Source organism: Canis lupus, chromosome 5, assembly GCF_011100685.1.
Source record: "Canis lupus familiaris isolate Mischka breed German Shepherd chromosome 5, alternate assembly UU_Cfam_GSD_1.0, whole genome shotgun sequence".
In the NCBI taxonomy this organism is placed as follows: Eukaryota; Metazoa; Chordata; class Mammalia; order Carnivora; family Canidae; genus Canis; species Canis lupus.
In genome coordinates this window covers 38,858,571-39,002,749 of record NC_049226.1, presented here as the reverse complement: position 1 = coordinate 39,002,749, position 144,179 = coordinate 38,858,571, and the positions used below count along the sequence as shown (strand labels likewise).

General features: G+C 40.8%; 4 long non-coding RNA genes and 1 pseudogene across 4 annotated transcripts; 3 read left to right on the top strand and 2 right to left on the bottom strand.

Annotated features, from left to right (window-relative positions):
* The first annotated feature begins 4,418 nt into the window (after window positions 1–4,418).
* Window positions 4,419–10,427, top strand: LOC111096108. The gene is made up of 3 exons (XR_005358880.1): window positions 4,419–4,479; window positions 8,451–8,595; window positions 9,825–10,427. It is a non-coding gene; the product is annotated as an uncharacterized LOC111096108 (long non-coding RNA).
* A 20,836-nt stretch (window positions 10,428–31,263) lies between these two features.
* Window positions 31,264–31,600, bottom strand: LOC100686585 (annotated as a pseudogene).
* Window positions 31,601–32,115: 515 nt separating this feature from the next.
* On the bottom strand, window positions 32,116–67,463 carry LOC119876272. The gene is made up of 3 exons (XR_005358879.1): window positions 67,333–67,463; window positions 35,108–35,221; window positions 32,116–32,163 (listed from the first exon to the last, which is right to left on the bottom strand). It is a non-coding gene; the product is annotated as an uncharacterized LOC119876272 (long non-coding RNA).
* Window positions 67,464–67,805: 342 nt separating this feature from the next.
* LOC119872014 lies at window positions 67,806–86,545 on the top strand. The gene is made up of 3 exons (XR_005358878.1): window positions 67,806–67,936; window positions 72,405–72,589; window positions 85,206–86,545. It is a non-coding gene; the product is annotated as an uncharacterized LOC119872014 (long non-coding RNA).
* Window positions 86,546–86,772: 227 nt separating this feature from the next.
* On the top strand, window positions 86,773–93,461 carry LOC111095902. Its single transcript, XR_005358877.1, has 3 exons — window positions 86,773–89,291; window positions 90,309–90,402; window positions 91,445–93,461. It is a non-coding gene; the product is annotated as an uncharacterized LOC111095902 (long non-coding RNA).
* The last annotated feature ends 50,718 nt before the right edge of the window (window positions 93,462–144,179 follow it).

Below are 144,179 nucleotides of genomic sequence, written 5' to 3'. Positions count from 1 at the left end.
TATCTTTTTTTTGGAGTTTCAAGATTTTAATATAAATTCCAGGTGGTTAACCTATAGCGTAATATTAGTTTCAGGAGTAGAATTTAGTGATTCATTATTTACATACAACACCCTGTGATCATCACAACAAGTGTCCTCTTTAATACCCATCACCCATTTAATCCCTCTGCCCACCAAACTCCCCTGCAAGTTGACTCTCTATTCTCCATAGTTAAGAGTCTGGTTTATGGTTTTCCTCTCCCCTTTTTTCCTCCCTACGTTTATCTATTTTGTTTCTTAGATTTCACATATGAGTGCGATCCTATGGTATTTGCCTTCCTCTGACTGACTTATTCTCCTGAGTATGATACACTCCAGCTCCATCCACGTTGTTGCAAATGGCAAGATTTCATTCTTCTTCATGGCTGAGTAATGTTCCATTGTGTACGTACATCACAACCTCTTTATCCATTCATTAGTCAGTGGACATTTGGGCTCTTTCCACAATTCGGCTACTGTTGATAGGGCTACTATAAACATCAGGGTGCATATGACCCTTCAAAACAGTATTTTTGCATTCTTTGGGTAAAACCTAGTATTGCAATTGCTGGGTTGTAGAATAGTTCTGTTTTTAACCTTCTGAGGAAACTGCATACTGTTTGCTGCACCAGTTTGCATTCCCACCGATGGTGTAAGAGGGTTCCCCTTCCTCTGTATCCTTGTCAATATTTGTATAGAATTTTAAATATTTTCTCCTAGTCTGTAGTTTACCTTTCCAGTCTCCTAATAGTGTATTTTAAAGAGCAGAAGCTTAATTTTGGTAAAGCCCAGTTGATCAGTTTTTGAATTTTCTGGATTATGATTTTGGATACTTTTGCAAAACCCAAAGTCATAATCATTTTCTATATTTTCTTCAAATGTTTCATAGTTTTGGGTTTTACATCTAGTTCCATAATCCATTTTGAGTTAATTTCGTTATATAGTGTGACATGTGGATCCAAATTTGTTTCTTCCTTTCTTTCTCCCTACCTCCTTTCTTTTTGCATGTGAGTATCCAGGTGTCCCAGCATCATTTGTTGAAAAGAATCTTTTCTTCATTAAATTTCCCTGGTGTCAAAAATCAGTTGTCCATATATGCAAGGGTTTGTTTCTGGATGTTTTATTCTACTTCTTTGGTCTATTTCTCTATCTTGATGCTAAAACAGTCTAGATTACTCTGGTTTTATAATAAGTCTTGAAATCAGCTTAACACCAAACTTCATGTTCTGTTTCAATGTTCTTTTGTCTCTTCTATGTCTTTTGTGTTTCTATATGATCTTTAGAATCAGTTTGTCAATTTCTATAGAAATCTTGCTGGAGTTTTGACCAGAGTTGTATTGAGTATATAAATAAATTTGTGAATAACTGATATCTTAACAAAATTGAGTCTCCTAACTCATGAACAAGCCCATCTCTCTATTTCTATACTCTTTATTTTCTCTCAATATTTTGTAGTTTTAATATGGTTTATCAGCATTAACCCTAGGTATTTCACATTTTTAATGCTATTATAAGAAGTGTTATTATTTAGTTTCAATTTCCAAAAATTTGTTGTCAGTATATGAAAATATAATCGATTTATTTGTCACATATGTTCTACAACTTAGCTAAACTCACTAATTAATTCTAGTGGCTTTTTTGCGGTTTCCATCAGATTTTCTATGTAAACAATCATGTAATCTGTGAATAAATACTATTTTACTTCTTTATTTCTGATCTTGATGTCTTGTATTTTTCTGGTCTTAGGGACCAGCCAGGGAACTGGCTTAGATAATTATGGAGCTTGGCTAAGTAAGTCTGAGTCCATGAGTCCAGCAGTCAAGAAGAGAAAATGATAAGTAGCCTAGATCCCCATGAACATAGGTAAAAGCTGTCATCTGCAGGCAGTTAAGAAAGGAAAATTCAGTAATTGGAGAGCAGGTAGAGAGTGAACTGTTGTTCAGTAACTGCCTCAGGAATTACCTAAGCTTTCTTTTAAGGGGTTTCCACTGATTAAGTCAAGCTCACCAGGAAAATCTCTTTTTTTTTAAAGACAACTAATTAGGGACATCAATTATATCTGCAAAATTCCTTCAATGCAGCACCCCATCAATGTTTTATTGAACATTGGGAGAGGTATGTGCATGCCACAAAATGACTGCTGTTCTTCCTCCTGTCCTTGGTGTATAGTTCAAACAAGTTGACCCATCAAAAACCATCGCAGGATTTTATTTCCTTCGTGGGCTTATATGCTACAGCTTTGTTTCATTTTTAGTGCTTTAGGGTTTTTTTAAATGTTTATTTATTTATGATAGTCACACAGGGAGAGAGAGAGAGGCAGAGACCTAGGCAGAGGGAGAAGCAGGCTCCATGCACCGGGAGCCTGACGTGGGATTCCATCCTGGGTCTCCAGGATCGCGCCCTGGGCCAAAGGCAGGTGCCAAACCGCTGCGCCACCCAGGGATACCAGTGCTTTAGGGTTTTAAGATACATCTTCAACTTATAATATCCTAACATAAATTGATATTATGCCCTTCATATACAGTATAAGAAACTTACAATTGTATACTTGAGTTTCTCTTCTCCCAACTTCTGTAGTTTTCTTGTTATACATTATATATTTACGTATATTATCAACCTCACATTATATTGTTGTACTTGTCTAAACAATAATCTTTTATAGTGTTTTCCTAAACTTTTTAAGGTAAAATACACATAACAAAATTTACCATCTTAACTGTTTTAAGGTATACAGTTTAGCAGTATTACATACGTTCACAATGTTGTACAATCATCACTACCATTCATCTTCACAACTTTTTTCATCTTATAAGTTCTAAAACTCCTTACCTATTAAACAATAACTCTTCATTGGTCCCTCTCCCCAACTTCTGACAACCATCATTCTACTTTTTATTTCTATGAATTGGACTCCTTTGAGTATCTCATATAAATGGTATCCTACAGTACTTATCTTTTTAAGACTAGCTTATTTCACCTGTCATAATGTCCTCAAGGTTCATCCATGTTGTAGCCTCTGTCAGAATTTTCTTCCTTTTTTTTTTTTTTTTTTTAGAATTTTCTTCCTTTTTAAGACTGATAATATTCCATCATATGCATATACCACATTTTGCTTATTCATGAGGGACACGGGTTGCTTCCACGTCCTAGCTATTGTGAATAATGCTGCAATGAACATGCATACAAATATCTCTTTGAGATGCTGATTTCAATTATTTTGGATATCTTTATAGTGTTTGTATATCTATGTGTAGTTTTTTTAGTGTATTCTCTGGGTATTGAAATTTGCATATAACTTTTTACTGATATAAACTGATATCAACATTTCAACATTTGAATGACATATGGAGAATTTATTTTCATCTAAATCCCTTTACCTTCTCTGTTAAAAAATCTTGAATATCAGATGATTTATAATTTTTGTTTCGGTCATCAAAAATTATTTATAGGGACCCCTAAGTGGCTCAGTGATTGAGCATCTGCCTTCATTCAGCTCAAGGCGTGATCCTGGGATCCAGGATCAAGTCCTACATTGGGCTCCTTGCAGGGAGCCTACTTCTCCCTCTGCCTGTGTCTCTGCCTCTCTTTCTGTGACTCTCATGAATAAATAAATAAAATCTTTTAAAAAATGATTTATGAAACTCATGATGAAAAAAAAAAGAAACTCATGATGAGAAGGATAGTGTGTTACATATACCCATGTTTCTCTATTTTTGTTGTTTTTTTAAAATCTTCATTCCTGGCACTTTAAAATTTCTTCTTTTGTTACTTCTTTTCTGTTGACAGAATTCTTTTATCCACTTTTTAATGATTGGTCTTCCAGCAACACGTTCTGCTAATTTTCCTTTGTCTGAGAACATTTTTATTTCCCTCACTGCTGGTGGGTAGTTTTGCTGGTTGTAGAATTTGTTGTTGGCAGTTCTCTTCATTCTGTATCTGAAAAATGTCACTTCCTTCTGTTCTCTATGATGTCAGTTAAGGAGTCAGCTGACATTCGAATTGATACTAAGGTAATGCATCATTTCTCTTTGGCTGATCTCAAGCTTTTTTTTTTTTTTCTTTAGTTTTCAGAAGTTTAATTATAATGTGTCTTAGCATGACTTTCTTTGGATTTATCTTTTTTGTGGTTTGCTTTGTTTCTTGAATCTGAGAGCTTATGTCTTTTGCCAAATTTGTGAAGTTTTCACTCACTTTTTTTCTTCAAACAGTTTTTCAGTCCCCTCTTTTTTTGTTCTCCTTTTGGGACTCCAATGATACAAATGTTGGATCTTCTGTTATTCTTCCACAGGTTTCTGAGGCTATTATTATTTTCTCTACTGTTCAGATTGTATTAATTCTTTCTTTCTTTCTTTCTTTTTTAAAGTAGGTGCAATGCCCAACATGGGGATTGAACTCACAATCCTGAGATCAAGACCTGAGCTGAGATCAAGAGTTGGATGCTTAAATGACTGAGGCACCCAGGTACACCCACACTATGTTAATTCTCTTGTTCTGTTTTCAAGCTAAATAATTCTATCCTTTATCATATTGTAAGTTTCAGCTCTATAATTTCCATGTTTCTTTTTTAATATTTCTCTTTCTTTGATTAGACTTACTCCCTTTTTCTTCTATAAGAGAATTTGTGGTTGTTTGTTGAAACATTTTTATGATAGCTGCTTAAAAAATCCCTGTTTACATTATTCCAACATGTGATTTATCTCCATGTTGGTATCAATTGTCTTTTCTTATTCAAGTTGTGGTTCTCCTGATTCTTGATATGACAATATATTTTTTGTTGTTATCCTGGACAAGTGTTGAATATTAAGTTTAGCAACTCTCTAAATTTTCAAATTTTGTCAAGAAGTCACACTGTTTAACATTAGCTCATAGATCCTGACCTATTTTTTGTAGGCCAAGCTTCCAATCACTATTTAATTTTGGTGGTGCCACTTGGGTCTGTTATGTTTATCTGATGCTTTGTGATGCCACCTGGGTCTATTGTGTTTATCTAATGCTTCTATGGCTCCCCTGGATCCCTCCTGCCAGACAGGGTGGAAAGACCTTCCTCAGACCAGACCATTCTTAATGTATTTAAGCAGAAGACCCTGATTCACAGGAACAGAGAGCTCTTCCTAACATGGGTGCTTATTGTGTTGGGATCCCTTTTTGCCACTGCCCATGGCAAAGCCATCAATCTTGGTGGTGGAGATGTATCTTACAACTGGCATGGAAGCAGAGCACTCCTTGGGCTGGGAAATTTGTTGTGCAGGTTCCCCTTTGTTGGTGTCCCTGGTTATGCCATGTCTCTGGATTAGGAAGATGAATATAAGGCCCAATAGGGAAGAATGGTACCCACCCTGCAGCTTATTATTAGAGGGCCAGGGGCTTCTGATCAGTTCTGCTGCCAGTTTGGCTACCCTTCCTGGTGTCATCCCTGGGAATCCCTTTTGATCTGGGGAAGAAATGAACTTAACCTGGGATATCGTCTGTTATAGGCTGAGGATTGAGAAATGCTAGAATTGCCTTATTCTGTTGTGTGAAGGGCTTTAGGGAGGAGGGGCCATTTGATACTCTGCCTCTATCTCGTTCCTCCTGTTCTGGAGTTCTGAACAATCTGCCTTTTTCTTTCCACTTGTCAGAATTCTCCTTGCCTGTCTCTTGCGTCATTTCCAGTATTTATCATTTTAATTAGTGGGAAAAAACAGGGATAGATAAGTCTACACCATTTTGCCCAGAATGGAAGTCATCAATGATCTTTGAAAAAGATTTAAATGATAAGAAAATATTTTCTATATTTATATATTATCTACACCATCACTATTTCTAGTGTTCTTCATCCTTTTATAGATCTATTTTCCATCTGGAATTTTTTTTTCTGATTGAAAGATTTCCTAATTACTTTAACTTTTCTGTAGCACCAGTCAGCTGGGAATGGATTCCTTCAGTTTTTCTGTCTTCGAAAGTTTTCATTTCACTTTGGTTCGGAAAGATGATTATTCTGTGTATAGACTTCCAAGGTAATAGTTTCTCTCATTACTTTAAAGATGTCACTCCATTGTCATCCCACTTGCACTATCTCCTACAAAAATTCTGTCATCTGCCTTATCTTTGCTCCTCTTTAGGTAATATATCTCCACCCCACCCCGCCCCAGCTACTTTTTAACATTTTCTCTTTATCACTGGTTTTGAGGAATTTTATTATAATGTGTTTCATAGTTTTGTTCATGTTTCTTGTACTTGGGCCTGTTGAGGTTCTTGGATTTGTGGCTTTATAGTTTTCATCAAAGGTGAAACCCTGCCTCTTTCATTAGCAGAAAGAAACATCATCTATTAATTTCTGTCCTTTTAAAAGCCTAGATTTTGAGAGTTCTTTAGAAATTGGATATTACAACACTTGTCATTTTCTTCATAAGTACGAATTTTTATAAAGTGTACACATTTATGTTTACTTTTTAGTAGATTTTCCAAAATGATTAGCTCTTTCTCAAGCTTACTATGAAATCATTGCCCTAAGCATGTTTAAGAAAGCAATTTGGTGTCTGTCCTGGAGTAAGATTTTTAATTCAGGACAAAAGTGTTGGTACCTGCTCATACTTCATTGATTGCTCTGTAGATTGGTCCAGGCCCTGGTCAATTTGCCAATTGAATATTTATTAAAATGAAAAAATACTCTTGATGCAGTAATTCCAAGCTAGGTAAATTACTTGGTATATGCTAGATATGGTTGCCTATATGAGATATGATGTGAAATTAAATGTAGCAGCAAGATTTGCAACAGTCAAGTCGTGGAAGTAATATACATGTTCATCAACAGAGGACCAGTTAAATAGTTGTGGTGCACCCACACAATGGCACACTATTTAACTCTCACAAAGAATGAGAAAGCTCTTTGTGCACTAACATGAAATAAGAACTAAGTTAAATTATTATAGAAAACAAGATATATGAAACACTGTGTTTTGTAAAACCACAAGATGGAAATCAGCTTAGTAGTCTATCACTGATACATCAATCTATCATTTATAGATGCACAGAATACTTCTGGAAAACTGTGTAGGGAAGGGACCTAGACAACTGGAGTGTGTAGGATTTCTTGCTTTTTCACTTTAGCCCATTCATATCCTTTGAATATTGTACCCATGGCTGAATTGCCCATTCACAGAAACAAATAAGCCCCAAACAGATAAGCTGTGTGACATGGATGATTCACAAAGCAGATAATAGAAAATCAATACTATTCTCTCAAATTCTGTCCCCAGGGGGAGAAATGGAGTCTTGCCTTTGAGAGTTTGAAGACAGTGAATCCCTTCCTTTGTCTTAGTGTGAGAGCACCAGGCTTGAAATTAGAAGCCCAGGTGTTAGAGAACTTGATTAGACCTTGGTAGTCATGGCTTCCATTCCAGGCTTTGAACATGGCAGCTGAGTGTCATTTGGAATGTAAAATCATCTTTTCAAAGCCTGAATGTTTTCCTCCATTGGAGACCACACGAGTTGGTGCAGGTGTCAATGCCTGGCATCTGGCACTTACATTGTGTTTTACCCATCCTGGAAAAAGTGTTGTATTGAAAACACAGGGGGATCTTAGTTTTATTCTATTAAAGAGACATGTTGCTTCCCCATTCTGAGCACAATCTTTTCTTATTTGTGGAGTAGAATGAATGATTTTCTGTTCCAGAGTCTTTAGGAGGTATTTCCATGAGGAAAGCAGTTAGAAGGGGAGAAGAGCTATACCCTCCAAGAAGTATTGAAGGGAGGAGGATTGGGGTGTGGAGCTTCTGGGTCTTTTTGGCCATTGCAGACATTACAGGGGCAGAGTACCTTCTGGGGTGTTTAGGTGAAGGAGCAAAGAGCCGAGCCTGCAAATTTGGGGTGTTTGTGAGATGTGTGGGAGAAGCTGAGGAAACTAGGAAGGAGAACATAAAATAATGCGATGGTGGAGTGTGAGCCAATGGTAGAAGGGAGGGGCTTTAAGCAGTTTTTCATTATTAACTTAATCTCCCTTACAATTCTTTAAGTATGTATTTGAATGACTTTAATTATTTTTGATTGCCAGACATTTCCTTGAGCCTGGATCATATAAAATACCAGAATTTATTCAGGTTACAACTGTCAAATGAGGATGCTGGGTCTTTATTGACACCTTTGTAGTTTTCAAAGTTTTGGTGGCTTTTTAGAGTCTCTTAAATTCTGTTGTGGGTTTCATAATCATTCAACTGTATTCTTTTCCTCCAGAGAAGGAACTGAAAGGGATATAGCAAGTCTTCTCTTTCACAGTCCAGTGGGACATAGCATTCATCCTTTCCCTGGTACCCTTAAGGTTTGACATAATCTGGCACCTACCTACCTACCTCTTAAACCTTGTTTCCTACCATCATCTCTTTTACCCTTTCTTTCCCATCCATTATGTTCCATCTTGCTGTTCCCCAAAGATACCAAACACATTTCAATCTCAGGGCAACTCCACTTGCTGTTTCTTGGCATGACATCCACCATGGCACTCTTCAGCATTCTCTTCAGCTCCTAAGAGAGGTGTTCCGTGATCAAGCCTACTTGAAACACCTTCTCCATCTCCATCCTCTGCTTCATTCTGTCTCTCAGGTAATGTTTATTACTGGCATTTTACTGAGCAGTCTATTTATTTATATATTTAGTTCTCTCTACTCCACTTGAACAAAGCTCTACAAAGGCATTACCTTGTCTTGCTTATGGCTACATTCCCAATGCACAAAGGGATGCTGAATAAGTATTTGTTGAATGAATGAATGATGTACAAATATTGGGTCCTCTTTCTCACTTAATCACTTTGACGGCATCTACTACCAAGGTACAGCACTCAAAACTAAACAGCTAAAGGAGAAACAAAATATAAGCAATGTAAGTGTCTAGCATTTAGAGAGACCACAGACTAATGAGGTGGGGGTAGACAGATGTATACCCAGAATCTCTGTGGTATGCTTACAATTTGACCTAAGTTCAAGATAATGTGGGTGCATCCCAAAGTGAGACATAACAGTGTCACCTAGCATTTATTTAGTGCTTTACTGTGTATGCACTGGAGTATTTCCACACATTATTTCTGTGATGATGCATGTGAAACTGATATGAAAGCCTGAACTTACAAAATAGATCAATTAAAGGGTGACTATTTGCATTATAAAAGAACTCTTGTGGTACAAAAGGTTTTGTGCAGAGTTCCCTTAAATAGCATCTCCCCTAGTGTATTAGTGTTTATTTATAGGTCATTAACTACTTGACCAAGATGCTGCAGGGCAGAGCAGCATAAAGACAACTGGTCAGGAGGCCCCACCAGTGCAAGAGCAATTAAATCTGAAGATAAAGTATTTTTGAAATGATACACAAAGTCAATGGGGAAAGGGTACTCATTTGCCAGGATTTGTTTTATCTCAGTAGGGACCCCACACATTGGGTGAACTACACACCTATGTGATCTCATTCATGCCAAACCGAGGCAAATGAATTCTCCACTCTGTGTGGCTAACGTCTGATATGTCCGGGGTCATAGCTATGCTTGGCCCCCTTATGGTTGTGCTTTAATTAAGAGGTAAAATTATTAAAGTGGCAGATGTTTCTAGCCCGAGGACCTGGATCCAGTTATATCAAGCAGATGGTCCCAAGCAAGAGACCATCCTTTAAGGAAGAAGCATTTGCAATTCATGAGCATTCGTGATGTTCATTTCTCTCACTCCCCAATGTTCTGCTTGTCAGGGGTCCCATTGTGTGCCCAGGGAGCATGATGAATTAGACAAACCCCTTCTGGTTTGGAACATAGTCTTGCACTGATGAAAATTAAAAGTATTGTCTTCCAGAAGATCAAGAGATCCAGCTCTCCAGAGTGGAGACTTATCCTGTCCTCTCTCTTTTCTGCCTGGTGATCTGTTTGAAAGTCATCAATTATGTCACAAGCCTCACCCAAGATATGACTTCGAACTAGAGTTGTGAAAGAATGTACTTGCTCCTTTGTGTGATTCCTGAAATTTTCACCTTGGGACTGGCCCCGGTCAGATCTGGGGCTCACTTTGATCCTTCACCAGGAGGATTGGCTGGTAGAGGCTCAGGAAAGACTGTCATTGCAGGCAAAATAACTGGCTTGATACCAGAAAATATGGATTCTGTTTTTCATGCCCAGTGTGACCTGGGGCAAAGCACACACATGCACATGTGCACACACACAATCTCTGAACTGCAATTTCTTCATTTTTTATCTATTCAATAAATAGTTATTGAAGATCTACTCTGGGCATGTTAGCTGAAAAAAGAGGGTAATCAAATTTTCTCTCTTATCTCACAACAGAACCGTGGAGCTCAGATGAGATAAATGAAAAGATATTAAAGTACTATTGTATGTAAATTTAAGAGTCAATAGTGATATAATGCTAGGCCTTGTACCATGGAATGTGCCTAATAAGCAGAAGCAATCTTGGTCATAGACACATTATGGAATAAAGCTAGAAAAATGATGGGCTTTGCATTCATTTATTGGATTTGATGTTTTATTTGTTGTAAATATTGATAGACAATATTTTATATAAAAGAAGTCTGAGGTACTCTGAGTTTTTAATTTATTTTTGATAAGAGGGAACCCTGGGTGGCGCAGTGGTTTAGCGCCTGCCTTTGGCCCAGGGCACGATCCTGGAGACCCGGGATCGAGTCCCACGTCGGGCTCCCAGTGTATGGAGCCTGCTTCTCCCTCTGCCTATGTCTCTGCCTCTCTCTCTCTCTCTGTGTGTGACTATCATAAATAAATAAAAAAATTTTAAAAAATTTATTTTTGATAAGAATATCAAATAGGAAGCCCGAAAAGAAATACCATGCATGGTTGCGCTTGAGTCATGTTGATCTGGTAGGTGAATTGTCTTCTGTCTTTCTCTCCCCTTCTAGCACAGTTGCCCACTCTGCTTCCTTCCTCTTCTGGATTCTCAGTATCCTGGCACTTCCAGGGAACCCTTTGTACAATAATGGTGACTGAAGACTTCCTTTGGCAATGTCCTGGCTAGGGGATGTATTATTTTCGTTGGGTGGGAAAAATAATTTCCCTCCACCCTTATGAGTTCTTAGCTGAGACCATTGAATAAAACACAAATTAACAAGAGAAAAGCAAATAGAAGTTTACTAAGATATATATGTGAGAGATTCCAGGGAGAAATAAGTAATTTCCCTGGGTAGCTTAAGAAAAAAGACGTTCTTAATATTATTATTTATATTATTTATTAATATATTTATTACTATTATTATATTATTATTTATTAATATTGTTAGAAACAAAGCCATATGCCCCCAAATAGTGTCGCTTAAGGCTCCTAGTCGGTAAACCAAGACTTAATACCTCACCTACCTGCAGTTTCAACCCCCCAGAAATCTAGTCTTAACCAGTCAATCAGTATTTTTCTGATCACCATCAAAGAGGCAATCTGTCACATGGCCCTCCCCTTTGCCTCAAAGAGAGATGAGCTAATCTACTTGCTAAAACAATTTTGACGAAATAATGAAATAATTATTGAAATAATGAAATAATCGTTTTCTGTTTATGACCCCCTTGTCCTGCCTTTGAAAACCTCTCCCTATCTGTAGCCATTTGGAGCTCCCCTCTCCTTCTAGGTGCAATGCTGCCCAATTCATGAATTGCTTAGTAAGGCCATTTAGATCTTTAAAATGTACTTGGTTAAATTTTTGTTATTCAACAATATCATCTTAATAGAGAAAGAGGAGGAGGATGTCAGCCTCCTAGGGGAGAGCAAATGATTTTTAGGGAAAAGTGAATGTGCCCTATGGAGGGTAGATGTGAGGTGTGAGTCTGTGACACACTTTGTCTGGGTGTGGGATCAAGTTCTAGGCTCCTCTCCTGGGACAAGAATCAGCCTTCCCTGGGTGATGAAGCTCATGAGGAGCAGATTTACGACAATTGAGTTCCTTTGGAGAATCTGTCTTTAAGCAGATAAGGAGAATTCAGAGAAAGCTTCTTCCTTCTCTTTGGTTTTTCAGGTGCTTCCAGCTCAAAATAATCAATATGCCACAAGTAGCATATTTTGGGGTGGCAAATCTGATACTCTTATTCTCTATTCTACCGAGTGTCCTGTGTCTAGCCTCAGTTGACTGCTGGGTGAAAAACTCATCAGGTGGATTAATGCACTCCAAGCACTAAGTAAATGGCATGGTCTGGCTTAAGTAGAAGATTTATTGCCTTGTTTCATTAATCCTCACATACTTTTAATGTCTGATATGCCCTTGATTTAATAAAAACTTGTCAAGAAAAAGAAAAGACATCTGTTGAACTGTAAGATCAGTTGTAGGCATATTTCAATTTTTTAGTTTTAAAATGCAAAAAATTTTTAACATGTCTATTTAAAATAAATGAAAGATGCTATGAAAATCAGGGATTTTCCATGAAGCCTAAAGGTGGCAACATAATGTTTTCTATACTTTGTTGTATTAATCTGATTTCACTGTATCTTCATCTCTGTGAGGTAATTAAATGGTGGAGGAAGGAAGGAGGGTGCATGGCAAAGGGGCTTCAGAACTCAGCATAGAGACTTTGGGGGTATTTATCCCATAAAGCAGTGAAAATGATATCAATACTCTTAAGAGGAGTTGTAAGATTTAAATGTAGTACTAAAGAGAACAGCAAAAATTAAATCAAGCAACTGATATAAAAGGCCTAGCATGAATCCTAAGACATATGTGCTCAGTGAATGTTTTATTCAGACTTCTACTTCTCATGATTTTGTTATCTTTTCATATGAATGACTGACAGAGTAGGAAATATGGAGTAGACCATATAGTTCATATAAACCAGATGGAATAGGAAAAGGCTATTTTACTAACATATTTAGTGATGATAAGAGAAGTAGTTAGGTCAGATTTTCCAATTGTCAGAACTATTTTGGATGCAAGCAACAGAAATCTAGCTCAAAGTAGTTTAAATAAGATGGGAATTGATTAGCATCTGTAACTGGAAAATCCAAGAAAGCAAACCTGGCATTGGGTACTGTGAGATAATAGAAAATATAAATTGATCTCTGGGGGGACCTGAGTGGCTCAGTGGTTGAACATCTGCCTTTGGCTCAGGGAATGATCCTGGGGTCTGGGATCAAGTCCTGCATTAGACTCCCCACAGACAGCCTGCTTCTCCCTGTGCCTGTGTCTCTGCCTCTCTCTCTGTGTCTCTCATGAATAAATAAAATCTTAAAAAAAAAAAAAAAAAGTTGATCTCTGTCTCCGGTTCCTGACACAGAGCTTCTAACTCCTTGTAATATCCTGGGAGATAGGGGTATCTTTTAATGAAGTGACTCTGGGAGGGTCCCTGAATGGCTCCTATGGTGGGGGGAGCTGGTCACAGGAAAAACCAAGCTGTGATTGGAAGCTTAGAATTTACAGCCCCATCATCTATTCTCCAGAGAGGAGGGAGGGACTGGAAATGGAATTAATAATTGATTTTGCCTAATGAGGAGGCTTCCATAAAGATCCCAAGAGTTTGGGGTTTACAGGACTTCCAGATTGGTGAACATATCCATATATAAGGAGGGTCATGTACCTCAACTTCGCAGGGACAGAAGCTCTTGCACTTGGTACCATTCCAGACTTCTTATGGATCTCTTCATCTGGTTGTTCATCTGTGTCCTTTACCATGTCCTTTAAGTTAATAAGCTGGTGAACAAAATTTACTGTTTCCTTGTGTTCCGGGAGCCTTCCAGTAAATTAGTCAAACCCAAGGATGGGGTCATGGGAACCTCTGATTTATAGCCGAGTTGGACAGAAATTGTGGGTAACCAGGAGTCTTACTTGTGATTAGCATCTGAAGTAAGGGGGAGTCTTGTGGGATTGAGGCCTTAACCTGTGAGATCTGATGCTCTTTCCAGGTACATACTGTCATATTAAGTTAAGCTGTAGGACACCCAGCTGGTGTCTCAGAGAATTGCTTGGCTGACATCATCAAGATTCTGTCTCTCCTTATCTCCTAAAAATTCTTGCCTCTGCTTGGAAACTTTCTAATAGGTTCCCTCCACATGGCTGCAAGATGGCCTCGGTGGCCACCAGCCTATATGCTCCTTAGAGCCCCTGACTTCAGAGAGATGAGTACATCTTTTCTGATAGCTTCAATAAATCCAAGTTCTGAGGAAGACCTGGCCAGGCCTGGGTCATGTGTTTACCCTGGACCAATGTGGGTGGGGACTAGAAATTGATTGATCAGGCCTGTGTCACATGTTTACTTCTATATTAGTGGGGATGGGGTTAACCCACTAAACTAGATGGATAAAAAATGGAGTTGTTTCCTTAAAAAAGGTATGCTGATTAGACAAAATAGTATGTGCCCTGTAGATTATAATTGAGTTAAGATAGGGAGTTGGTCACATATATTTAATTCTCTTTATGTGCCTTCTTAAGTTTTATTTTTTTTTATTATCGACTTTACTTAAAAATAAAAATTCATGTTCACATAGCATGCAAACACTTTGAAGCATATTTGCTCAATATCCAATGAATTTAAGAGAATGTTCTACTAATATGTTTTACATGAAAAAGCAATGTTCATTAAGAAATAAGTGAAAATGTCCTTTAATGCCTTCTAATTTAGATCAGAGGGGTCAAGAGGTAGACATTGGGGCCTGTGGTCATGGAAGGATGGATTAGAATGCAAACATTGCCTATATTCCAGGAGATCACACAGCTGAAAACGCTCTGTGGTGCTCAACTTCAGGCCAGCATAAAGCAGGGGTGTTTCCACAAATGGGTCCTACCAAAGGAGATGTATTAGTGAGAATTGGGGATTGAGGTCAGATAAATTCCAACCACCACAATAAATATGAAAGAGAAATTATATGGCTAATGGATAAAACTTTCTTATTTCTTCATGCTGCTGGGTCTCTGATCTGGCAAAGTGACACTGGAGTAAATTTAAATAGTTGCTTTCTCCCAGAAGGGCAAAAATATTAAAAAAGCAATTCCTAAAAATAATCCATCTCTATTCCAAATACTGGATCAATACCCTTTGAAAAGTTGGGGGAAAAACACCACATATAAATCACAGTCATTTGAAAATATATAGCTGTTCAAGAAAAGAAGCAATATGGTATAAAGCAATTCTCTCCTTCAAAACAAAATTACCCTGTGGAATGAAGAGACTTTCAAAAAACAAAATCTTCCAGTTGGTGTTTTAATAAGATTCATGATGGCATCACATCTATAAAACGTGAATTATGGCAACAATGTGAGATTGCATAAGGATGAAGCCACTGTCAAAGTTAAAAAAATGAAGGCAGTAAACACTTTGATTTGTGCTGAAAATCAGAATTAGATGACATGAATTAGAAGACATGATAATGATGAGGTAATAGATAAATGCTACAGGTGACTGGCCTAGGAGAGTATACATATATCTTCCCCAAATTAAGCAATCATCCATTTCAGGAAGGTTAGTGCAATACAAATTTTAAATGTAGGCTTCTTGGGCAAAATGGGCCTGACTGATGCTGATAAATTAATCCTCCAGTTTCAAGTCTGGTAGACAGGGGAAGATTGACGGATCCCATGGATGACCCTGAAGAAACTTGGAAGCACTCTTGGGCCAAAAGTCCTTAGACTCGAATTCATTAGTTTTAATCAGCCCTGGTGGCTTGAATTCCAGGATGGGCTTTATATTTCACAGACCAAGTCAGAACATGTGTGTCATATTTCCTTAGAACATTAGATCAGTGGGTACTAAATATTCCCTCATGGTTGACCCATATTAAAGGTCTTACCAGGGCACTTAACTCCTTAGGCTTTGTATTGGTCTCCAGGGCTCTGAGCTACACTGGAGCACAGGGTAAAGCTATTGACTGTGGAGTGTCTTTAGCTCTATTCCTGCAGCTTGTATCATCTGAATCATTCTTGCTTTCACTTGCTTTCTTCCCAGCCCATAGGTAATAAAACCTAAAAAAAGAGTTGAGTTTTTCTTCTTGAAAATTCTGTTAACTTAGAATATTATAAATTAAGTGAAATGGTATTAAGAATTTTGTTTCAGGGGATCCCTGGGTGGTGCAGGGGTTTGGTGCCTGCCTTTGGCCCAGGGCGCGATCCTGGAGACCCGGGATCGAGTTCCACGTCGGGCTCCCGGTGCATGGAGCCTGCTTCTCCCTCTGCCTATGTCTCTGCCTCTCTCTCTCTCTCCCCCCGTGTGTGACTATCATAAATAAATAAATTTAAAAAAATTAAAAAGAATTTTGTTTCATTAAAAAAAAGACTGTGTGTCAGGATGCCTGGGTGGCTCAGTGGTTGAGCATCTGCTGTTGGCTCAGGGCGTGATCCAAGTCCCATATCAAGCTCATTACATGGAGCCTGCTTCTCCTCCTTCTGCCTGTGTCTCTGCCTCTCTTTCTGTGTCTCTCATGAATAAATAAATACATTTTTATAAAAAATACTGTGTGAAACTGGATTTTCATATTTTAACTGGATTAAAATAAAAAGGAAGTATCTAAAAACATGATAATGTAAACTATAGATCTAAAATTTGTACCAGGAAAACAATTATATATGATGCAGTACCGTTAAATAACATTTCAATTTGTGATTTTTTTTTTAAATTTTTATTTATTTATGATAGTCACACACAAAGAGAGAGAGAGAGAGAGAGAGAGGCAGAGGGAGAAGCAGGTTCCATGCACCGGGAGCCTGATGTGGGATTCGATCCCGGGTCTCCAGGATCGCGCCCTGGGCCAAAGGCAGGCGCCAAACCACTGCGCCACCCAGGGATCCCTCAATTTGTGATTTTATCGTATTCTTATTTTTCAAATAAATCCTCTTCTCCATCCCTTCCCCCTTTTTGACAATCAGTGTAAGATTGCAAAATATAAGCTTTATGGGGAAGGACTGTCAAATATTCTGAAATTATATACTTTTTCCTTCCAAAGTTCTCTTTTCAAATGAAATGATAGTAATGATAGAAGTTCACCTTTAAAAAAAGTTCTATCTTGGCAAAATAAGGCGATTATTGCTAATGAATTTTGTAGACCTGTCCCATCTTTTCTATTCACCCTCTCATGAAGTACCTGGCACCCTTTGAAGGGTCATGGGCCTTTCTCTCCTAGGTTCTGGGTAACAAACTAGACTGAGAGAACATTCTCCTTGTGGAAGCTTCTGCTCATTTTCTTATTTTGGATTCCCATGTATTTCTCTGTATTTTTATATATGTATTTAAATAATTGTTTCAAAATTTTTTTTTAGTTCTAGAATTTCCCTTTATTTTATTGCTATTTTCTCTCTACTGCAAATTACTATCTCTTCATGCATTGTTAGTATATTTTCATTTACTTCTTAGGGCATAGTTATAATAATGATTTAAAATCCTAACTCAAGCATCTGGTCATTTTGGAGTAGTCTTTATTGATTGTTTTATCTCTTGATAATAGGTCACATATGTTTGTTTTTATATGTAAAATTATTTTGGAATATATCTTGGGAATTATAAATGTGTTATAAAGACTCTTGGATTTTTAAAATACTCCTCTGAAGAGGATTGCTTTCTGTTTATTTTAGCAGGTAATTAATTTGGTAGGACTAAAACTGCAAATTATGTCTCTTGGGCAGCAGCTCAAGTTTCAGTTGTTATTTTATCCTTAGCTCAGCTGCTTGGAGCCTGTCCCTTACATGTGTGGTTTGGGAATTAGCCAGAAATGTGATCCAAGTACATACACAGAACTTGGGATTCCCTCCTCTGCTCTGTCCTTTCTAAGTTTCCTTCCTCATTTTCCAGTGCTTGGGTTTTCCTCAAACACGTTCTTTCAGTGTTTTTGGCCAAAACCCAGCAGATTTTCTGTTAAAGTTTTTGCCATCCCCACATGGCAAAGATTGGGGCCTGCTTTCAGGCTAGAAATTGTGAAAACGGGAAACATTCAGTGCTGTCCCCATCTGTCAACTATCAAGTCTGTTCCAGAATATGCCTGCTTTTGGTTGCTTTCCAGTGTCTTTAGTTGGAATTGTTGTTTTTAATTTTTAATTTTTGTTTGTTTAATTTGTTCAGGGTTTATACTTGTAATCTGAAGGAAGATTGATTCAATAAGAATCTATTTGGTCTTGTCAGAAGTGGAAACCATTTTTATAATTATATAATATTTTATAATTAAAACACTAAGACTCAAGACTCAGTGTTCTTAGTTTCAAATAACCAAGTCAATTTTAGTAAATTCAAGTAGGAAATAAGTATATCGACCAATATCAATGTATTAGTTTGCTAAGGCTACCATAACAAACTGTTACATACTGGGTGAATTAAACAACAGAAATTTATTTTCTCACATTTTTGGACGCTGAAAGTCCAGACCAAGGTGCTGGCAGGATCGGTTTCCTCGGAACTTCTGGATGGCTCAGTGGTTGAACGTCTCCCTTTGGCTCAGGGTGTGATCTGCTTTTTACTCAGGGTGTGATCCTGGGGTCCTGGGATCAAGTCCCACATTCAGCCCCCTTCAGGAAGCCTGCTTCTCTCTCTGTGTGTCTCTGCCTCTGTGTGTGTGTGTCTCTCATAAATAAATAAAATCTTAAAAAAAAAAAAAGGATTGGTTTCCTCTAGCAGACACCTCTTTCTTTGACTTCCAAACAGCCATTTTCTTGCTGTGTCTTCCCATGCTCGTCTCTCTGCCTGTGGCTGTGCCCAATCTCCTCCTCTTATAAGTAAACCAGCCAGATTGGATTAAAGGCCTCTCTGACGACCTCATTTTAGCTTAGTCACCTCTTTAAAGACCTTATCTTTAAACGCAGTCACATCCTGGTGTACTGGGGATTAGGGCTTCAACAACATGAAGTTTGGGAGATGTACAATGCAGCTCATAACAATCAGCTACCTTACTCATTCTTTAAGAGGGCCAGAGAACAAGAGTATGGAGTTAGTAATAACCATCAATTTAAACCACATGAAAACAGTGTTCATGGAGATACTATTACTATCCCTGCTGAGCATAGAGACTTCAACGTGTTACTTAAAACTGGACATTGGGTACAACCTCTAGAACAAATGTAGTCTCTGAAAATTAGATGTTGCACCCACAACCTGTACCAGAAATAGCTTTTGAATGATGTCTTTGCATTATGAAATCCCGAAGTCTCTCATGAATTTGTATTTTTGGTCGTATTGTATTGGTGGATCACATATCTGTGTCCTAGCCTCAGGGAGTTTAGGTAAGTGAATTTCTAATTTCAAAGGGGAATACAAACTAAAAAGATGCAGATGTGCCTAGACAGGAGGAAGTAGCACACTTTCTGGCTGGCCAAGTAGAACAAAAAATATTGGAATGGAATAATTCCAATAATTGGAATAATTGCTTAATGAAATAAATTAGATAAGAATACTGGAACCCAGATAACATAGTAATACCAATGATGACCAGGGAGGGTTCAATATGGCGGTGTATGGAAATCCTGAGCTCACCTTGACTCATGGACACAGCAACTACATATGGAAAAATTCCATCTGAAAGGAAACAAGAAACTGGATAAACTGAGCCTCCATAACAAGAGACAGCACCAAGATGGGTAGAAGAGGCAGACATAAGGTCTCACTAAAAACCACACCCAAGGCACAGTGTTCCAGAGGAAGAAGGAATACTGGTGTTGATGGGCACCATTTTGGAAACTACCCTCTAGACTGCTAATGCCAGAGGTCACACTGTACTGAGAGACCTGCACAATCCTCTGCCAGGCCTCACAGTCAACAGGATAATAACCCTACCAATCCACATGCCAATAGCAGTTATGGCTTCACCACAGCAATAGGATGCATGTGTCCACATAGCAGATGCCTTTCAAATGGGGGTGTGTTTCTGGGCTTCACAGGACATCTCCTACATAAGGCCACCCCATCAAGATGGGGAGATATAATTGAACTACATAATACATGCAAACAAACAGAGCTAGACAAAATGAGGAGACAGAGAAATATGTTCCAAACGAAAGAACAAAATAAAACTTCAGAACAGAACTAAACTAAATAGAGAGAAGCAATCTACCCAATAAAGAGTTCAAAGTCATGGTCATAAAGATGCTTACCAAACTTGGGAAAAGAATGGAGAACATGTAAGAATTTTAACAAAGAAATGGAAGATATAAGAAAGTGCCAATTAGAGCTAAAGAACACAATAACAAAAATGAATAGTACAGTAGAGGGAACCAAAAGCAGATTAGATGATACAGAAGAACAGATCAAAGATCTGGAAGACAGGTTAGTAGAAATCACCCAAACTAAACATTGACAAATAAAAATTTAAAAAATGAAGATGGTTTAAGGAACATCAAGCATGCTACCATTCACATTATAGAGGCCTCAGAAGGAGAAGAGAGAGAGAAAGGGGGGAAAAGCATGTTTGAAGAAATAATAACTGAAAAATTCCCTAAGCTGGAGAAAGAAACAGATATCCAGGTCCAGAAAGTGTAGAAAGGCTTCAACAAGATGAACCCAAATAAATCTACATCAAAACACATTAAGATTAAACTATCAAAAATTAAAGATAAAGAGAGAACCTTAAAAGCAGAAACAGTAAAGCAATTAGTTATATCTAAGGGGAGCTGGATAAGACTATTGATTCATCATTCTGGTAAGCCTGTCACAAGAGACAAAGTTTAAAAGCCTCTGTACTATGAGACTGATGAAAGATAGCTTCCTTTTTTTCTTTGTAATAATTTACTTCCTTCTGGTTTTCATAAAATTATAAAGTATCTTCATAAACATGTCTGTGTTTATTAAATGAGAAAAATTCAATCTATAATGTATTCATAAAACTTAGATGCAAGTTATATATCTCTAAGTATAGTCACAGGCATAATAAAAATTCAACCATTTTTCTGAAATTAAAAAAAAAAAAGAGTGATTTTTCACCAGAAAGTCTGCAGTCCAGAAAGTAGTGGGGTAATATATTCCAAATGCTGAAAACAACAACAAAAATGTGTAATCAAGGATATCCTACCCAGCAAGGTTATAATTCAGAATGGAAAGGAAGACAGAGTTCTTAGAGAGGCAAAAGCTAATGTAATTCATCACCATTCAAACAGCTTTAAAAGAGGTATTAAAGAGATTTCTTTAAGTAGAAAAAAAAGGGTCAACAGTAGAAATAAGACCATATGCAGAAGAAAAACTGTCTCACTGATTAAGGTAACCATACAATAAAGTGAGTGGAATAATGATCTATAAAAATAGTATGAAGATTAAAAGGCAAAAGAAGTAAAATCCACTCTGTCTAAAATAATTATTTAAGGGACACACAAAATGAAAATATGGAAAATATTACATCAAAACCAAAAAACATGGTAGGGAAGATGTAGGGCTTTTAAAATGTGGTCAAACTTAAATAACCATCAATTTAAAATAGATTGCTATACATAGGTTATTATATATAAGTCTCATGGAAACCACAAACCAAAACCTATTATCGAAACACAAAACAATAAAGAGAAAGGAATCCAAAGCTAACACTAAAGAAAATCATCAAATCACAAGGAAAGGGAAGAAAGGGAAGGAGAAGAACTACAAAAACAACCAAAAACAATGAACAAAATAGCAGTAGACACATACTTACCAATAATACTTATAATATAAGTGGACTAAATATTCCAATCAAAAGACATAAGGTGGCGAATGAATAAAGTAACAAGACCCATCTCTATGCTGCCTACAAGAGACTCACTTAGGGCCTAAAGATACACACAGATTGAAAGAAAAGGAATAGATAAAGATATCTGTGTAAAGGAAGTGGTAAGAGAGCTAGATTAGCAATAATTATACCAGACAAAATATATTTTAAAACAAAGTCTGTAATAAGAGATAAAGAAGGGTATTGCATAATGATAAAGAGATCAGTCCAACAAGAAAATATAACATTTGTAAATATAGAACCACCTAAATATATAAAACAAATATTAACAGATAAAAAGGAAGAACAAGGAGATAACACATTAGAATAGATGGACTTAATAGACATATACAAAACATTCCTTCCAAAAACAGAAGGATTCATGTTCTTCCCAAGAGCATATGGAACATTCTCCAAGATCTTGTTAGGTCACAAAAATGTCTCAATAAATTTAAGAAGATTTAAATCATATCAAGCATCTTGTTGGATCAAGAAACTAGAAATCAGGGATCCCTGGGTGGCGCAGCGGTTTGGCGCCTGCCTTTGGCCCAGGGCGCGATCCTGGAGACCCGGGATCGAGTCCCGCATCGGGCTCCCGGTGCATGGAGCCTGCTTCTCCCTCTGCCTGTGTCTCTGCCTCTCTCTCTCTCTCTCTCTCTTTCTCTCTCTCATAAATAAATAAAAAAAAAAAAAAAAAAGAAACTAGAAATCAATTACAGGAAGAAAACTGGAAAAAAAAACCCATAAACACATAGAGACTAAACAACATGCTACTCAACAACTAATAGGTAAATGAAGAAATCAGAAAAAAAATACTATGAGACAAATACACATGAAAACCCAACATTTCAACATATATGGAAAGTAGCAAAAATGGTTTTAAGGGGGAAGTTTGTAGTGATACAGGCCACCTCAAGAAACAAGAAAAATCTCAAATGATGTAACCCTACACCTAAGGAAACTAGAAAAAAAAAGAACACCACCACCAAAAAGTCCAAAGTTAGCAAAAGAAAGGAAATAATAAAGATCCGAGCAGAAATAAATGAAATAGAGAATTAAAAATCAATATAAAGGATTGATAAAACTAAGAGTTAGTTCTTTGGAAAGATAAGCAAAATTGATAAACCTTTACCCAGACTTATAAAAAACAACCCCCCTTCCCCCCCCAAAAAAAACCACCACAAAATGAAGAGTCTCAAATAAATCAGAAACGGAGAAGAAGTTACAATTATAACACCACAATAATACAAAGGGTTGTAAGAGACTACTATGAAAAATTATATAGTACAAATTGGGACAACTATAAGAAATGGATGAATGCCTGGAAACATATAATCTTTCAGGACTATCAGAAAAAATCAGAAAAAAAAAAGAGAAAATCTGAACAGACCGCTTACTAGTAATAAAATTGAATCAATAATATAATTTTAAAAACCACAATAAAGACAGGTGCAGGACCAGATGCTTTCACATTTGAATTCTACCAAACATTTAAAGAAGAGTTAATACCTATCCTTCTCTTGGGATCCCTGGGTGGCGCAGCGGTTTGGCGCCTGCCTTTGGCCCAGGGCGCGATCCTGGAGACCCGGGATCGAATCCCACGTCAGGCTCCCGGTGCATGGAGCCTGCTTCTCCCTCTGCCTGTGTCTCCGCCTCTCTCTCTCTCTGTGTGACTATCATAAATTAAAAAAATAAATAAATAAAATCTTAAAAAAAAAAAAAAAACCTATCCTTCTCAAACTATTGCAAAAAATTGAAGAGGAAGGAACACTTCTAAACTCATTCTACAATACTAGCCTTACCCTTATATCAAAAACCAAAGACACTACCAAAAAAAAAAAAAAAAAGAAAAGAAAAAAAGAAAAGAAAATTACAGGCCAATATCCCTGATGAACTTGATGGGAAAAGTCCTGAACAAAATATTAGCAAACTGAATTCAACAATACATTAAAAGGATCACACACCATGATTAGTGGGATTTATTTTATGGATGCAAGGATGGTTCAGCATCTACAAATCAATCAATATGGTACACCACATTAACAAAATGAAGGATAAAAATCATATGGTCATCTCAATAGATGCAGAAAAAGTACTCAACAAAATAAAAATTCATTTATGATAAATACTCTCAACAAAGTGTATATAGAAGGGGCATACATGAACATATTAAAGGCCATATATGACAAACCCACAGCTAACATCTTACTCAATGGTGACAAGCTGAAATCTTCTATTCTATTAGGAACAAGACAAGGATGCTCACTCTCCCCATTTTATTCTACAGGAAGGTCTGCTCACAGTAATTAGTCAAGAAAAAGAAATAAAAATCATCCAATTGCAGATGGCAGGATATTATATACAGAAAACCCTAAAGTCTCCAGCAAAAATCTATTAGAACTAATGAATTCAGTAAAGTTACAGGATAAAATCAATATAGAGAAATCTGTTGCACTTATATACACTAATAATGAACTATCAGAAAGAGAAATTAAGTAAACCATACCATTTACAATTGCATCAAAAAGAATAAAATACCTGGGAATACATTTAACCAAGGAGTTGAAAGATCAGTATCCTAAAAACTGTAAGACATTGATTAAAGAAATTAAAGGTGATACAAATAAATTGAAGCATATGGTGCTCATGGATTGGAAGAATTTATATTGTTAAAATGTTCATGCTACCCAAAACAATCTACAGATTAAATGCAATCCCTATCAAAATACCAATGGTATTTTTCACAAAACTAGAACAAATAATCCTGAAGTTTATATGGAACCACAAAAGACCCCACATAGCCAAAGCAATCTTGAGAAAGAATAAAGCTGGGTGTATCACATTCCCAGATTCCAAACTATACTACAAAGCTATAGAAATCAAAATAGCATAGTATTGGTACAAAAACAGACACATAGATCAATGTTCTAGAACACAGAGCCCAGAAATAAACCCATGCTTAATTATTCTGTGAAGAACAAAAGGAAGAATATAAAATGCGAACAAAGACAATCTCTTCAAAAAATGGTGTTGGGAAACTGGACAACTACATGTAAAGGAATAAAACTGGACTGTTTTCATACACCAAAATAAACTAAAAATGGATAAAAGACTGAAACGTAAACTGCAAACCATAAAACTATAAAATTCCTACAGGAAAACATAGGCAGTAAGCTCCTTGATTGATCTTAGTGATACTTAGTATCCAAAATATATAAAGAACTCACACAACTCAATATAAAAAAATCTGATTTAGTGATGCCTGGGTGGCTCAGTGGTTGGGCCTCTGTGTTCATCTCAGGGCGTGATCCCTGGATCTGGGATCGAGTCCCGCATCGGGCCCCTTTGCAGGGAGCCTGCTCTCTGCCTGTGTCTCTGCCTCTCTCTCTGTCTATGTCTCTCATGAATAATTTTTTAAAAATCTGATTTAAAAAGTGAGCAGAGGATCTAAATTGACATTTTCCCAAAAAAGACATATAGACGGCCAGCAGACACATGAAAAGATGTTCAACATCACTAATCAAAGAAATGCAAATCAAAACCACAATGAACTATCACCTCACACTTGTCAAACTGGCTATTATAAAAAAATGACAACATATAACAAGTGTTGGCAAAGATGTGGAGAAAAAGGAACCCTTGTGTATTGTTGATGGGAATGTAAGTTGGTTCAGCCACTATGGAAAACAGCAGAGGTTTCTCAAAAATTAATAACCAGCAATTCAGTTTCTAGGTATTTAGCCGAAGAAAGTGAAAACACCAATTCAAAAAGATATATGCACCCTTACATTCATTGCAGCATTATTTACAATAGCTAATATATACAAGAAACTTAAGTGTCCATCAGTAGATGAATGGATAAAGAAAATGTAGCACGTACACACAGTGGAATATTACTCAACCTTAAAAAATGAAATCTTGGCATTTGCAACAACATGGATGGACCTAGAGAGGATAATACTAAGTGAAATTAGCCAAAGAAAGACAAATGCCATATGATTTCACTTAAACATGGAATCTAAAAACCAAAATAAACAAAATAGAAACAGATTCTTAGATACAGAGAACAAAGTGATGGTTGCCAGAGTGGAGTGCGGTACAGGGAATTGACAAACTAGGTTAAGATGATTAAGAGGTACAATATTCCAGGTATTAGATAGATGTCATGACGATATAGTGTACAACATAGTGAATATAGTCAATAATATTGTAATAATTTTATATGGTGACGGATGGCAACTAGACTTATGGAGGTCTTATTGATGGTTGTTTCCTAATGTATATAAATATCAAATCACCATGTTATACACTGGAAACTAATATAATAATGTATGTCAACTACTCTTCAGTTAAAATATAGATTCCTATTCCATTGGGTGTGATGGAAATTAAATATGAAAATATATGTAAAATGCTTAGCATCTCTAGCAATTAGCTATCTCTCAATAAATGTTAGCTAAAGTTTTTATGTTGTTTTATAAAATAACAAAGAGTCTAAAAGTTTTTCTAGGAAAAAATAACAAAGCTCAAAGTAAATAAAAAAACAATGATGAACATTAATTAAGCATTTTAAAAAGAGCCAGGTATTACGCTAAGCTTTTTATATGTGCTAGCTCATTTATTTCTAACAATCCATTATGTATTATTATTGTCTCTATTTTTAGATGCATAGACAGATTCAGATATATTAATAAACTGGCCTAAGGTCATATGGCTAATAAGTGGCAAATCTCAGATTCCAATCCAGTTATTTCTGACTCCAGATCTGATGTTTATGACCACTATGCTGCACTGTTTCTCTATGTATATAAATAGAAAACCTAAAGGGAAAGAACAGAATATATAAATGACAAGCAATAATTGAAAAGTGACAGAAAGAAATTTGCTGCCATGAAGGAAGAAAGACCAGAGTGTTTAAGTGGGAAATAGTTCATTGGATAGCAGACAGGATTATCAAAATAAAACAAAACAAAACACTATCTAGACATATTCTGTTAACTTCTGAATTTTAGAGTTGAAAAAAACCCAGTTTGTATTAAAGGAAAAATGTTGTTACTTATGAGTGAAAAAAAAAATGTGTTTGTCATCACCCTTCTCAGCAGCATTCAGATGTCAGATGATCACAGAAAATCATCTAGAAAACTTTAAGGAAAATCCTTGTGAACCAAAACATCCCAATCAATCTGAAGTCACATGCTCACCAAAAATACTCTTGGTGAGCTGAATAAAAATTTGCTGAATAAGTACTTCTACAATTTAATGGGAGATTGAATAAAAATAAGGAATTGGTGGGACACCTGGGTGGCTCAGTCAGTTGGGCTCTTAATTTCAGCTCAGGTCATGATCTCAGGGTGGTGAGATTGAGCCCCATATCGATTCTCTCTCCCTCTTCCTCTGTCCTTCCCTCCCCACCCCTACTCACATGCTCATTCTCTCAAAAGAGAGAGTGGGGGGAAATAAGGAACTTAAGAATAGGGAAGCAGTATTATATATGAAATGAAACCAGTAAAATATAGTGTGAAATATAAATAATTCCTATTCGTATTGTTTTTTTTATTTTTATTTTTTTTTTATTTATGATAGTCACACACACAGAGAGAGGCAGAGACACAGGCAGAGAGAGAAGCAGGCTCCATGCACCAGGAGCCCAACGTAGGATTTGATCCCGGGTCTCCAGGATCGCGCCCTGGGCCAAAGGCAGGCGCCAAACCGCTGCGCCACCCAGGGATCCCCCTATTCGTATTGTTATAAAAATGTCAAAAGTAATTCTTTAATATGAAGCTACATAATTAAAAAATCACATTCAGTAGAAAATATTATGTAAAACATCAGTTTATAATCAACACAAACTGAGATATGTGGATCTGGAGGGAAATGTAGAAGCAAAAGCAAGTTGCCTATTTTATCTTACTCAAGAATGAGTTTTTTTCAATGCTAGTGAATTTAGGAAAATAAGTTCTTTTTATAAATGGAATAATGTTAAATAATATGTAGGCAATTATTTTTATTCAGAAGTTATCATCAGTAGAATAATAAAAGTTGGAGCAACATCCAAAAAATCTGTCAATGAAGATAAAGTAAAAACAATGTACATAACAAGAGCCAGGAAAAAAAAAATTGCAAAGGAAACAATGACACATAAAGGTTAAATAAAAGATGAGGCAATGTAAATAGAATAAAGCAGAGATAGATTACTAATATCATATGATGGTGAATTCAGGTCAAAAGCAATAGCTGAGCAAAGGAGTGTTCTTTTTTATTGATAAAGGGATCACTGAACATTAATATGACATAATAAAAATTTATGTGCCAAATAACATCATAGTAAATATATAAAGCAAGAAAGCACAATGAGAAATTCACAACCATAAGGTAAGATGTAAAAAATTACAGATTAGATAGCCAAAAATTAAGAGATAAATTTGAAGGAGATGTAGAACTTTCTCTTCTTCAAACAGGCACTATTCATCAAATATCCATAGAACATTATATAAATTTATTATACATTTAAAAGAACTATATGATCATCCCAAAATACAAGAGTAGTATATTGAAGTTATCATGCAAAATAATAAAATGAAGAGCTGTAAACACTTCATGAAGAAGTAGAACATTATCAAATTTCTTGAAGCTCCCTGTAATCTTCTCTGATTTCCCTCTTTTCCCCAAATTGCCCTTCAAATAATCATTTTCATGAATTTTACTAATTACTTTCCTGCTCACCTTGGCAGTTTATCAAATATGTATACCTCCCTCCATAGTTGTGAACTTGGAACTATACTGCAAGAAGTCCTCTGCAATTTGCTCAACATTATGTCTTGAGATTTCATTGAGGTGGATTTGAATAGCCGAGACTCATTCATTGGCATTCTGAATAATATTCCATTGTGTGGATATGTCACAGCTTATTAGCCATTCTTCTGTCAGTGGCCAGTTCTGTTTCCAGTTATTGTTTCTTTTTCCAATTATTATTAGTGCTTCTCTGAATATCCTCTCTTATGCCAACTGGTACACATATGCACAAGTTCCTTAGTAGTGGTATTTTTCAAACTCTAGGGGTGGGTCATTACAAGTTAGCAGAATCCAATAAGGGTTTTTCTTTTTAAATAAATAAATAAGCTTTTTAAAAGAACACACACACACACACAACCGGAATAAACTTAACCAAAATAATAAGGGAAAATAATTATGCAATGTGAGAAGTGTGACCAGAAAGGTGACCATGGATTCTAAGTGGATTAGAACAGAAACATAGGGTTCTGAACAATGCCGTGCTAATACATTTAAAATTCTTAAGGAAATGGATGATTTTCTAGGAAATATCAGTTATCAAGCTTGAAGCAGGAAGAAGAGACCTAAATAAAGCAATGACCATGAGAAAAATTTTAAACTTTTGTCAAAGAACTATCCCATTCTTAAAATACTAGGCTAAGAGGCCACTAAAGATTGGCTCTTTGACCTTCAAAGACTAGAAAATTCTTGCAATATTTAATGTGTTCCAGAGCATAGATAAAAATAGAAGTCTTTCCAGTTCATTTTACTAACTTAGCCTAACCACATGTGTCAGTCAGCTTTCAGAAAAAAAAAACAAAAGAAAAAAACAAGAAAAAAAAAAAAAAGCCAGATGTCACACTCACAGTAGATCATTTGAAGAGCGTTCAATAAAGGTGTGGAAATGCCAGATGGGTATGCAGTCTTGTTACTAACCCTTGGCTTGAAGGGGGCGTGGGAGAGGGTGATTATCAGAACTTACTAAGAGGGCCTGATGGGAGCTGTGATCTCCTGGGACCTAGACAGCTTTCCCTGACCTTGAAAGGAAAGAGCTAGGAGAACAGATGCCCTCACATGATTTTTCTTTTGCCCACCAATTTCTTTACTGGCTTCCTCATTGACCAAACCCAACCAGAAGCCATAGGTCAATGGAGTCCATTGGTGTGGTCCATGTGAGTCAAATTCCTAGGGCAGAAAGTAGGTGGAGAAAGGTGGAGGTGGCTCTAGGAGGGGCAAATGGGAGTCATATTGCACACTGTGATACCACAATGCCTTGAGTACAATCTAAAAAGGATTGCACAGAGATCAGTGGAGAACAAGCTAACCTATGGATATAGGTGCAAAAATATTGAAGTAAAATATTAGCAAATTGATTTCAGAACTGGTTTGGTATTCAATGGGGGTACTTCTCCATTTCCATCTATATTTTTTAGGATCCTTGTCTTTGATTTTACATGTCCAAGGAAATTCCCACTCTTTGTTTCCCCTCTTATTCTCTCCTTCCCAAGGGAGGAGGAATGACTTAACTGATTAGTGTTGAAGAGAGGACAGCAAGCCTGCTGGACCTGTTTGGAACTAGCCTCTCCCCAGAATGTAAGCCATTTCTGCTGCTCCATGGAGCAACAGTATAGAGAAGGCCTCTGGGTTTCAAGCTGGGCAGTGACCAGGGGAACAAGTTATTGAAATCAGGGGCAAAGGAACTGGCAAGCCCATTGGGCTGTGCATCTAGGCCATGTCATCCAGTCCAGGTTTTATCAATAATCAAGCTAAGATCAACCTCCATCTGATTCCTATGTCTTTTATTCACTCTGCATTTGGGAGAAGAACCAACAATATTAATCTACTGGCCCTTAGGAATGGTGACACCAAGTATGTGGAAGAAGGGAAAGCTTTATACATGGCTGATGGGAATGTAAGTGGTATAGTCGCTATGGAAAACAGTATGGCAGTTTCTTTAAAAAATTAAAAATTGAATGACCACATAATCCAGCAATCCCACTCATGGTATATATCTGCAGGAAATGAAATCACTGTCTTGAAGAGATACCTGCACACCTCTGTTCATTGTAGCCTTATTCACAATAGCCAAGGTATGAAAACAACCTAAGTGTCCACCTGATATGGAAGATGTGGATATACAATGGAAGATTATTCAGTCACGAGAAAGAAGAAAATCCTACCATTTACAACAACATGAGTGGATCTTGAGGGCATTATGCTAATTAAGTAAGATGGAGGAATATAAATACTCTATGATCTCATTTATATGTGGAATCTAAAAAAAACTGAAGCTGTAATAACAGAGTCCAATGGTGGTTACCAGGGACTGAGGGATGGGCGAATTGGGGTGATGTTGTTTTAAGGTATAAATTTGCAACTAGCAGACAAGTTCTGGAGCAGTAATGTACAGCATGGTGGTTACAGGCAACAGTATTGTATTATAAACTCCAAAGTTGCTAGGAGACTAGATCTTAACTATTTGTACCACAAAAAACAATTAATGATTATGTGACATGATAAAGATGTTAGCTAATGCTACCATACTAATCATATTACAACATAAAAATGTATCAAACCAACACATCGTAGACTTCAGACTTCTATAATGTTATATGCCAATTATCACTCCCCCACCCCCCAAAAAGCCAAAAGAATGGCTGTTTACCTCTGATCCCTTTTTTTTTTTTTGCAGACATTCCTTCTATCACCACCATATATCCAGTGGGACTCTATAAATACTGTCCTCTGGGTAGGGAAGAATCAGAAGGAACAAAGGTTTTTTTCTTTTCCTTTTTTTTTTTGCAACTTCTAAGATTTTATTAACATGAGTTTTTAAAAACAAGCATCTGTATCAGTGTGGGGGAGATGGTAGCAAAGAGGGGAGAGGAGCTAACAGGAGGGGAGAGGAGCCGGGGGGCGGGGGAGGCAGGACAGGACAAATGGAAGGAATTCTGCTCTATTGGTAATAAAGCTCTAGGTTCATCCCATTGTGGATTTCATAGTCCCCCAGAGACACGTGGTCCTTGAAAATCGTGTACCACTTCTTCAGGATGATCTTGTTCCAACGGGTGCCAGTTTGGGCTGCGATCAGCTTCTTAAGGTCCCCGATGGTGTCATCAGTGTTGCACCTAACGCGGACCTTCTTCCCTAGACGGTCGTTGCAAACAACCTCGATCATCCTGTCTTGAGCTTTCGCAGATGTGCACACCCTTGATGTTCACTGTTTTTTGAGCTTGGAAGCAGACCTTTATAAATCTATAGCTAAATACAGAATTAAAAGCCATGACTCTTCTGCAGGAAAGAAGAAAAACTTTGATTTTTTTTCAGCAATGTGGCTTTGAATGGGGGAATCAGACATGAAATCCTTACCATTGACCAGGGCATGAGAAGAACTGAAGATAAAGTGAAAATCTTTCCTCTGACCAGAACAAGGGAAGACATAAACCAAAAGTAAGAAAGGACAAATGAGAGGCTACTTGAAGTTGGAGGTGATGATGGAGGGAATGGAAATTTACATGAAATCTTTAAAGGAGTTGAGAAGGTTCCAGAGCAGAAAAGGCCATTTTCTGACTTCCAGAGGTGTGACCAGGCAAAACACAAGCCTTAAAGAAGTCTATTGAAAATAAGACATGGGGCACCTGAGTGGCTCAGCCAGATAAACATTTACCTTCAGCTCAGGTCATGATCCTGGGATCCTGGGATTGATCTCCATGTCAGACTCCCTGCACAGTGGAGAGTCTGCTTCTCACTCTACCTTTGTTGCTCCCCTTGCTTGTGCACTCTCTCTCTGTGTCAAATAAATAAATAAATAAATAAATAAATAAATAAATAAAATCTTTAAAAAAGATAAGATATTTGGCCCAACATGGAGTCGCTTATGCTAAGTCCTACATCACCAAACCAAGACTTAATTTAATCCTAGTTTCAGCTCTCTTCCAGAAATAAAAACTCAAACCAGTCAATCAGGAATCATCTGGTCAGCTCTAGTGAGGTCATCTGCCTGATAGATCCCTGTCATCCCCTAAAGGAAAGTGACTTTGCAATAACTAACCCCCCCCCCTTTTTTTGCAAATATAATTTTCTTCCTGCTTCCTTCCACCTGTAAAAGTCTTTCATTTCGTATAGGTACTCAGAGTTCCTTTCTATCAACCAGTTGAATGCTCCCTGATTTATGAATTAATAAATAAAGCCAGTAAGATCTTTAAACGTTACTCAGTTGAATTTTGTTTCTTAACTAAGTCCAAACCAAATCAAACCAAATAAATTAAAACATGTGGGTGTTGAGTCACACTGGCTGAAGTTGATGTGGAGCCATATGGACATGAAGGTAACTTTGCAGATTCCTGAGCTCACTGGGGGAAAGCAGCCCAGAATTCCCTACCCCTGGTCCCATGGTAGACACCAAACATAGGGAACATTGAATGTCCTGTGGAACTCACTTTGGGATTTGCTAGTGTGCTTAGTTCTTGGGTCTGATGTCAGGAGCTTGAATTTGAGCAAAAGGACACATCTGATTCTCACTTGTCATCCGTGAATGCCCTTTGGGGACTCTCTGATCAACAGTCTAGAGACACTTTCAGCTGCCTGCACTTTGTCCTTTCTGGGGGCCAAGTGGATTATTTTGGCACTTGCCAAACAAGAGCTTCTTGTTTTCCCCTATAACCTAGTGATATGTCTCAGAGGACTTTCCTGTCTCTGGAAGCTTCATAGTGCTGTGATGCAAGAAATAAATGTCCTTGAGTGTCCAAAAGGGCCTGTCATGATCAGATGAAGACAGGAAAGGTGTGGATGTAGGAATGAGGAGGCACCAAATGACAAAAGCTTTCAAAGTGCTTTCTCGTGGCCTGATTACATTGGAGAAAATTTAGGGGCGAGGAAAGGGTGTCCCAAGAGATTAGAAAAATTTACCCAAGAAAATAAAGCTATGAAATGGCAGAAAGGGCATTCAAACCCAGATTTTCTGCTTCTGGCTGGACCCATCCTCCCTCCATCTCACTGGGCTGCAGTGATGCCCCAGTCATTATGAATGTCAATGAACTTTTAATGAGGTCTTAATCAAGGCCTTCATTATGGACTCTTGGGGAGCAGAGCAATGGCCCTTAGGAGACAAAAGCTGGCATTCAGGCCAAAAGGGCTTGGGGTTCTGGCCCCTTTCAAGGACATTGCAGCCTCTCTCTCCCCCCCCACCCCTTTACTCCCACTGCCCTGAAGACCTCAAGCAAACAAAAGGAAACCCTCAGATCTACTTTGCATCAGCTCTGGACTGCCCTTGGCCTTGGTGCTAATGAAGTAACTTGACAAATCCCCCTGAGAAGTTGCATTTCATTTGCATGTGTTTAGCTGCTCCCAGTGTCCTCACTTCCTGAGACTGATGTGACCCTCCTAAAACCACAGGAAGCCACGTTTTTCTTCCCTTTCTTCTTCCAGCCTCTCTCCTACCCCAGTCTTGCTTGTTGAGGCCAATCTAACAACAAAGTTTAGCCCCTGGCAGATTTTTCACACAACGGAAAGGCAAAGATTCATATGCCTTCATTTAGAGCTGCTGACTTAGCTGGAAAATCCCAGCTTGACCTCATTTCTTATTGCATTTTCTTCCTCAAAGACCCAAATGTGGATATGCTCACAAACTGATAGAGCTGCTGCTAGATTAAGAAACGTTCCCAATAAACTCTTGGTTTTCAATCGGTTTACCAAATAATGTGGATCTGTCACAAGCATTGTGTCCGGATGCTGAGATCACACGCAAGGAAAATTATGATAGAAGTCTTGTGTATTTTACAGTCATTCTTATCAGATGCCTTGATCTCCAGGCTGAAAACAGCCAGCTTTTAAAATTCAAATACTGATTCTGAGTATGTAATGCTCAAAAGGAGCTAGGCATCCTGTCATTTCACTCCCTGAAGATTTCGCGAGCTATAATATGCTAAAAGGCAAGAGAATTGGGACTAAAATATTTACTAATCAGAAAGGTAGTAGAAAGCATTTTATAGTAAAAAAATAATAAATATATGCCATATAAAAAAATAATAGTAACAGCTCCAGTGCATTCCTTCTCTTGTGTGATCTCTATTAATGTTAGAACAAATTCAGCGTCAATCACAAAATGGCAGAGAAAGGATCATCTTCATGTCCCCTCCATGGAATTGGTTTCTTCTAGATGTCTTCATCCCCTTCCCTATCTTGCTTCCCAACTGCCTCAAACCCAGGAGGAAGGGAAGGAGAGAAAAAGTAGAGTTTAGTGTAATATAAACACGAAGTTTTTGTTTCTGTAAGCCCTTTCTGTCTCTGGCTTTTCCCCAGCCACATCACTGTGAATGGTTCAGAGTAGTTCTGGAAATGGGAAGAAGTTGGATGCTGTGTGAAAGAAAGGATCTGCAAAAAAATACATTTAAATTATTTAGGAAGATGGTAAGTGCATACAAAGTTACTTTATTATTTGCTTTGAAAGTTAGAATTCGCTGGTAGGTAGGATATGTTTCATGACACAAACGACTGATGCAACTTTTAATTTGGGGACCAATTATTGAAGTGCTGGATCAGCATGGCTCAAAAGAGCTTGTGTGCCTCTCTTCCCAACTCCCTTCTGTAATTTCTTGTTGGGAATGTGAAATGAGCTACAATGGGAGTATTTACACCCAGGAAACCGGCCAAAGCTACAAACCGGGGCTTCTACCCTCCCTGAGAGGGGAGTGACTTATCAAATCATTGGTGACTTACCAGTAGTGACTTACCACTAGACACATTACCCATCTGGCTTTGGTTCTGTCACCAAATTGCTGCACCAACTTCTGTTCAGGATGGAGTAGAGTGATCACTCATTTATTTCATGTCCACCTTGTGCAAAGCTGTGGTGGATATTGATGTGGGAAACAAAGGCAAAAGAGAACTTATTAAATTTCCTTACTACCCACCACCTATTGGCAAGTCCTTGAAATGGGCAGAGTGACGATGTTGACGCTTCACTAAGGGCAAAAAGCAATCTTAGCCTGATCTCAGGATCCTGTAAGTGTGCTTACATATATAAAAGTTCCTGTAGAAATTTCCTTTATCTCTAAATGCCCCAACAGCTTCCTAACAACAGCTAGCCCCTCAAAATCCTGGAAACCTTGCTTCCAAAATTCCTTAGAAACGTTATCTCTAACCCCCTCCCAACTTGAAAGTATATAATGGACCACTCCTCATGACTCCAATGCAGCTCTTTCTGCCCATGGGTCCTGTTCCCAGGCTTTAATAAAACCACCTTTTTGCACCAAAGACATCTCAAGAATTCTTTCTTAGCTTTGGTCGTTGGCTTTGAACCCTAATGCCTCTGAGTCCTGATATCAGGTACTATGGAGAATTCTGGAATGTCATGGTCAGTGCTGTCAAGTAGTGAACTGTAGTCAGAGGCAGAATTAAATGAACACAATAATGCCCTGTCAGGGGCTGTGAAGGCTTGAGGACTGGCACAGAATAGGTGGCCTATGAGCTGTTCTTAGAAGAACAGAGTAAGATTTAAGTTAACAGAAATGGAACGATGATAAGGAGAGAGAGGGAGGGAACCACGCAAGTGGAGGGAATCGCAAAAAACCAACAAATAAAAGTGAGGCTATGAAATGAACGTGCAGGGGTGTTGGGAGTGGGGGTAAGTCATCTGTGCCCAAAATAAAGACGCTGTGATTCATGAACACCAGAGGTCAGAGCATACTTTTCAGAATTTTCAGAGTTTTCACTTTGCTGGGAATTCAAAGGTCACTTTCTCATCTATACAGTTATTATTTAACATCAGTATATTAATTTTTGTGAGCCATATGTGTGCTGGTGTTCAAGCTTCCCAACACAAGTCATGCTTATAAATTAGCTTCTTCAGCATAAGCTGCAAAAATGGTGACGAGGAGAATTTTATCACCCCAAAATGTGTCATTTTGGCATAAGGATTATTTTGAGCAAAAAGAAATAAAAACCCAGCAGATTTAGGAAAAGCTCTTCTCTTCCCCTTCACTGACTAAATTTACATCGGAAAGGGTGCCTGTACCAGGAAGAGAGCTATTACCAAAGACATCTTTTTAGAGAAACTTACCTGCATAACAGGGCAAATTTTGTTTTCCAAAGTTCTCTGCCTCCCTGTGAGTGGCCTGCCTTTCCTTTGTATCCAGATCTCCCACCTCTTTACTTAACTGAGGATGCTATATGCACCTCAATAACCTGGCTGCCCTCTTGGTCTCATATTTTTATGGGGTTCCTATGTGTACAAAATGTGTTTCCTTTTCTCCTGTTGATCTGTCTTATATCAATTTTTAATTATTAGACCAAAGAAACTAAAAGAGAAGAAAATTTTTCTTCCCCTATAGTGCAAAGAAATTCAGCCTTTCATTGCTTTTGCAAACAATCCTTGCAAAAAGAATCTTGAATTTTTTTTGTACTTGGTAGTATTTATTTATTTATTTATTTATTTTTGTACTTGATAGTATTTAAAAAAATATATCCATAAGCAACATTTCCAGCAGTAGGATTCTGGATCAAAAAGTATGTGCATTTTAAAACCTGATTGACATGGTCACATTTCCCTTCAAGAAGCTGCACTAATGTACATTCTCAGCTTTGTAAGAGTGTTTCTTTACTCACAATCTAACCAGTATGGAGTATTAGCAAATTTTTTTAAATGCCAATCTGGATAATGAAAATTGCATATAGCTGAATTTACATTTCTCCATTATGAGTGAGACTGATGTTTTAAATATGATCATTGGCCCTTGTATTTATTCTTCTTTTTTTTACAAGCTGCTTCTGTCTCTTGTTCATGATTCAATTAGCTTGCCCAACTTTTTCCACTGGTTTGTAGAAATGCTTTGCAAATGAGGAGAATAAACCATCTGGCTGTCCTGTGTATGGTCCTTATTTTTGCTCAGTTGGCTGTTTGTCCTTGATTACGTTTATGATTTTATTTTTCTGATAATACAGAGATTTTAAGACACCTTTTTGTGTTCAAAATAATCAAACTTCCTCTTTATGGGTCTGGAGCTTGTGATGTTTAGAAAGAACTTTAAAATTAGAAATCAATTCTTTTCTGCTTTCTTATTTAAAAAGCTGATGTATTTATTATTTGATAGGAACATTTTAAATTTATAATTTTTTAAAAATAATAAGTATCCATTTCCGTAGCACATTTGTAACATTTTTATTTATTTAATGGTTATTTAAAGTCTCAGCTATTAAGATGGAGAGAGATCGAAAAACATATCCTTTGCCTTCAAAGAGCTCTCATTCTTGTGGGAAGACATATGGTTAATTAAATTATATAATTGTATATGATGCAATTGTATAGAACTATATTACATAACTCATTCATCAAAAAACTGAGGAGCCCTCTATGTCTGTAATATGTATTATATATATGCACAGGCAATAGAATTAATTTATCCAAAAAATTAGGGAATCCTCTCAGAGGGGAAAATAGATGATCTTTGCTTTAAGATGGGCATTCTGCCTAAAGATGTGTTCAAAGTAGAATAAGATGTACAGAGAAAGCTCAGCTGCTGAAGATATCAGAGCAGAGAGGCTATAGTTATCTGGGATGAGGGGAGTGGAGGGACAGAGGCTGAACTGCCCCTTTGGAGATTCTCTGGAGGTCTGCTCTATCCTCTTTCAAGTTCAAGTAAATTTGAAAACCTCATTTCTTCCTTGGGAAAGAGACCAGAGAAACTGCTCAGTTAGTATGGAGAATACCAACAAGTGTTGGGTCGGGGGGAGCAACTGTATGAGATTATAGAGAGGTTCTCTGGGCTTATCCCCAACAGAGGACCAGCTGAGAGATTTCAAACCTAGGAGAACTAGCTGGAAAGTCCAGAGCTGTGAACAAGAGCCAAAAAAAGAGGTATGTGGTCTAAGAAAGTTCAACACTTCTCAAAGCAGCAGCTATAATGCCCAAAACCCCCACAACCCCCATAATTTAAGGGCTTCATTCGATGAGAGCCCCATGTATAACTGAGGAGGGGCTCAGAGTTTGCACACATGATCACAAGGTGGATGTCCATGACCCCATTTTAAAGAAGAAGAAAATGAGGTGCAGGGAAGTTAAATAACTTGTCCAAGGTAAAAATCTTAGTGAAGCCAAGACGATATCTGGCATTTAATGCTAAATTATTTCTAGCATCTGTTCTTGATATTTTGCTGTGAATAAGCATGGCAAGGTTCAAGACATGCTACCCCGAATATGGCACCCTGGCCTACGAAGTATTTTAAACTGAAGGGATTTGAGAAACGGCAGGTGGAGGAAGGACTTTGAGAGGTGCCCTCCTTAAATCCAGAGGAAGGGAGTATCCTTATGTCTGAAGATGGAGGGAAGACAAGGGGAATCTGAATGAACAGGCTTTGCTAAGTTTCCCCAGTTTACTACACTTACTTCACATGCTTTGTCCTATCATGTTTTCCCATGACTTTCTACTTTTCATCACACCTTGCATTAAAAAATACTTGACTGCTTCTTCCTGTCTTCATTTCCTCAGGAAGGCTCCCATGTCACATAAACCTATATTAAATAAATGCGTATACTTTTGTCTAGTTAATCCATCTTTTGTTACAGACATCCAGAGAAGAACCAGAAAGGGTACCAGGGCAAAAAGCCACCCTCCTCCCTCACAAGCATCTTGTTTAAATATGATACTTATATGTTCCAATCCCTGCTTTCTCCTCCTGCCTGATGTTGCTGGCTTCAACTCCTGGTCCTGGAACAGAACTGAACTCGTCTCTCTGCAAAGTCTTACCTGTTGATGACCGAATTGGATTGATGGCTAAGAATTTTAACTTTCCGCACCCAAAACCTCACTCTGTCTTTTCCAGTTCAATCTCTCTCAGACTACCAACCACTCCAATCCCAAGCTCTTCCTCATGCTGGGTCTCTGGGCCTCAGGCCTCTGGACCAGCCCTGCACCCCAGGCTCCTGTTGCTCTGGGGAGCCATCTCACACAGCATCTTGCTCAAACTTTGGCATCTTTAATTCTTCCTCTTCTCTTTAAGTAATGAAAAGCTATCACTCCATCTGAACACATCAGCAGACTGCAGGCTGAGGGAAGATGTGTTTTGGGTCAAGGACCTTTTTATTTATTGCTCTTAAAACCCTTCCTCCCAGGCTCCACAATCATCCTTAAAGCACCTTGTTTGCTCATTGTACGACATCTGTGATTGAGGGGGCATTGAACATACAGGTACACCTCCGTCTCTAAGATCCCAGCTCTGGCTGCTAGACCAGAAGACCAAAGGCAGATCCAGCAGTTTTCAGTTCCAGTCCCAGGAACTTGGAGGTTATTCCATCAGAGCACAGATCTACTTCAGAAATGTCCCCACTTCTTGCTTATCTCTTTTTCTCACTGTTAAATCGCAGTATCAAAATAGAATGAAAGCTGACTTGATGGAAGACAGGTGATGAGATACACTGCCCTTCTTGTGAAGCCTTATCTCTTCTCGGCTTACCCCACAATTCCCTCCCATCTCCCTGCTCCTCCTCCAAGCTTACCTGGTGATCCCCTATCCCTCCTGCTCCCCTGAAGGTCCCTATAGTTCTCTGGCCTCTTCTACACTGCGCATGCTGGCTGACTGTGCAGAGCCATAGAACTCAGTCTCCTGGTGGGTGTGGACAGGTGGGGCTTGAGCTCAGGCAGGATGGGGCAGAGGAGTGAGGCCAAGCCAGCTCTGCCCACCTACCCAGCCTTTTAGTGCACTATGCTTCTATCTTCCATGCTGCTTATTTCTCAGAGAATCTGTCACAACCTTGTGGCCTGGGTAGCTCCCCTGACTGGAGTATAAATTGTGTGAGCATATCCACCTTGTTTACTATTGTATCCCCAGCAGCTAGCTAAGTGTCTGGCTCACTATGAACAAAATATAGGTTGGCTGAATGGACGCTTTGAAGCTGTGTGTGTGGGTGTGTGTGTGTGCGCGCATCTGTGTGTGTAGGGACAGAGGGGAATACAATGGGATAGGGAGAAAGATGCTTCTTACAGGTGTTTAAAAACGAAATCCAACTGAGTAAATTTAAAGATCTAATTGGCTTTATTCAATGATTCATGAATTGGGCAGTATCCTTTCTTGCAGATAGAAAGGAGCTCTGAAAAAAAAAAGAAAGGAGCTCTGAGGAGCTGCACAAAATAGAAGGCTTTGATAGGCAGAAGGGGGAAGGAGTAAGGAAAAAGTAGATTACCAGGGCGACTGGATGGCTCAGTCGGTTAAGTGTCTGCCTTTGGCTCAGATCAAGATCCTGGGGTCCTGGGATCAAGGCCCGTGTTGGGCTCCCTGCTCAATGGAAAGCCTGCTTCTCCTTCTCCACCACTTGCACTCTTTCATGGTCTCTCTCTCTCTCAAATAAATAAATAAAATCTTAAAAATGAAAAGAAAAGAAAAAGTAGATAACCTCATCTTTCTCTGGGGTATAGAAGGGGTCCATCAGGTGGATCACCTCACTAGTGCTGACCAGGAAATTCCAAATTTCAGATTGACTGGCTAGGATTACATTCCTCGGAGAGGCTGAAACTGTAATTAGGTTAGGAATGAAGTCTTGGTTTGCTGACTTGGAGCTTAGCACCAGTGACTCCATTTGGGGCCTGTGGTTTCTTTTTTGATCCAGGGAAAGCATTTACAGTGTGATGCGGATCACCTGGGAATAAAAAAAGAAAGGAGAAAAACTGCATCCATTGGGCTGGGCTGTGTAAAGGTAACATTTATAGCACAATCAGTGGCCTACCAAATGGTCCTTCAATAGCTGGTCCCCCTACTCCTCCTCATAGGGGGTGAGTAGGGCTGAATGATACCCCTTGAGAATTCTCCCAGCTTCCCTTGCAGTTAAGACAGGTCATGTGACCTAATCCTGGCAATGGGACCAGTGAAAGAGACACATGCATGCAAATGCTCCTCCTCTTCAGCAGGGTATTGAGTCTATAGGGGATGCTGGGAACAGTAGCTGTCCCATGGTCATGAGGGACAGGCTAATATACTGAGCATGGAGCTGGGGTAGATAAAGAACAAGAGCTTGGGTTTTGAGGAAGAAAACCCCACCTCTCCTCTTGTGAGCCTCCTTTACCCTCACATGACTACCACACTCACACTTCTGACACCAGGTATATGTGTATGTGTGTGGTTTCTACACCAAGCAATTCTCTGTGACACAAGCTGGGTGTCCTGCAACTTAATTCTGACTCTGTCTACTTGGAGCTAGCAAACTCAGGGAAACACTTATGTCTACCAGTTTATTATATAATAAAGAATATCATAAAGGATACAAAAGAACAGCCAGAGGAAGGGATGTAAGGGTGAGGTCTGGGAGGCTTTCAAGCATAGGAGCTTCTGTGCCTGTGGAGTTGGGATGAGGCACACCAACTGGTACATGGATGTGTTTACGTACCTGGAAGTCCCCTGAACGCTGTACTTTGGGGATGTTTATGGAGGCTTTGTCACATAGGCATGATCAATTAATAACTCCATTTTCAGCCCTTTTTCCCTCTCCAGAGAATGTGAGGGTGAGGCTGACAATTCCAAGTTTCTAATCATGGTTTGGGTTTTCCAGTGACCAGATCTATCCAGAAAGCCACCAAGAATCACTTCGTTAGTACAAAAGAACCTCCTATCACCCAGGAAATTCTAAAGATTGAGGAACTCTGTGTCAGGACACAGGACCAAAGACCAAATATTAGAACAAAGGATGCTCCTGGTGCTCTTATTATTCAAGAAAGCACAAGGGTTTTAGGAGCTCTGTGCCAGGAACTAGGGGCAGAGACCAATATATTTTCTATGATCTCACAATTTTTTATGAGAATGGTGAGCCAACTTTTTAAAAAGTCCTGCTTCTGTACTTGTTATTGGGAATATCAGTTGGTCTTATTTTTTCAGCCACGTTTCATACACTTGTAAGAATGCATCCTCACTGATGAATTATAGCCATTTATGTGAACAAATAGCCATTTCCTATTAGCACAAGAAAAATTGTGTATATAAGTATAGACTAACTTGAATGATCTTGAGAAGACTTTTAGATCTATCCATGTGATGCCTCTGATTTGCCGTTCATTTTTCATAATTATTAACTCACAACTTGAAAAGGCACCGAGGGCATTTATTTATGGTGCATTTTCACAACATCTACAAGTTAAATCTGGTTATCTAGAAGGTGCTAAAGCTGCTGTAGATCATCACGTTGACCTATGTATATCACTGCGTACCTCTGAGATTCTATGAGTTAGCGAGGGGCTCTTTATAGTCTTTTTGCTCTGTGAATCCAACTGAGAATCAGGATTACTGGTTATATATGAAAATCTGGCCGGGGAAATGGTGAAACCAGCATGAAGATCATGGAATCTGGGGAGATGTTCCAAGTGTGGAGCTTGGAGATAGGTGGGGTCGGGGGTGTGTCATTCCAAAGCAGATTATAAATACCATCAGTTAAGAATGAGCAAGTTCTTGGATCGCCTGGGTGGCTCAATCGGTGAAGCCATGGACTCTTGCTTTTGCTTTGGATCGTGATCTCAGGGTCCTGAGATCGAGCCTAACCCACCTTTCTCTACACACAGTGGGGAGTCTGCTGGAGATCCTCTCCCTCTGCCTCTCCCCCGCTCAAATAAATAAATAAATAAATAGAATCTTAAAAAAAAATAATGAGTAAGTTCTTAGGATGGTTCTCATTTGCCTTTTCTAAAGACCTTCCCCTGCTCCACATTTTTAAGGGGAAGTGCACAGTCATGAACTTTAGCGGGATTTCCCTTTTCCTCTGAAATTTCCTCATATCCCAGTGGCAATACTGCTCAAGTCAAGCTGATAGGCTGGGCTCACAGACACAGAAAGGAACGTGGGTCCAAATTCGTTTGCGAGAATATGCTTAAGTAAATTACAGCCAGATGTTTGCTGGGGAGCGTTTTTTTTGGGGGGGGCGGTTAAAAAAAATCCCCCCCCTGGCATGCAGTACCAGCCTGTGTCCACTGGGTGGCGGGAGTGGCCACTAAATGTGAACCACCCGCCTGACCTGGCTGGGCTGGGCCTGAGTGGAAGCAGATTTATAGGAAATGCACAGCTCACAGTCGATCTGATGTTTTAAAAATGTGCAATTTCCTATATTCTTGAAGGAGCCTAGTTCTGCTTATTAACACAGAAAAGAGACAGGTTATAAAATGGCCCAAGAAGGAAGGGGGCTGAAGACAGCTGGGGCAGGAGCCTGGGCCGTACTGGAGGCTCTGGCCTCACCTCCGGCTCTTTACAGGGACGGGGGCGTGGTATCCATTGGGTTTCAAATTCCCCTCCATCGGAAATCCTCTGATTTATGGTAAGGAGGTTATTTACACAGCCTTCATGTGAGGCGAGGGTCTCAACCAATATCGGGGTGGTAGGAGAGGAAAAGAAAATCGGTAAAGATTATTGCTTTAGGATACTTGAGGATAAATAAGTGTCACGTTTCTTTATTTTTTTAAAGTCAAATCAAGCCAGACCTCCAGGAGGCGAGGCCCCCAGGGAGGGTGCGAGTTAATTTCTGGGCTGGGGTGTCCAGCCACACAGCAGGCACGGTGAGCTGCCCCGCAGGAGGGAGAGGCCAGGGAGCAAAAACACTGATCTTGTGGAGTCGGTGGCTGAGTACGTGGAGCCCGAATGATGGGAAACCCTTAGGCACTGTTATTTTGAAAAATACAGAGAAGTGGGGCACCTGGATGGCCCAGTGGTTGAGCATCTGCCTTCAGCTCAGGGCCTGATCCTGGGGTCCCCGGGATCGAGTCCTGCATTGGGCTCCCTTCATGGAGCCTGCTTCTCCCTATGCCTGGGTCTCTGCCTCTCTGTGTCGCTCATGAATAAATAAATTAAAAAAAAAAAAAAAAGAAAAAGAAAAATACAGAGAAGTAAGAAGGGGCTGCATTTGGAAGGGAAGTTGATTCATTCATTCATTTGCTTTTTAAATTTTTTAATTGAATGAGAGACATGCCAGGCAGGCACTTTGGGTGCAGTGGGAACAGAGCTTCTCGTGGACTTCAGGCAAGCAGGGAAGACAGACGACTGAACCCGTGAACATGCATGTACATACGTGTGCAATTACACAGTGCGGCTCATGCTACAGAGGCTGTGATGAAAGCCGTGAGGAAGAGGGTGGTCAGGCAAGGCATGGGCAGCTTTTGAACTGAGGTTACCCGGAGCTTTTCTGCTTCCTCATCCAGGTAGTCTTTGTCTTGTTCTGCTGTTAAATGTGTCACGTGTGTGTTCAATAAATACATCTTAAAAATCTTGTATGTCTCAGGCAGGCTGCTAGGTCTCAAGGTGAATAGGTCTTGAGTTTTAGCCTCTCCCAGCATCCAGTTGTAGCAAGTGCATGAGCTCTGTAGTGCCCTGCTCACCACCCACTAGCTAGTGATGGCAAGCAAATTAACTTCTTTAATTTTCAGTTTATACATCTGTCTACTGAAAAAAATCATGGAATCTGCCCATGGATTATCATAAAAATGATATAAATATTAAGTGTAATGCATTTATACATATAAATATACATATTAAAGCATTATATTTATGTAAATATTACATATCATATACATAATATAATAAATATAATAGATATGAGGTGCTAGAGAAAGCACTGCATGCTGCCTGTTGTGATTATTCATCTTTCAAGAGCTGGCTATGAGGGGGAAGCAAACTGAGCTCTGGGTATTAGTGCAAACTGCTGGAGAGGCATGAAAGGATCAAACACCTGGGTTAGAATTCAGTTTACAGTCTAGGAATTTGCTAGACACCCCTTCTGCTATCCAAAAAAAAGAAGAAGAAGAAAGGGGAGGAGAAGGAGAAGGAGGAAGAGGAGGAGGAGGAGGAGGAAGAGAAGGAGGAGGAGGAGGAGGAGAAGGAGGAAGAAAAGAAGAAAAGAAAAAAGGAAAGAAGGAAAGGAAAGGAAAGGAAAGGAAAGAAAAAAGAAAAGAAAAGAAAAGAAAAAAAGCGAAAAGAGGAAAACAAAGAAGTAGGGGCCAGAGCATTGAGCCTGCCCCGGCCGGGCCAGCCTACGAGGAGAGGAGCGGGCCCCACCGCGGGCGCAGGCCTGAGGGTGGCCCAGCACCAGGGCACCACACTGGCTCTCGGTTTCCGTTCACCCGCAGGCAGAGGGAGGCGGGCTGAGCTGGAGGGTGCGGGTCAGGGACAAGCACTCACCGCCCGCTCCTGCTCTCAGGAAGATGAGTTTACTTCTGTGTCCATGTGAAGTCAGGCAGCTGGTTTTACTGAATTTTTCACCGGGTTCATGATGTTTGGATATCAGAGGGCAACAGCCTAAAAGAGATTGATGGGCTCTCTCTTTCCTGCGTTATCTCGGGAGCCCCTGGCCACTGTCTCTGCAGGGACAGCTTGGGGGGCGGGGGGGGGGGGGGGCTTCCTCAGCTGAGGCTGGGAAGCTCCACACATTGTCATGTGTAGCGAGAAGCCAGAGGGACTCACTGGCTCAACTGTAAATGAAGCTGATATGCTTGGGGTTATCTGGGCCGGATTAAACCACGAAGTGAGGAAATCTGCTCTCAGTGTCTTCTTGGAAAAAATGTATTTCACTTCTGCATGGAGTGACTGCCATATGATGGGCCTAATGGTAGAGCATCTTTCTAAATTGTTTTTCTTTGAAATGTCTGCAAGATGAGTTATTCGGTGGCACTGAACCCCTGCTGGGGGAAGATACTTCTCCTCCCGCAACTGCCCATGATGTTTAGGGTACATTCAGCCTTGCTTCCTTCCCCTTCCCTGTTCCATACCATTGATGGATGAGTCCAACAGCCTGGTTGAGCCTCTGGAGGCAAGCCGTCGAGGGCGGTCTGGTCTCTGAGACAACGCACACAAATCAGTGTCTTAATCAACGGGCTGCTCTGGCCAAAGGTATATGTATCCCTGGTGTGGGTGGCTTTGGTTCCAACTTTCAAGAGAGATAGCATCTTTAACAAATGATTAATTTTTTTAAAGCTTTTATTTATTTATTCATAGAGACACACAGAGAGAGGCAGAGACACAGGCAGAGGGAGAAGCAGGCTCCATGCAGGGAACCCGATGCAGGACTCGATCCCGGGTCTCCAGGATCGCGCCCTGGGTCAAAGGCAGGTTCCAAACCGCTGAGCCACCCAGGGATCCCCTTAATTTGTTTTTAATTGCACACACGTTACATGCCATGGGTGGAAAGAGGAGAGTAATGCAGGAAAACTCAGAGGGGAAAATAAATATCACTGGGCATTCCGTCATTTCAGAAATAACTTGTTACCCTTTCGTTACATTTCTTGCCGGCTCATTTCAATGATGTGTTTAGAGTTACGCGGGAGTGTTCCATACAGATGCTTTCTAAAACTCCGTTTTCATTTAACTTGTCATTACATTTCATCTTGTCTAGGCATTCTTCCACATAGTTTGTATAATCAAGTATTCACTCTATCAGATTATAAAAATAATCTACAATAGGCATTTAAAATGTTTGGACAAGATTGAGACGCAAGGTCTAGCAGCCCCTTTTAGAAACAGTTTCTAGACCCCATAAGCCCTTACAAGCCTTAGAAAATAATGGGAAATTTTCCATTTCACTCTACGAAGTTAGCAGAGCTTAGCTAAGAAGGCTGGACAAATGTAGCGTGTAAGAACAGAAAGCTACCCACAAATGTTATTAATAAACATGAAAGCCAAAACCTCAGAAAAATATAAGCAATAGAATCAGTATGATAAAAGAATACTACACCTTGAAGAGGTAGGATTTTCTTTTCCTCCTCAGAAACCCAAGGATAATTCAGTGTTAGAAACAGATCAATAGGGGCAGCTGGGTAGTGCAGTCTGTTAAGCATCCGACTTTTGGTTTCAGGTCAGGTTATGATCTCAGGGTCACGAGATCGAGCCCCACATTGGGTTCCATGCTCATACAGAATCTGCTTGAGACTCTTTCTCCTCTGCACCCCACCATACACACACTCTCAATCTCTAAAATATATTTTTTAAAGGTTTTATTTATTTATTCATGAGAGACATAAAGAGAGAAAGGCAGAGGCACAGGCAGAGGGAGAAGCAGGCTCCCTGTGGGGAGCCCGATGCGGGACTCAATCCCAGGACCCCGGGATCATGCCCTGAGCTGAAGGCAGACGCTCAACCACTGAGCCACCCTCAATCTCTAAATCTCTAAAATAAATAAATAAATCTTTTTTTTTTCCAAAAAAGAAATAGATTGATAGTAATGACCATATTAGTAATTTGGAGGAAAAAAATCACAAGAAAATCTTCACATTTGAGCAATTCCTAACAAGGACAACAACAAAAAATCTTGGTAAGTTGACAACCACAAGATACTTCCCAACCAAGACAAGAATCATGTTTCTGAAATAAACCACAAACACCATTCTTCAGACACCAAAAGCATCTCACCAATGTTAATCATAAAACCAGGATGTTAGCTTTCCTCCTGACAGCTAACCCGCAGAAATACATTGAACCCAATCTCCTTACTGTATACCAGCAACAGCCAGTTGGAAATTAAGGTGGAAAATAGATCTCATTAACAATCTCAACAAAAGGCATGAAACATCTATGAGAACTCGAAGAAAATCCTAGAGATGCTAAGCCAGATGTCAAAAACATGGAGTTAATTCTCACGTGTCATCCTACACAGAAAGATCGAATATTGTAAAGATATCAATGGCCCTTTTGATTGATCTGTAAATTCCCATAGTTTTATTTTATTTTTTTTGGTTGGGAGCATGAAGGTAGCTTCTTTTTTATTATTATAAAAAAAAGTGTGTATTGTTAGGAACTTCAAACAATATGGAAGGCTATAAGGAAGAAAATCTAATTCGGAAAAATAAAATCTTCAGAAACTGGAGCATGACTTCTGAAAATTACTTGAAGAATTCTTTTGAAATTCATGCATACATCATTTAGCCTGATTGGCAAGATGATTTGCATTTCATTTTTTGGTCCAGGGCCTTTACTTCACTCTAAGAGCCCAGAAGGTCCTTTGAAGACTTAACTAACCCCCAGGTGGGTGGGGGTTCTTCTAGTCTTTTGTTTACCAAAGACAGGACTGGGCCTGAGCTGTTGGGGAGCCCTTCAGAGCATAGGGAGCCTCCCTCCCTGGGATGGAGACTGAGGTCCATGCTGACCACCCTGCAGGAGTAGTCCATCTCCATACAATTCACAGAGGGGCTTTCTCTCTCATTTCTGTAGCCTGGAATTGTTCAAATATTCATAGGCATTATCTGCTCCTTAAGGTCACGTTGAACTGAGCTGTAAAATCATCTATGAAACTGGGTCCTTTCTTTCCCCCTATAGTCACTGTGATTCTCTCTCCAATTTCTTGTCTGGTATGAGCTCTATCCTGGTTTTCTCACTCTTCTTGGGTTCACTTTATAAATCTGTATTTTAATAGGAAATCCATTTTTCTTTAGTTTTTAATTGTTATTACAGGTTGTATACACACTTCCCTATTCCTTAATGCGTTTGTTGAAGTAGAATTACTGTGTCAGTTTTTAAGGCAAGGAACATAGGGTCATGGATCACAGCAGTAAGGTTTTGCTTCTTTTTAATCCCACCAACAGAGGGAGTATCCTTTTGACCACAGTATTTAGATCCTCCCTGATCTGATAGGCAAAGAAAATATAATACTTTGTCTTTGCATTTCTTTGATGACCAATAAATTAAGTTTGAGGTCTGGGTTCAACAGAATCTTTTTCCAAACAGCCAAATTTTAAAATTACATTTCTGAAAACTTGAGTCTAGAATTTCTATTCTGAACTGAAAATTTACATGTTTCACTTAGTTTGTTTACCTTATGCATTCTGGATTTTCAATTCTCCTTCCTTATCTATTTATTCTTATACCAATACCACATTGATTTTAATTATTTTATTTTATTAGTTTTAGTTTTTTTTTTTTTTAAAGATTTTTAAAAATTTATCCATGAGAGACACACAGGCAGAGGGAGAAGCAGGATCCTCGCAGGGAGCCCGACGTGGGACTCGATCCCAGGACCCCGGGATCATGCCCTGAGCCAAAGGCAGACGCTCAACCACTGAGTCACCCACACATCCCTGTCTTAATTATTTTAACTATAGTTTGCTTTCTGGTGAAATAGGCTGCCTTCACTATTATTTGTTTAAAAATGTCTTCTTATAGGGGCACCTGGTTGGCTCAGTCAGTTGGGCACATGCTGGATTTTAGCTCAGGTCTGGTCTCAGGGTTATGGGATCAAGCTCTGTGTGGGGCTCTGCGCTGAGTGTGGAGCCTGCTTGGGATTCCCTCTGTCCCTCTACCCCATGTGTTCACACTCTCTCTCCAAAAAATTTTTTTCTTATTTATTTTTCCTGCATGTTTATTCTTCTGATAAGCTTCAGAATTTTGGTAGAGATTCATCTCTCTTCTTCTCTTCCCCACAAGCAAATAACAACAGAAAACAAACCATAAGCCTCTTGGATTTTAACTGGTAGTGCATTAAACATTATGGAGTTATTTAAGAATTGAAATATTCACAGAATTACCTTCACGCACAAAGTTATGGTATATTTATGCATATTTTGATTTTATATTACTTAACCAAATTTGGTAGCTATACGGCTTTTATAACTTTGTCTTATTGGTACCTAGGCAGATTACCTAGTTTTCATATTTTGTGCTTTTTGCTAGATTTTTGTATCAGAGTCATGCTAGCTTCCCCAAATGGGATTTCTTGCCTCTGCTCCACATCAATTTACATAGCAATTTACAGAGCTGTTTTCCAATGCTTGTTAAAATTCTGCCCCTATTCCATCTGATCCTGCACATTTTGAGGGTCATATTGGAGATAACTTTTTAAAAGATACTTGCAAATATATTTCTCTGTTCGGGTTTTCCACCACTGAAAGGAGTGAATCTGTGTAATTTATACTTTTGCAGAAATCAGCTTTTCAAAGGGTGTATATGTGTATATACTATTGTACATGTGTGTATAGATAAATTCCCATAGTTTCTTCTCACAAATTTATTATTCTTCCTATATATTGTTATATCTCCTTTCCTCTTAATATTATATATTTCCTTTTTCTTTCCTGTTTGTGTTTGATTTAGTAGTTTCTTTTCTCTTTAATTAATATTCTTAGAGAACTATTTTTGGAGACCCACATGGGACAATAGATAGAGATCTAGCTCCCCTTTCTAATGCTCACGTACTGTTCCTCCATACACCTGAATCATGCTTGTTTTAAGCATTCCGCTAATTACTGATACTCAGGCTATTCCCAGAATGTTTGTAGAAGATGCTGCTGCAATCAATGACATTGTACCTCTAAGCACACTGGTGCTTTTATTTTTATAGAGGCATTCCCCCAGGGGGGATTAGTGGGATTGTGGGGATAACTGTCTCTGTATTCTAACTTACAATGGGTATTGCCAGAATATTTTGCAAAGATATTGTAGAAATTTATACTTTGTGTTGGCAATGTATGAAAGTACCCATTTGTTCAGAGTTTCTCTAGCAGGGGATACTACAGTGTATTTAATTTTTGCCAATTTTGAGGGGAAAAAAACAGTATTGGATTTTTTTTTTTAAGATTTTATTTATTTATTCATGGGAGACACAGAGAGAGAGGCAGAGACATAGGCAGAGGGAGAAGCAGGCTCCTCTCAGGGAGCCTGATGTGGGACTCGATCCCAGGACCCCGGGATCATGACCTGAGCTGAAGGCAGATGCTCAACCACTGAGCCACCCAGGCGCCCCAACAGTATTGGATCGTTGCTTTATTTGTCTTTCCTTGACCGTGAGTGAGGTTGAGAATCTTTTATTAAATTTATTGGCCATTTGTATCCCCTCTTCTATGACTTGCTTTGTTATAGCCTTTGGACGTTTTTCGATCAACTTACTGGCTTTCTCTTTTTTGACTTACAGGTGATTTTTTGATCTTGGGGATATTAACCCCTTGTTATGTGAGTTGTCAACATGTTTTACTGGTTCTGTTAGTTTGATTAGAGATGCAGGGTCTAGTTCTAATGTCCATGACCAGATCTTTTTTCTTGTGAATAACTCTCACACAGAGAAACTAGACTCTCAAGTATGAGTGCAAAAATAGTAGGCTTCCATGCCCTATTTCTCCTTCTTAGTCCCAATGGAGCAGAAAGGGGAAGATCTCTAACTCAACAGCCATAAGGGGTTCCAACTTCTCACCATGCTGACAAAGGAGAGGGACTCAGATACATTTCTGAATCTGTAATACCTCAAGCAATGGATTTTCTCCCCTCATTTCTTTTGCTAACAATTCTCAGCTGGTACAAAGGTTACAAGCAGAAACTTGGTGTGTGTGAGATTGGCTGTTCTTGGGAATGGGTTGCTGGAACCCTCACTTTTGTGGGGTTTCCTAATTGCAAGCGGCATGTGATTCTTTCATACTAATAGCCCTTCACAGCTTGAAACTACTGGTTCCTTGAAAGGACTTTGGTAAAAACCACCCTCTGTCTTAAATTTTAAACATGGCAGATAGGAACTTTAAACTTAATCTAGCTAATTAGGATACACAAGGTCATTCTATATTTAAGACCTACAGGCATCAACTCATTTAAACAAATCAGTGACCAAAGAGAAAAGAGCATATTGCAATATGGCCTATGCAGGATGAACCCAATTTCCAAAGGGATTTTCCTAGGAACCTCTGCCATCATACCTGTATTCACTTGCCTGTGGCCTTTATGTATAGTGTTTTGGGGGTTTTTTGTTTTTATTTTTTTATTTTTTTTATTTTTTTTGTCATAGAGAGCATAAAATTTTTACATAGCCAAAATGTCTTTATGGAGTCTGGATTTCTGTAGCAATCCTTGGAAAGATCTCTAGAGCTATATTCTCCTGGCTTTTCTTCCAGTGATTTTTATTTTTGCACTTATTTAATTTGTATGCAATAAATTACTGTGTATGGAATGAGTTGGGTTTTTTGTCTAGATGGAAAACAAATCATGTCAGTACCATCTATTAACTATTACAATGTCTAGGGGCACCTGGCTGGCTCAGTTGGTTAAGCATCTATCTACCTTAGGTACAGGTCATGTCCCAGAATCCTGGTATTGAGTCCTGAGTTGGGCTCTCTCCCTCTTGCTCTGCCGCCCCTGCTCATGTGCGTGCTCTTTCTCTCTCTCAAATAAATAAAAAATATCTTTAGAAAAATAAATATTAGAGTGTCTAAAGAACTAAAAATACAAAAAGATTTTTAAAAAATGCAATTATCTTGAGAAATTTTAAAATCTGGCAAATCAAATAAGAAGATGTCAGCAGCTATACATTATATTTGAACAACACAATCTGTAAGGTAATATACAATCAAACTTTGGTTATTTTGTATACACTCATACATACTGATAGAGAACATGACACTTTTTGAGGAGAAAATATGATTCTTCCTTTCATGTCTGTGGAATACTTATAAAAGCTCAATGAGGTCCTGGATCAGAAGAAAACTTTAATAATTTACCAAAGTAGAAAGTGACCAAACCACATTCTTTTGATCGCAATCCAATGAAACTAGGAATCAACAATGAAAAGTGGACCAAAAATACATTTTTTAAATAAATCGCAGAATACTGTCAGAAATAACCTCCTAACCAAATTAAAAATCATAACTAAACACAATCCATTCTCAGGTATAATAACAAAGAAAATATTTCATTATAAAACCAGACTAAAGTTTTCAGAAAATTGTATAGCTATTCTTTTAATTTAAAAAAAAAGAAAAAAGCTGAAATGGACAAAGGCTACAATCTCAGAAGTTAGGAAAGGTAAAACAAAATAAACCAAATGAAACCAGAAGGTAGGTATTAATAAAGATAGAAGCTTATACTGATTCACTAGAAAATAAAGGAGGAGTTGAAATGAAAGCAGAAGTTGGTATCTGAAAAGATTAATGGAATAGAGATTCCCCTGCTGATTCTGATTAAATAAAAAGCAAGAAAGCAACATTATACCATGATAGTAACAAGAAAGGAGATACAAATATGGGATAGATTAAAAGAAATACTAGATATTATTATGTACAACAATATGGCAATACATTTTAAAATCTAGAGAACACAGAAAGTCTCTTATTGAAATATGCACTTCTGAAATGGACCCAAGAAGAACTCTAAAATTAGCACAAACACAGGATAGACAGGAAAGGTAATTACAGTGCCACTATCGAAGACAAAAAACTAGGCTCAAATGTTCTTACAGCTGAGATCCACATAGCAGAACAGACGATGCCTATATGAATTGGGAAGATAGAAAACCCCTCATTTATGTGTGTGTGTGTGTGTGTGGGTGTGTGGTGTTTAATGTCTATGTGTACATATAATATTTTATAGAATGAAGAGCAAGAATGAATGCTATTTCACAAATGCCTGTTCTTTTATTTTCTTTCATTCCCTCTTTCTTTTTCTCTTCTTTCTTTCTCTCCTCCCTCCCTCCCTCCCTCTCTTTCTTTCTTTTCTTTCTTTCTTTCTTTCTTTCTTTCTTTCTTTCTTTCTTTCTTTCTTTCTTTCTTTCTTTCTTTCTCTTTCTTTCTTTCTTTCTTTCTTTCTTTCTTCTTTCTCTCTTTCTCTCTCTCTCTCTTTCTCTCTTTCTCTCTTTCTTTGTAATACCTTAAATGTCTTGAGAATATAAAGTTCTTTGAAAGCTTCCCTCTGCTGATTGCATGAGTCTGTTTGGAATGAAGTAATTTGCTTTGATTCCTTATCTTGTACTTTGTACTGCTGTCTCCTTTGTTGGCTTTTTTTCCATTCTTAGAGTATACACTTTATCCTGTCTCAGGGCATTTCTGAAAACTACCCTTGGTCTAGAACATTCTTCCTGCAGTTTGCTTTGTGACTACTTGTCCTCATTATTCAAGTCTCCCTACTGACCTCATTATTCAGGTCTCCCTATTTAATTCTGTTTATTTTCTTCCTTAGACTTCATAACCAATTATTATTCTCTTGTCTTTCTGCTCTCTTACCTACTGCAGGAGGCACGTTTCTAAGAAATGCTCCTCACTTTTGTCTGATTTTTTTTGACTGTGGGCAAGGCTGGGAATATGAGGAGATGTCATTTCTATGACTGCATCATGTCATATAGCAAAAGGGAGATTATTATCCATGTACTTTAATCACACGTGCCCTTTAAAAGCAGAGAGTGTTCTCTAGCTGGGGGCAGAAGGGGAGCAAGGCGAAGCATGAGCAGGGCTGGATGTGCCACTGCTGGACTGAAGATGGAGGGGGCCTTTTGGGAAGGAATGTGGGAATCCTTTAGGAACTGACAGAGGTCAGTCAACAAGCAGGGGATTGAGGAACTCAGTCTTACAAACCTATGGGGCTAAGTTCTACCAATGGCCCAAGGAACTTGGAAGTAGATTCTTCCTCCAGGCAAGAGCACAGGCAGCTGATATCTTGTGGGGTTTTTTTGCCTTTAATCAGGGACTCCAGCTGATTCTATCCAGACTTCAGATATACAGAGTCTACTCTCTAAATAAATGGGTGTTTAAACCTCTAAATCTGTGGTAATTTACTGCACAGTGATGGAAAGCTATTCTACACTATGTAGAATGTAAGCTTCATGAAGTGAGGGGTCTTGCCTGTTTCAGTCATCACTCTATCATTAGCTTTGAGGACAGCTAGCAGATATCAAGCACTCAAAACATGTTGATCAATTGGCTCCATAAGTGATTGACAGATGGGCAGCAAATATTAGCTGGAAAGCCAAATAATGAAGATGGTGTCCTTCATCCTGGGTTACTGACCACCTCCTGGGTTATGACAGTTCACTCTTTACATGACTGCATTAACCTTTTAGCAATGTCATCTGGTCTCCAGCCTTAATGGTTATAACTTTTTTAAAAAATATTTTATCTATTTATTTGAGAGATAGAGAGACAGCTGGGGAAGGAGCAAAGGGAGAGAGACAAGCAGACTCCACACTGAGTGAGCATGAAGCTTGACTTGAGGCTCTATCTCACCACCCTGAGATCATGGCCTGAGCTGAAATCAAGAGTCGGATGCTTAACCGACTAAGCCACCCAAGTGCCCCTTAATGGTCATAGTTATTAAGGATCATTTTTCCTAGGGGTAGATCTATTGTAATAGAGAGGCAGGGCATTCAAAGTCTTTGCTTCACTTTGCTTTTCTATTCCTTAGTTGGGTTACATTGGGTAAGCTGTGTGAGTCTTCTGAGTCTAAGCGTTCCATCTGGAAATTGGAGGTTATGAATGACCTAAGATGAGTATCATTGATATTTTAAAAAATGCACTATAACTTTCACTGTTTCTTCTCAAATGCTCATTATTCTTCAAACTATCATCTCAGGAGCTCTATATAGAAATCATGTGCAAATAAAATATGCCAATTTACCACAAGAGGGTGTATTTGACCTTTGTAGGCAATGGAACCTAATTATTTAAAGCTTCTCTTCATAGATGTGGACTTTTCAGAGGGTTTAATATGTATGAGATCAATTCCAAATGTCATCATCAAATTATTTAGGAAAGTTATTCGTGTGTGTGTGTGTGTGTGTGTGTGTGTGTGTTCAGGAAGTCTATATATCTCTCCCATGTGTTTTCTGATGACTATGGAATGGGAACCATATTTTGACAACATTTCCTCCATCAAACAGTAAAGCTTTGGCACTAAAACAAGAGATTGTCCCACGAAGAAGACAAGATTCTCATTTGGAATCCATTAAAAAAAGAAATCCCAGCCCAAAAGTACTGCTGTGAAATACATCTTGCCTTTTGGAGCAAGTTGAATGGCTTGTGATGGAAAGTCCAAGACCCAGAGCATGAAGCCCAAGGATACCTACGTCCCTAAATGTCCCCATTTGATAATTCAGATTTTTTTGTTTCTGTTCCTCAAATAAGCTGCCTTCTACTGTGCTTTTCTCTATACCAGGGAAATTCTAATTTAGACTCTCCACCCTAGGCTCATCCCACCATGCCTTATCCTGGCATTTTCTTTCTCTGCATTTCCCCAAAGCTACTAGACCAAAAGAGAGAGCACAGGCTTGAGGTGGGTCAGATTTTCAGCCTAAATCTTTTCTTGGACATGTACCGGTTGGGCTGCACAAGAATAAGTTATTTAAGGCTTCTTAGTTTCTGAAGTTTTTTTGTCTGAAAATTGGAGACTACAGTCTTCACAGCACAAGTCTGCCATGAGGTTTCATGAAATAATACTACTGTGGCAGTATGCTTTTTAAGAAATAAGAAATACTTATAGGTATAGTTATAGGTGAGGGTTGAAGCCACAGGCATGGCTTCAATTGTTACTATTATTATTTTTTTGGTCCTGTTTTTCCAGCCCACACGCCCATTCCACCAAAGGAAAGAGCTCTTTTGTGCTCCTATTTGGAAAAGGAGACTCTAGCAGAAGTGGTCTGTAGGCCACTTTCCTTTCCAGATACTGTTTTGCTAAATCCTGAGCTCACTGATGAAATTCCGCTTAAGGAATCCTCTTTGAGGAATACCAGAAGAAAAGGAGAGTGGGAGGAAGTGAGATTATCAGTATTCTCCTACTGATAGGAGAGGACAAAAGACTGGGTGGGATAAAAGCACAAAGTCACAGACCTCCTCCTAAAGTGTCAAGACACAGCAGGGAGTAAGGGAACTCTTTTTAGGACACTTAGGGAGGCTGGACTCTAGGTTCTGAGACTTCCAGTCCAGGCATTGGTTCCTAAAGTTCACCCAGAGATGACATGGAAGAGATGCCAGAGAGCTTCCAAATTTCAACAAATTTGACTCAGACAGTGGGGGTTTCAGCAGGGTAGTGATGAGACTAGAAGCCCTTTCTATCATAACAATATTGCACAAACCTTCCCTATTCTGTTGCAAGTCTGGGAAGAAGAATCTTGAATGAATTCTCTATCAATAGAGTTGTAGCAGGGCTCAAACTTGGATTTCACCGAACCTAAAGGAAATAGAGAAAGGAGATTTCCTGCGTGTTGGTGTTTGAACATGGAGAGCCACTCCTGCTACATTTATAAGATCCTTAGGACCTAATACTTAGAATGTTATTATAGTAAGACAATTAAAAAATTGCTTTAGAATTGTTGGATGAGTTGCTTAGTATCGCTGGGTTCCAGCTTTGTCTCTTGATGATAAAACATGACTATGTGATCCATATATCCCTGCAAATTCTAACATGTTTCCGTTCAATAAATATTATTCAGTACCCACTTCATGTCAGGGTCTGTGGTAAGAGACTGGAGCAAAAATAATCATAGTCTCTGTCAAACTCTCTGGAGTTTATAGATTACGGGAGAAAAAAGTCCCAGTAAAACAATCTTACAAGCCATGTAACATTATATCTGCAATGAGTGCCATAAAAGAGGTGTACATGTAAATCTGAAGTGGTGTGTTTTGAAACAGTTGAGGCCACATATTGTTCCGAGAAGTCCTACTAAGATATACGATGGCTTCAATATGGAGAATAAAGGGAGAGGAAGTGTCAAGAAAGTATTAGGTTTCTGCTTTGATTGACTGAATGGATGGGGGCACCATTCCCCAAGGAGGGAATTCTGGAAGAGAACTTGTTTTAGTGGGAAGATCATCAGGCTATTATTCACGTGTCCCTCCAGTTCTTCTCTGTTTCACCCGGATCTGAGCCCCAGGAAGCTGACCTGTATGGACTGCCTCAATAGGCTCCCATGTTTTCCGGTTTCTGGCTGAGTTTTGCCAATGGTCAGGAGGTCACAGGGAAGAAGGAGAAGGGTATCAGGGTACATTTTCCTCCAGTTCACTATCCCTTGTCTGCTTCCTTTTCCTCCTCTTACTACTTTACACCTTGGAAAATAGTATGGATTTTTTTGGTTGTTAAATTCTTTTAAATTTATCCCTATTGAAAAGTGCCATTGCTTTCTGGCCAAGAGATGAACTGACATGCAATGAATTTGCTTTTGCTTATGTTGTGAGGAGATTTTTGGGGGGCTTTTGTGAGGCTGGGTCAAGCAGGTATATGGAAATAAGGGACTGGAGCTCAGAGGAGAGGCCTAGAGGTGTCAGTCTTAGTCACATAGACATGGCCAACACGCACATGAGAAAATCTTCTGCATCACTTGCCATCAGGGAAATACAAATCAAAACCACAATGAGATCCCACCTCACACCAGTGAGAATGGGGAAAATTAACAAGGCAGGAAACCACAAATGTTGGAGAGGATGCAGAGAAAGGGGAACCCTCTTACACTGTTGGTGGGAATGTGAAATGATGCAGCCACTCTGGAAAACTGTGTGGAGGTTCCTCAAAGAGTTAAAAATAGACCTGCCCTACGACCCAGCAATTGCACTGCTGGGGATTTACCCCAAAGATGCAGATGCAATGAAACGCTGGGACACCTGAACCCTGATGTTTATAGCAGCAATGTCCACAATAGCCAAACTGTGGAAGGAGCCTCGGTGTCCATCGAAAGATGAATGGATAAAGAAGATGTGGTTTATGTATACAATGGAATATTCCTCAGCCATTAGAAATGACAAATACCCACCATTTGCTTCAACGTGGATGGAACTGGAGGGTATTATGCTGAGTGAAATAAGTCAATCGGAGGAAGACAAACACTATATGGTCCCATTCATTTGGGGAATATAAATAATAGTGAAAGGGAATAGAAGGGAAGGGAGAAGAAATGGGTAGGAAATATCAGAAAGGGAGACAGAACATGAAGACTCCTAACTCTGGGAAATGAACTAGGGGTGGTGGAAGGGGAGGAGGGTGGGGGATGGGGGTGAATGGTTGACAGGCACTGAGGGGGGCACTTTATTTTTTTATTAAAAAAATAAACACTCTGTTTTAGATGTGTTAGTCATCTACTTAAGGTATAGTTATAGGTGAGGATTGAAGCCACAGGCATGGCTTCAATTGGTTGGAGACAGGAGCATGATGAGGAGACACAGAAGTACCTAGAAAATGTCTGGGAAGCCAACAAAGTGTTTCAAGGAGAAAGGATTAACATTATCAAACACTACTGGGAGATTAAATAAAATGAAGGACTAAAAAATGTTATGCTTATAGTGACAAAGAGGTCCTTGATAGCCTTAGGAGGAGTTTTTGTGGGGCAGGGGAAGAGTAAGGAGGATGAAAGTCACTAGAATGTATTGAGAAGGGCTTGAGAAATGAGGGATTGGGGATTGTGAATTGAGGTAGTACTTGGAGAAGCTGCAATGAGAAGAGGAGAGATAAAAGATGACAGCTGGAGAGGAGAGGAGAAGAATGGGTGACTTATATTTTTAATGGGGGAGTTGCATTCCCGATTCATAGGCTTAGCCAGTTTGAGAGATAATTTCAGTCTAAGTCAAATGTAATGATTTCCCAAATATCCATGGTGGTATGTGATGGCAATGTCATAGAAATCAGGTGGTCTCTCTCTGAAGGGTGATCTATATTTGGAGGCATCAGACCAGAGGATGAACACATCTAACTGGACCAGAAGGAAGATGCAGCAAGGGGAGGGCTGAGGGGGGAAGAGGTCCCTTCAGAGAGAATGAACATTCGATAACAGGGACATGACTTATGCAAAGCTTGTTATTCCTGGTGAGTTGCCTGATGCCATGTCAAAAGTATCAGTTACTTCTTATTGCTCTATGACACCAGGGTTAGTCAGAAATGATTAGAAACAGGGAAACCAAAATTGAGGGTAGAGCAGTCATAAATTGAAGTCAAGCTCTCAAGTGAGCCAGGTGAATTCCAAAATCAGAGTCAGGAATGCAGGAAAGGATACGGGTTTCTAGGCGGAGATCAGGTCCCGATGGGGTGAGAAAGGTTTTCACCATCATTGAGACTTGGCAGCTGGAGGGAGGACTGAAGAGGACTGAGGCAGAGAGGCCTTCTGAGCTGTTTGAAAGCCTCAACACTTCGGACACCAAACATGTGTGGGATTTTTTCACACCAACCCACAACCCAGTTCCATTTGAACACTAGCTACTGAGTTAGTGCCAAACTCCACAGATGTAAAGCCTCTGTCCCACAAGACTGTCCTCACTGCAGAGGCCAGCTGCAAGTCCCAGGCCATCACGTGGACTTCTGACCAACTGGCTATAAATCCGGGGTTCCTACCACCTCTTCCTTGGGTTTCATATTTGCTAGATTGGCTCACCAAACTTAGGAAAATGCTTTATTTACTATTACTGGTTGATGATAAAGGATGCAACTCAAAAAGAGCCAGATGGAAGAGATGTGTAGGATCAGCCATGTGGGTTGGGGCCCAGAACTTCCATGCCCACTCCAGGTACACCACCCTTTCAGCACCTGGAATGTGTTCACTGACTCGGAATCGCTCCAAATCCCACTGCTTAGGGGTTTTTATGAAGGTTTAATTACACAAGCATGGTTGCCTAAATCACTGGCCACTGGTGATTAACTCAATCTCCAGCTCTTCTCCTCTCCTCAGAAGTCAAAGGTTGGGGCTTACAGGTCCAAATTTCTAATCATGCCTTGATCGTTCTGGTGTTCAGCCCCCATCCTAAAGCTATCTGAGGTCTCCCAGCCTCCAGTGTATCACTAGCATCCAAAGACACTCTTGTAACTCCGGAAAGTCCAAGATTTTTAGGAGCTGTGTGCCAGGAACCAGAACTGGGGACAAAATCCAAATATTTATGCTTTATTATCCCAGGCAGTCATTCACATATGAGCCTGAGAAGGGAAGAGGATCCCGATTTTATAGGCTGGCTGCCCTGAAGGTGGGCTTTTACTTTTCTTAAAAGATAGAAGCCCTGGACATTATTTAGAGACAGAGAAGAGGGATGAGTGTGTGGTTGAGAGAAAATGGGTTTAAGAGTATTGACCAATATGTGGGCATCTGTTTCCAGGGGACTGGAAGGATCAGGCCTGGTGTGGGGAGGGGCAAAGTGATGAAGCTGTGGGAAGACTCTGAAGTGGAGAGACAAGGGCAGTTGAGAAAACTCAAGGGAGAAGCAACATTGTGTTCCATTGGAGGAGGGAAGTGAAGTCACTGGAGAAAGTGGGGACCATGGTGGGAACAGGCTGGCTTCTCTGGCTCCATCTACCAGCTCTCCTCTGGATCAGGGAACATGTGTTGCTTGTTTTCGCTAAACAACTGTGATATGGTTGCTCTCACTGTGTGCCTCTGAGTCACACTCCCCAGTGGTCCTGCTGGAGCTCAGGTGGGACACAATGTCTCTCTTTGCAACTCACAGACTAAAAGACTTGTCTGGTTGGAGAGGAAGTTTGTTTTCCCAGGGCTTCACTGTCCCAGTGCCCCAGCAGTGACTTCTACCCTGACACATGCTCCCAAGCAAAAAAGCCAGTACAAACATCCAGCTGAAGAGAGATTCCCCATATAAAGTCATTAAAAACAGCTGTGTGATAATAATCCACAAAGTTGAAGCCTTCTTCCAAAGGTTGTTGCTAAAGAGAAACACTCTCACTTTTGACTCTGGCAAAGAGTGAAGATTATGGGGCTCAACTCTAAGTAGAAAAAAGTGCTCTCTTTCCCACAGGGGATGGTGGGCAGAATGGGAAGTTGTGGCATCACTGCTGGGTCAAGATTCCCCACGTTAGCTCACGGTCATGATGTACTACTTCCACTATGAAGTACAGACCATCTGTTGCAAGTACTTGTGAAAAAGTCTTACTTTAAAGAATAACTTCTTTTTTTTCTTTTTAAAGATTTAATTTTTTCATTTTTTCATGAGAGACACAAAGAGAGGCAGAGACATAGGCAGAGGGAGAAGCAGACTCCCTGTGGGGGATGCAGGATTCGACCCCAGAACCCCGGGATCACAACCTGAGCCAAAGGCAGACATTCAACCACTGAGCCATCCAGGCCCCCAGAAAATAACTTCTTTTAAGTACAGTTGGCAGTGATAACCAGAACTATTATTATGTCCCTTTAGGAGGTTCTTTTCTAGAATTTTCTGCACCATAATCCTGTTTTGCCATTTTTGACGAGTGCCTACTTTTCCCTATTTGTAGGACAGGTAAAGTTTAAGAATTCCTTTCTTCCCCCGTGGGGTCCAAGAAACAAATTCCATTTTGCAGTATTATTATATATTAACTAATTTACAGAAAGATTTAAAAATGCAGGTGCAGAGGATTTGGGCATCAGTGGCTTGTTGTGGATGTCAATGGTCTGTTGAAGATCTTGGTTGAACATTTTGAAATAGAAGCTAACAGTGGGTTTTAATTTTGCCACCTTCCTCTCCTACCTCCTATCATGATCCCACCACCTCCATTCATACTTGGGTGATTCTTAACAATAGTTTGATCAGAGAGGGTTCTGACCTTCTCTGACCTCTGTTTCCATTTCAGCTCCCTTCTGTACAGTCCTTCCGCAGGGTGCATGTGTTGACCATTTTAGGAGGTATTACTCATGTCTTTCCCACAGGAGATCTCACTGCAACTTGGAGCTCTGGAGATCTCTGGGATCCTTGGCTCTGAACTTCCTTTATTTGCTTCCAATCTCCTTATCTTCAACATCTTTCTTGTTTTTACTTCTATTAAATCCTTTTCCCCCTTTCCCCTCTGGTTCCTTAGCTTCTCCTTCACCTCTGAAATCATTTTTCTTCACTTTCCCTTTCTTGACTCAAGATCAACATTTCCACGATGCCTTACATAATGCCCAGTAGCCTGGGTCTTCCACCAAACCCCATCAATGTCTCCCCAGAACCCCTTCTAAATCTCCTCTTATTCTTGGGTCTTGGGCATTATTGGAGAAAATCTGACGACATGCGTGTACACATATGTGCTAATCTATAATGTTACAAGTCCATTCTGTTCAATTCAATAAATGTCATAGCAGATGACTCTGTGCAAGGCGTCATTATGGGCTTCCGGGAGGTACTGTGAAGTTCATGTAGGAGAAAAGCATTGTCATGAAAACAAAAGAGGGGGTGTCAAAAGAAGTAAAACTCTAGGAACTCAGAGGAAGATAATTTTAATCTGTGCTCTGAGTTTTTCCCTGTTTGGTGCTGCCTTGACCTTGCTTTCATTTGGCTTTGTTACTATGTGTCTCAACTATAAATCCTTGAGGATGGTAATTTCAGCTCCAAGCAGGCTCTTAGCAACACAATTCCTGAACACCTCTGGCAAGCCTCTGATTAAGGGTGAACTCTAATCATGAGTTCCTTATCCATTAATCCGTTATTTATTGGGCTTGGTTTGCATCCTGCAGAGAAAATTATACTAGATGAGCAACACATTAAACCATAAAGTGTGGATCTGACTTTTTTCCTTTTTTTTCTTCTGGTAGCCACAGCCCAGAAAAGGGTGATAGAGGAGCATTTTGCTTTCTCCTGGCTTTGAGGTCATGAAGAGGGGTGAGGGCTGTGGACATCTTAAATACGGGTAACAGATGAGCCCAGGAAATGTTAATTACTGAGGTAGAGGGGTAGAAGAAAGAGAGAAATGGGACCCAGGCCAAATCTCCTTAACCATTTGCATATTCTAATTTTAGGTTGCCTACAGTGGATATTTATGCATGTATTTAGAGATGGGAAAAAGATTTTTCTTTCTGTCTGTGGAACTTATACCTTGTTGGGAAAATATATACAGACTTGCCCCCCACCTCCCCAGAGAGCAGAATCCCAACAGTGAACTGGTTGTTATTTATGGCCAGAGAGATAAATGAGATAGGTTTAAAATGTCCAGGGATCTAAGAGAGGAAACTTACTATCACTGTTTGGAATTTCTCTGTTGACCTTAGCATGCTGGTTTTGGTGATGAGAGTTTAGAAATTTACAATGTTAAGTGACCTCTATGCTAGATGACTTTATTTTGTAGTTGAAATGGCTTAAAATGGCATCAGACTAGCAGCTCTCTATGGATCTCTTCCAGCTTGCCACTAAACTCTTCTCGAAGACAGACTGAGATTAAAGCTAAACCTGATGAACATCCCAAAGCCTGAACAGGGAGTGAGGTGGATGGGGCCTAAGGGAGAAAAGCCAACCGGGCTTTCCCTCCTGGCTAGCTCAGACTTTACCTCATTGTGAGTAATAGTCCCATTGAAACAAAGGTAGGGAGATATTTCATATCTCACCCCATACTCTGAGCCTGGGGAGGCATCTATTTACTATACAGGTTTAACCTTTGGCAATTCGTAAGAAGTAACTTTGAGGGGAAAAAGGGAAAAAAACAGCAGGGCAGAAGGCAGGTCAGAGGGTCTGGCTGTGGTGGGTGATAAGTCCCCAAGTGCGCTGTAGGGGAGCCATGGAGCAGTGCATGCTGGGTTGTGGGGTCCCAGTACTTGATACTTTGAAGCTTTGGAGTATCAGGCAGGAGGGGTGCAGAGACAACTCCCATCTTGGTCACCAGGACTGTATTAGCTGACTGAATTTCCCACTAAGTTGGGCCAAGAGCTGTATGGGTAAGCCTGCCCTCCAGCTGAGGATTTGAGAAAGGGTTCCACTAGCTAGGGTAGGCAGTGACTGGGACCTTGACCAGTGAAAAATTCTCCTCCCTTCTAGACCTAGTGTCTTGAAAAAACCAAAATCTCAAACCTGTATTCTCATTCAAACACGCATCCAAAGAAAATAACTCCATGTAGGGAGCTATAAAAAAAAAAAAAATACCGTTGGAGTTGACCAAGGCTCGTGGCTTTAAATACCATCTAGATTTTTAAAAAAGATTTCATTTATTTATTCATGAGAGACACACACACACAGAGGGAGGGAGAGAGAGAGAGGGAGGCAGAGACACAGGCAGAGGGAGAAGCAGGCTCCATGCAGGGAGCCTGCTGTGGGACTTGATCCCGGGACTCCAGGATCACGCCCTGGGCCTAAGGCAGGCACTATACCGCTGAACCACCCAGGGATCCCCCCATCTAGATATTGATGACTTCCAAATTTGTATGTTCAAGTTTTTCTCCCAAACTCTAGGCTTATATAATCCAATGCCCCATTCAGCATCTCCACTTAAATGTCTAATAGATGTGCACAGTTCATCATGTCCAAAACTGAACTCCTAATAGCCCCCTTCCTGAAAGCTGGCTTGAGGTACAGCCTTCCTCTTCTCAGTTGATGAGAGATCTGTTCTTTCGGTTGTTCGGGTCCCAAATCTCAGAGCCATACTATTCCTGTCTCACTCGTGACATCAAATCCCTTAGGAAATACAGTTGCCTCTACCCTCAAAGCAGACCCAGAAACTACTGCTACCACTCTGGGGCCAGCATCTTTATCTCATGCCCAGATTATTACAATGCCTCTTGCCTACTTTATTTATTTATTATATAGTTTTTAATTTATTTAGAGAGCACGAGTGGAGGGAGGAGTAGAGAAAGAATCTTAAGCAGCTCCACACTCAGCATGGAGCCCAACATGGGGCTCAGTCTCACCACCCGGAGATCATGACCTGAGCCAAAATCAAGAGTTGGACACTTAACCAATGGAGCCACCCAGGCACTGCTTGCTGATTTTAATCACAGTAGCCAGAAGAATCACTTAAAAACTGAAGTTAGTGGTGCCTGGCTGGCTCAGTCAGTGGAGTGTGCGATTCTTGATCTTGGAGTTGTAAGCTTGAAACCTACTGGATGTAGAGATCACTTAAAAATTAAATCTTTAAAAAAAAAAAACCCAAAACTGAAAAGATGACACTCCATTCCTCAGCTCAAAACTCTTCGATGATCCTTCTGAGTATTCCCAGTAAAAGCCCATATCTTTCCAAAGGCGTAAGAGGCCCTTACATAATCAGGGCACTTCACCTCTCCTGCATTCTCTTTGACCTTATTTTCTACTTTTTCCTTTCTTATTGTGATTCAAGAATTTTCTTCTTTTTTTTCATATGAAGACAACATCAAGACATTCTCTGCAAGAGAACTTGTCAGTAACATTTGCCCATGTCTCCTTCTTGAAAAAGGTTATGTAAATGTACTGCATTCATCTCTGAGAAGATGCAAAAAGAAGCCTTGAGACTATATAACATCTTGATGGAAAAGAATGAATGGCTGTGATAAGCATTTACAACACATAAACATGAATTCAAGTTTGGTAAGTTGTTTAATCTGGTTTCGAAACTAAATTAAAATGTCAAAAATTATTCTTAGAGGAGAAGTATTTAACATAAAAGCAATATTTAGTTATAATGATATGGGCCTAAAATTCTAGACTTTACTATGTACAGCAACTAAAAAGAGGGAGTAGGCAATAGGTAGGTGTGTATTTTTTTTTTTTAAGTGCTAGATTTCAGGGCACCTGGGTGGTTCAGTTAAGCATCTGCCTTTGGCTCAGGTCGTGACCCCCAGGTCTGGGATGAAGTCCCGCATTGGGCTCCCTACTCAGTGGGGAGTCTACTTCTCCCTCTCCCTCTGCCATTCCCCCTGCTTGCATTCTCATTCTCACTCTCTCTTAAATAAACAATATCGTTTTAAAAAATAAAATAAAAAATAAAAATGCTAAATTTTATCATAAAAAAGTGCTTATCTGAAATAGGGAAAGCTCAAAAATACCACTCCTTTCCTGACACTGTATTTAAAGAAAAAGAGTTTAAACATAATTTTGCCAAATATAAAGCTAACTGCCATTCATACGAAAAACTGTATATATTGAAAATATGTAGCCACAGACAGAAGACAAAGAAAACAAAACCAATAAAGAAGCTTATGACCAGAAATCACATAATAACAGCAATGGTAATGAGTAATAATAATAGACATGATATATTATAATTTACTATGTGTCAGGACCTAGGCTGAGAAATTTGCAAGCATAATCTCTATCCTTATGTGTTGACATTATCATTATTATTAATTATTATTATTATTTTGTTAATGAGGAATCTGAGGCTTAAAGAGATCCTAGTGAATAGGAATTTAATATATGGTAAAGGTGACCTTTGAAAACATTACGAAAAGTACAAATCATTGATTATAGGTTCACCGGGAAATTCATTAACGATTTTTGAACAAACAGAGTTTGCTACAGGAAACAAGTTTTGAATGGATTTGGGTTTGATAAAATGCACACAGGCACAAACTAAAAGGAGACAGGAGCAAGAACATCAGTTAGGTTGTTTTTACTTGAAAGTCACAAGCTCCCTGACTCACGGTGGCTTGAGATAAGAAGGTGCTCACCTAAGTCCCACTGTCTATCCTGCCACAGCTCCAAGCATCCTGTTTATTCAGAGTTGCTTCCAGAAACAATCAAGAACGAGGCAGCAAGCATGGCAGAAGAGGACTCCTCCACGTGGGCGTTTCCTTTCTTTTTTATAGCAGGTGACTCTTTCCCAGAAGCCCCCAGGATAGCCTCTGTCTTCTCTCATTGGCCAGGAGTGGGTCACATGACCACTCTAGCTGCAAGGGAAGCTGGGAGCGTGAGGGATTAACTCAAGTCTGAGCATCTCCGGTGCATGATCTAGTGCAGGATGCCGGCTTGGACCTCCTGGCTTCCTCCAGTCCATTCAATGGTGAGGATACTTGTTATAGCCCCTGAAAGGGAGCCTCAGAGTCCTTAGCACCAAGGTGAACAATGGTGATTTTTTTTAATTTTTATTTTTTAAAGACAATTCACGAGAGACACACAGAGAGAGGCAGAGACACAGGCAGAGGGAGAAGCAGGCTCCATGCCGGGAGCCCGATGTGGGACTTGATCCCAGGGCTCAGGATCACACCCTGAGCCAAAGGAAGACACTCAACTGCTGAGCCACCCACGTGCCCCTGACCAGTGGTGATTTTGAAGGTAAAACCCAGCCCCTGATCTGGGATGGAAATGGACAGTGATGGAGATAGTGAAATATTCCTTAAATAACTGAAATATTATGTGAAACCTTGTCAGGGGGTTGAGACATATTCCCATTTATGTCGTCAAAAAGTCAATTTCCTAAAAATGTTTAGTTAGCCATTTCAGATGATGTAGTTATTTCTCAACCGTTTGAAACTCATGTCCCCGTTTGATAGATGTATGATTTTTTTTTTCCAACCGCACTTCCCCGATTCGGATAAATCCTTGCAACTTAAAATCAATCAGAGGCAGTTGATAGTTTTCATGGTCCTACTGAGGAATAATATTTGGTTGAGTTTCAGTTTCTGCAGCTTGTAAGACAAAGTCAATACACAGTTTCAGCTATAAATCATTTTCAAATTATAAGTAATTTGAAGAGTACATCAACCACTGCTCAAAAATAAATCAACCGGGGTGTGCATACATGTGCATACACGCATGCATGCGTTCAACCATTCGAGATGGGAGCTGAAGCATTGTTATTTTAATGTCGTGTTACCTGTAATTGCCCATGGCGTCACATGGGGATTTTATGAGGGACCAGCAATAGGAAAAGACTAAGCGTCCAGTTGCTTAGTACTTCAATTCTTGAACCTGAGACTCCCAGACAAGTTTGAATGGGGAAGTTAAGTCCTGATGTTTGGAAGCTCACTGGCTAACGTTGACAAGAATCTCTAGGGTACAAGAGTAGCCCCATAACTAGTGCTCCTGAAGGCAATGGGGAGAAAGCCTGGTGTCCTGACCCACAGTGGGCAATGTGGACTCACTTCACTGGGGGAGGTCATGCCAGGGGGCTAGGAGAAGCAAACCAGTCATCCCACAGCCTCCCAGTGTTCACACATCCTGCTGATGGAGCAGGATTGTCCCCTTCTGTCAACATAGGGTAGTAAGAATGCTTGCTCAGTAGAGTGGCTGAGTGCCGGTCTTGCTTAGAGGAAATCCCTGGTGGAATAAGTTCCCCCTTAGCATTGCCCAGTGAAGGGGGTAAGGAAAAATCCACATTCCCCATAGGTCGTTTTTTCCCTGCTGCCCGAATGGCAATGTCTCAAATGTGAGAAACGTCCATGCTATCTGTAGCGTTAGAGCTGAAAGAACCTTTGACGCCGTGTTGCTCAAATCCATCATGGTGCTGTAGACGATGAAACCAATGTCCAGAGAGTTTCCAGGAGCTGCCTGAGGCCACCAAGCAAGAGGAAGGCCTCAAGACCAGGGCTCTTCTCAGTAGAAGCTATCTTACTGAGATAGCTTACCACGACTTTCAGGCAGGGCAGGTGTAGTGGGGAAGATTCCCTCCCTCTGAGTTATGGGTAAGGGGATTTTTCACAGGCTACTGGCGTCTGTTGATTCTTTACTCTTTTGTCTCTGGAGAGGTAACGTGACTTTACATAATCAGTGAGTTTGAAATCAACAGCAACAACAGCAACAATAAAATTGGCAGAGAGCCAGAGTTCTTCATGCCTTGGTCTTATCTGAGCATGCGCCATTACCAACGTGCAGGGTGGGGAGTGGGAAGGCTGGTCCAGTCCTTCTGCTTCATTCCCAGCTTGGCCAGCAGGCCTGCTGGGCTCTCACACCAAGTACTGGGCTCCAGTCTGGTCTCTACCAATAATCACAGTGAGATTTCAGTGCTCAGATTCACTCTCTGCTCTGTTTCTCAGCTTACTGAGTACTGATGTGGGAAGAGGGCATTAAGATAGAGGAGGTCCCTTTAAAGATGCCTTGAGCAGGGGTTCCTGGGCTGGGGCTGGGTGGCATAGTTGGTTAGGTATTAGGCTCTTGGTTTCAGCTCAGGTGCTAGTCTCATGGGTCATGGGATGGAGACCCCCACAGGGCTCTAAGCTCAGTGTGGAGTATGCTTGGGACTCTCCCACTCCCTCTGCCCTTCCCCTGCACTTGAAAACTCACTCTTTCTGTCTAAAATAAATAAACCTTTGGGGCACCTGGGTGGCTCAGTGGTAGAGCATCTGCCTTTGGCTCAGGTCATGATCCTGGGTCCTGGGATCCAGTTCCTCATTGGGGTCCCCACAGGGAGCCTGCTTCTCCCTCTGCCTATGTCTCTCTCTCTCCTTCTGTGTCACTCATGAATAAATAAATAAAAATCTTAAAGTAAAATAAAATAAAAATGCCTGAAGGAGGACAACCCACAGCTTTTGTGACATTGTTTTGAGTCTAAGTTGAATTCAAATAATGGAATTATTACATTAATGAGATTATTACATCTCATTCTGATGTATTTGCTGGAAAAGAGGGTGGCCTTTTTCCCTGTGACCCAGGTCATTAAAAGACTGGGAAATGAGGCTGGAAGCCTTGCGTCCCATCCTCCTGACATTAAGGCAGCCTGAGGTCTAGAGCACATGGGCATTACCCACATTCTCTCTCCTCCATCGAGTGATGAGCTGCTCTTAGGACAAAGTGGCCCCCATATCTCTTGGAGGACTGTTTCCAGTTGCTTTCTGGCTTTGTCCAGAAATCCTGGCCCTATTATCATGAAACATTTATTTTGGCTGAACTGGGGATTTAGGACTCAGGTTCTATTTGGGGTGGGGGGTGAGGTCGGCCAGAACGTCTCACCCATCCTCATTTTCCTTTAGTCTCGGATGCCAGTGAGACCTGGAGAAGTCCCTGCCCCTTCGTTATTTGGCCAGGCTGTAGGAAGGAACGACAGCCCTAGAGAGGGAATTTACAGAAACTGGTCAGTGAAGCCGGATTGGCAGCAGGGACAGCGTTCCTGGGGCAGGGCTGGTCCCCAGCATTGGTATGAAGGACCATGTTGTTCCCAGCCCAGCCAGTGGGACCCCCAGATCCCTGGATTTACTACTACAAGGAGGTCAGTGGTGGTGCTTGGGTGGATGTAGGGGTGCAGGGTGAGGGCCTTAGGCAGCAGCATGTGAGTGGCCATTTGTTCACTCATTCATTCATCCCACAGATGCTCATCGAGGACCAGAGCTGTCTCTAGAGGCCCAGGAGCAGGGAACAGGCAGACGAGATCCATCTGTCCATAGAATCATAGAATTGACAGGAACAAAAAATATATGAGCAAACAACATGATTATGAGATCAGAGGGTGATTTTTAATGCCAGCGCCCCAGGAAAGCACTTTAACTATTTGGGGAGGGAAATCCTGGCTGGTACAGAAAGTGGGGTCTCAGCGCCCCAAATCTGGTCTAAGTATAGATCTGACTTCTCCTGCACCCAGAGGCTTGGGAGGGGGCGGGTCCCCATCTATGGGTTTCCGTAGCATTGCACTTGTGTGTTTCTTTTGTGGAAGTCCATTCGTTCTTTTTTTTTTTTTTAACCTCTTGCGTTTGTTTGGTTTTTATTTTTGTGCTTTTTTTTTTTTTTTCCTTTCACTTTACCTCCTCTCCCCCCACCTCTCGGATCTCTGCCCCATTTATACTTTCTGGGAGTCAGTTGGCACTTAATGAGTGTCCTTGAAGAATTCTAGCTGAGTCTTGGTTCTCAGGTCGGGTGGTAGGAGATGCCTGGGCTCAGCCTCTTGTTTTTCTTCCCCGTGTTGAAGCATCTTGGACTCCAGGCCAGTCTGGCTGTCTGGGTTGGCAAATGTCTCAACCCGCTGTGGCCTCTGCAGGCCTGCTGCTGGCTGAAGCCAACATCAGCTCTGTTCCATTTTTTCCTCATGTTTGTCTGAGTGGCTACGGTGAGAAAGATGCCTGGTACGGGGGGAAGGTGGGCAGAGGAAGCCCAGGTCCCCCAGACACGCCACCAGACCTCCTGTGCTCCCTCCACTGTCACAGGGCTCCATGGGAGAGTCACATGCAGGTGTCCCCCTGAGGACCCTCATGACCGTTGTCACCCAGCAGCCTGCTTCATGCACCCTGTAGGCCCTTGAGTCTGCTGGAGGGTCCCTCCGAGTGGGAGTGCTCACCCTCTGTCTTGTGCAGCCTGCTTATTTTACAGAGGGGAGTGGAGCTGTGCCCCGAGTCCCCTAGCACAGAGCCACAGATCACAGTGGGGAAGGAGGTGTCTGCCTTTTGCTCCATGGTTTTCTGGGGCTTTCCACCCTGCTCCCTGCCACTGAGACTTACTCTCACCCAGAGCTCGGGGACATCTGTCACAGCCCATGTGATGCCTGGATGGCCTGGTCATCCCCAGTCTGCTGCTAATGCAATGTGTGGCCTCGGTCAAGTTTGCTTTAGAAGATTCTCCTCCAGGGACACCTGGTTGGCTCAGTAGCTGAGCATCTGCCTTTGGCTCAGATCATGATCCTGGAGTCCTAGGATTGAGTCCTGCATTGGGATGCCCCCCCCCTCCACTGCCCCAGGGAGCCTGCTTCTCCCTCTGCCTATGTCTCTGCCTCTCTTTGTGTCTCTCATGAATAAAAAAATAAAATCTTAAAAAAAAAATTAGAAGATTGTCCTCCTCCACTGGCCAAGAGACCCGCTTCCAATGCCCCCTTTCCCAACAGCTGCCAACTGTTGTTCCCGGGTGGTCCCCAACTGGGAGAGCTCCATCAGCACAGAGATCTCCTGAGTTCAATCCATCATTCTGTGGCCACAGACGGGGGAACAGAGCCCAAGAATTTACATTCGAAGTCGCAGAGCCAGTAACAGAAGACGCACCAGGCAGGATTTGAAATCTGAGAAACAAAAGGTAGGAGGAGCCTTCTGTCTTTTAGGCATTCAGGCTTTGGCCTTGGCCTCAGACCCCTTGTCTATTGGGAAAAGGCTGCCTGGACTTGGTGGTTCTCAAAACCAGTGACTCTGGAAGTCACATAGATACTCTGCTGAAACTCATCTACATGGCTTGGTTGCTCTTTGGGAGAAGGAGAAGCAATATGGGGGAGAATGTGCTGAGCCCCAAAACTGCTCATAAAAATGTGTATTTTATTGTCTCATTCTGTATCAGGTGACTCTCGAAGTGTTGCTGTGATATGGACTCTACCTCCTTCTTCTTCCCATGTTGTGGGAGAATGAGAAAGTGGAGACCCAACAAATACGGGAAAGGGGGTCAGACCCCCACCGTGGCCCCAATACCCTACCTCTCAGGCTCAGTGTGTTTAACCCCACTGGGTCCCAGTGTCCTCCTCCAGATGTGTGGGGATGAGGTCCCTCCCAGTCCTGTGATTTTTTTTTTAAGGTTTTATTTATTTATTCATGAGAGACAGAGAGAAAGAAGCAGAGACACAGGCAGAGGGAGAAGCAGGCTCCCTGCAGGGGAACCTGATGCAGGACTCGATCCCAGGACCACAGGATCACAACCTGAGCCGAAAGCAGACACTCAACCACTGAGCCTCCCAGGGGTCCTCAGTCCTGTAATTTCTGAGTGCTATTACTATTGCTTTATCCCAACAGAATGGGACAGATTGGCCATTGCTCTTCAGAAAGGGGACCTCGAACCCCTGTTTGCCTTCACAGGAGAAGCTGAAACACCCGTGCTAAGATAACAAAGTCCACTTTGGATTTAAACTGCACCTCCTCGCAAATGGCCTTGCCGCACCGGGTGCAGGGGCGACAGCAATGGTCTGCACCCCTTAGTTAAAGTGATTCTTTGCCTTCCTTTGACAAGGCACAGGCCGCAGGAGAGGAAGGCAAAGCCCAAATCTGGCTACATTTCTTTGGCAGAGTCAGGAGGTAAACAGTCCCCTAATTTATAGCAGCCCATTACTCAACACCTTGGATTCATTGTAGGGAACTTGCTCCGATGGAAACACAATGCCAGGCCTGCTCTTCCCACCCCCACCCGCTTCCCACATCTGCTTATAATATTCACTTCTAAGCACATAAAACCCATTAATGTCGCTAGGAGTTGGCTTGTTTTTTAATCAAGATAAATATAGACAACTTCAGGACAATTAAAAAGGTACTGGGCAAAAATGGCTTCCACAGATAAAATTTATTAATAGCGGACTGTAAGCAGAGCCGATCTATATTACTATCATATTCTTCAACGACCGACCCTATAAATGCTTGCTTTAGTGTTTTTCTAATGTTGTTAATTTATCTATGGCTGTCACTCCGGGGCTGTTAACTTTGAACAAATGACTGGTATTAATCACGAAGGGCCATTAGATGCCAAGGCCCAGTGTTAAATCATCTCTGGAGTGGCACGTGTAAGCATCCGCAAAGTAAATTTTACAAACTACATCGGCGATTGGAGTTTGCCACTACCAGGGGGACCTGACCCTTTGGGTGTTGGGAACATCGTGAAACCTGGAACAGGCTGGTGGGGTCAGGGGTGACATGGGCAAAGCTTTGGAAGGGAGCAGAACAAGGCAAAATGTCTTAACCTGGTCCTTGCTGACTCACTGGCTGGGACACTCTGGTGTGAAAGGTGAATTCTTTAGGAAGAAGTCCCCTGATGCAGGGGGAAATGCAGAAGCCAGGGGCCTGTCTGAAGGGCACTGCATACACCAGACAGCAGCAGGCTGTTGCTGCAAGGGAGCATGAGCTTGGTGGTCCAAGTAGGAACTTGAAGCCTGCATTTTTGTAGGTCAGTTCTCAACATTGAAAATACTGGCTGGTGGGACGCCTGGGTGGCTCAGCTTTTTAGCATCTGCGTTCAGCTCAGGTCATGATCCTGGGGTCCTGGGATTGAGTCCTCTTTCTCTCTGTCTCTGGGGTCCTGTGTTTCTGCCTCTGTGTGTCTCTCATGAATAAATAAATAAAATCTTAAAAAAAAAAACTGCTGACTGGTTTCAGCCTTGAGAAAACAGAACACCTTGTGAGCCTGAAAAACTTGTTAGGGGACAGCTAGCTTGACTTATGACCTCTGACCTTACTTGCTTAGAGTTCAGGAGGGATAGCTTTTGACTCAGAGGAAAATTCTTTCAAACTGTAACTTATAGATGTTGTCAAGAGGTGGCTAAAGCCAGTGAGCTGTTGTAGGTAGGGACCTGGGGTAGTAGATACATTCTGAGTGTCTGTTCAGACCAATGAATGAGTACGGATTTGATCGCTCTGAGCTTCAGGATCAGAAAACTTAGCAGTTTATTTAGGAACTAGGGTAATCCAACTCCACACATACCATGCACACACCTCTGACACACACATTCACACATACACTAATATGACCTTTGCTGCTGGAATTCTAGGCTGTTCTCTGAACTACAATTGCAATGTACGTAGCTCTGACTGTGTAAATATTGGATGCCTGGATGGGTTCGCTAAATTTGTGTTAAGAGCAAATGTAAACAGATTTTTCAGTTAATTAAAAAAAGGATTCAGTATAAGGCTGTAAAGATATATATGTATATGTATCTCATATATACAGCTGACCCTTGAATAACACAGGTTTGCACTGTGTGGGTTCATGGATTTTTTTTCAATAAGTATGGGGGGATCCCTGGGTGGCGCAGCGGTTTGGCACCTGCCTTTGGCCCAGGGCGCGATCCTGGAGACCTGGGATCAAATCCCACGTCAGGCTCCCAGGGCATGGAGCCTGCTTCCCCCTCTGCCTATGTCTCTGCCTCTCTCTCTGTGTGACTATCATAAATAAATAAAAATTCAATAAGTATGGTACAGTACTGTAAGTGTATTTTTTCTTCTTTATAATTTTCTTTTATTTTTTAAAGATTTTATTCATTTATTCATGAGAGACACACAGAGAGAGAAGCAGAGACACAGGCAGAGGGAGAAGCAGGCTTCATGCAGGGAGCCCAATGTGGGACTCGATCTCGGGACTCCAGGATCACCCTGAGCCAAAGGCAGGGGCTAAACCACTGAGCCACCCAGGGATCCCCTCTTTATGATTTTCTTAATAATTTCTTTTCTCTAGCTTCCTTTATTATAACATTACAGTATATAATACATATAACATGAATATATGTATTACTCAACTGTTTATGTTATTGGTAAAGCTTCTTTTTTTTTTAAAGGTTTTAATTTATTTATTCATGAGAGAAACACAGAGAGGCAGATACACAGGCAGAGGGAGAAGCAGGCTCCCTGCGGGGAGCCCAATGCAGGACTTGATCCCAGGATCCAGGAGCATGCCCTGAGCCGAAGGCAGATGCTCAACCATTGAGCTACCCAGGTGCCGCTATTGGTAAACCTTCTGACCAACAGCAGGCTATTAGTAGTTAATTTGAGGGAAAATCAAAGTTAACATGTGGATTTTTGACAGTGCAGGGTGTGGGGGTCCATGCCCCTAATCCTCATGTTGTTCAAGGGTCAACTGTACAATACACTATTTATCTGTATGTATATTTAGAGCCTTGCATTGTCTCCTTGGAATCAATGTATATAAATTATGAACTGTATTACTCATATAAGTAGTTGCCTCTATAAAATAATAATATTATATATCTAATCATATGTAACACATTTGGATATATATGTGTTACATATCTATACACATATTTGTATCCTGATATTTCCCTAGAATTTATCTATAGAAACATGAATATGTTACAGACACATATATTTGCCTATACAGAATTTGCAGAAAGAAATTCTGGAAGGAAACACCGGTGTAAGTGTGTGCATGTGTGTGTGGGAAGGTACAAACCCCATCAGTGGAGCAGGGATGGGATCAAGACTTCTCACTATATATTTTTAATGTTTTGATTTATGAAACTTATAATTATATCACCTATTCAAAAAGAATGAGGTTTCCATTTTAAATAAAACCTAGCAGTTAACCAAATTCATGACTTATTGTGTGTTAGAATCCAACAGTGGTTCCCCTGCACATTAGGGTCACCCGGGGAGTTTTTAAAACTTCTAATGCCGACGCCACATCCCAAACCAATGGGATCAGAATCTCTGGGAGAGGACCTGGCATCGGTATTTTTTAAAGCTCCTCAAATGACTCCAACATGCATTCCAACATGCAATTCAGAACTGCTGAATTCGACCAGGTGTTAAAAAAAATATGTGTTACTTTAAAAGAAAAAAGTATTATCAATAATACTTTAATCAAACCCTGGCTTTTCTCAGGGGCACTAGACGGAAAGTACAGCGGAACTCTTGTTAGAGTATAACTGGGATTGTACTTACGCGTTCAGAGGAATTTAGCTTCGACAACCCACAAACTAGTCAGCCTTTCATCCCCCACTGTGTAGTTGGGGGAAAGAAAAAAAACAGCTCTCGCTACATTCCGAGGCTCAGTCCATTCCTTTGACTACAAGGGAAGTTGGTGGTTTTCTGCTCTCTCTACTGTTTGATGCTTTGCGTAGCTAGGTCATCAAAGAGCTATACTTACCACTTACTAGCGTGCTCAACTTTTTTTTTCTTTTAATAGAGAGAAAGAGAGAGAGAGCGTGTGTGCACGTGGGATGCATGAGCAGGGGTGGGGGGACTGACCAAGGGAAAGAGAGAGAGAGAGAGAGAATCTTCAGCAGGCTCCATGTCCAGCAAGGAGCCCCACATGGGGCTCAGTCTAACGATCCTGAGATCACGACATGAGCCAAAATGAAGAGTCAGGGCAGCCTGGGTGCTCAGCGGTTTAGCGCCGCCTTCAGCCCAGGCCGTGATCCTGGAGACCCGGGATCGAGTCCCACATTGGGCTCCCTGCGTGGAGCCTGCTTCTCCCTCTGCCTGTGTCTGCCTCTCTCTCTCTCTCTCATAAATAAATAAAAATCCTAAAACAAACAAACAAACAAAAAAAAAAACAAAATGAAGGAATCAGTCACCCAACCAACTGAGCTACCAGGTGCACCTAGTGTGCTCAACTTCTAACAAACCTAAAGATAACTGAAGGAACTTATCATACTTGCACATTCCCTACTTGAACCTTCGGCATTCTGATTCAACAGCTCTGGCCCAGAATACAGGAATATGCATTTTTAATACATCCCTGCAGATGAGTCTGATAAAGGTGGTCCAAGGACCCCATGTGACTACCAAAGGCTGTGGTGCCCCGAGGGGGCCTTACTGGCTTTTGAGAGTTGATTGTTGTACACTCAGGAATTTTGCAAACCATTTGTTACCCTCTTGGCATCATGAAATTAGCTACCCACCAGTTAGTGAGAGTATTTGCACCATGGAAATGAACAAAACCTAAGAATCAGAGTGATTTTTTTTGTTTGTTTTCAAGAGAGAACTAGTTTACCAATATATCAGTGGCCTTAAATCACATTATCTTGGTTTTTGGCCTAATTGCCTTGATATTTCACTTTTATTTGTTTATTTATTAGAGAGAGTGAGTGAGCGGAGGTAGGGAGGGGGAGAGGGAGACAGAAAGTCCTAAGCAGGCTCGATCTCACCACCCTGAGATCACGACCTGCGTGGAAACCAAGAGTTGGATGCCTAACTGACTGAGCTGCCCAGGAGCTCCTACTTTTCTTTTTTTTTTAACTTTTTATTTTGAAGTAACTATAGGATTGCAGGAAGTTGCAAAAATATAACAGAGAGTCTTACAAACCTATCAGCCAGGTTTCCTTAGTGGTGACATCTTTTATAACTGTAATACAATATGAAAACCAGGAGAACAGCACCTGTGTGCCTCAGTTGGTTAAACACCAGCCTTTGGCTCAAGTCACAGTCCTGGGGTTCTGGGATTGAGCCCTGTGTTAGGCTCCTGCTCTGTGAGGAGTCTGTTTCTCCCTTTCCCTCTGCCCCTCCCCTCTTTGTCCTCTGTCTTTGTCTCTCTCTCTCTCTCTCTCAAATAAATAAATAAATAAATAAATATCTTTAATTAAAAAAACCCAATATCAAAACCAGGAGATTCACACTGGTACAGTAATGTTCGCTAAACTAAAAACCTTATTCAGTTTTCTTTTTAAATATTTTATTTGACACAGAGAGAGAGCAAACATTAGCAGGGGGAGGGGCAAAGGGAGAGGGCGATGCAGACCTTGATCCCAGGACCCTGAGATCATGACCTGAGCCGAAGGCAGACACTTAGCTGACTGAGCCACCCAGGTGCCCCTACTAAAAACCTTATTCAGTTTTTACCAATATTTATACTGATTCATATGTGAGTGTGTGTGGTTCTGTGTGCTCTGATAGCGCAGATGGGTTTGTGTGACCACCACCATGATGAGGCTACAGAACTATTTTATCACTATGAAGGAACTGCCTGCTGCTCCCTCTTTGTAGTCACACCCGCCCTCGACCCTATCCCAGTCCCTTGGAAACCATGAATCTGTTCTTCCTCTTTATAGTTTTGTCCTTTTGAGAACATCATATAAATGGAGTCATATAGTATGTAACCTTTTGAGAGTAGCTTCTTTCACTAAACATGATGCCCTTGAGATCCATCTGAACTGTGGCATGTATCAGGAAGTGTTCCTCTTTACAGCTGAGGACTAGAACTTTGCACAAAGTACCAAAGTCGATTTAACTGTTCATCCGGGGAAGGATATTTGTGTTGTTTCTACTTTGGGGCTGCCAATCGAGCAGCCATGAACATTCATGTACAAGGTCTCCTGTGAATGCAAGTTTTCATTTCTCTGGGATAAATGTCCAGGAGTGGGACTGCTGGGTTGTAGGGGTTGCCTTGGGTAAGACCCCACCAAATTATTTTCCAAGCAGCCTGTATCGTTTTACATTCTCGCCAGCAGTGTGTGCGAGAGCCAATGGCTCCACATCCTCAACAGCGTTTGGTGTTATCACTACTTCTCCGTGGCCCTGCTCTCATGTGTACACACTGAGTGGTATATCATCACGGGTGTAATCTGCATCCTTAATGGTTTATGAGGCTGAACATCATCTGCACTTATTTGCTGCCCTTATCTCCTCTTGTTGAAAGGTCTTTTAGTATCTTTTGTCTGTTTTCCAACTGAGTTTCTCTTTAAGTGTTGCATGTCAAGAGCTCTTTATATATTGTGGATACTAGTCTTTTGTTGGACAGGCCGTGTGCAAATACTTGCTTGCAGATGAAAGCTTGCCTTGTCACGCTCTTGGCAGGGTCTCCTCCAGAGCTGAAGTTTTAAATTTTAATGAAGTCCAATTTACCAAATTTTTCCTTTATGAATTGTGCTTTTGGAGTCAAGTCTAAGAACTCTTTGCCTTAGGTTCAGTTTTGCTATATATCCTTTGGCATTTAGAAAATTGCTGTATAAGAAACTTACTTTCAGTTACTTAGTGTATTTATCAGAAAAATCCTGTACATAGATCGACTGTTTTTTTACTTGAGATCCCCCACACCTCATGAAATTCCAGATGAAGGATGACCTTTGGAACACTGCTTCTCAAATTTTCACACGCATATGAATCACCTGGGATCTTTTTATTTATTTATTTATTTATTTATTTATTTATTTATTTATTTTTTTTTTTTTTTTTTCCTGGGATCTTTTTAAATCGCAGATTCTGAGTCAGTAGGTCTGGGATCAGCTTGAGATTGTTTGTTTCTGACAAACTTCCCATTGATGCTAATGCTGCTGATCCAAGGACCACACTTTCTAATAACATTTTAGAATTCAGTGTCCCTTGGATCCCCGATCATGGGATCTACACACAGAACAAAACACACCTTCACTTTCACCAGGAAATGAAAGACATAGATTTGAAGCCTGGGTAATACACAGGTTGACATAGGTTGGGCATTTCTGTGTTCTTATTTGGTTCTCGTTCCCAACTTTTATGTCAGTAAATGTGGCCTTTACATTTTCTCAAGACCTTTCCAGAACAAGGTGAACTATAAACAAAACTAGATGATGAGGTTCGAAAGGGAAGCTTTCTTTGCCCAGCACCCAGCATACATCCCTGGTCTATGTCTCTGTTCAAGAAGTGTTTGTGTCCCCCCCCACTTATGCTTTTGATTATATTTCTCTGTAAATTTGTTTTTAAGTCATTTTGTACATATGTGAATGTTCTGTTTCTCCCAGCTAGATGATAAGATTTTTAGGATGGGGACTGTCTTTTATTTATTTTTTATTATTTTTTTTTACAGTCTCCCACTGATCCTAGAATGCTTGTCTACACATGGGTGGTGCTGGTGGTGGTGGTTGGGGGAGGGAGCGGGGTTGAATGCACTGTCTAGGAAACACCATGGCCTCCAGCTGATGAACAACACATGCCTCTACTAGCTGATAGGATGTTACTGCGACCAGATGTTCTCCAGTTGCCCCAAAGCTCCTCGCTTGGGGTGGTTAGGATTGTGGACCTGAGCAACCAGTCCCCAAAGAATCTATGGTCACAAGGGCAGGAGATTGAATTCTAAGCCCTTTGGGGGGAAATTTCTAACATGCGGGAGGTTCTGGGGAATGTGAAACATTCTTGTTTGAGTCTCTTCCACCAGCAGAGGCAGGAGCTGTGGGGGTTAGTGTCACAATCAGAAGGGATCTGGTGGTGGACGTTCTCCTGGATTATGGGGAACTTGGCCCCCTAGCGAGCACTGCAGCTGGATACCCCAAGGAGACAGGGATATTGCATTCCATAGGCATGAATCTCTGCATGCTGGGGCTGATCTGAGACAGAGCTGCTCACCCTAGGCCTGGCGAGCCCGCCTGGGCATCCCCTGCTCCCCTGAGCCCACTCCCAAGGGGAATGATCTAGGGCTTCTTGGTCCAGGAAAGGGCTGTCCCATCCTTAAACTTCCTGCAGAACCTCCCAGGGAGTCTGCACTCCTTAGCCCTTCCTCCCCTCTCACCATACCCACCACCCTGACTCTGGGACCACTGCAATAGGCTCCCTTACAGCCCTATTTGTTTGTGGTCTCACTGCCTTTCAGTGCATCCCCCAAAGTGCTGGTGGGAGGGATGCATCTGAGGGGTAAATCTGGCTGCATCCAATGCTCTGAGTCCTTCAGTGACTTTGTAAGATCCAAACTCCCCTTACAAGGCCCTGGAGTTCTAAGCCCCCACCTGAGTACCTGCTTCTGTCACTTTGCCACCTCCCACAGCATTCCCTCCAGGCACCCTGAGCTCCTTGTCTGGGAACATGCTAAGCTTTTCTCTGGCCTTTATCTTCCCATTTTCCCATGGACCCTGTCCTTGATCTAGATATCCTTTCTCCCGGATTTCCCAGGTCACTTATGATTATTTTAAGCCTACCCCTAGAGCATCTCCTCCTCTAAAAATATCTTCAGGGTCACCCTAACTAGGCGCACACTTTGAGGCCTCCTCAGCATCATACGTAAACCTCGATTTTGGCACTGACCACACTGTCTTTTGATTGTTCCTGAACTTCGTGGTCTGCAACGGCAACCCGAGAGCATGAGCTTCCTGGATGCATGTGATTCAACTACTGCAAAGAGTTTGTATCCCCAGATTTTTCAATCAATAGTAAAAAGGGCCATTGACATTGGAGTGGCTGGCAGGGTTCCCAGTGGCTCATGTGACTCACTACAAAGAAAGGCCACTGGAAAGAAATTAAGGACAGAGCTTCAGGAACATCTGGAAAGAAATTAAGGACAGAATTTAAGGATCGTCCTCTTCACTTCCGTGGGTGTTAATAAGGGATTAAATAAGAGGACCCCAGGGATGCCTGGGTGACTCAGTGGTTGAGCATCTGCCTTCGGCTCAGGGCGTGATCCTGGAGTCCCGGGATCAAGTCCCACATCGGGCTCCCCGCATGGAGCCTGCTTCTCCCTCTGCCTGTGTCTCTGCTTCCCTCTGTGTCTCTCATGAATAAATAAATAAAATCTTTAAAAAATAAATAAAAATAAAAAAATAAGAGGACCTCTCATCCTTGATGCGCACACACAGGCAGCCTTCCAGCGAGCTCATCTCTATAGGATACTTATTTCTCGGTTAATCAAGAAACAGCACTGTTTTTGTGTGGTGGACATGCTGACGTCTGAGTCAGCTGGGTCTCTGGATTCCTAGACTGTAGCTACCCTCAGGGGCAGAGCCAACACCATGGAATCCTTCTTTTGGGGGTGACCACCGCAGGCCATGGGGACATAAGGGCCCAGGGGCTTTCAAGTTTGAGGGAAGGGGGACCTTCCTCCAGAGGGATGAGGACTCTCCCATCACACCGGTGTTTCTCCAAGAATGTCACAGCAGCAGTTCCACACAGGAAGGCTTGCAAGTCTAATATTAATAGTAATACAGCGTGCATGTGCAGCTCCTTGGCAAGAGCACAAATTTAGCTCAGGACTTCTCAATGACCTACAGAGGTTTGAGATGGTGCCAATCAGTTAGGCTTCTGAAAAAAAACTCGCTTTGAAAAACTACAGGGTCTTACTTCAAACAGGAATGTTTTACATGTTTCCTCCCCTCCCTGCTCACCGTGTTCTAATCATCCAGATGGAGTGGCCAAGACAAAACGTGGACTTTGGTTTCTATCACACTGGAGCAGGGTTCCTAAATTTTTTTTTTTTTAAAGAGAGAAAACTCCCTCTAATTGTTTAGCCATATATGTATTCGCTGGCTCCCAGTCATCGGCTTCCCTCTACCTCGTTTGGACAGGCTCGTTAGCTCCAAGGCTGCGGGCTCGTGCGCACGGATGAAAAGTGTTTCGTGACCGTTGCCTGAACTCTTAATCCTGGACAAGAGCTTTGCAGCTTAATCCCAGACACCACCTCAATCTGGTCCTCTTAATCATGCAGTGCACACATGTCTTAAGCCCACCAGGCAGAGCAAATGCGTGATTCCCCATAATCTGCCTCCTGTACTCACAAAGCCCAAGGAAGGCCTCTTGCTAAAGCCCAGGAATGCTCCTCACTGGTTACGTATGTGAATGTGGAGAATGGCAGGAAATTTGGGGATCCATGGGTCACGGATGAGGCAAGAAAACAGTCACACCAAGATGTGAGACTCTATGGATCAACCAAATATGGTGCCTAACGACACTCCCCGACACCATCCTTCTTCTGTAGTTACCCCTCATTCTGTCTCCTTGGAGAGAACAGCAAAGGCCAAGGGGTCCTGTGAACTTAAAAACCAGCTAGAGGCTGACAGGTGAGGTAGAGCTGAAGGTGTTAGTCATTCAAGATGGTTTGTTTGCAGGATTTAGCAAATTCAAGGTCAAAGAGGCTGTGTCAGAATGTCACACGGAGCTTCCCTCCTGTTGATCCTGAGGCCCACCACTGTTGAGAACCAGTGCTACAGGGGAGAGCGAGCTTCCCAACCTGTAGTGTGCGTGCAAATCCCCAGGGGCTTGTGCAAAGCAGATTCTGATCTACAGGGGCATGTGTTGCTGCATTTCTGGCAAATGTCCATACTTCTGGTCCATGGACTACCTACGCTTGGAGGAACAAGGCTGTGGAGGACCTGACAGTAACAATCAAACACCTTATATCGGAAAGAAAGGACATTTAAGCCATAAAGAAATACAATTGCTTAGTTGAGTTTTGCTCACCAAGTTGCCATGACTCCAAGTAACTAACCGCAGCTGTTCTCAGAGTCATTGGGGGGCATTATATCCTTTTCTTGAAACTAGATTTACCCAAGAAAAACACTCAGTTATCTAAGACTTTCTTTCCTAAACCGTGTGTGGATGACAACGAAGGAACTTCAGCTGAGAGAATTTTGGGAAATGCTAATTGCCATCAGCCCTCCTGGAGACTTACCATGCACACTCACAATAATGAATGTCCTGACAAGTCCTGCATGAAGAAAAAGACCGGTTGAGCTTTCCTCAAACTTATTTGGCCATGAACTTTTGTTGTTGTTGTTGTTCTTAAAATGATATTAACTTCCAAATCAACAGATTTTGGTGGTGCGTGGAAATGCTGGTTTGGTTCATGAGGAATGGCCTGACCTTGGTGGAGGAGATCATTTTGATCTCTGCAAGGCAGAGTTCCCGCTCCTTCCAAATGTGCCACGTTCCTCCCTGCCTTCACGCATTAAATCATGCAGTGCACACGTGGTCTCTGCCCTCTGTGAATAGATCTGATCACTTTCTTGGTGTTGTTACACGTTGGATTAACTTTGTTGTAGCCTATGTTTTTCTTGTGCACAGAGCTCAGCCGGGCCCCTTGAAAGGATGCTGAATCATTCACCCAGCAGCATCCTGGTTGGGGATTAATTGCATGCAGTGGAGGTGCTGAGGGTGTCACAAGCCTTTACCACGATGAAGAAGCTGCCGAGAAGCACTTAAAAGTTCTTGGAACCAGGAAGTACCCTTAAGCCAGGGGCTTTATGGAGCTTGTTATAACTAAAAGAAGGGCAATTAGAAAGGCGATTTTTAATCCACTTTTCATTAAAAAAACAATATTACTACAGAATTAATGGGCTTCTGTTTAAAATAGTTGTAATTAAAGGATGAGAGCGTGGATTATCAGAAGACCATCACAAGTCAATTAAGAGCTAAAATGCTCCTCTGTACCTAGGCTTCTTTTTTCTCTGCTTTATATTAATTTGTATTTACATGACGGGAAATACAATGTTTACTTAATTTTGGAAGTATAATGCATATTGATATTCCTTCCTAAGATTTTCCCAGCTGCCAGAGAGCGAACCTCTGTAGTGACTATTCCTGAGAACATGCATACACAGAGGATGTGGTGGGGTCAACCCAAGGTAAGACACCTCACCTAATTGCCTCTCCTGTATCTTACCCATTCCTCGAAGCCCCCCTCAAGTCCTGACCTCTGTAGGGAAGTCTCCAGAACAGCTCCTGGCTCTCACTCCAGGGATCTTGCAGTTAACTAGTCTATATCACACAGGCGAACAACTATTTCAAAACCTGTCACGTTCCTTGGTCTTTCTCTCCCTCGTTGACTGGAAACTCCTCCAGGGACAGAGGTTATCTTTTTATTGTTATTTTTTAAACTGCACAGCTCAAACAGTGGAAATCTTGTCTCCTCTCCCTCCCCCCAAATCATTCTGGTTGTCTATTTTCACATACAGGGGATCATGCCATATAGATTGTTCTTTAATCTGCATCCCACTTTGGGATATGTCTTACAGGCAAATGCACACTAGTCATAGAGATGCGATTCTTTCTTTTTAACCAGCACATAGATTCCACTGTACAGAAAGCACCCCCCACACCTTTTTTAAACAACAACAGTATTCCTATTGAATGACACTTAAGTTCCTTATGAATTCTGTCTTTTTTTTTCTTTCTCTTATGTGCTCCCCACAGAGCTAGTGGTTTGCATCCTACTGCAACAGGTGGGTTGGCTCCTTCCCAGAAAGATTTGGCCATTGTCTTGGTGGCCCCAAAACAACTGGTGATGCTAGCTAACAGCCCTGTAGGTGATGTTGGTGACAGTGATGATTCCTGGAAAAACTCCGGATGTTTCAGAGGTTGGGAAGTGTAGGTGAAAAGCCTGGGGTCCTGCCCAGAGAGGAGGAAGAGAGGCAAAGCTAATGACCGCGATGTGGTCTTGAGATGCAGAGTCACAGAAGCATTTTCAGGAAACCTCCTGGGCTCTGTTAGAAGAGAGAAAGGATGCGCCGCTCCTTCTGGCCAAACTGGTCACAAGCGACGCACAGGTCTGGGCAGGAGCAGAGAGACCAGTAATACAAAAGACAGGGGGTGACACACTCTAGAAATCCCTGTTTTCCCAGAGCAGGAGTTACTGGGGAGAGTCAACCAACACATGGGGGTCCTGCAGCTGCAGGAGAAACAGTCTGTTCTACCCTGTGCAGCAGGGGCTGAGCTCATCTGAGCTGAGCCTGGAGCAATATGGAACCGTTGTTGGAGAGGGAACCTCACTGAGGCACTCGCACTGTGCCGAGGTTCTTTATCGAAACGAGGAAGAGAAAGCAGGAGGAAGCAGGGAAGGGCAAGGTGGGTGAGCACCCCCTTATGGAGCTTAGGGAGGGCTGCTAGATCGGGGATAGGGGCTCAGGGGGGTGCTCTGTGCCTGGAGTAAAACCATACCAGAAAAATGTAGATGCTAAGCCCTTAAGGAGACCTGGATTGGAAACAAATGATGCAGGTGCCTGGTTGGCTCAGCCGGTTGAGCATCTGCCTTCAGCTCAGGTCATGATCCTGGGGTCTTGGGATCAAACCCCGCCTTGGGCTCCCTGCTCAGGAGGGAGTCTGCTTCTCCCTCTGCCTCTGCTACTCCCCCTGCTTGTGCTCCCTTGCTCTCAAATAAATTTAAGAAAAAATAAATAAAGGAAGGAGAGGATGCCAGAGTGCCTTCCAAATTATTTGCCTTGTTGATATTTTCTCCTTTTCACTGACAGAGTAGTACCATGCAGGTATGTGCCATACTGAGCACACTTTAAAAATTTGGTGGTGGCCTAAACAACAGATTCTCTCGACAAGGAATTTCAGAATTGTGGGGTAACTTTGTGGGCTGGCGCTTCACAAGGCACCCATTCACATAACTTGGCTAGATTGTATTTTCACACACACACACACTCACACACCCCGGCCCACGGCTTGTTGCTACGTGTGATTTTTAAACAAGCTCTCGTGACAATAATCTCTGGGTGCTGTCAAGCTGGTTTCCTTCCTGTTGGCATAAAATGCCCCAAAACTTACTTCCTGTCATTCTTGACTGTCTTCCTATTTACTGATAACGTCTCAGGGCACAGCCTGGAGTTAAACAGAAATACAGTGAGTATATTTCAAATAATGGGATTTTCATGTACAGGCTTCTGGGATAATGGCCCCAAATACGCCCCTGGGAACAAATTAACGGCAAAGGTTTGCATCAGTGACTTGGATTTCCTGCTGAATTTGCTCTGAAAGAGCAAATACGTGTGGAATGAAGCTGCTTTGTAGGTTCCCTCTTTACACAAGGCCTCCCTTCTGCCTTAATCACCTGGATTGACTCTGTAAAAGCACAAATGGATGTAGTTCACCGAAGAGCATTTCGGAAACATGTGCTTTTCCTGTGATGATGTGTAATTAATCACCTCCAGGCAAAGCAAACAAGGCAAGGTGGCTTTTAAAGCCTCTGCCAGCCTTTCTTCTTCTCTTCCTGTCTTGTTCTTGTCAGAAGAATCTCTGCCGTCCTCTGATTTTTCCCTGCTTCAAGCCTTGTGTGATCACAGAAGTTTCATCAGAGGCTGCTTTGAACCACCGTTCTCTCCTCCAGATGCAGAGGCCAAGTCTACGTGACAACTGCCACAGGGACGAGAAAAGGCAGTGGTGTGAATCGACACGCTTGCAAATCTGGGCAACACGCCTCCTCCCAACCATGAGGCCCTTTATGCAAAGCCCATTCATCGGTCTCATGCCCCCCAGTAGTCCACACTCTTGGACATGGGTAGTGGGGCAGGGATTCTCAGAATACACCTGCCACTGAAGCCCCATTTAGGAGGCCCAGAAACGTTCCATTCTCTGATGAGATAACTCAAGACAACAAAAAAGTGCTGATTGAGAAGACTTTGGGGCAGGATGGAGGTGGGTGCCTCTGGGTTCACTCATAAGTCACTGCCTGGCATTGACCTTCCAGAAGTAAGTGCATTGCTGAAAGTAGCTGCTATGGATTGAACTGTACCCTCCCAGAAGATGTGTATGTGATCTGTCCGGAAAGAGCATCTTTGCAGATGATCAGCTTATGATGACTTATGGGGGCCCTGATTCAGTATGGCTGGCACCCTTACAAAGAGGAAATGGGGACACAGGGACAGGCATACGTGCGTGGAGAATGCCAGGGAGGATGAAGGCAGAGGCGAGCGGGATGCTTTACAATCCAAGGAACTACAAGCATTGCCAGCAAACCACAGGAAGCCCAGAGAGAAGCATGGACTAGATCCCGCCTCCCAGTCCTTGGAAGGAACTGACCCTGCTTACCCCGTGAACTTGGACTTCTAGCCTCCGGAATTTGGAGATACTAGATTTTTGTTGTTCTAAACCACTCGGTTTGTGGCGTTCGTAGTAATTTCTCAGGAAGCAGCAAATGATTGAATGATTGACCTTTGCAGAGCATATTAGTGTGCTCAGGCTGTCATAACCGAATACCACCAGATGGCTGAAACGTCAGCGTATCATTGTCTGACAGTTCTGGAGAAGTCCATGATCAAAGGGTGGCAGGGTCGGTTTCCTCTGAGGTCTGTCTCCTTGGCTTGCACACTCTCGCATCCTCTCTGTGTGCCCTGGTGTCTCTTCGAAAACCTTCTTCACTGGATTAGAGCCCAGGCTGATGGACTCATTTTAACACAATCACCTCTCTAATGACAATATTTCCCAATATAGACACATTCGGAGGTCCTGGGGGTTGGGACTCCAGCATATGAATTTGGGGGACATGAGTCAGCCCCTGACAGCACAGGGGCCATCTGAAGCAGCTAGGAGTGGAGGGCCAGGCATTTGAGAACAGAGGACACGGGCCACTTATCAGACCAAGCAAGCCCAATGCTTCCTGAGGACCAATGCCTTGGGCTTTGTGGGCACTGTTTGCTGAGTCAGCATCAGGGATCCAGGTAGCCTGTCTATTGTACCCTCACGTTAATGAGCCTGGACTCACCCAGGCTTCGAGCTCTTTCCAGGTGTGGCACAGCAGCTCTGGACAGACGGTGCCTTCAGCCTCAGGGATGGCCTGCTGACGTTGTCCCAGCCTGACCCCAGACATCCAAGGCCTGCGCTCCCTCCTCTGCTCACTGCAACAGGTCAGGATCCTTACCTGGGGAGAGGCTGGGAGTAGGGTGTCCCTTTGGGTCCCCTGCCTGCTCTGGCTGATGCATCCTGCCTGATGGAGGCTGAAGACCCAAATGGTGGTGGTGGGAGGGGAGACAGGGAGATGGAGAAGGAGGGGAGCAGAGCTCAGAGAGAGTGAGGAGACTCCCTAGGGCCCTCAGAGGACCAGCTGGATTCTGAGCTGGTTGGTGCCTGGCGAGCCCACCTGTGCGTGCCTCTTCTTGGCGGCTTTTTTTTCTTTTTTAAAAAGATTTTATTTATTTATTCATGAGAGATACATACAGAGAGGCAGAGGGAGAAGCAGGCTCCCTGTGGGGAGCTCGATGCGGGACTCGATCCAAGGACCCCGGGGATCATGACCTGAGCCAAACACAGAGGCTTAACCGCTGAGCCACCCAGGCGCCCCTTGGTGGCTTTAAAGAACAAATTGAGCACGTGCTTGAAAAGCTACCTAGGCTTCTGGCCATAGAGGTGGATGTTCAAGGGCAGTCAGAGAGCCGTGTTTGGGATTTGCTGTCCTGGATGCACAAAAAAAGTGCAACCTCGGCTGCCAGGCTGGAGGCGGAGGGAGCAGTGCAAACAGAGCCGCCTCTGCCTCCCCACCCTGCCTTTCTCTACTCTGCGTCTCTGTTTGATTTGGGACCTATAATAGGATAATGGAAACTAAAAGCACTTTTTTTTTTCCCTGGTAAGATCTAAACAGTAGCAGCCGTAATATATTATGCCGGAGTGCAAACGCTGTGTTAAGAGAAAGGGGAAATGATGTATTTTTAAGGAGTTCTTATTTGGTTCTAACTTAAAAGCAACAGTGTAAATTTCTTTCAAGTAATGTTGCCTTAATTATTCATTTTCCTTGGCACTAGTTAAAGAGCCAAGTAATGACTTCTGTCTCTTTATATTTAGTCTATTATTGTTTGAAAAAGGCCAGAGGAAGGCCAGAGCGGTGCAAAAATGATATTTGCTTTTTTTTTTTTTTTTATTACCAACAGCCAATGTAAAGGGTAATATAATCACCAGCAGCTGAGAGACAATGACATTTTTATAGACCTTCTGGCAACACTGGAGTGTGAAAGAGCCTGACAGGTATTTGGCTTTCCAGACTGTTCTTTCAACTTCATTTCCCATCAGACTCACTGCTGGGCGGGCAGCTCGAGGCGAGCCCCACGTCTCCCTCCAGATATCACTTTAGGAGCCTGACCAGCAGCTGTCTGTTTAAATTTGGTGATTTTATAGATGGGAAGCAAGGAGGAATGCCTGCAGGACCCCCATTCACACCATCCTGCAGGACCCTCGTCGTCGTCCGTGGAACTTCCAGTTGGATTCTCATATTCCTTGCATACTTCAAAAGCTGGAGAACGTTACCATCGCATTGGGACATCGATGGCTCATTATAATTTGCAATGCTTTCTCTTTAAATGTGATCTTTCTGTGGGGTCATCCGAAAACCGGTTTATGCACAAGAACCCATGATTGCTCTTTCTTTCCTAAGGAAAATCCCTGTGAGGCTGCAAGGAAGCTCCTGCTTTATGGGGGCTTTCCAAGCTCTGCAATTTGAGATCTAGGTGGACAACCCTGGCATTTAGAACTCTTCAGCTCGGGTTGAAAGACAAGGATCATATTTGCAGTGTGAAATCATGCAGTTCGGATATAGGACAACTGACCTGGGGGCTCGCTTTTCCTTTTGCTCTTTTGAACTGCACACAGTGTCAAGGGGCTCCTTCCAAACTTTAGAGAAACTTCAGAGAAACATTTTCTCTTCCTGCTCCCGGAGGGGTATCAAGTCCTATATTCTTGTGTAAATGATTGAAGATGTCTTGCTTTGTGCCTGTGACCACGGAACACGAGGGACGAAAAGTTACTGGGCAAAGCCAGGGCATGAAAAGATACAGCAGTAATAAACACTTGAGCTAAAATTAAGAATACGGGCTTTCATAAAGGTGGCCCTTTTATCACAGGGTTATTCTGTGGGGTTTTTGTTTTGTTTTGTTTAAATTTTGTTCTGTCTCCTTAACCATTCGTTGGATTCTCTGGGAATTCAAAGTTGGGGCTCTTGTGCCTTTGGTGAAATCAATCTCTTTGGAATTCCATGGGAAAATGAGAAACATGCTTCTTTATCTTTTTGTAGGTATTCAGGAAGGATTTCCTACTCACCTCCCTTCCTACGGTAGTGATGGTTCCCTCTCGAAGCCAGACGTGGAAATCTCATCTGAATGGAAGCTGAACTTCAATGGGCTTGGCCCATGTTCTCCATGAATTCTGCACAGTGAATCCACTTTGGTTAGTGCAGTTGGATCAGATTTCTACATATTCTTCCCTCAGAAAAGGATCAAGAATGGAGTTTCTGAAACAGATGCTCAGATCAGAAAAGTGGCTCGAAACCACCCTCCTACAGATGAAAAATCTGAAGCCGAGGGAGGTTTAGCAACTTGCACAACAGGACTGAGATAATCAGAAGGCAGAGATGCTCACCAAGTGCTGCCCTGCTGTTTCTCGACCTTCCTGGCCCCACCCACTTCCTTAAAGTCTAGTGTCTGTAGGTGGCTTCACTCTCAGCCCCTCTGACTTAAGCTTCACTGCGTTTATTTTGTAAATATTTTATTTATTTCTTTTGATAGACAGCAAGTGAGAGAGAGAGAGACAGAGCACAAGCAGGGGGCAAGGGACAGAGGGAGAAGCACTTTCTGCTGAGCAGAGAGCCAGACGCAGGTCTCCATCCCAGGACCCTGGGATCACAACCCGAGCTGAGGGTAGATGCCCAACTGACTGAGCCACCCAGGTGCCCCAGCTTCACTGCCTATGTGTAAGTCAATTTCGCACGTATAATCGACGTATAAGTCAATTTCGCACAGGGCAAAGATGCTAGAGATGATAAAATAATTTAGTTATAATGATCGTTACTGAAAAAAAAATCACAAGTGCCCCCAAATGCTTGATCATTTTGACTATGATTGTAAATTAACCCTGGCACAGGGTTTTGTTTTTAACTTCTGGCAAAAATATGGCCAATGGAATTATTTGTTTTTCTCTCGAGATACTTCCCTGGTGCAAAACAAGAAGTTTTCACCTGTCCAAGAGGTAATTTGTTGTCCTTGCTCATCATCATACCTTCTCCAGCTCCCTGGGAACTGATACATGTACATTTAAAAAGAAGTGTCCTTGGGACCCCTGGGTGGCTCAGCGGTTGAGCTCCTGCCTTTGGCCCAGGGAGTGATCCTGGAGTCCCAGGATCGAGTCCCACGTCAGGCTCCCTGCATGGAGCCTGCTTCTCCCTCTGCCTGTGTCTCTGCCTCTCTCTGTGTGTCTACCATGAATAAATAAATAAAGTATAATATTTTTTAAAATAAAGAAGTGTCCTTGAGAGAGGTACCCAGGAGCATTACACTTACTGATTCCAAAAGGTGTTACAAAACTATTGTAATTAAAACATTATGGTGCAATAGAGTATTATGCAGTCATAAAAAAGAATGAGATCTTGCCATTTGTGACCACTTGCACTTTATGCCAAGTGAAATAAGACAGGCAGAGAAAGCAAATACCATATCATCTTACTTATCTGTGGAATCGAAACCAAACCAAAACAAAAACCAACCTTGTAGATATAGAGGAGAGACTGGTGGATGCCAGAGGCAGAGGTCTGAGGGGGTGAGAGAAATGAGTATATGTGATCAAAGGTACAAGCTTCCAGTTATAAGATCATGGAGACGTAACATAGAGCATGGTGATGATAGTGATACTGTGTCGTATATTTGAAAGTTGCTAAGGGAGTAGATCTTAAAAGTTCTCATCATAAGAAAAAATTCATTAACCAGACTTATTGTGGTGATCATTTCACAATATGTACAAGTATTAAAGTACAATAAATACAAGTTGTACACCTGAAACTGATATAATGTCAACTGTACCTCAAAAAATACAAAACGGAAAGAAGTATCTTCCTGTATATGTGTAAATATGTCCACATCTATGGGCTCTCCTGTGTAATTGTTTGGTGGTCACTGTTTATAAATACTTGTTTTCTATAAATCTGGTTTTACTGGTGGCTTTAAGCAAAAAGCAAAGAAATAATTTTAAAAGATCCCCCAAAGCTTCTAAATGGGCATAGAAAATGTTTCTAGTAAAATATAGTGTCCACCTGTGTTGGTTATTCTCTGTTCAGTTCCCACATTCATATCCATTTTCCACCTTCTCTGTCCACCTCTTTGCTCAAGAAGACCAACACCTTATAGTCAGCAATGACAAGAATTGTAGAAGACAAACAACAATGGTTGTAGCCACCAGATTCTAGTAAGCTGGTTTCTGATCGTGTTCAGGCCCTGGGAGGTGCCCGCAGGAGATCAGAGGGCAAGAGGAGAGAGGTCTCATCCTTCCTTCTTGCTTGTTACTGCTCTGGGCTCTTCTTCTGACCATGACCCTGCTCCCTCCAGGGCCACCTCCCCAACCCAGGCTTCAGCTCCAACACTCTGCTGCCCTTCAGACCTGGTATGGCTACCAGATAAAATAGAGGAGACCCCACTAACTTTAAATTTCAGATAAGCAATGAATACTTTTGAAGTCTGACTATGTGTAATATCTGGGACATTTATATGAAAAAAATATTCATTTCTTTTCTGAAAACCAAATGTAATTGAGCACCTTGCATTTTTATTTGAATCTGGTGACCCTAGGCCTGAGAGTGGTAACAGCGTCCCCCCACCCCCACCCACAACTGCCCCAGTGCTATAGTGTCCAAGTGCTTCTCTAGCCCTCTCTGGTTCCTGCAAATGTGCCCGCAATTCTGTGAGCATTCCCTCCATGAAGATAACTACAATCTGGGCCAGCTTCCGTTCCCTTCTGGAACCCTGTCTGGATGTGTCTTCTTCTGGGACCCAATGCCCGTACATAGCTGGCCAATGTTCGCATGGGGCAAAGGGCTGCTCTCAGGGCTACGGGTCCTAAGATCAACTAAAACTTCCAGGCATCCTCTTTGTAAGTGAGTAAACCTTCTGGAATCGGGATGAGTCTGGGCAAGGGGAGGATTGAGCAGTGGCTCAATCCCAGCCGAACTCTGAGACTGAATCACTTTGCTTTGTCCCTTGTGTCAGTATCTTAGCTTTTCAGCCCCTTTCTATTCTAAACTAGCCATGAGAGCTAAAGCTTCCATATTCTTTTTTTAAAAAATAAGATTTTATATATTTATTGGAGAGAGAGAGAGAGAACACAAGCAGAGGGAGCAGCAGAGGGAGAGGGAGAAGCAGACTCTCAGAGGGAGGCCGATGAGGGATTCAATCCTGGACCTTCGGATCATGACCTGAGCTGAAGGCAAACGCTTAACCTACTGAGCTACCCAAGCATCTGAAAGCTTGTATTTTCTTCATTCATTTAACAAATGTGGATAGAATAGTGGTCAGGCTCTGGCCAACAGGTTGTTCTTTTGGATCTAATCTGTTCCTACTTTTGTCACATTTTCATGGATAGTCACAGCCTATGTAGTGTTGAGCCAGTTTCTCCTGGCTGGGTCTAGGGATTACAGCACTTTTTCAATGGCATGTACCTTCTCTCATCAAATAGGCGGTTGCAAAATTACTAGATTCTGACAGCTTGTGACAAGTCCTGTCTTTATTGCTCAAAAATCTAGAAGAAATTCTATCCTGCCAGCAACTCCCTTGGGGTTTTGCTTGGTGAGTATGATAATGATTCCCATTTAAAATAGTATTTGACAAAGGGCTTTGTTCCAAATGTAGTAAGTTGTGTAGGTCAGCAAATCCTGCAAGAAGAGGTGAGAAACAAGTACAACCTGTGTCAGAGATTCACTCTGGCTTAATTCCCCCAACAGCCTATTCAAATATTCATAGAGTTTTAAAGTAAAATAATCTTTTTTGGCCACTAAATTCATCAAGCTTGGATGCTTTCCAAAGCAGAGAATATATTTCCAACATTTCTGTATTCTCCGGACCCAACACAGTGGCTGACACAATAGCTGTATCTTGAATTAATGTAAGGAGCTTGTATCACCAGAGGTTTAGGCTTTGTGAAAAATCAGTGAATTCCCAGATGGCTGACTCTGGTGCCTAGGTGCCAAGTTTTAACTTGAATCTTTAATTAATTTATATATATATATATATATATATATATATATATATATATATATATATATGGAGAGAGAGAGAGAGAGAGAGCATGAGCAGGGATGGGGAGGGGTAGAGGGAGAGGGAGAAGCCTGGGGCTGATCCCAGGACCCTGAGATCATGACCCAAGCTGAAGGCAGGCACTTAACCAACTGAGTCACCCAGGTGCCCCTATTTTTACTTTTTAAATCAATTTCATTGAGGTATAATTTACATGCAATAAAATGCACCCTTTCAGTGTAGAGTCTGATGAATTAGTGTATACATCCAGGTAACCCCTTTCCTAATCAAGATATAGACCATCTCCACCACCCCCAAAATTACTTTGTGTCCCTTTACAATCAGTTCTCCTCACATGATCATTTTGGGTGGGAAGTTGTCTAAAACATGCTCCCTCTGCTTCATTCAACAAGGATATTGAATATATATGCTGTTGACTACCCAAAGGTTTCACTATGAACCTCAGTTATTGTATCTTTAGAAATGGTGAAAGGATTACAATATTTTGTGTCTTGGGGCACCTGGGTGACTCAAAGAGGTTGAACATCCGACTTTTGGTTTCAGCTCAGGTCATGATCTCAGGGTCCTGATATCAAGTTCCTTATCGGGCTCTGTGCTCAGCATGGAGTCTGCTTGAAACTTGTTCTCCCTCTCCCTCTCCCCTTCCCCACAACTATAAAAATAAATAAAATCTTTTAAAAAGTTTAAAAGCAAAAAAAAGAGATCCCTGACTTCTTGACAATGTGAGCACTGGGGTCTCCACCAATTAATTGAGAAGAAATGCTTTGTTATCAGTTTGTCTCCTAAAAAGATTAAGTGGGTCATATTTTTAGTCAGATTGGAAAAAAATTAATCAATTTTCTTCGGTTAATTTTTGTTTATTTTTTAATATTTTTAAAGATTTCTGAAAATTAAAGTCTTCCTTGGATTAGTACAAGTTTCTCTGACTTTACACACTTGTGAAAAGATAAAAATTGCACACAGTAGAGAAGACTTCCAGGCTTAGAGTCTTAGATTCAGTTCTAAGCAGGGCACCCTGAGACACAAATTTAAAAGTAAGTTTACAAACAATAAGAGACTCTTAACTCTAGGAAACAAATAAGGTTGCTGGAAGGGCATTGGGTGGGGGGATGGGGTAACTGGGTGATGGGCATTAAGGAGGGCATGTGATGTAATGAGCACTGGGGATTATATGCAACTGATGAATCACTAAACTCTATCTCTGCAACTGATCATACACAATATATTAATTGATTTAAAAAAATATTTTTAAAGCAAGTTTACCTTGGAGGTGATTCCAGGAGGCACCACAAGGGGTCAGGGGATGTTGGGCAGCACAGGAAAGGGAAGGAAGTCAGTACAGGTGTGTTCCTGAGCAGGTTACTTTCAGGCAACTGAGGATCACAGAGCACAGCATTTGACACCTGTCAGATGAGGAAGTGGCAGCTTTTTTCTCACGCCTGTGGCCATTGATGATGGGTTGAGGGCTGCCCTCAGCCTCCCCTGTGTACAGGCCAGCTGAAAAAGGCACCGTGCTAGAGAAAGCCAGATGTTGCAGGAACTTGCAGGAAGAAGCCATCGAGGTGACTCAGAAAGGTGAATGCCTTGCAGAAGGGCTATGGGCTGGGTATCAAGAGCATGAGCTACACCTGGCACATAGTTCTCCTTCCCAAGTCCTACCAGGCAGCTCTCAACAGGAGGGTATTTAGCCGGGCTTGTGTGTTAATTAAGTCCCATTTTGGTTGACACTTCCAAGTGTTTCTTTGCTGATAGGCTCCTTGAATGGAATAGCTAATTACTAGCTCTGTCCCTGGGTTGGGCTCACTGGGACACAGCATACTCTTTAGATGTGTGGACAAGAGCAGGGTATCTACAGATAATTGCCATAACAAAGAGACCATCATTTTGGAGGTGGAAGTCTTTCATTTAATTCATTCTGGAACAGAATTGTCTTTCTTCTCCTTTCAACCCCAAACATCTCCATTTCTGTTGTGGAAGTCTGGAAGTACCTCAAGCTGCTGTAAGCACCTGTTAGGACCCAATGCTGTCAGTGTGCACTCTCCTCTAGGAAACCTCCCCCAAGGGGACCCATTCTCTGGTTTCGTCTTGGAGGCAAAAATCTAGCGTCAATGTCAACCTCCCTATTGAGAGTGGGAAGGGACAAGGGATAGGAAAGTCCTGATAACCATAGCTTCTATTTTTTTTTAAGATTTTATTTATTTGTCCATGAGAGACATAGAGAGAGAGAAGGAGGCAGAGACACAGGCAGAGAGAGAAACAGGTTCCACACAGGAAGCCTGATGCGGGACTCAATCCTGGGACCCCAGGATCACATCCTGGGCTGAAGGCAGGCACTTAACCATTGAGCCACCAAGGCATCCCAATCATAGCTTTTAAAAATGGATTTTGTGAGTAAAATATCCCTTGACTTCCTGAGGATCACTCCTCTTATATTCATTGTGTTGGGAAAACCTGACACTTTGGAGTTCTTCATCCATTGTTATGCTTTCCTTTTACCAAAAATGTAAAATTTCTATTGTGTTATTAATATACTTTCTTGTTTATCATGAGTTTAGGACTATTATGATTTCAAATATTTATAGATCTTCCACTTACATTGGGGTTACATACAGATAAACCCATCATGGTTTTTTTTTTTAAGATTTTATTTATTTATTTATTTATTTATTTATTTATTTATTTATTTAAAACACTGATTGAGAGGCGGACACAGGCAGAGGGAGAAGCAAGCTCCCCATGGGGAGCCCAATGTGGGACTTGATCCCAGGACCCCAGGATCACGCCGTGAGCCAAAGGCAGATGTTCAACCACTGAGCCACCCAGGCACCCCGATCATAAGTTGAAAATATTGTCAGTTGAGGGGTATCTAGGTGGTTCAGTCAGTTGAGCTTTCGACTCCTGGTTTCAGCTGGGGTCATGATCTTAGGGTCGTGAGATGGAGCCCTATGTTAGGTTCTGTGCTCAGTGCACAGTCTGCTGGAAATTCTCTCTCTCCCTCTCCCTCTGCCCCACCCCTAACCAAACACATACACACTCACTCTCTAAATAAATAGATAAAATATTTTTTAAAAGAGAAAATATTTTCAGTCAAAAATACATTTAATACACCTAACCTCCCAAACATCATATCTGAGCCTGGCCTACCTTAAATGTGCTCAGAATATTTACATTAGCTTCCAGTTGGGCAAAATCACCTAACATAAAACCTATTTTATAATAAGGGGTTGAATATCTCATATAATTTGTTGACTACTGTACTGAAAATGAAAAAAAAAGAAAAAGACTGCTGTATCAGAACAGAATAGTTATATGAGCATCAGTTATTTACCTTCACAGTTGGGTGGCTGACTGGGGGTGTGTCTAGCTGCTCCTGCCCACCATCATGAGAGAGGATTGATCACATACTGCTAGCCTAGGAAAAGATCCAAATTCAAAATTCAAAGTCTGATTTCTGCAGAACCTTTCCTTTGCACCAACGTAAAGTCAAAACGCCATTAAGTGGCGTCATAAGTCAGGGACTATTTGTATATTCAAATTATTTTTTGTTACATATATAATATTTCAAACTATATATATTTATAACTAATATAATTCAATTGTATCTAATGCATAATTCAAATATATGTATATATCAAATCCATATATAATTTTAATGGGATATTCAAAAGGGGTACATATACATGCATTTGTTCAATCTGTCTTTTTTTTTTAAGATTTTATTTATTTGAGAGAGAGAGAGAGAACGAGCAGGGAGTAGGAGCAGAGGGAGAGGGAGAAACAGGCTCCCCGTTGAGCAGGGAGCCCGATGCAGAACTTGATCCCAGGAACCTGAGATCATAACTTGAGCCAAAGGCAGACTTAACCAACTAAGCCACCCAGACACCCTCAATCTATCTTTTGAACCAAAATCTTATCTTATTAATGATAGACTCTATACTGTTCACTATTATGAAGGTATCGAAAGCAGTGAGAAGAATCTCTAGGCACTGACATAGTAAGATAATTATGAAAAAAATCTGTCAATAAAAGTAGTTACAAAATAGTAGGTTTGTAATAAAGAGTAACAAATTCTCCCCCTCCCCCGCCCCCATCTCTTTTCCCTCTCCCTTGGATTAGAGAAAGGTCTGGAGAAAGCACCAAATATTTGATAATGTTGTGGTAGACTGAATTGTCCCCTACACTCCCCGTCCTGCCATTCATATATTGAAGTCCTAATCCTCAGTGTGATGGTATTTGGAGTGGGATGTTTTGGAAGTGGATTAGGGTCAGAGAAGGTCATGAACGTGGGGTCCTCATGATGGGATAAGTGCCCTCATAACAAGAGACATCACAGAGAAGTGACACCAGAGATCTCCCCACCACGTGAGGAACTGAGAAGATGGCTGTCTACAAGCCAGGAAGAGAGATCTCACCGGAACCTGACCATGTGGTGCCTTGATGTTGGACTTCTAGCCTCCAGACTGCGGAAGGGACAAAGAGGAGACATAAGTCCCCGCCCTCTGGATACTTCTGCAGTAACAGAAACTGGGCCTGTGAATGGACACATGAAGGCAGGGCTGAAGTCCGTGAAACCATCCGTCGTCTGCTGGGAAGAGACTGCTGGAAAAGAGATGGCTCAAGGGTCAGATAAGTGAGAGATACAGGCAAGTGCCCAGGAACCAGCGCCCTCACATGGTCAGACACGTGCAATGACTGATCTACAGAGTAATGGGGCAAGAAATGCTATGGCCACCTTCCCTCATGCCACATCCACCTCTGCCCACTCCGTGGCTGTCCCCACCCAGTCACTGAGACTTATTCTCTAGTGAGTAGAGTTAAACCACATTAAAAAGCTGTACCTGCGAGTGTTTTCTGGCACACTCCTCTCCACGTATTTCTGATGCTCCTTCTCCCAGAGTCCCTGCAGCTGTGTAGGCAAGAGGATTCAGGGATTCATGGCCGCTGGAAGACAAGCAGAATTTCATCCTGCTGTGTTCCTGGAACAAGCACCTGAAGGTGCTCTAACTCATCTCTCCTTTTTCTGCCACATAGAATCTAAGTTCAGCTGGGGAGACTGAAAACCTCACTTCGGTCTTGAGGTCTCCTTAGCATATGACCAAGATGGTTTCCACCAGATGGCCTTAAATAAGGAGTAACTGAGCTGCATGAATTATATTATTATTATTATTATTATTATTATTATTATTATTATTATTACTGATGTCATTTCCATTTCGTTATTCTTTCCTTATTCTTGTACCCTGCTATCATACTATTTAGTGTTAAAATGCCACCATAACCCTAAAAATAGACTGGAAATTTGATAGATTGTGGGAAGGAATGAGACTATGGCTTAAATGTCCTAAGGTTTAAATGTATTAATATAAATCTGATAATAGTGCTTGTTCTGCATTTCAGATTTTCCCGAGAGTACTGGGGGGGGGTGGCTAATTTATATTCTATGTACTAATTATTTCAGAAGTTGATGGAGCATTGAACTGACGTGGGCGTTTCATTATTTTGGTATGAATATTTTAAAAAAAACAGATTGTTCCCTTTTACATGCCTCACAAAAATGCAGGAATTGAAACAAATTGAGCCCAAGGATTTTTGTTGATTGATTGATGTACACCTACTTATAAAATATTTGAAGTAGTTTTTGTCACCTTGATCCTCCGAGATCATAATTCTGTTTGGCAGAATCACAAAATGTGTTCCTGGAACAAATAGTCAAGTATGTTCTAAGTCTGCAACAGTGAAAAATAACTCTTCAATTTAAATCCCAAATATTTGGCCTGTTTCTCGGTAGCAAAACTGTCTACACTTCCATTTCCCTTCGAATCTTCAATGCACAAGTATTGCAACAGCATAAAATGCTGACAACAGAGCTCTTAGAATTTTTTTCTGCTTTGCTTCTCAATTTTTCAGTGGAAACACTTAGACTGTCAAAAATAATTACTATAATGTTGTCATCTGATATGGAAAGTCTGACAAATAGCATTTTCTGATTTAGATGCAGTAATTTATGAGGCACTGGGATCAGAAAGGAATTCCTGTCAATTCTGTTCTTGACATCTCTGCTTCCCCTGGTGTAGTTGAGATTAAACCTGTCTCTTCCTACAAAGTCTGGCTCAAAGCTCACCTTCCTGAGGGCAGTCTGGTCTGAGAAACTCTTCCCTGTTTTCCTTTCCTATAGCTTAAATAACCTTCTGTTAATATTTATACTGTACATGGGGCACCAGGATAGCTCAGTTAGGTATCTGACTCTTGATTTGGGCTCCGGTCATGATCTCAAGATTCTGGGATCAAGCCCCAGGTCAGGCTCCACCCTCAGTGAGGAGTATGCTTGAGAATTCTCTCTCTCTCTCCCTCTTCCTCTGCCCTACACCTGCTTGTGCTTTCTTGCTTTCTTAAAAATAAATAAATAAATCATTAAAAAACATTTACACCATACATTTGTGTTATGTCAATGGGAAACTATTAAAGTTTTTAAGATGGGAAGACGTATGATATGATTTACATTTCAGAAATATTGTTCTTGGTTATAGGATGGGATATGCGAAAGGCAGATGAGACTTGATGAATGGGGGTGTCGGCAGGGCTGGAACAAGGAGGAGATGTCAGAGGTTGGTTTAGAAGTAGGCAAAGACAACTGACAATGATTTAGTCTAAGATGACTACAGGGTATTGAACCCAAAATACTGGGAAGATGTGGTGGCATTAACCCAGATGTGCTGTAGGAGGAGAAGAACAGACCTGTAGGGGATGTCCGTATGGAGGCTAGAGACACTCGATGTGTTCTATTTTAGGATGTCTATATATAGAGAGAACATCCCCATGAGATGCCCTATAAACACCCATAAGTTGGAAATTTCAGATAGAAATTAGAGTAGAGTTTGGGAGAGATGGGACTGGAGACATAAGTGTGGTAAATGTCTGGGGGTGGTGTGTATGGGTGGGGAGGATAGACAAACCTGGAAAGGCCACAAGACCACAAGAAAAGTTCTGTAAGTAAAAATTTAAAAAGATCTTGGGAATTCTTACATTTAGAGGGTTGTGGATATGGAAAGAAGGACACTGGGAAGGGGGCCTCACTCAAGTAAGACGATGGAGAGCTTTACCTTAGAAATAGTGTTATATTGAATTTATCCATTCAATTAGACTTAGCAGACATTTATTGACCTACTAGAGAGACATACTGCTGGGCTCTAGCAACAAAAAAGTAGCTTTTTCTCTTAATGGACTTCCAGAGGAGATGGGGAGATGGACGTATATCCGGTTGAGTCATGCAGCATGGCAGTGTTCCATTATTTTTGACCCACAAAAACTTCAATTCCAGACAGACCAATGTAACTTAATTAGGTAAATGCAATTATCATCTCCACAGAGTTTTTAACAACATCATTTCTATACACAGAGAAAGGGACTCAGATCGAAAGACATGTCCCAGAAGACCTAACATAAACATGTTTTCCTGAATGACTTTCTAAAAAAAAAATGCATAGACCTTAGAACCTTGCAAAATGTCCTCTTTAATCAAGGCTGACTTACCAGAACATTGTAGATGTTACACATCAGCGGCATGCACTGTTGGAGAAAGACCAGTCAGGAGGAGATTGAAGGAATCCTGGCAAAAAAAGATGAGGGCACCAGTGATGGTAGAGGGGGTCAAATGTGAGTCAAGAGAAGCTGGGCTGATGTAACTTCCGTTAAGATGGAGCTAGTCGAATTTGGGGACCAGCCTGATGGGGAGAGTGAGGGGGACAAAATCAGAGTGGGAATGACTCCTATCTCTTGTGCGGTAGTTGATGGTAAAAATGGTGGTGCTGTCACTGGAAGAGGAAGCGAAGGGGGAAACATTTACATTTTGGTGGAAAAATAACTATGTATTTTTTTCTCCTTTGACTCCACCCCCGCTTTGGTTGAGCTGACTGAGGAATATACAAATGTGAGATGGGTGAATGCTTTGGGACCTGGAAAAGGCTGGAAAGGCAGGCTTGGGGTTGCCATTGCAGGGTTGAATACATGCATATGGCCACCATCTTCCTGGATAGTGTTTGGTGAGAGAGAGGGAGTTGGGGCAGATTGGACAATAAAGTGGGGAGGCAATGAAGCTGTGGGAGGAGGGCTCCTGCATGGAATCAGTCCTAAGCACTCACTTTACAGTCACTCTCTGTGAAAGGACATTCCTAACACACATTCCTTGGGGATACCCTGATAAGTACATGAGGCCACAGGGCAAATCCTTAGCAGGGTTCCTGGCATGTGATAAACAGGCAAAGGAGCAAAACTCAGAAAGATTAGTGTCCCAGGAGCTCAGGGGAGAGAGAACAGTGTCAAACTCTGAGACTTACTCTATGGAATGAGGACAAGGAGCCTCAGTGAAGATTTGGCAACCAGGAGAGACTGTTGCCCTGGAGGATACAGTTTCGAAGTTGTGGCTGGGGGGTGGACTCTGGCTGCTGGTGGGATGCACACACCAAAAAAAAAAAAAAAAAATAGGTGAGGCCAAGGGAGCCAGCATAACCTTCAAGTACTAAGAGAAGGAAGGGGAGGAAGAAGGTAATAATGAGAGGGCCTGTAGGGTCATAAATTCTTGTCACTCGGTTGGTTTTGGTTTCGTTTTAACACAGAAATAGGCCCATTTCTGGATCTCTTTGTGTGTTTCCAAGATATCCTTTTAACTCAGATTTTAGGAAGGATTACAGAAAATACTGATCGTCCATTACTCAGGATGAAGGCCTTTTCTTCCTGCAGGTTTAAGTAAGACAGGCTTGTTTGGATATAAAGACTATCCTTTTAATCAAGATAAATGGTTTGAAACTGTTAGAAATACTTTTTTCTCCCTCTAAATCACAGTCTGCTTAAGATCAGCCTAATCAGACAAGACAAGGAAATTGCGCTGTATTTGGAAATGTCGGCGAGAAGATAAAGATTGGACTGGGTGCAAATCTTTTCGAGCAGATGCTTTGCCAGTTAAAATGCTCACCCCAACCCACACAGATCATGATAACCAGAGAACTCTACAGCCCACATCTCAATTTTTCAGTAGAGGAAACTGAGGCCGGTCATCCCTCAAATCATGCAGTTAGTCAGTAACAGGTGGGACCCAGTGCATAGATCTTGTGCCTCAGTTCAGATAACTGGTGTTTACTCCTGTTTCTTGCCAGCTCTTGTGAACTCAGAATTCAGTTTTTCCTTCTCCTCCCCATACATTCATAGAATGTCCTGACAACATCTGTTATTAGCATATATTTACCATATATTACTATGATATTGTCTCTCTTATTAGAAACCTGCAAGGTAAGTGCTACTTTTTATTTGTCATTGCTGTTAAATATGTGTATCTCTGGTGCTCTGCACTGGTTTGGGAGAGTCTGCTGAATATGTGAATCAATGAATGGGTAAACAAAGGATCAAGGTGATTGATATCAATATTTCCTTACACAGATTGATGGAATGATATGCAGGCTCAGGCTCTGATACTTTCTGTACACTCACGGTCCATGTAGACCTTCCAGAGCCCTTCCTCCAAAAGAGGGATTTCTATTACTGCAGCCTTTTCAGAGTCTCTCATTACAGATGTCATGGGAGCATGTGCACTTCTAGCAAAGATGGGTAATTTCTCTTGAAAGTGATATTATTTTCATGGATCTCAAAGGATCGGGGATATCTCCATAATGTATTGTACCTTGGGTGTAATTTGTGGTTTTACTTTTTTTTTTTTTTCTGGAAGTTCTGATTTCAAAAAGACCACCCCAATTAAAAGTAGAACATCCCAATTCAGCTCATAAAACAGCAAATAAATCATAGGCCGGGGAGAGGGATCCACACTCTCTATAGGTAATCAAACCCACTACTCATCTTGGCAGATTCCTGGATGCCTTTTGGCATCATTGAGAATATCATCTCAGACTGGCTTCTCCAGAATGAAAGACAGTGATGGCTTAAGAGTCCCCAGATTTGGCCCCTTAGGCCCCTTCCATTGTTCAAATTAGAGGAAGTTGAGCTTTCCCCCAAATGAATAGAATAAAAATTTTAAAGGATTCATCACCCTTTTGGCTGCTGATTTCCTTCCTTCAGTTTATGCCCAAACATCAGCAATAGCTCCATTATTCTGAACTCCTTGCTACTTACTCCTCAACCTTCTGCAATTACTTCCACCTCTACCACTACTTGGATCCACAGAGTTTACCAAACTACTATAAGCAATGTTCCTGTTTCTTCCCCCCAGGTTGAATAACTAAACATGAATTTCACACTAAAAAACTGAAAACAAGTGCAGAAAATAACTCTTCAGCCATAAAGCCATCAGCAAGCAACTCAGGTACATGTGTGCATAATGAGTTTCCCCATTTGAGAAGACACCCAATGTCTAGGGCCGGGAGAGGGGAAAGAAGAGAGAAGCAGAGACTAAGGAGGCAGGAGAAGGTGATATGGACAATGTCACAAGAGTTGTTGGCTTGCCTTCATTGCTTCCATGGAAGATGACCAAGAAAAGAGTAGAAAGGGAGTCGGAGTCAAAGACTTGTTTGCTAATATTTGATTGGTGCTACTCTGTATTCAAGCAGCACTTTGTTGTACTCAACAAAACTCTTATCAGTTTCACCTGCTAGGAACTCAACTCAGGTCAGTCTAAGCCAAAAGGAATCACAATCAATTCACGTAACTGAAAAGTCCAAGAGTTAGTTCCATTTCAGGCATGAATAGATTGAGGTTTAAGCAAACAATATGATCGTGTTCTGACCCTCCCACCATCTGCTTTCATCTGTGTTGGCTTCATTCTCTCACAGACTATCTCTATGTAATGAGACTTTTCCAAGTTTATAAGGTTCTTAAGTCTCATGTTTTCAGAAGTATTTTTTAAAAAAATATTTAATTTATTTATTCATGAGAGACACAGAGAGAGAGGCAGAGACACAGGCAGAGGGAGAAGCAGGCTCCCTGTAGGGAGCCTGATGCAGGACTTGATTCCAGGACCCCAGATCACACCCTGAGCTGAAGGTAGACACTCAACCACTGAGCCACCCAGGTGTCCCTCATGCTTTCAGAAGGATTGATGACCTTTCAGGATTCCAGAATCCAAATCAGTCTCTGTAAAAGGAGTGACTGACCGAAGTTGGGCCATAAGGCTACCTTGGAACAGTCTCTGTGTCTAAGGGAGTTGGATAATCTTGCTATCCTCAGCCATAGATTTATCACTGAGGCAGTGGACACTCCCATCAGCATGACAGTTCTACTAGAATTACATGATGTAGAGCAGAACAGTTCCCAAAGGGAAGTATCATGGGCCAAACAAAACAGTAACAGTTGTTGTACTTGAAATAATAACACAAATTAATTCGGCTACTCTGAGGAAACTAAGGTAAGCAAAAATGACAAAGAGTATGATAAAATAAGAATATCTTATATCAGAGGTAGGTATTCTTGATCTTCTAGACATCTCCAGTGGAACTCCAACAGAGAAGGAAGGATTTATTGTGTTTGTCCTCATATTCTTAGTACCTGGGACATAGTAGGTATTTAATTACAGTTTCTTTGTAATAGAGGATCAAGTGAAGTGAAATTTAAAATAGTAAGCTAGTGATCACTAAGACTTAGGGGCAATGATAGAAGGATTTGCCTTATATCGGTCAAATTAGTGAGCCCTCTCAATTAGGAAGTTGTGAGGCAGTGGACACCTGTAGGAGAGGAGGATGGATGTAATCAGTGGCGTGCTGGTAAATGTTTAACAACTGGATCTCCAAGGGAAAAAACAACAATCCTGATTTGTAGCAATTGCTGACTTCTATTGTGTAAATACTCCCGTAGTGGTTGATTTCAAGCCACCTACATGAGGCACTGAGGGCAGAGTTGGGAAAAAATGTACATAATTGGTTTTCACGAGCCTGTATGATCTGGCTCTAGCCCAGCACTGAATATAACCCAACCTTCTATGGTTTGATGAGGGTAGTTTTTCTCTGAGATTCTTCAATACGAATGCCTTGGAAGGAGTTGACCCATTGTAAGTGAAATCTGGGGTTTTCTGGGGGCAAGAGATGGAAATCTAAAACCCTTATCCCAGTATGTGAAATTAGTTTGTCATAATGAAGTGATCAAAAGTGGTCTTGATAAGATGCTTGATCAGAAAAGACCCCAGCAATTCCAAAGAGAAGCTCTCTGTGAGGTCAGTGGTTGCCTTGGTGACCTGAGTGCAACATTGGCCTGAAGGGTTTCTAAGAACTCCTGTGTAGCCAGTGGCTGAGACTAGAAGCTACTCTGTACTCAGCCAACCAGGCAACAGTGTCCTCCTTCAAAGAGAATAAGGTTAAGAACTTGAGCGTAACTAAAACTGTTATAGTCCAAAGCCCACTCTGTGTACCACTTGGGCTCTGGTGGGTTTCCAGAGAGCAAAGACATCACCACAGCAGTGGACAAACAGGTATTTAATGGCAAGGAACCAGCTATAACAGTATTCGTGCCAGGAGTTTGCAAGCAACACCTAAGTGCTCATGGAGTGTATCAGTCAGGATAGGCGAAATTGTGCTGTGGTAACGAGCAGCACTGAACTTTCAGTGGCTTCACACAGCACAAGGTTATTTCTCACTCACTCTGCATGTCCGTCATGAGGACTCAGACTGTTGGGAAATGCTTTGTGATGCCTGTTTTTATCTTTGCAGAGGCAGAAAGGCACTTGGCAGATGCACACACTGGATCTCAAATGAGACCTCACTCCTGCTCTCACTGCATTGGCCAAAGCAGATCCCAAGTGGGCAGGATTGTGCAGTGCTGGCATGTGCCCAGAGGATGGAACCGGCCAACAGCACTAACACCCATAGAAGTTGATTGAAATTTCTCATTGTTTTCTCTCTCTTAAGCTTTGAAAGAAAGAATCAGGCTTGTTTGGTGTTTAAGCCCCCAGAATCTTGAACAGTTCAGCTGGAGGAATGAGTAAAGGAGATACTAAACATGGTTTATAGGGGAAGCCTCGGGACAGCTGGGTGGCTCAGTGGTTGAGCATCTGCCTTCAGCTCAGGACATGATCCTGGGGTCCTGGGGTCAAGTTCTGCATCGGGCTCCCTACAGGGAGCCTGCTTCTTCTCCCTCTGCCTATGTCTCTGCCTCTCTCTGTGTCTTCTCTCTTGAATAAATAAATAAAATATTTTTTAAAATATAGGGGAAGCCTCTAGCAATGAAATGAGCTATTATATATATAGTGCAGAATATAAAGAGAGGTGGCAGGTTGGTCATGTCAAAAAGGAAAATAAATCCAATCAGCTACATGCTGAAGGAGTGAGTGAATGAATAAATACAGGAATGAAACTTCATTCACATGGAATTATACCTCTCTCCTATAAACATCTTTTGTGACTTTTCTTGGATATTTTCCCCTGCAGTCCCATGCCTTTCATTCAATTGGATTATTAGGAGTGCCTGGCTGGCTCAGTGAGTTGAGCAACTAACTCAATTTTGGTTCAGGTCATGATCTCAGGGTCATGCGATCAAGTCCCACTTTGGGCTCTGCGCTCAGTGGGAGTCTGCTTGAGATTCTCTCTCTCTCTCCTGCAGCCTCTCCCCACCATGCTCTCACACTCTCTCTCAAAATAAAAATAAATAAATCTCAATTGCATTATTACAATAGGTGAGAATAATCATTTACCCCCCTAGCTTGATAAGAAGTCACCATAATCAGGTTTACTCCTCTCCCAGTATGTTTTATATATGGAATTGAAAGATTTATGTTTTTTAATAACTGGGAGCCAAATGCTGAATGGGGACCATTTAAGCATGGGATGTAATAAAGTTAGAAAAACAGATTTTATCCCAGAGCACAGAAGTTTGCAAAAGATCACAAAAGTCTTCTGTCCTAATTCGTCAAACTGTTCTTAAAGAAATCCAAAAGCACTGGGTGTTATACTATATGTTGGCAAATTGAATTTAAATTAATAAAATGTAAATAAAAAAATAAACTATGGCAGCACCAAAAAGAAAGAAAGAAATCTGAAAGCAAAGCATTCTTTTTGCAATGTAACAAACAAAACTGTGAAATACAGTAGAAATCTTTGTCCTACAGATATTTTTTTTGATAGTGAAAATCCAGAATTTTTATTTACAGATACGCAAAACTGCAAACCATTTTAATGCACTTAGAAAAAAACTGAAGGAGGATGGAGACATGATCTTGCTGGGTTCACACTGCTGTCCCACCGCTACCAGGAGGGAAACAGTGCTTTGTGGCAGAACAGTGGTGATGGGTGACTGTATATATTCTCTCATACACCTTTATTTTCAAAATTATCTAAAGCAGACATGCATTATTTTAAAAATAGGCTTAAATCAATGATATCAAAACCATGGACACTGGGATCCCTGGGTGGCTCCGCGGTTTGGCGCCTGCCTTTGACCCAGGGCGCGATCCTGGAGACCCGGGATGGAATCCCACATCGGGCTCCTGGTGCATGGAGCCTGCTTCTCTCTCTGCCTGTGTCTCTGCCTCTCTCTCGCTCTCTGTGTGACTATCATAAGTAAATAAAAATTTTAAAAAAAATTCTAAAAAAAAAAAACCACGGACACTACTTTTTCAGTAAGATGCAAAATGGATGAAGTCAGATGAGCAGATAAACAGGATTTATTACTTTGTCCGTGACAGTGACATGGAGGCTGCACTGGCTGCCCTGCCATCCACACCTGCTGGCCACAGCCCACGTGCACAGTTCACAGCGCGACCACTGAGCGCCAGGGAACCACTTGCTGCCCAGGTCCACTCCACAACCGAACAGGACTCACTTGGACAAAATCAATGTGCTTAAAATACATATTAAGAAAAATAAATATTCTGCACCCCATATTTACAGGGATCAATTGTTCCGTCCCCTGCCCCTCATTACTAAGAAATCAGGAAACTATGATGTGACATTAAGAAGCACAGTATTAGCTGTTAGTGTCAGTTTGGCACAGAATATGGTGCTAAGAATCCAGAATCTTACTGAACCATATTTATAAATACACAATGTTGCAAACCTTAGTGAACTTAAATGAAGAGGATTTTTTAGAAAGTAGACATGATTTTGCTTGGGTTGCCCAGCCGCCTTTCAAAAAAAAAACAAAAAAACAAAACCCACACCACAGCCCTGCCACCTCCACATGGGGAGGGGGGCAGCGTTCTCTGTGTTGGGTCCCCCTGGCTCACTGGCTGCAGCACAGCCAGTCCTACAGAGAGTAATGTGTGCAGTGGACAGGACTGAACCCCTGGGGTAACCAGCATGAATAGCTAGATGTGGCTCCTTCTACACCTGTTTTCTGGACTCATCAGCACAATATCCATTTCTACAAAGTACATACTCAAATACAGAATGCGTTGCCCATCTTTCCCTTCTTCTTCCATAAAAGAAATCTCGCTGCACACATTACTCAGAAACTTTTTTTTATTTTTAATGTTTTTTGTATGTCTCTCTGGGTTAGTGTGGTTTGCACTGTAGGTTTTTCCACTTCTGTGTGATAAAGAGCAATATACTGGGTCCTGATCAACAGTGTTTAAGTAAAGTAACATAGGATCTGATAGTAATTCTGAGCTATTTGATCAGATCGCAAGGATGAGTACTGTTCTTTGAGAATTTCGTTTCAGGTGTGCATGTACAGTTTCCTCATCTATAAAATGAGGATTATAATAATGACTACTTCACAGGTTGTTGATTGGATTAAACGAGGTGTTCTGTGTAAGATGCTTGGAACAGCTGCTGGCACAATCTAGATAAGGCATCATCACCATCATCATTACCACCACCACCACCATCATCATCAGTATTGTGAGTTTTTTCTAATAGGAGGGTGAATAAAGGCATCTTATTTGCATTTGTATTTGCCTTTGCCTGTTCACAGGTGAGCCAAATTTTCTTTTCATATGTTTGTTGGCTCTTTGCATTTTTTCTTGGATAAATTTCCTGCTGATTATTTCATGCCTAGTTGTCTGGTAGCCATTTGATTTACAAAAAATTATTTTGTCTTTTTTTGTACAACAGGAATACTAACTCCTGACTCTCTAATATTAGCAAATATTTTCCCCCCAATCTATCATAGGCCTCTGGACTTTACTTATGGTGTCCTTTGCCATTTGCTGGTTTTTTGAAATAAAATTTATTTTTTTAAAAAATGGCTTTCAGGTTCCTTTGTTGCTTAATAAGAACTTTCATGCCCAATGGCTAGATAAATATTCTCTTAAATTTTCTCCTAATAATCATTCTTCCTCCATTTTTTTACATTAGTTCTTTAATCTAGCTGAAGTTTATTTTTGTCTATGGCCTGAAGTAAGGGACTATCATTATTTTATTCCAGATGAATGGCCAATTATTCCAGTCTCATTTATAAAATAAACCATTCTTTCATGACTGAATTTAAATACCACCATTATCATATATTAAATTCCTATATATACTTGGATTTATTTCTGGACTCTATTCCACTGATTTCTTCAGTCTTGTGCCAGTAAAATATTACTTTGATAGCAACAATTCATAGTCTCTTTCAGGTCTACAGTTTTTCTACAATATCTTAGCAATTCTTCCACATTGATTTTTCAATATAAACTTTAAAATCATTTCACCATTTTCATTAAAGAACCCGTTATGATTTTATGGGAAGTTAAATTTATTTGTGTTGAGAAAGATTGACTTTTTTCTGATATTTTTTCCATCCACTTATTTAGATATTTTATGATTTTATTGTGTTCTGCACATAGACCTTTTTTGCTACGTTGACTCTTTAGAAATTTAAAGTTTCTAATGTGATCATTAATGGAATTTTTAAAACTCTCTTTTCAGTGTAAATAACCACTGCTAGTACAAAGAGGATTTTTGCATTTTTGTGTGTTTATTAACCAGTAAAAAACACTTTGCCTTTAATTGTCATAGTTTCAAAAAGTATTAATATATTTTCTCGGGTGTTCTATGTGTTAAAAAAGAAACAGGTCCAAAATAGAGTCCCCTGTGCTAAGCCCCACTTCAACAAACCAGGAAGTAACTGAAATGTCAGTCTCTCCCAGGATGTGACCTTAACTAGTAAGTCTGGAATTACCTGGTTAGCATTAGTGAAGTAATCTGTCTGTCATCCATCCATCCTCCATAGGAAGGTGACCTTGCATGAAACAATCTATTCTTTTCTTGTTCTTCCCCCTTTCTGTCTCTAAAAACCTTCCGTGTTACATGGCTCCTCAGAGCTCCCTTCTATCTGCTAGATGGGTTGCTGCCTGAATCATGAATCACTGAATAAAGCTAATTTGATCTTCAAATTTACTCCTTTGAATTTTGTTTTTTAACATAGGCATATGGTTATATAATCTATAAATAAAGATAATTTTCTCTTTTCCTTTCCAAATGTATACCACTCATTTTTATTTTCTTTTATTATTGCATTAGCTAGAATCGCCAAAGCCATGATGAATACAACAGATGCTTGAAGGCATTCCTATTTTCTTTCTGACTTTAATGAGATTGCTTACTATTTTACATTTAATGTTTGATTTTAGGCTTTGATAATAGTCTTCATCATGCTCAGGGCATTTATGTTTATTTCAGCAATAGTGTGATTGCTGAAATTTATCAAATGCCTTTCACTGCCTATATCTAATTTGTTGTGAAAATTAATTTATGGATAAATGTGTTAATATTGATCCACCTTCCATTCCTGAAATGAATGACTACTTTGTAAGCAAAGAGGGAAAAATAGTAAAGAAAAGGAAGAAAACGTTGTTTGTGTGTCAATGGGTATAGAGAGAAAGAAAGTAGATATCAAAACACAATTAGCAAGAGTAGTATGAGCACTGATGTTTGGACTTTTTGGGAGAAAAAAGCAAAGAAAGGAAAAGAATTCTCCAAGAACATGAAACAAACAAAACAAAAACAAAATCTTATTTCCAGATAGGCATAATTACTTTTATGGCAAGGTACCAAAGGGAGATTGCCTTCTGATCTCTGAGTATATGAGTAAACTATTTTCTATCTGGTGGATCCAGGTTTGGGCACAATATTTGTGAAAAACTATTGCAGGAGGGGATGTTGACTATGGTCTTCCTAGTATTTGAAAAGGACTACAGATATTGTTTGTATGCTTACTACCAAATAAGTGAATTGTGTTCTTCCAGTGACCATATTTATTTGGTCATTAAGTAGAGTTATTTTTAGATCCCAAATATCTCTCAAAGCTGACCTTATCTTTTTTTTTCCCCAGAGACACCATTTGAGGTCAGGGCTCATAATTTCCCACTTGGAGGGGAAGAATATCAAGCTTGAAGGGCAAAGATCCAACGGACTGAGCCTGACTCATGGTCACCATAGAACTTGACATGATAAAGGAGAACTAGGGAAGGAAACAATTGGAGAGATTGTCAATTCTGAGTGATGTTAGAATCATAGGGATGGCCCAGACCCCAACCCAGATAATCTTATTAATTGGTTCAGGGTAGAGCCTACACATTATATTTTTATAAGTGCCTTAGCTCCTGGCCATTTTAATGCACAAGCTGAGTTGCCGATATTTGAGCAATGATTCTTGAAGAACGGCTCCTAGACAAGCTATAATCAGCATCCCTTAGAAACTTGTCACACAAATTACAGGTCCCATCCAGACCTACTGAAGTCGAGGGTTGGGCCCAGCCAATTGCCTTGTGGTCAGGCCATCACGGAACTTTGATACTAGTGAAAACCATTCCCACAGAGTATCTTGGAGTGGTTGGGAATCACACCCCTGATGGGTCATTGGCACTGATTCTGAGATAACACTCTGATTGCCACAGAATGGCCAAGAATGATGTAGCTCCAAGGAAAGGCGTTGACTTTGGTTGATGAGGGGATTCCAAAGCAGTTTCAGTGTAAAGATGAGGAAGGGGTTGACTTATGATTCTCAAAGTTGAGGGGGAAGAGATGATAAGAAAGAGGTAGAAGTGGGTGTGGCCTGTTTGCTGCAGACTGTGGCCATGGAAGGAGGAAGAAAACCAGAGTTGAAGCTAGGAGCAGCACTCAAATTCGTGCAAAGAGGATTTTTATTTGTTTTTCTCTTGGGAAACAGTAGGTTTGGTCATGGAGAAGTTCCTACACAGAGAAAAAGGTTGGTTTTGGAAATTAAAAAAAAAAAACGGTGATTCCTCATTTTCTGGGTCAAGAGATGTCCTCTCAACTTAAAGTTAGTTTGGGTAAATCAGTGGTCCATTTGCACCTGGTATTTGCATTGACCTTTTACAGCAAAAGAATAAACTTGAGAGGAAAAGAATCAGGGGTGTTCCAGATGATTCTGTGTCCCCAGGTTTAATGGCACCTTCCTAGGTAGCCCTTTGAGGGTGCCACTGAAAGAGGGACCCTTCATTACTCTCGGGCTCCTCCTTCTTTCTTGGACAGCATCTGAGTACACCTTTCTTCTTTGCAAGTCCACCTCCTGCTCACCAAACCTGCTCCACCACCACCCACCTAGACTCCCATTGGCCTCCCTTCTGATCAGCACTGAGCAACCTTTATTGTCCTTGCTGTTTGAAGCCCGTTTTTGGCTTGACTGTTTTTCCACTCATGAATTTCTAGAGAGGATGCTCCTTTGCACAGCTTCTTGACTTCTTGCCTCCTCCTCCCTCAATTCCCCCCCTCCTCCCCTTCATTTATGAGGCTCCCAGCCTTAGACCTTCTGTTAGTGCCTGTCAACATTTCGTTCCATCCCATTTTCTTTGTTCCCAGATTAACCTCCTAGCTACCTCTGTCATCATCCCCTGGGGCACACCTGGGGGTCCTATTTTTAGGACTCCTACAGTAAATCTCTGACACAAGCTGCTTCCTGCTCTGGAAATCTCACAACAAAGAGGTCTCCTCAATTAGCATAATTACTATAGTTCCCGCATGCATAATTGTCCTGCCCCAGAACATTAATTTCCCATTCAGGCTCTGAAGGATTGGAAGACCCAGGACCAAATGTGAGCAGGAGTTGGGGTTCCTTTGCCCCTTCCAGCGTCCCTGGGAGTGTTCATGTCCCTGCCAGGGGGATAGAGCTAGGGAAACCCTGGAGGGTTTGGGTGGCAGGTTAGACAGATTGATGTGTTGACAGTCTACGATTTATAACAAGAGCCCACACTGTTAGAGAAACTACACCGTGGCTTAAAAGAAAGAGATGTGTGTTTCAATGACTGGTTTTATTGCTAATTATTTTGTTTTCACTTTCTGCCCTAACCAGGGACCCCAAATCATCTCGGGGTGAGAGTCTGTTTGTGAAGCAATGATGCCTAAGTTCTCTTATTTCTTCAGGGCATTACCACAGCAGAGTCTTTTCAAGAAGATCATCCCTCTTTAGAAACATTATATTCTATTAAGGAACCACAATCTCTGCTCTAATTTACAAGCATGAAGGAATCATATTGCCTCACATATCAGGTTGCTGGATGTCCTTCACCAAGGAACACAGGAGCGCACTCCGTAGGGCAAAAAAAATGAAGTCTCATTTGGTAATTTATACATCCTGGTGGATTCTCTTGGTTGATTATTATTTATAAAATTTTAGCCCTTTTTAAAACCCATCCTTTGATTCCAGCATAACTCAGATAATGTTAAAAAGAAAACAGCAAGTTCGCATACATGGGTTAGCTGTAGACAGGCATTGATCCACCCAATATTGATTCCCAACACTACAGTTTATGAGGGTATAAAATTTCTAAAGTTCTAGTCTGAAATATTTGTATTTCTCCAGTGTCTTTGTGAAGTTTTCTTCTGTTGCAAGTAAAAAAAGATTAAATTGGCAAAAACCAGAGAGCGAGAGAGAAGAGAATTTATTGGTGTACATCTCTTGGTCCAGAGGTGGTTTTAGCTTCACGCATGATTAGCTTCATGATGGCTGAGCTTCATGCATGATTATCTTCATGCAGAGGTGCTGTTGGTTTGATGTATGGGTTGATCTACGGGTTCAAATGCTGTATTCAGAACTTGATTTCTCTTCTTTCTTGGTTTTTGGCTTTGGCAGGGTTGTTTGCTTTTTTCCCTCAGGCAGGCTCTCTCATCCAGGTGACACAGGACAGCTTCAGAAGCTCTCATGTACGAGGCAGGGCAGAAAGGCAGCACCGTGGGCAGGAGCTCGGGGTAGGTGCTTCTGGATTCCAATCGTACTACCTAGGGAACTTTGCATGAGTTACTTTTCATCCGGACCAATCAGATAATATTTGTAATAAAATGCTTATCACAGGGCATGGCACACACAGCAGGTGCCATGGATGAATATGTTTTCAAGAGACATGGGGAGGTTGTGCTATGGACTTTTTCGGGATAGGAGGAGTAAGTCTCTCTTATTTTTGTATTCCCAAAGAACCTAGCACACAATAGGCACTTAATATTTGTTGAATGAGGGCACCTGGGTGGCTCAGTCAATTAATTGTCTGACTCTTTGATTTTAGCTCAGGTCATGGTCTCAGGGTCCTGAGATCAAGCCCTGTATTGGGCTCTGTGCTCAGCGTGGAGTCTGCTTGTCCCTCTCCTTTTGCTCCTTCTCTCTCTCTCTCTCTCTCTCAAATAAATAAATAAAATCTAAAAAAAATTTTTTTGTTGACTGAATGAATGACCTTCAATTGAGAGAAATGGAAAGTCTATAGAGATATGAAAAGACAACAAATATGAAGGAGAGAGCAACAGTATATTCTCAAAGGTGGGGGCAGCATTCTCCAAGTGGGTGTTTTCTGGAATCCCGGGGCAGAAAACAGAGCCCCCGAAGCTGGACTGGCACATACCATCCTGTCCTGTATGTATAGAACAGAAGTGGCACTCTGAGGACAGAGAATATGGTGGGAAGGCTTCTATGTGGTGTGGGGAAGCCTGCAGTGTCAACATGGTGACCCTCAAGAGGCAGGAAAGGTTAACTCTGGGGCTCAGGGAAGTGGGATTTTCATTCCTCTGCAAAATGAGAGAAGCCATGGCCTAAGGAACTAGCTATGGGGTAGAGAAAAAGGGAATTTGGGGGAGTTTCTCTATTATTAAGCTAGAATGTAAGGTTTGTTTGATATAAGCTACAACTCAGGAGAAATCTGGGGTGCTGGGAAGCTCTTTTAATAAATCCTCAGTCAACATTTATGGTGGATTTGGATGTTTATTTTCAGCAGGGAAAATGTGTCCTGCCGCAAGTGTAAGGATGCCTGATTGGGGAGTACTGAGTTTCAAGTCAGTTTCATCTCAGGCCGGGGGTGTTAATCCTACATTTCAGGGTTGGTCAATGACCCAAACTTTCTTGCTTCTCGTCAGGTGTAGAATCTGGTGTTGGATTGGAGATGACAAATGGGAATATCGACCAGTCTCTGCCCTCAGGTAGTTCATAATTTTGTCACAGAAGTGGCACGAAGCTTACAGAAATCCGACTTGTCTTCACACACTTTCCGATGAACGCTTCAAATGTTTCCCACCCAGCGTATGTTTCTGAGCCCCTGTCTCTCCCAGCTTCATTCATTCATTCATTCAATCTTGCCTCATTCTTCACATAGAGAAGGGACAGATGGAGATCCTCTCAGCACCTCCGGTTACACCTGTTCCCTTTACATGTCCTGTTACAGTGCGGGAATGCTCCTCTTCTCTGCAAAGACCAGCTTCTTGCTAGTCCTGAGAATCCCTTCCCCTGTCTTCTTCACAAGGCTTTTTTGTTCCTTTGGTTCTGGCCTCTACATCTTGCCTGCCAAATCTCTCACCTTGCATTAGATGAGATTCCATGAGCCAGTGAAATTCGCAATATAGTTTTCTCTGGTCTGCAACACTTTAAAAATGAATTTTTCAAAAAGTCAAATACAGTCAATTTAAAGAACTATTCTATGTTCCAAAAGTATATCATGACCTGAGCTGAAATCAAGAGTTGGACAATTAATTGACTGAGCCACTCAGGTGCCCTCATTCAACAAATATTAAGTGCCTATTATGTGCTGGGTTCTTTGGGAATACAAAACTAAGAGAGACTTATTCCTCCTGTCACCTGAATAATGTCCATAGCACAAACCCTGCATGTCTCCTGAAAATATATGTAGCTGCCATCCGTGGCATCTGCTGTGTGTGCCATGCCCTGTGATAAGCATTTTATTACGGATATTATCTGATTGGTCCCTAAAAGCTGATCCATAAGACTCCTCAAAATGCCAACATTAAAAACAGACCTATGCCAGAGACAGAGGTTCCTAGATGGCCAAAAACACTTTGGAGACTCTCTTCCCAACTTCACATCCAGTGATATCGCCTGGGTAGCTTGAAATCAATCCCTGAGAGAGTGTTTACACTGCATGGATTGGCCAAAGCTACAAAGCAGGGATACTCTGCCCCTGACTCAGAGTGCCAATTGTTAAACATTTACCAAAATATCAACGATTGCAACATACAGTAAGTATGTATCTCATTTTTGTAAAAATTTTGAATTGCCCAAATCTTCCTTCTTATCCTTCATAGCCAGTCATCCCCCAAAGTGTTGGCTCACATTGATGTCTATAATCTATCATCCTTCTGCTATATTTATCCTTCTACCTTCCCCTTGATAGCTTCTGTCCCTAATATGCAACTGAAACCACCTTGCCAAGGCTTCTGGGGACCTCCACGTGTCCTGTTGCCAGTGGACACCTCCTCATTCTTATCAAATGCATGTTCTTATTGCATCCTTCTTGCAACATTTTGGTTCTCGGCTGCTGTGATTCAAGACCATTTGTTTTTTTCTTCTATGAGATGGTTCTTTTCCCTCCATCCCCTAGCCCTGTTCTTCCTTCTTTGCCAAACTTCTTCAAGCTTAGCCATGAGCTTTCTTCTTTGTCTGAATTCTCTCCTAGGTATGAGTCTCCATTCACCCTTATTTACATAATATCTTGAAGTGGATAATTCTCAGGTTCTCTCTGAAGTCCAGATCTTTCTTCTGAGTCCATGTCTGCCTATCCTTCTTGACCCATTCACTCAGATGCCACAGAGCCAACTTGAACTTCACATGGTCAAAATGAAATTCTTGATTTTCGGTAACAAAAATTAAAAAAAAAAATAAAAAATCTTCATACCCAACCCAACACACAGTCACAAGGCTTTCTCGTATCCATGTATGTTACTGCTCAATTATGCAATCCGAAAACATAGGAGTCATTTTTTATTTTTCTTTCCCCCTTCTATTGATACCCTGCCTAATCTATCATCAGATCCCTCCCATCATGTCTCCAATTCCCCTCTTTTCTGCAAATCTACTGCTGCAAATCTACTTACCATGGGCCCATCCAGATTTCCTGAATTCCCCCCTTTCTTTTCCAGTTACTTTGCGTTTCTTTTAGCTCCCGGCACTTGGCAAGTTTCCCCCAACTCTGTGCCTTTGCACATGCTGTTCCTTCTACCTGGAAAGTTCATTATTCTGTTCCTTGTCTGGTTCATCATACTCCTCTTTCAGACCACTCAGCTGAATTCCTGATATCTCTGACTAAGGCAGGCACTTGTTTTAAACTCTCCTCCAGCACCACGTTCTTTACTTTGGAGACTTTTCTCATCGTTGCACTTTTTTACTATGTTGCACATAATGTCATTTTGATGAATGAATGAATGGCCATGAGATTCAGGAGGGCAAGCGTGGTTCCTTCTTCAATGCCCCGTGCCCCACACTCTGGAAAAATGTTCAATGCATTGTTGTTGAATGAATGAATGAAGGTAGTACTAATAACTCAATTGTCAAGTTCACAGGGAGGAGAAGACCCTCTGGGCCAGCATGGTCAGAGGAGCTGGGGAATCCAGGGTTCTCAGGGTTTCCCTTCACAGATGAAAGAACTTGGCAGCTGGTGACCGTAATGAGTGGTCTCCTCTGCAGGCCCCACTCCCCAAAACAGAGGGGTGTCCGCAGATGGTTCTTCATATGAGACAGAGGTTGCCCCCCACAAGGGGGGGCATTGTGTGCTTCTTCCAGGGCACTCTGGATTCTGGCAACTGGGACAAAAGGCAACAAAAAATGTTAGCTGCTCAGCATCCTTAGTGTATGGGCGATGAAGCGCATCGGCCCTTAGTGTTAATCTTATTCGAGACCCGATTTTCAGAGTCGGGGTCTATCTTTTTAAATTTTATCTGGGTGTGAATCGATCTCACTGCCCTACAGCTTCTCCCTCCTGTTAAATAGTATTTATTATAGACCCACCATATTCCTGCCGAGGCCACCTCTTTCTGAATATCACCATCACAGCAGATTTCAGGTTCTTCCTTTTAAACCTGACATGAGAGTGTCATCGGAAGCCTATCTCAGCCCCTTCGCCCCCTGATCAAGTGAGCGCTCTCGTTCAAAAGCACATCCGATTTTAAACCGGTGGAGACTGGAGATTTCCATAATACTTCACGTTCTTTCGCTCCCCCAGCCTCTTTTAAATTGCATTTTTTTCCCTTCTTTCAAGATTCAGTTTTCTTATCAGAAGCAACTGAGAAGGCAGAATGATAATACTAATAAATTCGATCTGCCACCGGAGGAATGGTGCCACAGCACCGGCTAGAGACTCGCATTAGGATTAAGGGAAATCAAATGAGGGTCAACGAAAAAAAGGGAAATTTTTCCCCGAGACCAGAGAATGTTAACGAGGAAGGCGGCACTGACAAGGCCATTCGCTGGAGGACTTCGGAACGGCAGCAGGCCACGCAGCCCGTTGCCAGCCCCTGCATTTCATGCACCTGCAGATATTTAATATGCTGCAAATCTATAATTCTTTGCCCCCCCAACCATCAATCACTTATTTAGTCGAACCATTTTTTTCTCCCACATGCAATGAAATGATGTTTCTTCCCGGCAACATTAGCCATTCATTGAGGACATCAGCACAAATGACTCGTTACAATAGCTGTAAAGGTTGCACCCGCGCTGTGTTGACCTCGCGTTTGGTATGGTCTAGTCACGCTTGGTGCTGCATTTACACGGCCTGGTCCAATCTCCTCTGGTCCATCTGTGTCCCTCCCATCGGGATGCTGAGCTCTCCCCGTCTGCACACTTACAAGGAGCCCGGCCCGGTCGGAACAATGGGTTTCAACTCTTTCTGCCTCTCCGGCTGCGATTACTGGGCTCCAGGGACTTTCTTGTTTTTATCTGCCGCCTTTTCCCAAGGGGGCACTTGGGGAGTCGTTTTCTTAGTTCTGAATTAGAAATTAGTGACCTTTCCCAGTAATGGCAAAGAGACTCACTCTTTACCCACCGCATGCATTCAAGGAGTGTTTGGAAGCAGATCGGTATCACGGGCACATAATTTTGATACAAGTGCTTGTCCCTGACTTAGTTTTCTCCTTACAACAGAGGCTGGTGGTATTATCCAGTTCTTAAAATTGAGAGGTCCATGGGTAATCTGCATGTTGAGCTACTTAAGCTAGTGGTAGCTAGTTGATCCCTCATTGTTTCGTTTGCAGAAAACAAAGAGTGCCTTTTTTTTCTCAAAATAAGAAAAAGGTCTCTCATCATTTATTAGCTATAGTAATAAACATGGTACCCCAGAATATGAATGTGGATCTGCTGAGACTCTGATGACATATCCTTATACAATTATCCTTCACTAGTGTCATTTTATCTTATTGATGATTTTTTTTTTCTGTTTCAGTTTTTAAGTTCAATGATACTCATGACAGATTAGAATTCCACCACCCAGTGTGATAGCCACTGGCCACACGCAGCTCTGGAGACCTTGAGTTATAGCTGGTCCCAGTTTATGCGTGCTCTAAGTGTAAAATACACACTGGATTTGAACATGTGGTACAGAAAAAGTAAAGTATTTTAATAACTCACTGTGGTTTACAAGCCAAAAGCATAATAGTTTGGATGTATTGTATTAGGTAAAATGTACTATTAAAATGAATGGGGATGCCTCGGTGGCTCCATGGTTGAGTGTCTGCCTTTGGCTCAGGGAGTGATCCCGGGGTCCTGGGATCAAGTCCAGCATCGGGCTCCCCGTAGGGAGCTTCTCCCTTTGCTATGTCTTGGTATCTCCCATGAATAAATAAATAAAATCTTCAAATAAAATAAAATGAATGTCACCTGTTTCTTTTTACTATTTTTAATGTGGCTACTAAAAACTTACAAATGACATCAGCACCTGTTGTGATGAGCACTAGGTGTTATAGGTAAGTGATGAAACACTAAATTCTACACTTGAAACCATTTTTACCATATATGTTAACCAACTAGAATTTAAATAAAAACTTGAAAAAATGAATCAGTTGAATTTGTGTCTCATATTCTATTTCATTTTTTAAAAGATTATTTCTTTATTTATTTGACAGAGAGAGAGAGCACAAGCAGGGGGAGTGATGGGCAGAAGTAGAAGGAGAAGCAGGCTCCTCATGGAGCAGAGAACCCGATGTGGGGGCTCGATCCCAGGACTCTGGGATCATGATCTGAGCCAAAGGCAGACACCTAACTGACTGAGCCACCCAAGCACCCTCACATTCTATTTCTATCGGAGAGAACTTCCTTAGAGATCACCCCAGAGGTGTTCCATTTAACTATTCGCAAGACACTGCTGATCCAAGTTTGAAAACATAGCTCTGCAAAGTCAGAAGCTATAATTTACATGGCAATGTTGAAACAGGTTAATAGCTTTATAGAGAACACATTCAAGTGGGTTCACATAAAGCTTGTCAAATCCATCCCTCCAGTGGCACACGTATACCTGTGTTGGGCACCCCGTGCTGGCCATTCAGGAGGTCAATTCCAGAAGCTCCCCTGGTTTGGCTGCATGGCCAACCTTCACATTTATCCAGGGATCTGGGAGTCACACCTTGAACCTTTTAATATCCTGTTGATCCAATCACTTCCTGGGAAAAATATAGGCCAACCAGAACAGGTGAGTCAGGGACCCTCACATGTCAGAAGCATTTGGAGTGGAACAGAGGAAGCCGAGTATAAATCTTGGAGCTCCAAAGTCCCTTCCATCATATGATGCAAGATGAGGCTTGGTCAGAGATGAGGAGGCCAATATAATAGAGGCAGGATGCGGCCAGTCCCGGGTAGGCAGACGGTGTGTCTTGTCTTTGGTTGTTTCTAGTTTCTATCTTGATGAAACAAAACAAAATATTGCCTAACCAACCTTCTGTATAATAGAGCCATGGCTTATGCTTCATCATCAATATGACAGATTTTAGGAACAGCAATGTTCCATTTCCTGCCACATTTTTGGATGACAACAATTTTTCTTCCCTCTAGAAACTCAGGATAATATAAGTGGGAAAGAGGAGCATGTGGTCTCTCCTCTGCATGGTTATGGTAAAAAGATGAGATTCTGATGTACCTAAGTGTCAAAAACTCTCTTCAATAGAGTAAGTAACTCAAGTGCCACCAAAAGCCATTTTGGTTTGATTTGAAACACTTTGAGGATGAGGCTGCGAAAGAGGTTGATGGGGGCCGGCTGGCATCCTCGGTGGGTTCTGGGGCAAGATCAGCTCATTGGTGGGGTGACCATCCACCCTCCTCTCCAGAAAACCACTTTCAGAGAAGCAGGCTTTTGTAGCTTCTTTTTCTAAGCATGGCTTCCCATGGACACATTTTATCGAAGGAAGGAGCTAATAATCTGATATGAAAGCCTTTGAGAAAAAAATAAATAGGAAAAATTAATGGTATGATTTTCACAGAATCTCTTTTCCAAACATAACACTGTAAGAAGAATGGAAGTTAGAGCCCTTCCTCCTAGGGACCTCCCAGATGCTGGGTTTCCTCCTCTTCTTTGAGCTGAGAAGCTCAGCTAAAAGAGGACACAGGCAGTTCTAGGTCTTTCCATTTAGGACTACAGGGCGAGCTGGAGGGACTGTTAGGGATCATCTGATCCAATATTCTCTTTGCACCTGAGGCTTCAGAGGGACACAGAGTCAAAGGGACTTTCCTGAGGTCTTATGTCTCAGGATTTCAGGAGTCTTTATCATGGTCAAGGTTTATTAAAATGAAAAATCAGGCTATACATGCATAGGATGCACTTGATGAGGCGATAAATCATTTCACACTCAGAGAGCACAATTTTCCTTTCTGCGCTGGAATCTTTGTATCTAGGGAGACTTTAAGCTGACTCACTCTACGAAAAACACCTGGACTTTGGTGCTTATAAGTCCCTTTGCCCTGGGCGGGCCATCTTGCTCCTCTCTTCCCTTCCTCTTCTTGCTGCTCATTGGAGTCTACTTTTGTGCTTTCCTGCAAGTCATGACCCTTACCTGGAACACATTCTTTTTTCCTTCCTGACTATTCTGGTTTAGTGTCTCCCTTCACGTGTTGACTTTCAATCCCTTCCTTGAGAAAACCACTTCTCTATTTAATCCTTTTGCCTCATTACTCTCCTATGTCGCAGTCACCTGCCAATGGTTCATAGAGCACCATCTTGGTGCCAGGACTGCTCTGTGCCCTGGTGATGCAGCAGTGAGCAGACCCAGGTCCCTGTCCTCATGGAGCTTACGTTCTAGTGGAGAGCATGACCACGGGGCACTTGATGTCATGATGCTTTGCAGTTACTCACCTTTCATGGTCTGAGTTTTCTCTTATTAGATGGGACTCATCAGAGGGCTGGGGCCGTCAGTATATGTAAGGCATCTAATGTTTAACAAGTGGTAACCACTCAGCATGGGATGTTCTCTGACTTCATAGGCATGTCCTCTTTGCTCTTAGGGAAGCTCAATCTCCTCTGCATCTACATTGGGGAGGCCCCTCTCATGCCTGTCTTCGATCTGGTAGCTGGAATGTTCCTTATTTTAGATGCATCTCCTTAGGAGTCTTTCTCTGGCCCCCCACCCCGCAGCATTTACCCAGTTCCTGTCCAATGGTGATGCCACTGTTGGTCACCAATACTTGATATTTCGGGGTTTTCTTTGATCTCTGGCTTCCTTCCTCCATTGTCAGTCAAGACTCTTATTCTATTCCAAATTGTCAGCAAATGGAGAGGATCCCTCCCATCATATGTTTTGAATTTTTCCCCCCTTTTCCAATCCCAATTCATCCCTTCCAAATTAAGGTCTTTATCCACTACTTCCAGGCTGGATTATGTAAAGATCTCCTAAGGGGACACCACGCCTTCAGACTTTGCTCTCCCAAACACAGAAACTTAACTTTCCACGCATCACATTCCTCAACCAGAAAGACTTTCAGCCATTTCTGTTGCTCACAGGCTGAAATGGAAATTTCTTGTCCTGGTTTTCAAAGCGCTGTCCCCACATTTCCATTCTCAGCAGTCACAATTGCCTCCAGGGAACTACTGTTTCCCTGAGATGTATCTTCTTGGTCTCTCTGAGCTTCAGCTCCATCCCAGGCTGTCTTTCGATCTTCATCCCAGGGCCCTACACACATTCTGTTCCCCCATCAGGCCAGCACTGATGCTTCCCCTTTTCTACATATCTGTGTTCCTTGGAACAGGCAATCCTGTTTATTTATCCCCCTGTGTACATTAGCTGTGTCTCGAGCACGCAGTGAATGCCTGGAAGCTAGGGAACATACCTCTTTGCCTAGAGCAGGATAATAATAATGGGTGGTGCATAATAAACACTTGTGAATGCAAATGCAGTTGTCCGCATGTCCTCAAAAGAAGACGCTACCTTCAGCTGCCTCTTTCTTGATTTCATTTCCTAAGGAACAAGACATGCCACGCTGGTTTGTTTTCAGGTAAACCAGGAGTCTTTTTCTCCCTCTATATCTCCCCAGAGATATACCTGGGTCAAGCCATCCTCTGTGGGTTCTAAGAATCTGTCATTTTGTCAACTGAGGATCAAGCTCTCCTAATGAGATGGAGAGGGATGGGTATTTTTCTATTGTTTTCCAACTCAGGAATCTGAAGCTCTAAGTGTTTTAGTGGCTTACATAAATTCACACAAGACAGATATTCATAGAGTGACATAAAGCCTAGCCAAGTGAGCAAACATGCAGTGATGGTGGAGCAAAATCTTTAACTCCCTTTAGCTTGTTTAAAAGAGTTGACTTTGCCTTTTGAATTTTACAGTCAACTTCAGGGAAGACGAAGAGACGTTTTCTTAATTTTCAAGTTGCATTAGTCCCCGACTTGGATGGCTGAGGCTCCTGGCTGGCTCTAATGGTCTCAGTGGGTTAGAACTCTCACCCGGTGGCCAGTGTCTCATTTCAGCCCCAGTACCCTTTCAATGTCCTTAAGTGAGATAGGCATTTGGCTTTTCCCCATATAGCTCCATAGTATCCCAAGGAATAAATAAACAGGAAATTGTTCTAGATACTTGGTGGTCCCAAGGAGATTCATGGGAAGAAGAGTTATAATCAGCTGGATGGTTCTAGAGCTCCAGATGCTCAAGAAATCTTTGCAAGAAAGGACAAAAGAACTGAGGGCTGCAGCATAAAGGACTTCTTCATATCATTGAATAGGTCAGCCAGTACCACAGCTATTCGCATTTTTTTCAGGCAACATTTGTTAAGCACTTACTGCCACCAGGAAGAGCGGTGCTTACAGGCATGCATGGTTGGTTGAAACAATCCCTTTTGTTGGAGGAGTCCAGGTGACCACTGCCAGTCTCAATTTTGGATACTGGATTTCAGAAAATGAATGGAGGCTTGGATGTCTCCTCTTTTGTGGTTTATGCCTTTGACAGAGCTCAGTTTATCTTTCATGGAGGCCTTTGTTAAGACCTTAGGGCTCCTTTCCCCTCAAACCCACTCCCAAATGAGAGGGTGCCCATCAAAAGGTTTCAAGTCCAAGGTCATACTTTGAGTAGCGAGACTTCTTGTTTGTTTGTTTGTTTTTTTCCTCCTTCAAAAACATTTCTTTAAAAGAGATGCATGTTCTTGAAACACAGTAGAGACTGTTTACATGTCCCTGGAGGGTGTGTGTGACCTGTTCCTGACCCATGCTGCAGTTCTTCTCTTTCACTCCTGGCCTCTGAGACTCTGGCCTCCTGTGGGATTCCAGAGCTTCCCCAGCCATCTTCCCCTCCAGGTTCTGAATGTGGTCTTCCTTCTCTTTGGATCAACCCTCTCCTGAAGCCATGGCACCTTCTCATCAAACAAAATCAGCCTAAATGTGATCTCCTCCATAGGGCCATTCTCATCTCCATATCAGGTGCCATGACTGTTTATTTTCCTCACCGTGCTGCCTCTAATGCATATTTATCTGATTGATTTCTTTGTTTCTGTGCTTACTAATTAGTCTTTCCTGCTAGAAGGTAAGCTCCTTGAGAGCAGGGGCCCCTGCATTTCTTGTTCATGTTGCATAACACATAGAGGCCCTCAGAAAAGGTCTACTGAATGAATGAACTGGAACAGCTGTACAAAAATACATGGTAAAAAGTGAGATCTTCCCTCTTCTCACACTGCTTTCTCCCAGTCCCACTCCTAAAAGTTAACTGCTGTCATTAATTTGATTTAGAGCCTACCCTTCCAAATGCTTTACCCTGCATATACGAAACCACCTCCACACCACACATGCATGCTGTTTTCACACAGCTTTTGCACTGAATGAGGATTATTTGGGTAAAACCCAGCAATGCAAGCAGAGATCCACTATGATCAGGGCTAAGAGACTAGTTTCTGGGCTCTGGGACAGGCATATTTGGAACCTTAAACTGTAAATGTAGCTGCCCAAGTTAAATTAGGTAGGCAGAGCAAGACTTCCCATCTGAGAAGAAATGTGGAATCCAGACTCAGTAATAGGACCTAAGTAATTTAAAAATGCAAGTGGTAAACCTAGTGGTGTTGTTGTGGGCGGTATGATTTTCATCATTGCTTTCATAATTGATGATTGACTTTTTTCCATTTTTTGTGGACTGACGCTACAACGCAACCCAATAATAAGATCTAGAAATGTATATTTGGCCAAAATAACCAGCAAGGAAGTGATAAAGCTCCTGGAATGTCAGCCAGGAGGCGCTGACCAGGCAATGCAGTTCAACCTTTTAGAGAATAATGATTTGAGGGGGGGCACGATTTGGAAGAAGTCAAAACCTGATCATTTGTGAAAGATATTTGTGAAATTCCTGTGACCAAAATGGATTGATTGATTGATTGATTATCACAAAAATCTGAATGATCTGAGGACTGCTGTGTACACTATATTGCCAAGTACCAAAACCACACTCTAATAGATGCTGATCTGGAGCACCCGTGTTGGAGGTGGCAAGAGTGTGGGGACCACAGCATTGACAAGTGATAAATGCATTTGTCTTTGTCCATAGTGGATGTTTCTCAGTCATAGTCAAAAGCCATTTCAGCATGACTAACTCTGCGGATAACTGGCTGCCTGGGAGCCTAATTCACTGAGGGGCACGCTTCATCACTCTGGTTTGTTATAAGGATCAGTGGCACTAAATTAATTACTGGAGGGATGACAGTCTCCTTTTTCATCCGATACAAAATTTTGTTTTCAATCAGCTGTGATGCATGGTCCAGGGAATAGCAACACTGGAAAGTTAAGATAAGTGAATCCAGGAAGCTCTAGGCACACCGGGGGAGGAGTATTAATTTTGGAACTGGCAAGCCTATGGAACAGTATGACAGACTTCCTACTGATCACTAACTTTTAGCATTCATTTTCACAGCCATAGACATAATAAAAGATGAATATTTTATTCTCAAGGCTTCAGAACATAGACACAGCTCATGGTCCATGTGAATTATTACTTTGTCTTAGGAGTTGCCCTATAAATAATTCCTGAGGCTTAAAACTCATAAAAATAAATCTCTTTGTATTTCTAACTGGAACTTCTGGTGTTCTCAATGTCATCTCCAAAATAAAGCAATCACTGTCCAGATTTTCTAGGATTGTGTGTATTTTCTCCCCCCATCTCTCTCTTGTGGGAATGATTTAATGTTTGTAGAGAAAGGCAGATACTCGGCTGTCACCTGCAGGGACCAGGGACGCTTAACAACTCCACTAATAGATTCCATTTCTCATCCTGATTGGTTGCTGGAGGGCCTGTCACTAAACACACTTAGCAAATCGATGACGATCTTGTTGAGACACTTTGCCCTCTGAGATCAAGTTGGCCCCATCTGCCACTTTTGTTTTCATTCCATTCATAACGGAATTGTCCAAAGACTACTTACATTTTCAAACATGGATAGGATGGTTATCTTCTTAGAAAAATCCATAAGTGGTGATGGGTTTCTTTCCTTGACTTATACAAACCTCTGTTGGAAATTCCTGCCTGGTTTGACGTGGTGGCTGTAGGCAGATGTAACTGTGTTTTATTCCTGCCATCATCCCCGACGGCAGCATCAGAGCTGCTCTGGGCACACCTGTTTCAATTAGCAATCAATTCTTGGGATGATCTCTGCACCTAACATTCCTCCCAAACCCTCTCAAAGGAATGCATGAGCCTAAAGAGGTCATTAAATCCCTTCTTTTTCAATTTCTCAGAAATTCTGCCTAAAAGCTTTGTCCCTTGGCAGAGGATGTTGGTAATATTTTATTCCTACAAGATCATTGTCAATTTAAGGTCATGTTTGATCTGGTTGGAGACAATAAAAGCAAAATAACTGAGTTTCAGATGTTTTATTTTTGTAAGCTAATCTTATAAGGGAAATACAAATTATTTCCAGCTAGAAGGAGTGGGTTGAATGAGGATTTTAAAAAGGAGTTTTTTTTCTGATCATGATGGTAACAAATGTTTGTTGCAGAAAATAAGCAATAATAATAACAATACTCTAAAGCATCATAACCCAGAAATAAACACTGGTAACATTGTAGTCTTGTCTTTTTTTTCTTTTATAAATATATTTCATTTTTGCTTTGTTTATACACAATTGTGTCATGCTTTCTATAAATTGAGATTTTATATAAGAACCCTTAGCATTTTCTCTTTCTTTAAAAATTCTTGCAAATGTGGTTTTCAATGCTGGTACAAATTCAATCACGTTTAAACAAATTTCTAATGGACGTATAGAATACTTCCTCTTTTTGTATCATAAATTACACCCAAAAATGTCCCTCTGTGTATGCAACTCATATTTCTTCATCATAAATTAATGAAATTGTGATTACTGGGATAAAGATTATAAACACATTTTAGGCTTTCAAGATATATATTGCCAAATCAAACCTCAGAAAAATTACATTATTGACAGTTCCGCAAACAACGTATGAGTAAAGCCATTCTCTTTTGCTCATCAAAGAAGTATTTGAACACAACAGAAGCCAAAGGACTTCTTCAAAATTAAAAATAATCTTTGCCATATGAAAATTTTAAAAAATCATTTTAGGAGGATTTGCATTTCTTTACAATCAGGTTTCTTCTTTTTTTTGTTGGCATATGTTTGGTCGCCTTGTCTAATTTTTCTATCATTTTGCCTGTTTATATCCATGGCCTATTTTATATTAGAATAAATGTCTTTTGGAGACGTCCGGGTGGCTCAGAGGTTCAACAGTTCAATGTCTGCCTTCAGCTCAGGGCATGATCCCGGGATCCTGGGATTGAGTCCTGCATCAGGCTCCCTGCAAGGAGCCTGCTTCTTCCTCTGCCTCTCTCTCTCTGTCTCTCATGAATAAATGAATAAAAAAATCTTTTTTTAAAAAAAGGAATACATGTCTTTTTATTGTTTTATAAGATGTATTTATATGTGGTGACTATTAATGTCTTAACTAAAAATATCTTTTCATTTAAGTTAGAAAGCTTTGAATTTTGATGTAATGAGGTGTATGGATTTTTTTAAATGACTTTTTATGAATAGACCTCTTTTCCCCATTAGGTAAATATTCACATATATTAACACTTCTAAATGTATGTATCTTAAATTCCTATCTTTTTAATATTTAAATTCACATGTGTTTGATTTGTTTGGCAAATAATACACTAGTTCCATTTCTCCTCTCACTCACCATTTGAAAGCAATATAGTATATGGGTTAAGCAAATTCTGGAACTGGTCATGGTTCTGCATTGATTAACTGCCTAGACAAGTTACTTAGCCTCTCTGTGCCTCATTTTTTAGATGGCAGTAAGTACCATCCACATGGAGTTGTGTTGAGTAATAAATAAGTCAATATAAGTCGAGTGCTTCTAAAAGTGCCTTGTCATAGAAATTGCTCGATAAATGGCAGCTATTACTACCACAAATAAGTACTGGATTCTAAGAACAGATATTCAGATCAGGCCTGAGAACCACCATCATTTGAGCATGAATTCCAACTTTGACAAACTCTAATTGAGTGCCTTTGAACTGGACCCTTAAACTCTCAGAACTGATTTTCACACCAGTAAAATCAAGATAACTACCTACATTTCATAAAACTTTTAATGTTCAAAGTACATTCTAATGTTCCCTTGGATTTCTTATTTTGCTCATGGGTCATTTAGTTGTGTATTATTTTGTTTCTATATATTTGGAGGATTTTTCCTCTATGTCCTTCACCTAGTTTCTTTTTTCTTTTTCAGGTATTTTTATTTTTTCTTTTTTTAAGATTTTATTTATTTATCCATGAGAGACACAGAGAGAGAGAGGCAGAGACACAGCCAGAGGGAGAAGCAGGCTCCACGCAGGGAGCCCAACGCGGGACTCGATCCCGGGTCTCCAGGATCACGTCCTGGGCTGAAAGCAGCACTAAACCGCTGGGCCACCGGGGCTACCCCTTCAGATATTTTTCTAATACTGATTTCTACTTTAATTTCCTCGTTGTCAGAGAGCATACTTTGTAGGACACGGATTATTGCAAATCGATCAAGACAATATGGTCTATCTTGCTAAATATTCTGTTTGCTTGAAAAGAAAATGCATTCTGCTGCTCTTAGGTAGAGTGTTCTATAAAAGTCAATTACTCAAATTGGTTGATTGCTGTATTTTAGTCTTATTTTATTTTGTTCTCAGTATTTGAAATTTTTATTTTTTTAAATATTTTATTTATTTATTCAGACAGACACACAGAGAGGCAGAGACACAGACAGAGGGAGAAGCAGGCTCCCTCTGGGGAGCCCGATGTGGGACTGGATCCCAGGACCCTGAGATCACGCCCTGAGCCAAAGGCAGATGCTCAACCATTGAGCCACCAAGGTGCCCCTCAGTATTTAAAATTATTTTGGCTATTCTTTGTTCTTTGCAAGTCCATACAAATCTTCTGCAAAAAAAGACAATATTACTTCTTCCTTTCTGATCTGTGTATCTTTTCTTTTTCTTTATTGGTGATTAGTGATGAGAGTCTATCTACATCTCATCTTGTTACCAATCTTTAGGAAGAGCATTCAGATTTTTTTAAAACCATAAAATGTGATATTTAGGGTAGATTTTTGCATGGATTCTCTTTATCATTTTGAGGAAGTTTCCTTTTGTTTCTAGAATGTTAGAATTTAAAAACTCCTAAATGAACATTGAATTCTATTTGTCTGCCTCTATTAAGATGATCAGACAGTTTCTATTCCATTTTCCTGTCAATATGGTGAATTACACTGAGTGATTTTTTTTTTTTTTACTTTATCATAAATTTGACTCTTAATATTTTAGGGACTGCATTTTATTGTAATTGGTTTCTTTTGAAACATATGTTTTTTTCCCCACATTTAATGCTTATTATTTTGGAATAGTTTAAAATACAAAAAGTGGCACAAATAGAACAGAGTTTCTATATGTCCTTCACCTAGTTTCGTCCAACCATAATATCCATAGGAAAAACATCAGAATAAAAAAAAATTAACATTGACACAGCAATACTACTTAAACAGTAGACCTTATTTGGATTTCACTTATTTTTATTTTGACTCTGTTTGAGTTGTGTGCATGTGTGTGTGTATGTGTGTGTGTAGGTCTATGAAATTTTTAGCACATTTATAGATTTGTTGTAACCATCAAGATACAAAACTGTTCCATCAACACAAAGAAACTCTCTTGCATTACTCCAGTCCTACTCCCACTAGTCTATTCTCCTTTGCTATAATTTTGTCACTTCAAGAATATTTTATAAATAGAATCACACAGTATGTAAATTTCTGTGATTTTTTTTCCTCCCACACTGTATAACTCCATTAAGACCCATCCAAAGTGTGGCCTGTATCAGTAGTTTGTTCTTTTTTATTGTTGTATTATATTCCATTGCATAAACTCTTATTTGTTTATCTACTCACCATTTAAGGTAATTTGAGTTGCTTCCAATAAGATTGACATTTAAATGTTAAACCAACTTGGCATTCTTGGAACAAAAATCCACTTGGTCATGGTCTATAATCCTTGTTTGTATATTGTCCTATTCAATTTGTTAATGTTATTTTTAGTAATTTTGCATCTACATTTATGAGGGTTACTGGTATCTATTTTTACCTTCTTTGTATGATTTTGGCATGCATTTAGCCTTGTAAGATAAATTATGAACTATTGCTCCCTCTTCCATATTCTGAAGGAATCTGTGCAAGATTGGTCCTGTTTTGGGACGCCTGGGTGGCAGAGTGGTTGAGCATCTGCCTTTGGCTCAGGTCATGATCCCGGGGTCCTGGGATGGAGTCCCCTATCTGACTCCCCACAGGGAGCCTGCTTTTCCCTCTACCTGTGTCTCTGCCTCTCTCTGTGTTTCTCATGAATAAATAAATGAAATCTTAAAAAAAAAAAAAAAAAAAAAAAAGATAGTTCTTGTTTCTTCCTTAGGAAACTGGTAGAATTCACCAATGCAACCAACCAGGCCTGGCATTTTTGTGTATGTGAACAGATCTTAACTATGAATTTAATTCTTTGAATCAATATAGGGCTATTCAGACATTTGATTTCTCCTTGAGTTAGTTTGGTAATTCATGTCTTTCAAGAAATTTGTCCATTTCACTTAGGTTGTTGAATTTATTTTTATCATGAACTTTTTCATATTTCCTCATTACTATTTTAACATTTGTAAATCTGAAGTGATGTCTCCTTAATTTCTGATACTGAAATAAGGTTCATGTCATATCTCTTTGTCCATCAGTTTTCTAGTAATTTATCAATTTCTTTGCTCTCTTAAAGAACTAGTTTTTATTTCTATTCCATTTTCAAAAAATTTTTCTATTTCATTGACATCTGCCCTCATCTTTATTATTTCTTCTCTACTAAATTTGAATTGAAATTTTTTGCAGCTTTTTAAAGTGAAGCTTAGGATGTTGATTTTAGAGATTTCTATTTTACGGCTGTGACCTAAATTTTTCTCTCATGTTTTCTTTATCTGTTTCCTACAAATTTTGATGTGCTGCTCTCATTATTCAGTTTAAGAATTAAATTTCTTTTCAATTTCTTCTTTAGTCCGCAGATTATTTAGTTGTGTGTTGTATAATTTGTAAATATTTGAGAACTTCCCAGATAGGGTTTCATGTTATTGAAATGTGTGTTAATTTTACTGTGGTCAGAGAACATACTATGCATGATTCTAATCCTCTTAAATTTATTGTGACTTGTAATATGGCCCAGAAAATGCTCTATGTTAGTGAATATTTCATGTGCACTTGAAACAAATATGTATTCTGCAGTTATTGGATAGAGTATTCTATAAATGTCAGTTATATCTGATTGATAATGTTTTTAAGCCTTCTGTATTCTTACTGATTTTTAATCTACCTTTTATTAGTTAGTGATTGAAGACTGAAGAAAGTCAAGAAAGTCCAACTGAAATTATGGATTTATCTCTCTTTTCAGTTCTTCAAATTTTTTGTTTATGAATTTTGAAACTTTGTTATTGGAGGCATACTAATTTAGGACTGTATGTCTTCTTCTTAATTGATCGGTTAATTATTACAAAATGTTTCTTTTTAACCCTGGTAATAATCTTTGTTCTGAAGTCTACTTTATCTGATGTTGGCATAGTTTGTCGTGTTGTCTACTCATCTCTCATTATATTTAAAGTAGGTTTCTCCTAGTAGTTGGGAATTGTTTTGTATATTTTTATGCAGTTCAGTAATCTGCCTTTTAGTTGGAGTATTTAATTATTGGTATATTTGGGTTTAAATCTGCCTTTTTATTTTTTGTTTTCTATTCTATTGATTCTTTGTTTCCTTTCTTATTGCTTTCTGCTTTTTTTTGGATTTAGTATTTTCAACTGTTGGATTATTAGCTATACTTCCTTTTTTGGTATTAACATAGAGTTTATAATACATAACTAACCCATTAGAGGAATATTGATGAAGTTAGTTATAGGTATATATTTTGCTTTTCTTCCCATTTATTGTGTTGTATTTTGATATTCTGTTGGTTTATTCTTACCTTCTTTTGGGTTATTTGAGTTTCTTTTACTCTTTCATTTTAATTTTCTCTATTGGCTTTTTAAATATATGTTTCAAAAAATTTTAGTGGGTTTTTTTTTTTAGAGTTAAAAATGTACATCGTTAACACGTTAGAGTCTCTGGAGTCAATAGGTACCAGTTCACATTTCATACTGGCCCCTACATACTTCCTAATTTTCACTGTGCATCTGAAACTTTGCAGTTTTCTTTCCCACTTCTCACTTGAAATTTCACACTTTCTACTTTTTATTTCTCACTTCACAAACATGATTCTCTAGCACAGTATAATTCATTTACCTACTCACGAACTTTGTGCCTTTTTTCAGTCACATTTTTACACTTCTGTGGGTTGTAAATGCTACTTTACAATATTATTACTTTTTATCGGAAGAGACCATTGTGTGGTAAGAAAGTTATGATAAGAACAAAAGCCAGTCTTTACTATATTTACCTACTGATTTACCCTTTGCTATCTTTTTATCTATTTACTGTGCTATCTTCTTTCTTTCTTGTTATTGGATTCCTATCTAGTGTCATTTCCTTTCAAACTAAATAACATTACTTTGCATTTCTTGTGCTGTTTTTGCTGACACTGAAGTTCTCTCAGCTTTCATATACCCAAAACTATCTTTATTTCACTTTCAGTTTTGAAGAATTTCTCTTTTAATTTTGCATATGGAATTTAGGGTTGATTTTTCTTTTTTGCTCCTGCACTTCAAAATAGCCTCCATTTTTTGCTGATGAGACATCTGTGGTCATCACTGTTTTCCTTCTGTATGTCACACATCTTTATCTGAATGCTTTCAACATTTTCTCTTTGTCTTTGGTTTTCAGTGCTTTGACGGTGATGTGCCTAGGTGTGTGTGATTTTCTTTGAATTTATCCTTTTGCAAGTTGATGTTCTTGAACTGTAAGTTCTTTGTTTCGTATTGCAAAAACTTGGGTTATGTTTCTCCCACTATTTCTTCAAATATTTTCTGTGGATACATTTCCTAATTCTGAGCCATCTTAGCATTCATGAAATGGATCCTACTGGCTTATTGAGCATTAATATTTTTATATAGAATAAAATTGGATGTTCTTAAATAAATTTATTATTCTTAGATACTTTTTCAGGAAGAATGTGTTATTGGATGCTTTTTAGTCTAAGAATTTTCTATAGTCATAAATAAGAGTTTTGAATTCATTGTTTTTCTTCAAAATGCTGTCAATGCTTCTTCAAAGTCTTCTGACATTTGGTATTTTAGAGGACAAGTCAGGATGCCATCTTGATTTTTAGAGGAGTAGGATGGTTAATAGGTATAGAATTGTTTTCTCTGTGTTTGAAATTGAAAGCTGAAGAGATCAATATCTAAAATAAATGTGTTATCTTTTGCCTGATTTGGCTTGATGCTCCAAAGGCCCTTTCAATATAAAAATTCAAGTCTTTTTTCAGTTTAGAGATTTTTTTCCTTATTTTTTGATTCTTTTTCAGAATTTACTGTGTATATACATATAAAACATAAGCACGCACATAAAGTCTCCTGAATCTATTTGTGTCTTCTTTCATTTTTTTTTTCCTCTTTAAGCCAATGTTCTAATTTCAGTGCCAAACCAAAGGCCTATTGGTGGGAGAGCTCCATCTCAGGCACAGTCAATGAGACGGTGCATGGTTTGTAGAAAATATCAGAACAGTAACAAAACAGACTCAAAGTAGGTTGGTCTGCTTTGTTATGTTTCTATGCATTAAGAATTCTGAGCATTACTGGTTATAAAATACTTCTCATCTAAAAATCTTTCTGCTGTTCTACATTCTAAATAATTGCTCTGGATATTGAGTTTTAATAACATAATATAAAGGTAAGCTTCTATATAATACATATATATTACTTATCTTTTTTTAAAAAAATATTTATTTATTCATGAGAGACAGAGACATAGGCAGAGGGAGAAGCAGACTCCCTGCGGGGAACCTGATACGGCATTAGATCTCAGGACCCTGGGATCACCACCTGAGCCAAAGGTAGATGCTCAAGCACTGACCCACCCAGGTGCACCTATATAACCTATCTTTTAACATATATTGTATTCCAGATGGATATTAACTCTTAGTTGTACAATTGGTCTCTGCAAACATGGGGTCTCAATGATAAGCAATTGTTTTGAGAACCAGTTAGTGACAGTTCAGAATTGTTTAAATTTGTTTTGTCTCCCCAGCCTTTGTGGTACTACTTACTTCTGCATTTAAACAGCATGTTGGAAATAAATAATAACAGCATACTGATTGTAAAGAGGAAGGAACCAAACATGAGCTACTTACATTCTGTTATATAATAAGTGCAAATCATTTTTAAATCTTGCAGAAAGCATTCTTTTTGAAACATTTATTCGTGTGTTTAATAGAATTATTATTTCAGAACATTGTTAGGTTTACCAAGAAATTGTAAAGATAGAATAAAAAATTTCCATATACTTCACATCTAGTTTGCTCTATCATTAACATCTTATATTAGTATAGTATACTTGTCACAATTAATGATATTGGTACATTGTTGTTAACTGAAGTCTATAGTTTATTCAGATTTCCTTAGGGTTTTCTTTTTTTTTTAGATTTTATTTATTTATTCACGAGAGATACACAGAAAGAGACAGAGACACAGGCAGAGGGAGAAGGAGGCTCTCTGTAAGGAGCTTGATGCGGGACTCGATCCCAGGACCCCAGGATCACGCCCTGAGCCCAAGGCAGATACTCAACCACTGAGCCATCCAGGCATCTCCATATTTCCTTAGCTTTTATCTAATGTCCTTTATCTGTTCCAGGATCCCATGCAGGGTAACACAGCATTTACTCATCATGTCTTTTTAGGCTCCTCTTGGCTGTGGATGACAGTTTCTCAGACTTTCTTTGCTTTTGATGGTCTTGATCATTTTAAAGAGTACTGATCAAGTATACATTCTTTAATTTAGATTTGCCTGAATTCTTTCCTGTGATTATCCTGGGTTATGTGTTTTTGGGAAGAAGACCATAAAGGTAAATTGCTAGTTTTATCACATCATACACAGAGTATATACCATCAACCTGACTTTTCATAGTTGATGTTGACTACCTGGCTGAGATAGGGTCTGTCGGGTTTCTCCACTGTAAATTTATTATTTTACCTCTGTTTCCATATTATACTTTTTGGAGAAGAGTCACTACACATAGCCTGCACTAAAGGAATGGGAGTTAACGTTACGCCTCCTTGAGCATCTAGTATTTATAACCATTATTTGGAATTCTCGTGTATGAGATATTTTTCTACTATTCCCAGATTATTTATTTATTTGGCTATTTATTTTTATCACCTTGGACTCACAGGTATTAGTTTTATATTTTGGGTCATAATCTAATATGATTTTATTGATTCTGTTGCTCAAATTCTTCAAGCTTTGACTACTGGGAGTCCTTTAATATATCCCCATTATCGTGGGTTTTCATTTTTGAGAACTTTCTGACTTTTTGTACTACAATATGCTCTAGACTCATCTTGTATCTTTCATGCCTCAATAATTTATTTTCTGATTATTATTGTTTTAATTCATGATTACTTATGAAAATAATGTTGTCATATTCTGGGAGCTAATGCCAAATACAGTAGGTATGCCACAATGTAATTTTTTTTTTTGTATCTAATGTGGTGATAATCATTGCCAATGCTTTTGAATTTAGTAATCTGCAATTCTCTCTGGCTCTGGGTGGTTTCCCTCTTCTATATTCAGTCTACTTCTATTTCTTGGACTGGGTGAAAATATAGAATTGGCCTTCATTCTTTGGAACAATCAATTTATTTATTATTATTATTTTTTTAATCAATTTATTTTGATTGAGTTACTCACTCTCAGCTACCACAGTTCCTCCTTTGTTTTGGGCATTGGTGTGGGGAGGAGCTGCTGCTGTCTGCTCATTCCCCAGGTGGGCATTTCCTGCTGTGTACCAGTTAGGTATCTGTCTAAGTTTTTACCTATAACTTTACCATCTTTACCTATAACTTACAGGAGTTCTCCACATTTCCTGAGTATTTCATCATATGTATCTTATTCTTATTCCCACACAGTCTCAATCACATATGTGTTTTCTTATTTTTCCTGTATTTTTTTTAAATATCAGTGAGTGTTCAGAATGGAGGAGAGGAAGGAATTAAAACCAGGGATTCTAAGTCACATTTTCAAATAGATGCCAAGAAATGGCTGCCTTCTTGGCTGTAGCTCCAAATACTTGGCATGGTACCTGACATGTAGCATGGACCAGAAGATGAATTCATGTTACAGATGTTTCTGCTGAAATAGGAATATATTTTGACATATCCAGGTATTACTAGAAAAAGTACTTTAGCCAACAGACAAATAAAACAAAAAAAGTATGAGGACATATAACAATCACAGCGGAAATGGTGAGGAGTGATGGGTTCAGTAAAACTTGGAGTTTGCATGTAAGTGACCCCAAATATTCTATCCTTATCCATTTTTATCTGTTCTGGTCTTGCCAGTAGGATCTCACAGACCTATCTCCATCTCTCTTCCTCTTCCCTTTTCACTTTGATCTCTCTGGCTTTTCCTCCATGCGTGTTGGATAAATTTCTAGGATATGTCATGGACTTAATTTAATTTTCCACAGAATCCCATCTTCTGTTTGTAGTGACCACAGTGATTTTTAATTCAGCAACCAGTTTTTTTTCATGCCTGTCTCTCTTGCTCAGAGATGATTTTCTCCTCAGAACTGCTTACTGAGAATTCATAAATTCAATGCCCACTTGGAAGTTTTTAAGTTCATGGATTACCAATTTTCTAAAAATGTGTTATTTCTTGTAGAAGTTTATTTAATAGAAAGATATTTTCTCTGATTTTTCAATGGGGCTCCCTTTTTCGCATAGCAGTATCTTTTCCAGATCCTGAGATGTTTCTACATTAGGCCCATTCTTTTAGAGGGAATTCTTCACTTGTTTAAATAATGGCAATGATAACATTCTGTCAAAAGTTGGTGAGAGTTCCTGCTGAAATCCTGCAGTTCTAGAGAAGGGGAAAACAGAAAATTTATGCTTTAGAAGGCAGTTTTGTTAGAAGTTCAGTAGCTTGAAGTTGTGAGTGGTTGTTGAGAGAAGAAGTGTAGGCACTTACACCTGGAAAATTTTCCATTGTACAGCAGGGTATCTCTTTGTTTGTGTTGCCTGAAGCTGATGTACATGCCCATGATGAATTAGGCCAAGGTAGGGTAGGTGCAATGTCCTATACTTCATACAGCCCTCCCTACTCTGAGATAAGGACTGTTAGTGAAGTTTTAACAGGATTTTCTTCACTTTGCTGACCACTTTACTTTCTGATGAGAAAGGGGGTCATGAATCAACAAAATGTGCCTCCTTAAATAAGATGCATTGTACATTAAATCTGGCAGCAATTCCTCCCAGTATCATCTGTTTTTCAATGAAGGTGTTTACATGGATCATTTCCAATATCCAGGTCATCTGAGAGACTAGATTTATTTATTAGTGCTTTGTCCCCATCTTGCAAAGATGCTCCAAAGCCTATATTTTTTATTTTTAAAGAAAGTCCTCTCTCATCCAGCCTGGGAAACTAGTTTGCAAGAGTATTTATTGGAAGTTAGAGCCTTGAGCCAGTTGAAGATAGAACCTCTTAGGTATGCAACCTCCTCAAAGGCATAGAGTCCTCAGACTTGGAAAGACAGAACCCTCACTGTGATGACATTTTGATTTGTACTTGGATGATCTGAATACAACTAACATTGCAAAACAGTTTGTAGGATCATGACAGGTTTTGTGCATAATGTAAGAATCAGCCATGAGATTTAAACAATCAAGAAATTCAAGAGAACTGATCAATAGTCAACGGGCTTGCTGGAAGCTTCAGATCAATCACTCTTGCAGAAGAACTCCTTTGGTCACAAGACTTACTGTCCTTGAACTTCAATGTCTTCATCTGCAAAGAGAAATAGAAGCTTAAAATCTCCAAATCTTATATATGCAAATATGCATATGCGTATATATATATATTTCTATATTCTTCTTATATATATTGTATATATTCTTTTATATCTTCTAGACTGAATAAAAGAGTAGTTCCAGTTCTATGATGAATGGAGCAATAGAAGCTGTATTCATCTGGTTGTGTAAGTTCTGATATGTTTATTTAGAAAGCAATCACTTTATCTTGCATAATTAGCCACCACTGCAACCTTGATACATAGCATAGTTCATGGGACAATGCAAAAAGTCAAAATATACTTTTAATAAATGAATAAGCTATGTCACAGAATTTTTAACATCTAGTATTACCTTCATACCTGGGCATCTGGGGCCCTGCCTTGAACCCTGAGATGTAGAGGGCTTACTCTGTATCACCTGTCCTTGAGATCCTCCTCCTGGATTGAGGAGTCCCCAGTGTTAAAAAGTCATGTCCATTCAGAGCAGGCTACCCCTTCACCCTAAGTTCTAGGCACCTGGGATTGGGAAGTAAGCTTACCAAACAGCCATGAGCCTGCTTCTATGGCCGACATCCATCTGTTTCCTGGATTCTCCTCATGAAGGTATATTGTGCTATTGGTGTGTCCACCCCTAGGCCCAGGAGGTGGCCAAGGAGAGGCTGCTCCAAGGGGTGGAGGTGGAAAGAGTATGGAGGAATGGCCTACCAGGCTCCATTTCACTCTTGGCCGAAGTCTGGAAATGTTAGGACAGGATGGGTTATTTTAGTAATTTGCTTTCCCTGCCCCCACACACCAAATATACTCCTATGCAATTTTTTTTATTAGAACTGGAAAAACTCAACAACCATTACATCACATACACACACAAACTCACCTCACAAAACTCAAATAAAAATCCTAATTATCTATCTATCTATCATCTATATCTATCTATCCATCAACTATCACTTATTGATTAATCTACCACTCTACCTGTTCAGATGCTTACTTAGATATCTTTATCTATGTCAAAAGTATTTTTTTTTTCAAAAGTATTTTAAAAAATCTGTATAGAATTATAAAGACACATATAACAAAGAAAGAACATGTCTTCTTTTCTTAATTCTTCTTATAAAAAGCTTTTTAAGATAGTGGTGCAACAGCACCTAAAGGATATTAGGAATTTCCAATCTTTCCCAGTTTCATCTTTTTATACAAAGGATATCTCTTTTCCAAATTCCCCAGTGAATTCTGAGGAAATATTTAATGAACAGAATATCACAGAGAGAAATAGAAATATGTAGTTACTGCTGAGAACCTTTCACCGCATTATTTCATCCCGGATTAATGCGTGAGACAAAGCAGGCCTCTTCACAGCGGGGCTGAGGTGGGGATAGGGGGGCATCAGAGCAGGACCTTTGTTATAAGAGTTGGTAGGTGCTGGTAGACCACAGTGTCTATTTCCTCTTCAACCCCCTCTCCAAATCTCAGCTAAAAAGAAGCTTTGTTTGCCTGGCTTTCCTGGTGTGGCTTTAAAATATTTCCATTTTCCAGGGATATATTAACATTTGACCATCCGTGTGATGTGCCAGTTCCTATTTTGTCCTTCAAGGTTTGAAACAACACCCACCCTTAGAATTCCCCTCACAAAGCAGAAGGAAATCCCTCCTAAGGCACAGGGCACCAGCTATAGACTTCATAATTAGCTTCTGTAATAAAGTACTTAATCAGAATGGAAGCCCTTGCTAATTACAGCGGGAAGTCGGGACAGGCGGGTTACCCACAGCTGGGGTGAGGCTCTGCAGAGGTGTCTAGGAACACACATCCACAAGGGTCCAGGTCCGCTCGGGAGCCCCAGGCCTTAATTAGCCCCTGCAATTAAAAATGAAAACAATTCTCTATTTTCTCATTAAAAGATGGAAGGTCCTCCCCCACTGTGTTACGGGGAATGATAATTTTGCTGCTGCAAAGATCAAGCTGATTGCCCAAGACAATGGGTAGCTCCTGAGCTGCAAGACCTCCGTCACCCCTTTGCTTGCTAAATTTCAGGCATCTCTGCATAATGGGAGATTGATTAGGGTTAATAGACTTATTTGTACAGGTCAAGACACAAAACACTTTGGGTTGTGGGTACCCTTGCACATAATATCACAAGCTATAAATCAAACTGCTTAAAAGAAGCACACAGCTTTCTGCCTCCTAACTGTTTGGTGGTAACAATCAACTTTTGTCCCCCTCCAGCTACTGACTCCCTTACTCTGCTTGTTGTGTTTGCAGCCACAACATCAGCCTGATAGATGCTGCTAGGGCTTTGGGTTCATTTGCTTTACTAGTTCCCAGAAGCCTAGAGATGAGGGGTGCCCCACTAGCTCCTTGGAATTCCTATGTTTGTTTTCTCTCCATTTCTAAGGTAACTGGTGCTCAGCAGCAGCTGTAGCAACTGTCAACATCTGTCAATCTCACCTTGACTTGATGGTCAAAGGTAAGACAGCTGGATCAAGCGATTTAGAAAGTAAAAATGAAAGAAAACCTGCCCCCAGGGGAGAGTTTGAGTATTTAGTCTACGGGACATGGGGCAGACCAGCGGGTCCCTGATGGCATTCGGAATGCAGCTGCCAGGGGCACAGCATCCTGGGAACAAAGCCACATGCTTGGTGAGCCTTCTGGAGACTGCTTCTTAAAATTCCTGCTTACGAATAACCAAGAGGAAACTGTCTCAGCAGGAGGAAATGTCAAAAAATGCTTA